The 144179-nt window shown below is 38.6% G+C and overlaps 1 protein-coding gene across 3 annotated transcripts; it reads left to right on the top strand.

Moving 5' to 3' along the window:
• Positions 1-24231: 24231 nt before the first annotated feature.
• PTPDC1 (protein tyrosine phosphatase domain containing 1) lies at positions 24232-117413 on the top strand. Of its 3 annotated transcripts, none has more exons than XM_032636014.1 (11): positions 24232-24605; positions 64650-64737; positions 97052-97223; positions 99314-99394; positions 99630-99748; positions 100685-100822; positions 102760-104018; positions 106977-107162; positions 109822-109932; positions 112495-114627; positions 116481-117413. In XM_032636014.1, exons 2-10 carry the CDS (start codon positions 64656-64658, stop codon positions 112609-112611), a joined length of 2265 nt encoding a protein of 754 aa, XP_032491905.1. In that variant the 5' UTR covers positions 24232-24605; positions 64650-64655; the 3' UTR covers positions 112612-114627; positions 116481-117413. The 3 variants fall into 3 exon arrangements, with proteins under 3 accessions (XP_032491905.1, XP_032491904.1, XP_032491902.1); XM_032636013.1 differs by lacking the exon at positions 24232-24605 and adding an exon at positions 54203-54901; XM_032636011.1 differs by lacking the exons at positions 24232-24605; positions 64650-64737 and adding an exon at positions 96116-96563 and having other exon boundaries at positions 112495-112736; positions 114561-114627.
• The last annotated feature ends 26766 nt before the right edge of the window (positions 117414-144179 follow it).

The raw sequence follows: 144179 nt of genomic DNA, 5'->3' as shown, positions 1-144179 counted from the left end.
GCGCAGTGGTTGAGAGTCCGCCTGCCGATGCACTGGACATGGGTTCGTGCCCCAGTCTGGGAAGATCCCACATTCCGCAGAGCGGCTGGGCCCATGAGCCATGGCTGCTGAGCCTGCGCGTCTGGAGCCTGTGCTCCGCAGCGGGAGAGGCCACAACAGTGAGAGGCCTGCGCACCGCAAAAAAATAATAATAATAATAATAATAATAATAAACTTTCATAGAATAACTCAAGAAAAAAAACCCCACACACTTGTCATGGTTGTCACAATTAATCAATCTTACAACACAATAATTCCAGAACAATTAAAAGTTAAATGAGATATAAAACTATAAGAATTTTAGAACCACAAATGTGTGAAAAGTTTTACACTTCTCAGATGGGAAAGTTATTTCTAAGTATGACATCAAAGGCAAAAGCATTAAGAAAATGACCAATAGAACTGATTTCTGAAAAAAGTTTAAAACTTTCATATGGCCAACAATTCCCCCAAGTATTAACAAACATGAATTAGGAGAAATATTTGCAGTCCACAAAGAGAACTTAACATATAGTGTTTCACAATTGAAAAACGGGCAAAAGTCATGAAAGGACAATTCATAAAACACAATGTCCAGTAAACATATAAACATGTTTCATCTTACCGATCAAATAAATACAAATTAAAACAATGAAATATAACTTTTCACCATTAGATTAACAAAGCTTAAATTTATGGATAAGGCCAGTGTTGGCAAGTATGTGCACGAACCAGCACTCTCATACATTCTTACTGGAAGTATGATGGGATTAGTTTTCTGGATGGCTATTTTGTAATATTTAAATAGTTTTAAAAAGGGCATACCATTTGACTCAGCAATTCCACTTCTGGGCATTATCCTAAGGAAGTAACCAGAGAAGTCACAAAGATGTATTGTAGTATTGTTTATAATAAAGAAAAATTTGAAACAACCTTATATCTATAGAGGGTAGTTAAATTACGTGACATTTGTACAGTAGAATATTATGCTACCATTAAAATGATAATGATTCTCTCTCTTTTGCTGGCTTTGAAGAAGCTTCCAGGTTGTAAGAGGGTCAATGGAGAGAACCACATGGCAAGGAACTGAGGGTGGATATTTGATATAACTCTAGGAGCTGAGAGCAGCCCACTGCTGACAGTCAGCAAGAAAACAGAGCCACAGTCTAGAGCTGTAAAGAGATGAATCCTGCCAATAACCTGAGGGAGCTTGGAAGCAAATCTTTCCCTGGTCAAGCCTCTGATGAGACTGCAGTCCTAGCCAACACCTGATTATAGCCTGGCAACAAAAAACTGTGAGATAATAAATAAGTGTTGTTCTAGGTGACTAAGTTTGTGGTTTTGCTATTCAAACCTGTCCATGTTATGTTAAATAACAAATAGGTTATGAAACAGTATGTTATATGATCTTATTTAAAATTAAGCTTATGTTTGAAAAAATATTTGTAGAAAAATGTCTTGGACAATATAAAGCACATTAATATATTTTAAATTTTATATATTTTATATATATAAAATATATATATTTTAAAAGTATTCTTCATACTTTTCTGCCTGTCTTGAAATTTATTTTTTCAATGAACATTTATTTTATAATTAAAGATAGATGTATTCCCATTTTCAAAGAAAAAAATATATTCAAAACCTTGGGAGGAAAGTTTATCTGTGATGGTGTCATATTTGTGTCATAATGATACAACATTTTGGGGGGAACCTTGGAACATACTGGAATTTATTGATTAAAAGATAATGTGGGGCGGAGTCAAGATGGCACACTAGGAGGACATGGAATTCGCATCTCCTCACAACTAGGGCAACTACTAGGCACCAGTGGGGGACCATGGACACCTAGGGGACAGGAGGAACTCCCAGCAACCTGGTAGGACCTGTGGCATGGGGGGAGTGAGTGGGGTGGAGAAGTGGAGATGCAACGGGACTGGCGCCCCTGAGGGGCAGCTGGGGAGGGGAAGGGATCCTATGCCAAAGCAGGAAATTGGGGAACCACTGGGAGAGTAGAGGATCAAAAGGGAGTGTGGCCAGGTTTTTCCTGTCCACTTGGTCCTCCAGGAACCTGTGGAGATCCCGGGTCTGATCCCTTGCCCACCTAGGCCCCCTCCAGCAGCAGGGGTCCTGAGGGAATGGAAGAGGGGGAAGGGGGAGCAAAAGTAAAGGTGGACCTCTGGGACTAGCACCACTGCGGAGTGGCTGGGGGAGAAGAGGAGTTCCTACACCCAGCGGGACCCACCCACGGTTAGGAGTCCATAGGCCACGGAAGACCCTGGAGAAGACAGTGGGGGAGGGGTGTGAAGAAACGGAAGGGAACGCAGACAGTGCTTTCCCTGTCCACTTAGGCACCAGGAAGCCTGTTGGGCTCCCAGGCCTAATCCTCTGCCTTCGGAGCCACCCTCCTGCTGTGCAGAACCCGAGACCCGCCCCTACACTCCCACCCAGGGTCCTACATCCAAACTCTGGAATTCCACACTCCAGAGGCCGTCCTTTCTATATGCTGCCTCTCCCCTTCTCCGCAGGTCCTAAGCAGAGGCCCTGCCACATACTTGAATGTCGCCCCGCCTAGGCCCTGCCCCATGATCAAACGTCACCCCCCCACCTGCCTAGATCCCACCCGACCCTAAACCCCGCCCCTGTCTAAGTTGACCCCCAGCTAAACTCCGCCCCCGTGGCCAAGGCTTTTTAAAATTTTTCTTCTTCTTTTTTCTCCTTTTAGATTGAGGTTCCATTTTACCTTGTTGGTTCATTGTTGTTAATTCTTTTACATTATTATTTTTCCTAATAAATCTTTTATTTTTCTAATTTTACTTTATTCTTTATACTTTGTTATTGTTCTCTCCTTTTGGTTTGTTCCTGTCCCCCACACGCCCCCCCTCCACCTTTTCCTTTTCTTTCTTTTTTCTCTTGTGGTTTTATTTTACATTGTTGCACTTGTTTCAATTATAGTTTTATTTTTCTGAATATATTTTTTATCTTTCTAATATTATTTTGTTTTTTATTCTTTAATATTGTACTGCTCCATTTTTTCTTTCTTACTTTCTTTTATTTTTTATTATTATTATTTTTTAACCATGCCACGAAGCTTGCAGGATCTTGGTTCCCAGACTGGAGGTCGGACCCGAGCTCCTATGGTGGGAGCTCTGAGTCCAAACTGCTGGACTAACAGAGAACCTCAGACCCAGGGAAATATCAATTGGAGTGAGAAGTCCCAGAGATCCTCATCTCAGCACCAAGACCTGGCTCTAGCCAACTGCCTGCAAACTCCAGTGCTGGATGTCTCAGGCCAAACACCCAATAAGACAGGACTATAGCACCACCCATCAAAAATTAAAAAAACAAATGACAAAAAAATATGTTACAGATGAAGTATCAGGGTAAAAACCTACAAGATGAAATAAATGAAGACGAAATAGGCAACCTACCTGAAAAAGAATTCAAAGTAATGATAGTAAAGAGGATCCCAAATCTTCAAAACAGAATGGAGAAAATACAAGAAACATTGAACAAGGATCTAAAAGAACTAAAGAGCAAACAAACAGTGATGAATAACACAGTTGCTGAAATTAAAAATACTCTAGAGAGGACAGACAGCTGAAGCAAGAAGAACTACAATCCTGCAGCCTGTGGAACAAAAACCACATTCACAGAAAGATAGGCAAGATGAAAAGGCAGAGGGCAATGTACCAGATGAAGGAACAAGATAAAACCTCAGAAAAACAACTAACTGAAGTAGACATAGGCAATCTTCCATAAAAAGAATTCAGAATAATGATAGTGAAGATGATCCAGGACCTCGGAAAAACAATGGAGGAAAAGATTGAGAAGATGCAAGAAATGTTTAACCAAGACATAGAAGAATTAAAGAAAAAACAAACAGAGACGAACAATAAAATAACTGAAATGAAAACTACACAACAAGGAATCAATAGCAGAATAACTGATGCAGAAGAACGGATAAGTGACCTGGAAGACAGAATGGTGGAATTCACTGCTGCAGAACAGACTAAAGAAAAAAGAATGAAAAGAAATGAAGACAGCCTAAGAGACCTCTGGGACAACAGTAAATGCAAGAACATTCGCATTATAGGGGTCCCAGAAGGAGAACAGAGAGAAAAAGGACCCGAGAAAATATTTGAAGAGATTATAGTCGAAAACTTCCCTAACATGGGAAAGGAAATAGCCACCCAAGTCCAGGAAGTGCAGAGAGTCCCATACAGGATGAACCCAAGGAGAAACATGCTAAGACACATGGTAATCAAACTGGCAAATATTAAAGACAAAGAAAAATTATTGAAAGCAGCAAGGGAAAAACGACCAATAACATACAAGGGAACTCGCATAAGGTTAACAGCTGACTTCTCAGCAGAAACTCTGCAAACGAGATGGGAGTGGCATGATATACTTAAACTGATGAAAGGGAGGAACAACTACAAGCAACCCTATGCCAATAAAATGGACAACCTGGAAGAAATGGAAAAATTCTTAGAAAGGTATAACCTTCCAAGACTGAACCAGGAAGAAACCTACAACCAAGATTACTCTACCCAGCAAGGATCTCATTCAGATTCGATGGAGAAATCAAAAGCTTTACAGACAAGCAAAAGCTAAGAGAATTCAGCACCAGCAAACCAGCTCTACAACAAATGCTAAAGGAACTTCTCTAAGTGGGAAACACAAGGGAAGTAAAGGAGCTACAAAAACAGACTGAAAACAATTAAGAAAATGGTCATAGGAACATACATATTGATACTTACCTTAAACGTGAATGGATTAAACGCTCCAACCAAAAGACACAGGCTCGCTGAATGGATACAAAAGCAAGACCTATATATATGCTGTCTACAAGAGACCCACTTCAGACCTGGGGACACATACAGACTGAAAGTGAGGGGATGGAAAAAGATATTCCATGCAATGGAAATAGAAAGCTGGGTAGCAATACTATCAGATAAAATGGACTTTAAAATAAAGAATGTTACAAGAGACAAGGAAGGACACTACATAATGATCAAGGGATCATTCCAAGAAGAAGATATAACAATTATAAATATATATGCACCCAACATAGGAACACCTCAATACATAAGGCAACTGCTAACAGCTGTAAAAGAGGAAATCAAGAGTAATACCATAATACTGGAGGACTTTAACACCTCACTTACAGCAATGGACAGACCATCCAAAATAAAAATAAATAAGGAAACAGAAACTTTAAATGACACAATAGACCAGATAGATTTAATTGATATTTATAGGACATTCCATCCTAAAACAGGAGATTACACTTTCTTCTCAAGTGCACACGGAACATTCTCCAGGATAGATCACATGTTGGGTCACAAACAAAGCCTCAGTAATCTTAAGAAAATTGAAATCATATCAAGCATCTTTTCTGACCACAATGCTATGAGATTACAAATGAATAACAGGGGAAAATAAGTGAAAAACACAAACATGTGGAAGCTAAACACTACGTTACTAAATAACCAAAGGATCACTGAAGAAATTAAAGAGGAAATCAAAAAATACCAAGAGACAAAAGACAATGAAAACATGACAATCGAAAACCTATGGGAATCAGCAAAAGCAGTCCTAAGAGGGAAGTTTATAGCTATACAAGCCTACCTCCAGAAACACGAAAAATCTCAAATAAATAATCTAACCTTACACCTAAAGGAACTAGAGAAAGAAGAACAAACAAAACCCAAAGTTAGTAGAAGGAAAGAAATTATAAAGATCAGAGTGGAAATGAATGAAATAGAAACAAAGAAAACGATAGCAAAGATCAATAAAACTAAAACCTAGTTCTTTGAGAAGATAAACAAAATTGCTAAACCATTAGCCAGACTCATCAAGAAAATGAGGGACAGGACTCAAATCAATAAAATTACAAATGAAAAAGGAGAAGTTACAACAGTCACTGCAGAAATACAAAGCATCCTAAAAGACGACTACAAGCAACCCTATGCCAAAAAAATGGACAACCTGGAAGAAATGGACAAATTGTTAGAAAGGTATAATCTTCCAAGGCTGAACCAGGAAGAAATAGAAAATATGAACAGACAAATCACAAGTAATGAAGTTGAAACTGTGATTAAAAATCTTCCAACAAACAAAGGTCCTGGACCAGATGGCTTCACAGATGAATTCTGTCAAACATTTAGAGAATAGCAAACACCAATCCTTCCAAACTCTTCCAAAAAATTGAGGAGAAAGGAACACTCCCAAACTCATTCTATGAGGCCACCATCACCCTGATACCAAAACCAGACAAAGATACAAAAAAAGAAAATTACAGACCAATATCACTGATGAATATAAATGCAAAAATCCTCAACAAAATACTAGCAAACAGAATCTAACACCACATTAAAAGGATCATACACCATGATCAAGTGGGATTTATCCCAGGGATGCAATGATTCTTCAATATATGCAAATCAATCAACGTGATAACTTATATTAACAAATTGAAGAATAAAAACCATATGGTCATCTCAATGAATGCAGAAAAATGTTTTGACAAAATTCAACACCAATTTATGATAAAAATTCTCTGGAAAGTGGGCATAGAGGGAACTTACCTCAACATAATACAGGCCATATACAGCAAACCCACAGCCAATATCATTCTCAATTGTGAAAAACTGAAAGAATTTCTTATAAGACCAGCAACAAGACAAGGATGTCCACTCTCACCGCTATTATTCAACATAGTGTTGGAAGTCCTAGTCTCAGCAATCAGAGAAGAAAAAAAGATAAAAGGAATACAAATTGGAAAAGAAGAAGTAAAACTGTCACTGTTTACAGATGACATGATACTATACATAGCGATTCCTAAAGATGCCACCAGAAAACTACTAGAGTTGATCAATGAATTTGCTAAAGTTGCAGGATACAAAATTAACGCAAAGAAATCTCTTGCATTCCTATACACTAACATTGAAATATCTGAAAGAGAAACTAAGGAAACATTCCCATTTACCATTACAACAAAAAGAAGAAAATACTTAGGAATAAACCTACTTAGGGAAACAAAAGACCTGTATGCAGAAAACTATAAGACACTGAAGAAATAAATTAAAGATGATACCAACAGATGGAGAGGTATTCCATGTTCTTGGATTGGAAGAATCAATATTGTGAAAATGACTATAATACCCAAAGCAAACTACAGATGCAATATAATGCCTACCAAATTACCAATGGCATTTTTTACAGAAATAGAACAAAAAATCTTAAAATTTGTATGGAGACAAAAAAAAACCCCGAATAGCCAAAGCAGTCTTGAGGGGAAAAAACGGAGCTGGAGGAATCAGACTCCCTGACTTCAGACTATACTACAGAGCTACAGTCATGGAGACAATATGGTACTGGCACAAAAACAGAAACATAGATCAATGGAACAAGATAGAAAGCCAAGAGGTAAACCGAAGCACCTATGGTCAACTAATCTATGACAAAGGAGGCAAGGATATACAATGGAGAAAAGACAGTCTCTTCAAAAAGTGGTGCTGGGAAAACTGGACAGCTACACGTAAAAGAATGAAATTAGAACACTCCATAGCACCATACACAAAAATAAACTCAAAATAGATTAGAGACCTAAATGTAAGACCGGACACTATGAAACTCTTAGAGGAAAACATAGGAAGAACACGCTTTGACATAAATCACAGCAAGATCTTTTTTGATCCACTTCCTAGAGTAATGGAAATAAAAACAAAAATAAACAACTGGGACCTAATGAAGCTTAAAAGCTTTTGCACAGCAAAGGAATCCATAAAGAAGGTGAAAAGACAACCCTCAGAATGGGAGAAAATATTTGCAAATGAGTTAACGGGCAAAGGATTAATCTCCAAAATGTATAAACAACTCATGCAGCTCGATATTAAAAAAAAATCCAACCCAAAAATGGGCAGAAGACCTAAATAGACATTTCTCCCAAGAAGGCATACAGATGGCCAAGAAGCACATGAAAAGCTGCTCAACATCACTAATCATTAGAGAAATGCAAATCAAAACCACAATGAGGTATCACCTCACACCAGTTAGAATGGGCATCATCAGAAAATCTACAAACAACAAATTCTGGAGAGGCTGTGGAGCAAAGGGAAACCTGTTGCACTGTTGGTGGGAATGTAAACTAATACAGCCACTATGGAAAACAGTATGGAGATTCCTTAGAAAACTAAAAATAGAATTACCATATGATCCAGCAATCCCACTACTGGGCATATACCTAGAGAAAACCACAATTCAAAAAGACACATGCACCCCAATGTTCATTCCAGCACTATTTACAAAAGCCAAGTCAAGGAGGCAACCTAAATGCCCATTGACAGATGAATGGATAAAGAAGATGTGGTACATATATACAAGGGAATATTACTCAGCCATAAAAAGGAACGAAATTGGGGCATTTGTTGAGATGTGGATGGATCTAGAGACTGTCATACAAAGTGAGGTAAGTCAGAAAGAGAAAAAAAATATCATATATTAATGCATATATGTAGAACCTAGAAAAATGGTACAGATGAACTGGTTTTTAGGGCAGAAATTGAGACACAGATATAGAGACCAAACGTATGGACAGCAAGGGGGGAAAGCCGCGGGGTGGTTGGGGTGGTGGTGCGATGAACTGGGCGATTGGGATTGACATGTATACACTGATGTGTATAAAATTGATGACTAATAAGAACCTGCTGTATATATAAAAATAAAAACTCTAGAAGGAACCAATACCTGAATAACTGAGGCAGAAGAACTGATAAGTGTCCTGGAAGATAAAATGGTGGAAATAACTGCCAGGGAGCAGAATAAAGAAAAAAGAATATAAAGAATTGAGGACAGGTTCAGAAACCTCTGGGAAAACATTAAATGCACCAACATTTGAATTATAGGGGTCCCAGAAGAAGAAGAGAAAAAGAAATGGTTTGAGAAAATATTTTAAGAGATTATAGACAAAAACTTCCCTAACATGGGAAAGGAAATAGTCAATCAAGTCCAGGAAGCACAGGGAGTACCATACAGGATAAACCCACAGAGAAACACACCAAGACACATATTAATATAACTATCAAAAATTAAATACAAAGAAAAAATGTTAAAAGCAGCAAAGGAAAAGCAAAAAATAATGTACAGGGACTCACCATAAGGTTAAGAGCTGATTTTTCAGCATAAACTCTGCAAGCCAGAAGGGAGTGGCTGAACGTATTTAAAGTGATGAAAGGGAAAAACTTACAAACAAGATTACTCTACCCAGCAAGGATCTCATTCAGATTCGATGGAGAAATTAAAAACTTTACAGATAACCAAAAGTTAAAATAATTCAGCACCACAAAACCAGCTTTACAACAAATCCTACAGGAACTTCTCCAGGCAGGAAACACAAGAGAAGGAAAAGAATTACAAACTCAAAACAATTAAGAAAATGGTAATAGCAACATACATATTGAAAATTACCTTAAATGTAAATGCATTAAATGCTTCAACCAAAAGACATAGACTGGCTGAATGGATACAAAAACAAGACCCGTACATATACTGTCTAGAAAAGACCCACTTCAGACCTAAGGAAACATACAGACTGAAAGTGAGGGGATGGAAAAAGATATTCCATGCAGGTGGAAATCAAAAGAAAGCTGGAGTAGCAATTCTCATAGCAGACAAAATAGACTTTAAAATAAAGACTATTACAAGAGACAAACAAGGACACTGCATATGATCAAGGGATCAATCCAAGAAGAAGATATAACCATTGTAAATATTTATACACCCAACAGAGGAGCATATCATTACATAAGGCAAATGCTAACAGCCATAAAAGGGGAAATCGACAGCTAAACGATAATAGTAGGAGACTATAACAACCCACCTCAACAATGGACAGATCATCCAAAATGAAAATAAATAAGGAAACACAAGCTTTAAATGACAGAGTAAACAAGATGGACTTAATTTATATTTATAGGACATTCCACCCCAAAACAGCAGAATACACTTTCTCTCAAGTGCTCATGGAACATTCTCCAGGATAGACCATACCTTGGGTCACAAATCAAGCCTTGGTAAATTTAAGAAAATTGAAATTAGATCAAGTATCTTTTCTGACCAGAACGCTATAAGACTAGATATCAATTACAGGAAAAAAACTGTAAAAAATACAAACACATGGAGACTAAACAGTATGATACTAAATAACCAAGAGTTCTCTGAAGAAAACAAAGGGGAAATAAAGAACACTTACTAACAAATCACAATGAAAACATGAAGACCCAAAACCTATGGGATGCAGCAAAAGAGTTCTAAGAGGGAAGTTTATAGCAATATAATCCTACCTGAAGAAACAAGAAAAATCTCAAATAAACAGCCTAACATTACACCTAAACAAATTAGAGAAAGAACAACAGCATAAAAAACAAAAACAAAAACTCAAACTTAGCATAAGGAAAGAAATCATAAAGATCAGATCAGAAACAAATGAAAAAGAAGTGAAGGAAGCAATAGCAAAGATCAATAAAACTAAAAGCTGGTTCTTTGAAAAGATAAACAAAACGAATAAACCATTAGCCAGACTCATCAAGAAAAATAGGGAGAAGACTCAAATCAACAGAATTAGAAATGAAAAAGTAGAAGAAACAACTGACACTGCAGAAAAACAAACGATCATGAGAGACTCCTACACACAACTAAATGCCAGTAAATGGACAACCTGGAAGAAATGAACAAATTCTCAGAAAAGTACAACCTTCAGAGACTGGACCAAGAAGAAATAGAGAATATAAACAGACCAGTCACAAGCACTGAAACTGAAACTGTGATTAAAAATCTTCCAACAAACAAAAGCCCAGGCCAGATGGCTTCCCAGGTGAATTCTAACAAACATTTAGAGAAGAGCTAACACATATCCTTCTCCAACTCTTGCAAAATATAGCAGAGGGAGGAACACTCCCAAACTCATTCTATGAGGCCACCATCACCCTGATACCAAAACCAGACAAGGATGTCAAAAAAAGAGAAAACTGCAGGCCAAGATCTCTGGTGAACATAGATGCAAAAATCCCCAACAAAATACTAGCAAACAGAATCCAAAAGCACATTAAAAGGATCATACACCATGATCAAGTGGGGTTTATTCCAGGAATGCAAGGATTCTTCAAAATACGCAAATTATTCAATGTGACACACCATATTAACAAATTGAAGGATAAAAACCATATGACAATCTCAATAGATGCAGAAAAAGGTTTTGACAAAATTCAACACCGATTTATGATAAAACACCCCTCAGAAAGTAAGCATAGAGGGAACTTACCTCAGCATAATAAAGGCCGTATATGGCAAACCTGCAGCCAATATCATTCTCAATGGTGAAAAACTGAAACCATTTCCTCTAGGGTCAGGAAAAAGACATGGTTGACCACTCTCACCACTATTATTCAATATAGTTTTGGAGGTTTTAGCCACAGCAATCAGAGAAGAAAAAGAATTAAAAGGAATCCAAATAAGAAAAGAAGAAGTAAAATTGTCACTGTTTGCAGATGACATGATAATATACATAGAGAATCCTAAAGATGCTACCAGAAAACTACTAGAACCAATCAATGAATTTGGTAGAGTAGCAGGATACAAAATTAATGTACAGAAATCTCTTGCATTCCTATACACTAATGATGAAAAATCTAAAAAAAATTAAGGAAAGATTTCCCTTTACCATTGCAACAAAAAGAGTAAAATACCTAGGAATAAACCTACCTAAGGAGATAAAAGACCTGTACGCAGAAAACTATAAGACACTGATGAAAGAAATTAAAGATGATACAAATAGATGGAGAGATATATCATGTTCTTGGATTGGAAGAATCAACATTGTGAAAATGACTCTACTACCCAAAGCAAGCTACAGATTCAATGCAATCCCTATCAAACTACTAATGGCATTTCTCACAGAACTAGAACAAAAAATTTCACAATTTGTATGGAAACACAAAAGACCCCAAATAGCCAAAGCAATCCTGAGAAAGAAAAATGCAGCTAGAGGAATCAGGTTCCTGGACTTCAGACTATACTACAAAGCTACAGTAATCAAGACAGTATGGTACTGGCACAAAAACAGACATATAGATGAATGGAACAGGATAGAAAGCCCAGAGATTAATCCACGTGCATCTGGTCACTTTATCTTTGATAAAGGTGGCAAGAGAATGGAGAAAAGACAGCCTCTTCAATAAGTGATGCTGAGAAAACTGGACAGCTACATGTAAAAGAATGAAATTAAATCACTTAACACCATACCCCAAAATAAACTCAAAATGGATTAAAGACATAAATGTAAGGCCAGACAGTATAACCTAAATGTAAGGCCAGACAGTATTTTCTTCTTAGAGGAAAACATAGGCAGAACACTCTATGACATAAATCACAGCAAGATCCTTTTTGACCTACCTCCTAGAAAAATGGAAATAAAAACAAAAATAAACAAATGGGACCTAATGAAACTTAAAAGGTTTTGCACGTCAAATGATACAATAAACAAGATGGAATGTCAACCAGCAGAATGGGAGAAAATATTTGCAAACAACGCAACAGACAAAGGATTAATCTCCAAAATATACAAGCAGCTCATGCAGCTCAATCTCAAAGAAAAGAATAACTGAATCCAAAAATGGGCAGAAGACCTAAATAGACATTTCTCCAAAGAAGATATACAGATTGCCAACAAACACGTGAAAAGATGCTTAACATCACTAATCATTAGAGAAATGCAAATCAAAACCACAATGAGGTATCACCCTCACACTGGTCAGAATGGCCATCATCAAAAAATCTACAAATAATGAATGCTGGAAAGGGTGTGGAGAAATGGAAACCCTCTTGCATTGTTGGTGGGAATGTAACTTGATACAGCCACTGTGGAGGACAGTATGGAGGTTCCTTTAAACACTAAAAGTAGAACTACCATATGAACCAGCATTCCCACTACTGGGCATATACCCTGAGAAAAACCATAGTTCAAAAGGACACATGTACCCCAATATTCATTGTAGTACTATTTACAATAGCCAGGACATGGAATCAACCTACTTGTCCATCAACAGATGAATGGATAAAGATATGGCACATATATATGGCACATATATATAATGGAATATTACTCAGCCATAAAAATAAATGAAATTGAGGAGCTTCCTTGGTGGCGCAGTGGTTAAGAATACGCCTGCCAATGCAGGGGACATGGGTTCGAGCCCTGATCTGGGAAGATCCTCTGAACAACTAAGCCTGTGCACCACGACTACTGAGCCTGCACTCTAGAGCCTGTGCTCCACAACAGGAGAAGCCATCATCACAATGAGAGAAGCCTGCACACCACAACAAAGAGTAACCCCCACTAGCCGTAACTAAAGAAAGCCCACACGCAGCAATGAAGACCCAACACAGCCAAAAGTAAATGGAAAGATAGATAAGTAGATAGATAGATAGATAAAATCTATTTAAAAATAGAAATGAAATTGAGTTATATGTAGTGAGGTGGATGGACCTAGAGTCTGTCCTACAGAATGAAGTAAGTCAGAAAAAGAAAAACAAATACCGTATGCTAACACATATATATGGAGTCTAAAAAAAAAAAAAAAGGTTCTGATGAACCTAGGGGCAGGACAGGAATAAAAACAGAGATGTTGAGAATGGACTTGGGGAAAGGTAAGCTGGTACGAAGTGAGAGAGTAACACTGGCATATATACATTACCAAATGTAAAGCAGATAGCTAGTGGAAAGCAGCGGCATAGCACAGGGAGATCAGCTCAGTGATTTGTGACCACCTAGAGGGGTGAGATGAGGGTGGGAGGGAGATGCAAGAGGGAGAGGATATGGGGATATATGTGTGCATATAGCTGATTCACTTTGTTATAAAGCAGAAACTAACACAACATTGTAAAGCAATTATACTCCAATAAAGATGTTTTAAAAAATAAAGATAATGTAATACATTTTTGTTCATTAAGGTAATCTGTGGATATGACTAAACATGGATTCCCATCTTATACTATGGGATAAAATGAAAAAACACAATCAGAGCTTTTGCATTGCTAAAAACAGCTCACATTAAATTGAGACAATTGCATTATGGCTTACTCCAAGCATAACTGCAAGTGATTATAAGGAAACAAAATCACAACTTGAATAACTGCTATGCCAGAACATTCATTCTACCCAATAATAGAATATTTGAGCTAAACTAACAGGGCAAGTTCTTCTGTAAGAGCAACAACTTACTGTTCAAGAATGATTGTCCATTTATCTCCCTTACAGTAGGTGGATTCAGAGATGGTCAAGGAGTGGCTAAGGTATATTATTGAGGAGAACATAATAGGAGATGGTGCCATGGAATAAACTGTTTTGATATTGACTAGAGAATGCATTTGGTGGAAGTTTGGAAATATGGCTTACATATTTATGTTTATATCAGGATTTTCTTTTTAATGCTCTAATTCATAAAGCAATCTACTTAGTTAGGTCAAATCAATCATTAATTTTCAGAGATTCAAATCTGGGAAGCAAAAAAAAAACAGCAAAAAAAAAGAGAGTAAGGATTAAAATACACAGAAATGCTTGAAAAACTATCATTTTAATGTACTCTGACTTGTAACCTTTTTTTTTTTGCAGGACGTGGCCCTCTCACTGTTGTGGCCTCTCCCGTTGTGGAGCACAGGGTCCAGATGCACAGGCTCAGCGGCCATGGCTCATGGGCCCAGCCGCTCCATGGCATGTAGGGTCTTCCCGGACCGGGGAACGAACCCATGTCCCCTGCATCAGCAGGCGGACTCTCAACTACTGCGCCACGAGGGAAGCCCATAACCTTTTTATTCCTTAAGAAAAAACATTATTTTGAAAGTGTCACCAGAAACTTCATCACTTATCAAAAATAAGTTAGAAAGAGTTTGCTTGCAAAGCTGAGAGAGTTCAGCACCTCAGCTTTACAACAAATGCTAAAGGAACTTCTCTACACAAGAAACACAAGAGAAGGAAAAGACCTACAATAACAAATCTAAAACAATTAAGAAAATGGGAATAGGAACAAATATATTGATAATTACCTTAAATGTAAATGGATTAAATGCTCCCACCAAAAGACACAGACTGGTTGAATGGATACAAAAACAAGACCCATATATATGCTGTCTACAAGAGACCCACTTCAGACCTAGGGACACATCCAGACTGAAAGTGAAGGGATGGAAAAAGATGTTCCATGCAAATGGAAACCAAAAGAAATCTGCAGTAGCAATTCTCATATCAGACAAAATAGACTTTAAAATAAAGACTATTACAAGAGACAAAAAAGGACATTACATAATGATCAAGGGATCAACCCAAGAAGAATTTATAACAATTGTAAATATTTATGCACCCAACATAGGAGCACCTCAATACATAAGACAAATACTAACAGCCATAAAAGGGGAAATCGACAGTAACACAATCATAGTAGGAAACTTTAACATCCCACTTTCACCAATGGACAGATCATCCAAAATGAAAATAAATAAGGACACACACGCTTTAAATGATACATTGAACAAGATGGACTTAATTGATATTTATAGGACATTCCATCCAAAGACAACAGAATATGCATTTTTCTCATGTGCTTATGTAACATTCTCCAGGATAGATCATATCTTGGGTCACAAGTCAAGCCTTGCTAAATTTAAGAAAATTGAAATAGTACCAAGTATCCTTTCTGACCACAATGCTATGAGACTAGATATCAATTACAGGAAAAGATCTGTAAAAAATACAAACACATGGAGGCTAAACAATACATTACTTAATAACGAAGTGATCATTGAAAAAATCAAAGAGGAAATCAAAAAACACCTAGAAACAAATGACAATGGAGACACAATGACCCAAAACCTATGGGATGGAGCAAAAGCAGTTCTAAGAGGGAACTATATAGCAATACAATCCTACCTTAAGAAACAGGAAACATCTCGAATAAACAACCTAACCCTGCACCTAAAGCAATTAGAGAAAGAACAAAAAAACCCCCAAAGATAGCAGAAGGAAACAAATCATAAAGATCAGATCAGAAATAAATGAAAAAGAAATGAAGGAAACGATAGCAAAAATCAATGAAGCTAAAAGCTGTTCTTTGAGAAGATAAACAAAATTGATAAACCATTAGCCAGACTCACCAAGAAAAAAAGGGAGAAGACTCAAATCAATAGAATTAGAAATGAAAAAGGAGAAGTAACAACTGATACTGCAGAAATACAAAAGATCATGAGAGATTACTACAAGCACCCCTATGCCAATAAAATGGACAACCTGGAAGAAATGGACAAATGCTTAGAAATGCACAACCTGCCAAGACTGAATCAGGAAGAAATAGAAAATATGAACAGACCAATCACAAGCACTGAAATTGAAACTGTGATTAAAAATCTTCCAACAAACAAAAGCCCAGGACCAGATGGCTTCACAGGTGAATTCTATCAAACGTTTAGAGAAGAGCTAACACCTATCCTTCTCGAACTCTTCCAAAATATAGCAGAGGGAGGAACACTCCCAAATTCCTTCTACGAGGCCACCATCACCTTGATACCAAAACCAGACAAGGATGTCACAAAGAAAGCAAACTACAGGCCAATATCACTGACGAACATAGATGCAAAAATCCTCAACAGAATACTAGCAAACAGAATCCAACAGCGCATTAAAAGGATCATCCACCATGATCAAGTGGGACTTATTCCAGGAATGCAAGGATTCTTCAATATGCACAAATCAATTAACGTGATATACCATATTAACAAATTGAAGGAGAAAAACCATATGATCACCTCAATAGATGCAGAGAAAGCTTTTGACAGAATTCAACACCCATTTATGATAAAAACCCTGCAGGAAGTAGGCATAGAGGGAACTTTTCTCAACATAATAAAGGCCATATGTGACAAACCCACAGCCAACATCGTCCTCAATGGTGAAAAACTGAAACCATTTCTACTAAGATCAGGGACAAGACAAGGTTGCCCACTCTCACCACTATTATTCAACATACTTTTGAAAGTTTTAGCCACAGCAATCAGATAAGAAAAGAAAATAAAAGGGATCCAAATCGGAAAAGAAGTAAATCTGTCACTGTTTGCAGATGACATGATACTATACATAGAGAATCCTAAAGATGCTACCAGAAAACTACTAGAGCTAATCAATGAACTTGGTAAAGTAGCAGGATACAAAATTAATACACAGAAATCTCTGGCATACCTATACACTAATGATGAAAAATTTGAAAGTGAAATTAAGAAAACACTCCCATTTACCACTGCAACAAAAAGAATAAAATATCTAGGAATAAACCTACCGAAGGAGACAAAAGACCTGTATGCAAAAAATTTCTGATGAGAGAAATTATACAAATAGATGGAGAGATATACCATGTTCTTGGATTGGAAGAATCAACACTGTGAAAATAACTCTACTACCCAAAGCAATCTACAGATTCAATGCAATCCCTATCAAACTACCACTGGCATTTTTCAGAGAACTAGAACAAAAAATTTCACAATTTGTGTGGAAACACAAAAGACCCCAAATAACCAAAGCAATCTTGAGAACAAAAAGTGGAGCTGGAGGAATCAGACTCCCTGACTTCAAACTATACTACAAAGCTGCAGTAATCAAGACAGTATGGTACTGGCACAAAAACAGAAAGACAGATCAATGGAACAGGATAGAAATCCCAGAGAAAAACCCACACACATATGGTCACCTTATCTTTGATAAAGGAGGCAGGAAAGTACAGTGGAAAAAGGACAGCCTCTTCAATAAGTGGTGTTGGGAAAACTGGACAGGTACACATAAAAATATGAGATTAGATCACTCCCTAACACCATACACAAAAATAAGCTCAAAATGGATTAAAGACCTAAATGTAAGGCCAGAAATTATGAAACTCTTAGAGGAAAGCATAGGCAGAGCACTCTATGACATAAGTCACAGCAAGATCCTTTTGACCCACCTCCTAGAGAAATGGAAATAAAAACAAAAATAAACAAAACGGACCTAATGAAACTTCAAAGCTTTTCCACAGCAAAGGAAACCATAAACAAGACCAAAAGACAACCCTCAGAATGGGAGAAAATATTTGCAAATGAAGCAACTGACAAAGGATTAATCTGCAAAATTTACAAGCAGCTCTTGCAGCTCAATAACAAAAAAAGAAACAACCCAATCCAAAATTGGGCAGAAGACCTAAATAGACATTTCTCCAAAGAAGATATACAGATTGCCAACAAACACATGAAAGAATGCTCAACATCATTAATCATTAGAGAATTGCAAATCAAAAGTACAATGAGGTATCATCTCACACCAGTCAGAATGGCCATCTTAAAAAAATCTAGAAACAATAAATGCTGGAGAGGGTGTGGAGAAAAGGGAGCACTCTTGCACTGCTGGTGGGAATATGAATTGGTACAGCCACTATGGAGAACAGTATGGAAGTTCCTTATGAAACTGCAAATAGAACTACCATATGACCCAGCAATCCCACTACTGGGGTTATACCTTGAGAAAACCATAATTCAAAAAGAGTCATGTACCAAAATGTTCATTGCAGCTCTATTTACAATAGCCAGGAGATGGAAACAACCTAAATGTCCATCATAGGTCCAAATGTCCAACCTAAATGTCCATCATCGGATGAATGGATAAAGAAGATGTGGCACATATATACAATGGAATATTACTCAGCCATAAAAAGAAATGAAATTGAGTTATTTTTAGTGAGGTGGATGGACCTAGAGTCTGTCATACAGAGTGAAGTAAGTCAGAAGGAGAAAACCAAATACCATACGCTAACACATATATATGGAATCCAAGAAAAAAAATGTCATGAAGAACCTAGGGGTAAGACGGGAATAAAGACACAGACCTACTAGAGAATGGACTTGAGGATATGGGGAGGGGGAAGAGTAAGCTGTGACAAAGTGAGAGAGTGGCATGGACATATATACACTACCAAACGTAAAATAGATAGCTAGTGGGAAGCAGCCACATAGCACAGGGAGATCAGCTTAGTGCTTTGTGACCACCAGAGGGGTGTGATAGGGAGAGTGGGAGGGAGAGAGACGCAAGAAGGAAGAGATATGGGAACATATGTATATGTATAACTGATTCACTTTGTTATAAAGCAGAAACTAACACACCATTGTAACGCAAATATACTCCAATAAAGATGTAAAAAAAAAAAGAAAAGAAAGAAAGAGTTTGCTTGCAAGTGGCTCTAACTAGTGGTCCTCCAGGAACTTAAGAACAAAACTCTGGTTTTATTCCACACCTCCCACAAAGTTGTCTTTTCTCAACACTATTGTTCTTTATCATGAGGACAATGAAACTTTTACTCTAGGGTGGCAGTGAAAGGGGAGAAATTATATATTAGCATATGAATTGTATTTGACTTTCACCATGAGAAAACATTCTGCTTTAAAATTCACAACTTTATTCACTAAGATAAAATGACTCAGACTCACAGGAATAAATTTAATTCTAATTCTCCAATCATTCTTTCTTCCTTCATCAGTATTTTGATGAAAGCCAGTTCTATTTAGTGAGAGATGTAAAACTGCTTAAAATTAGCGTTTATATGTAATTACATTCTTTCATTTTTTTAAAATCATGCACCTTTGATTTCAAGAGATCAAAAATGAAGTGCACCACTCCAGTCTAGCTTCCTCATACATATCAGAGTATCCCTGGGGAGGATGGAGGACAAAAGTAAGATCTGATTATCCCTCCTTGAACAGGCAATTTAATGACATCTCTACATGGTGGATAATGTGAATTGGTATTCACTATTTCCATTCCATAGGCCTTTTGGCTGGAGATGTGATAACTGTACTTCCCACATTCTCTTGAAGCTATGTTCTTGTATAAACTAGGATTTTGAGATTTGGAGGTGGAAGTGAGACATAGGTTCTCTGCCTCCACCTTCAGCTCTTTCTACTAGGAAACAAAGTCTTGGATATGTTAAGGTTTTCCTGTCCAGTTCACCAGTATCCCTTCTCCATCCTAGGGGACTAGAGGTTATTGCAGCAGCTGCAACAGCAGCACCTACTATTAATTCTGGCTTCCTATCTCTGGATCACAGCTACTGGCTGTGTCTTGAAATCATAATACTGGTAGAGGTCTTGAAAGTAGAAGTTTTCCTAGGCAGTCAGTTCTGTCTCGTTTCGGGCAAGAGGATGCAATGGTTTTAAGCTCTTAGAAATTTCGAAACCTAAAGAATTCATGTATAATTCCAGAGTAATCATTTTTCCACTGGGGAACCTTGTTATTATTGAGTTGAAACTCCAGGAAGGTTGTTAGGTGAACATGGAATGAGAGTAAAATTGGGTAGGGTTTTTGCACACATTACTGAAAAAAATTTTGTGTGGAACATCCCACACAAGTTGCCATAGTGAAATGATTTCCACATAGTCCAGATTTTCCATAACAGTGCTGATTAAATATGAAGTATTTAATTTTTGGTTAGAAAGTATGATCACTATATATATATATATATATATATATATATATATATATATAAAAGTATATCTCTTCAGTAACTAAAATACAGTATTTTTTTAATTGGAGTATAACTGCTTTACATTGTTGTGTTGGATTCTGCTGTACAATGAAGTGAATCAGCTATATGTATACTTATATTCCCCTCCCTCTTGGACCTCCCTCCCATCAGCCCCCCATCCCATATGTCTAGGTTGTCCCAGAGCACCGAGCTGAGCTTCCTGCACTTTATAGCACGTTCCCGCTAGTTATCTATTTTATACGTGGTAGTGTATATATGTCAATCCTAATCTCGCAATTCCTCCCACCCTCCCCTTCCCCCCTGTGTCCACATGTCCATTCTCTATGTCTATGTCTGTATTCCTGCCCTGCAAATAGGTTCATCTGTACCATTTTTCTAGAGTCCACATATATGTGTTAATATACGACATTTGTTTTACCCTTTCTGGCTTACTTCACTCTGTATGACAGACTCTAGGTCCATCCACATCTCTACAAATAACCCAATTTTGTTCCTTTTTATGAATGAGAAATATTCCATTGTATATATATGTACGTCAGCTTCTTTATCCATTCATCTGACGTTGGACGTTTAGGTTGTTTCCATGTCCTGGCTGTTGTAAATAGTGCTGCAATGAACATTGGGGTACATGCGTCCTTTTGAATTATGGTTTTCTCAGGGTATATGCCCAGTAGTGGGATTGCTGGGCCATATGGTAGTTCTATTTTTAGTTTTTTAAGGAACTTTCATACTGTTCTCCATAGTGGCTGTATCAATTTACATTCCCACCAACAATGCAAGGGGTTTCCTTTTTCTCCACACCCTCTCCAGCTTTTATTGTTTGTAGATTTTCTGATGATGGCCATTCTGACCGGTGTGTGGTTATACCTCATTGTAGCTTTGATTTGCATTTCTCTAATAATTAGTATGTTGAGCCTCTTTTCATACGCCTCTTGCCCATCTGTATGTCTTCTTTGGTGAAATGTCTATTTAGGTCTTCTACCCATTTTTTAATTGCGTTATTTGTTTTTTTGATATTGAGCTCCATGATCTGTTTGTATATTTTGGAGATTAATCTTCTGTCTGTTGATTCATTTGCAAATATAAAATACAGTATTTATATCCAGTTGTGAGATGTGAAAATGAAGTAATGGGACTATAGGTTATTGGGTTTGCTAAAGAAAATATCATACATATAACCTCTATGATCAGTTGTGCTCTCCATCCAATCTTGGAATCTTTTCATGGATCCAAGAGCAACTCCCTCACCCTCTTTCTAGTGAGGATGTGTAAACACTCAACTCCCCATCCCACAACTTTCCCTCTCACTCTTGGTAGATGATCTGATTGGCTTTGCTTGAGTCAACTGCCCATCCATTGGCTGGGGAAGTAGAGGGTGTCTAAATTAAGAATGTAACTCCCCCCAAAGCAAGGAGGGAATGGATTCTAGTGGCCATAGTATACAAACTCCTTGGCATGCATACATGATCCATCATAATAAGGCACTGCCTAACTCTTCAGTATGCTCTCCTATCCCTCTCTCTTCATACCCAGTAGTCACATATAACTCACACTCTTTGCCATCTACATACTTTTGTACTACCATTCCCTACACTTAGCAGGTGGTCTCCTGTTCAATTTTCAAGACGCTGTTTAGTCATTAGCTCTTTATTTTGTATTTTTATTTTTTTAGTTATCAGCTCTTTAGAAATTCTTCTCTGACAACTCCCTTTTCCTCCCTCGCCTTCCCTCCAGGTTGGATGCCCTTCTCACGTGTTCCCATACCACCCATAGCATCATGATGTATTCAAACTGTCTGTTCTCTTGTCTTTTTCCCGTTTGTCTGATGTACAGTGAGGCCAAACAATACCAAAACGTCACAGTTTGGAACAGAGAAAGGTTTATTGGAAGGCCATGCAAGGAAATGGGTGGCTCACACCTTAAAAGCCCCAAACTCCCCGAAAGTTTTTAGCAAAGCCCTTTTACAGGAAAGGTGGGGGAGGGACATGATTAGTTGTTGCAAACTTCTTGGTGTCAGATCCTTTGTTCTTGAGGTCAGGTCATGGTCAGGTAACTACGTTTCTGTAAATCTCCACCAAACAATTGTTAGTCTCTGTTTTGACAAGAAAAGGGCAAGGTCCCTAGGCAAAACTTTCACCCTCCGAGGTCCAGGTCCTGGCTAAGAGGAGGGGGTGCCTGCAGGGGCCGGTTACCCTGCCCCAGAGCATTTGTCCAGCACCCAGTCTGGGTCCTCCCGCCAGTGCCCAGGCCTGGCTGAAGAGGCAGCTCCCTCAGGGCCAGGTCCCCAGACCCTACCCAGCTGTCATCACTGAGGGAACCTGGCCCCCAGGACCCAACTGGCCCTTAGGCCGCTCAGATGGCGGGGCCCAGGTCCTGCAGACTGCGACCCAGACAGACTGAAGATGCAGAGGTTGCAGAAGGGGCCATAGAGGCGGGGATGGGGGAGAGGTTCACCGCTGCCTTAAGGCCTGGGTGCAGCCAGTGGGCGGCCTTGGAGAGGGCTCTAGAGTCCTGCAGGACACAGCCCCCAGCCTGTTTCCTGGGCCCCCCAGCTCACCCGAGGCTGCGCAATAACGGTGCCCAGTAACTGGCCAAGTGCTAATGGCTGTACGTCGCCCCGCTCTACTACAAGCTCACAACTCAAACAGTATTTGATTAGAACAAACGGCAATGTCGTATCATATCATTCAACCTAATAGACCAAATGCCTTTCCAGACAATCATAGAATGTTAAAGATATGTATATTTCAAGGGTCAAGTTTTAATATAGTTAATAATTGTTACTGTTTCATCTATGACTTTCTTAAATGAAACTGGCTTTTTTTTTTCTTTTTCTGCAAAGAGTAGTGGTGAAGAATACAATGACTACAGTTTAATACAAAATAAAGTAAAATAAAATAAAAGACGTGATGTCTGGAGCTCCAACAAAAATTTTGGCCCAAATTTGGGGATAGAAGCCAAGGAGTAAGTATAGAGTAGAGTTTGGATCCCTGGGGTACCTACTTAACACTTTCTGTGAGAGGAGACAAAAGTCATATGTGTTTAAGATGTTGGAATTTGGGGATGCAGGCGAACCCATCAGTCCATCTGTTAACAGCTAGTGTGAGACTGACTGCTGGGCTTTGCTCTAATCCCAGTATTACCATCCCTTGCAGTGTCCTTGGGAACATCCTGGGACTAGCTGGAGGCCAGGTGGCCAGTAAGAGTGGGGCTGGATCAGGATGACAATAGAGGGAGAAAAGGCGGGTAACAGACTCCAGGTCCAGGGCGGAGAGGCTGGCCAAGCCCCATACTCTGTCAGCCCTCGTCCGTACTCCTTTCCCTTCCTTCTCCCACCGAACTCCGGTGTCCTCCGGGGAGAGCAGAGGGAGTCAGAGCCGGACTTCGGCTACCCGCAGCCGTGCAGAACCGAGCCCGAGACCACCCACGTTATCAGGACCCCTCTCGCGGCCCTGTAGCCAGCTAGTGCCACGCCGCCCTCCCAGCCCGCCGCCCGCTTTGAAAGCGCCCGGAGCTTCCAGCTGCGTCATGGGCTGTGTCGAGCTGCCATTCGCCAGCGCGCGTCACGTGCGACAGCGCGCGGCGGCGATTGGTGCGGTACGAGGAGGCGGGGGCGGACTGGGGACCGCAGAGGCAGAGTTGCCTCAGCCCAGAGCGCCCAGCGGCGGAGAGCGGTCTGCTAGGCGGGCGGCCTGGTAGAGCAAGGCCGTGAGGGGCGGTAGTGTTGCCTATCCTGCTGCGGGGGGCGGCGGGGCCTCCGGGACATCCCGGCGAAGCGCGGCCTGTGGGGTTCGGTTGAGGCTGGGGCGGGCGGGAGAGGAGCGAGTGGGGCAGGGCCGGCGGGGGAAGCTGCGAAGCTGACCCGCCCGCCGCTGCTAGGACTCTGGATGAGGAGTCGGGGAAGAGGTGCGCGACTTGCAGCTAACGTAGCTGCGCCTGCGACTCCAACACCGTCCTAAACGTCTGGATCAGCACGTGGTGAGTGCTGGAGGGCACCTCAGTGAGGGGGACTGGCCTGGGTCTCGGGGCTGCAGGGCCGGGGCGCGAGGGGCCGCCCTCAGCTCCCACCCAGGACCCGACCTGGATCTTGAGAAGCTGAATGTCGCCATTCTCCTGTAGAAGCTCCTGATTTTTAAATGTTAGTAACTAATTAAAAGTAAATAAGTAAACACGGGGGGAACCAAACAAGTTGTTGACGGGCCGATTCCAGACCATCAGTTTGTGACCTATGTAGACCAGATTCTCTTCCTGATTTGTGGTGTGACCTTGACCAAGTCAGGTCTCTCTGGGATGGGCATTCTCAACATGGGTAGTAGTGCTCATATACCTGGGGGTCAGAAAGGTCTTAGAAAATACAATGGCTTGTGGCTTTGCAAAGGGCCACAGAATATAAGCAGATGTACATGTGGCGTTAAAATGTTAATAGGGGCTGGGGGAATTAGAAGAGAAAATGCCTAGAAAGGCTTCTGGGGGAGAGAGTGGGGAAATGAGAAAAAGGTGAGAAACACTGCTTTAAGGGAAGAGGTAAACAGACGTGCCTGTGATACTTGTATATATTAAAGGATTAAAACAAACTAGCATTTATAGACAGAGTTGGAAGAACCTGAGAGGTCATCTATTAGAAAAGTTTTGTGACACCATACACATACACACACATAATTTTACTTGGTCTCCAAAACAAACTGTCATTCCACTTTCTATAATGAGAAAATTGAGAGTCAAAGGGTTTGGGTGATGTGCTGCAGTCAGAGCTATTAAATGGAAGAATTGGGATTTAAACCCAAGTCTCTATGGCTCCAAACCCACCTGCTCATCATGTTGCCTCTCAGCCTGTGGTCCAATTATGTCCCAACCAAGAATTCTACTTTGTGACTTTTTAAAAATGAAGATTCCCAGCACCCCCCACTCCAGAAATGTGAATTCAGTGTCTGGGACCGGGACCGGGAATCTGCATTTTAATAACTTTACTAGGTGATTCCATTTTGGTGATCCAGGGACCATTTGGAGAACAACTACTCTAGTCTAATTTCCCACCCAGTCCCCATGTCCTCATGGGATTGTACCCTAGGGATTCAAAATTCCCCTTCCAGAGCAGAGATTACATCTCCTCCTCCAGATAGGTGACCAACCAAGCTTTGGGAGGAAGTCCTTTGTTGGGAGAAGCCAAAGTTTATGAGACAGCATGTTGCACAGCTCTATTTGAGAAAGTGCTGACAATTTTGCTTTTTTTTTCTTTCTCTCCCTTGCTCCCCCCTCCCTTCCTTCCTTCATTCCTTCTTTCCCTTCCTTCCTTTCTTCCTTCTTTCTTTCCTCCTCCCTCCCTTCCTTCCTTACCTCCCTCCTTTCCTTCCTTCTTTCTTTCCCTTCCTTCCTTCCTCCCTCCCTTGCTTCCTTCCTTTTTTTGTAGAGCTTCCTTCACTGCTATTCTGACCCTCCTGAAAAACCAGACTCAAGGCATTTCTTTTAAAGTTAATATTAAACTTTAAAACACCATGAAAAAAAGTTTAAAAGCCACAATTCACTCATAATGCTACCAGTCTAACAATGTTCATGTTCCGTTGTATTGTTCTGCTGTTAATTAATGATCTCCCTCTTGTTAATCATTGAGCAATCATAGATTGTTCAAGTTCACAAAATTTAGAAAATTCTTCCAAGAGATAGGCTTGAACTTCACAATTCCTATTGGAAATCAGAAAATTATGCTGAAGATAAACTTTAAATCACAGTTCTCTTGAAAGCATGTCTCATTCTTCCAAATTCCTCAAAATCTGAAGGTTTTTCTTTAGTTCTGAAATAAATGGTATAGTGGGAATGAAAATGTGTACACTGAAATATTTCTTCTCTAGTAACTTTATCTGTTCTTTCCCATATAACTTCAACCTCACCAAAATATATGTTTAATTACTTAATTTGCTTATATATTTCCTTTTCTAAAAAATGTAAGTTGAATAATCAAAACATTTTTTTGCAATTATTAACTATCATTTAATGCACTTTGTTGCTGAAAAGGTTTTAGTTTTCTGGCTCTTGTGGAGGCAGTATGGGATAGAGAAAATAAAGTGGGTTTTGGTTTAAGGAAAACTTCATGTTCCAATCCCAATTCCAACACTTTAACCTTGGGCCATTGACTTCCTCTGTTTTTCTCACTTAGCTCCTCTTTAAGATGGGGACAGTGCCACCAGAGTTTTATCTGAGACAGCATTTATAAAGCCACCAGAGTACTAAGCACAACTCTTTTTCTACTATTAGTTCTCTTTCTCCTTCACTCTTTTTAGAGCAAATTTGTGAGTTCCAATCCTGCTGTATAATATTTGAGGTTATTTTCATTTCCAAGAGAGATGCAGAGGGTTTTTTTGAGGATCTTCTATGTGTGGCATAAACAAAATCCATAAAAATAATAGTGAACCACCTTTTAAATATTTCTTTGAGAAATCTAAGGGCATACACTATCTAGCTCTTTATCACATTTTGCTATGACCAAAATCATCCATTTGTTAATTCGGTAAACATTTATGAACACTTATTAGTGCCAGGCATCTAAATGTAGGGGATATACCAGTGAAGAAGACAAACAACGTCCCTTATCTTACAAAAATTATATAAGAAAAGGACAATAAATGAATAAAACAAGGTAATTACAGATTGTGATAAATGCCAGGACAATAAGACTATAAAGTGTCTCAGTGTTAACATGATAAGGAACTGTGTTCCTCACTGAGTTTAATTTGTAACAAATATTGGTTAGAAAATTCTCTAAAAAGTCTCAGTTAAGATTGTGAACGTAGATTGTGTGTCAGAAAATGGAGAGCTTAAGGAAAATAAATGAGATCTGAAATACTGTACTTTTTACAATTGATGCAAGAGATGTGATTTACAGTGGTTCCATAGAACTGTCAATGTTGATAGTTCTTTACCTTGACTTTAAATAAGTTATGATATTTTTCTTGGAAATTATTCCCTTTAATAGAAATTAACATGGGTACCTAGCTTGGTAGAAAATTGTGTCCAAAAAACATCTTCCTCTATGGTTTCTGTAAAATTTATTGATTCTTAAGCCCATGGGAATTTTAACACACACAGTGAGTATGGACTGACCATTATAAAACAGATGTCTAAGAAACTTTAGATGTAAGTCCAGTAATTTTAGATATAATTTAGAATTTACATATCTTTATTTTTCTAGTTTATTAAACAGTGATCAATCTGATCACAGTAAATTGAGCAAATTGGATTTTTAAAAAAACTGAATTTTGCAAGTGGCTAGTTACAATGATGAAAATTTGAAACTCCCTATCTACATACACTTGCCTGAAAAAAATAACTTAAGAATATTAATAGGGATTCAGCTTTAGCATTTTCTCAGTTTGTTATTGATCATGTTTTCTGGGCTATGTAGTTAAGTATTTGGACATGCTTTTTTTGTCTTGGTTTAAAACCTAACATTTGTTCTCTTGGGTAATAAACCTTTATGATTTTAATCCATAACTTTTTGAGTAGTAGGTTCTACCTCAAGACCATCACCCAGCCTCATTCTAGCTGCTATGAAAGAATACTTTCTCTCTTTGCTCTTTCTCTTGGGTGTGAATAAGTATCAGTCTTTGGATCATACTTTCCTGTCTGGATGCTGCTGTGTTTATAACACCAGGAGTTGACCATTGCAGGTGGAGAATGGTTTGGAGAAAGCCCACAAATAGTACTTGAGGGAAACAAAGGCATGCCTTTTTGATCTCTGAGTCATTTCTATTCACTACAGTTCAAGCAGCACCATTTCTTCTGCACACTTGATCTAATAATTTGTGGCACTCTCCCCTTCAAAAGGAAGGTTGTCTGGCTCCATAAATGAACTCAGGACTTTATTTCATCAAAAATTTTTGAATACTTGGTATGTGCTAGAAATTATAATAGTTTAAATGGATCTGTTATTATGGATTCACTGGCAAATTTCTGTAAGTTTAAGAAGGACCATGTGATCTTAGCTACTCATGGAAACATTTTCTCATTTAGAAACATGCCTTTGCAAAGTCAATCTTGATTATGTTACTTTTATAGCTTTATAAAGACTAATTCAGCTCTAGGTGGAAAATGTTCTAAAGAATTTATATTTTCTCCATTTAAAAAAATCTTCTGTTCTAGGAATTAAATAGCCCAGTAGTTTAATTTAGTGTTGTGACTGTGGATTTTTTTTTTACATCTTTATTGAGTATAATTGCTTTACAATGTTGTTTTAAGTTTCTGCTGTACAACAGAGTGAATCAGCTATATGTATACATATATCCCCATATCCCCTCCCTCTTGAGCCTCCCTCCCATCCTCCCTATCCCACCCCTCAGGTGGTCACAAAGCATCAAGCTGATCTCCCTGTGCTATGCAGCAGCTTCCCACTAGCTATCTGTTTTACATTTGGTAGTGTATATATGTCAACGCTACTCTCTGTGACTGTGTTTTTATTTTATTCTATTCACGGTACTGTTTCCCAAGAAGTTTTCATATAATATATATTGACTTTTAAAAATAATGTTTTCTAGGAAGAAAATAAAGGTATAAAGGTAATATATATTCGGTATCAAACTTAGAAAATATTAATAATCAGAAAATAAAATACACCCTGTTAATATTTTGATATATATTCTTCTGTCTTTCTCTGTGTACCTATTTTATTTATATATTTCTTTGATAAAAATGAGATCATACTCTGCACTCTATTTCACAGCTTATATTTTTTAATCTAGTATTACATGGCAAATAAATATGCTTTTTTATTCACATGATTCCCGTTCTTTGTAAGCAGATGTTTTATTGCTAGAATAGGGACTACAAGAATCTATTTATTAAATTATTCTGCAGGATAAATTCAGAAACCCAATCTACCAACAAAATCCACTTCTCTGCTCCTTTCCATCCTTAATTCTGTCCCCCTTACTCCCCACTGCCCATTCTCCCACCCCCAGGAGGGTTCTGTTGGGGGAATCTCTGAAGGAAGGTTTATCTAGTCATTTACATACTAACGCTTAAGATCTCATCTTTTCAAACTAACGCTTAAGATCTCATCTTTTCAAACCTTTTCAGCCAATCCTTCAGCATTTTTAGTTTTTACTTTATTTGCTAGAGAACCTGTTTTGTGAATGGATGGGCTTATTCCTATTCTAAGGTCGAAGTCTTTTATCCACCCTTTTTATAAACCATAACAGATTTCAACTTCCCTTCAAGAGTGGAGTTGGGAGGGTTTGGAGTAATGTGGGAAAATAAAAATCATATGCTGGAATTCTTGCTCAGAATTGTAGGGGAGGAGGAGATATCTGAATAAAAATATGTTTAGGGTTGAGTAATAGACATTCAAATTTAAGTTTTTTGTGTTCCAAAGAAAATGGCCCAGTTTTTAAATTCCATTTTGCCTTTTGTGTATTACTTCAAACCCTCTAGCAATTTTGTTATATCTGTTGCTAATGTGCAAATATATTTGACTATTAAATATCCCTGTTTTGAAATATACAGTATTTTTGTTTTCATTCTCAATGTCTTTATACTCTATGAGAAATTATATATAAATGACTCAAGCCACAGACTAAGTTTATATTGGATATTAAAAACAGTGGTAGGAATGGGTTTTAAATTGTAGCATGAAAGTAAATACCCAAAAGTGTACATAATTGTAACTAGTGCAACTATAGAATCTTTTGAAGACAAATTTATTTCTATAAAAGGAGAACATTTAAAAATTTAAATGTTTAAAAATTTAGAAAATACCAATAGGCCAAACAGAAAAAAACACTTAGCATCCCACCATTGTTAATATTCCATTAGTTTACTAATCTAATTTGCCTTTCTCTTTCCTATTCTATAGTGAATTCTATTCATAATGGTCATATCAAATGATAGCTCTCCCGTGAGTGCTTTAACTCTATTTGCATTGAATATGTATACATTATCTTTTTTGAACCTGTTTTGTGAATGGATGGGCTTATTCCTATTCCAAGGTTGAAATCTTTTATCCACCCTTTTTATAAACCATAACAAATTTCAAATTCCCTTGCGCATCTATAGATATCTGGCCCATCATGTGTCTTTAGGGAAAAGCGTGAGCATACTAACTTTTTAAGTTTGTTTTAATAATCTGAGTGATTACAAAATAAGAAATAATATAAGTAATAATGGAAAATATAGAAATGTGTAAAGGAAAAAAACAATCACACTCCCATTTTTTGTCAATTTCTTTCAAGTCCTTTTTCTCTGCCTATTTATTTTTACAAAGTATGTGTACAGTTTTTGTATTTGACTTCCTTAATAGAAGTGTTTTACCACTTTAAATCAATTTTTAATATTTTAATATGTCCCTGATATAATGTACTGCAGCTAATGCTAGCCTCTGTCTTTCCCAGCTCCTCCATCTGAATTCTCCTGCAGGCTAGGTTCTTCCCAGATGTTGATCATCTTGACATGGATGCTTTATAATATTCATTGTCATCATTGCTGTCATTTCTTGAACACTTCTTATGTTTCTGTACTTTATATTGGTGGCTTATCTGAACAAGCTTACTTTATCATGTCCTGGTGAATGCTATTATTGGACTACTATGTCTTCCTTTCTTCCCCATAGCTGAGTTCATTTTCTCAGCCCCTGTAATCTCCACATTTCCTCCATTCTATAAGTCTGTTTTGCACAGGTCCTACCATGCATCTAATTTAGCCTGCCTAATTTTGTCAGTAAAAGGCTGTAAAGAATCAACTGACTCTAGTTCATTGTTTTCTTTCCTTTGAGCAAAAGCTCATTGAAAACAAAGATGATAAGCAGGACCACAGGGGAGTTTTTCTTCTCTCTGTGACTATTTGTGTGTGGTTCCTGGTGCACATGGGAAAAGTATTCTCATTTAGATAATTTTCTTCTCTTCTATCTTATGCAAATGATTAGATATTTCAAAACAGGGAAAACACAGTTCTAATTATTTGTGTATTTTTAAAGTGTGAATGCCATTAATGGTCTAAATTGCTATAAAAAGGTTGTAGAATAATTATGCTTTTAGCTTGTACCTTTCAAAGTCTTGTTGTCTAATTGATTATTATCAGTGGTAGACCTCCTAGATAGACAAATCAAACTTCAAAATTCCTCACATTGGTGAAGATGGAAATAAAATTGAACTATTTTTCTTTATATTAAATTTTGGACTTAAATTTTATACTTTTTTTAAACTAACTTTTCTAGGTGACTATAACAATATAGACTAGAAGTAATATCCTTTTGTCACATAAGCAGTGAAATTTATTGGTTTCAGCAGAGTGAATCTTATCCTATGGGCATTTGGGGAAGAGATTTTAACATATAGCAATCATTCACTTTGTACTAGACATTGAGACCAAGGGAAGCTGGTACAGTATCCACCCTTCATTCCTAAGCCTGTCCCTCAGGTCATAGTGAACAACTCTGACTCCTTTTCCACACTTCATTACTCCCTGAGTATATGTTTTCATCCTTTCTACCAGACAATTATGTTTTTAAAGGTCAGGGCCTATTTATTTATCCTTATATTCCCCATTACTCTCATAGTTCTTGGCATCTAGTAGCAGCTCAAATATTTATTATATTGAATTGGACTGTTGTTCATGTGAGTCCCTAACTATCCTGGCCTCTTCCCCTCTAAACATATTCCAGTTTATCTGTCTTTTTTCAGTTATGTTCCTTGTATGTTCTGTCTTCCGACTTTGCAAAAAATATATTTGCACAAAGACACAATTTTACATGATTGAAAGTTGGAAAAATATCAGAGATGACCTAATTTTATTATTATTGAGGATGTCAAAGTTTTCTCTTACCAGACAGTTATAACTGAAAGCTGTATTATTTATTTTGTTGCTCAAATTGCTCTAGCATTTGCCATTGGGAGTTCTTCCAGTTGGCTGAAAGAACTTCGGCATAGTGCCAGGAGTTTGTGTTTTGAGCACTTTCCTACTTTCTGGCACTGTAGGATGCTCCAGGATCATCTTGTATATTCCTTGCTCCACCCCTAAAATCAGCCATTTCTTTTTGTTTGTTTTTGTTGTTGTTTATTTTTTCCTTTTCCATTATGATTTATTACAAGATACTGAATATAGTTCCCTGTGCTATATAGTAGGACCTTGCTGTTTATCCATTCTATATATAATAGTTTGCATCTGCTAATCCCAAACTCCCAATCCATCCCTCCCACACTCCCCTTCCCCTTGGCAACCATAAGTCTGTTCACTATGTCTGTGAGTCTGTTTCTGTTTTGTAAATAAGTTCATTTGTGTCATATTTTAGATTGCACATGTAAGTGATATCATGTGGTATTTGTCTTTCTCTTTCTGACTTAACTTCACTTAATATGATAATCTCTAGGTCCATCGATGTTGCTGCAAAGGGCATTATTTCATTCTTTTTTATATAAAATCAGCCATTTCAACAAGGATCCCCAGATCCTTTTATTGTAGAATGGTATTAGAAACCAGGCATTGATCTAATCTGCTCATCATTGAAACTGGGGTGTCACTGCCTTTAGGCCCTGTCAGTGTTAGAAAGTAAATGTATGTATATTAACCTGTGTATGTATACACATCTGTATTATTTCTACTATTACTCATCAGTTCCTAACTTAAGCTAAACAGGAGTTCCCACTGATGTCTCAGACTCTAGTTCAGAGCTACATGGTTCATTTTAGCCTCTTCCCCTTACTTATCTGTAAACTCCCATTCCAACAGTGAGAAATCTAGCTTCTCCCATTCCCCATCTTTTTACTTATTTTATCAGTCGCAGTGTACAAGTACAGCAGTATCAGAATTGTTAACCAGTACCTCGAGAAACAACATTACCAACTACAGTATAGTGTTTATATACAGTTCCTTTTGTTTTGTCCTACAGTCTCCAGTCATTTCCAAAGATACTTAGAGCCGTTTCTCCCCATCCCCTCCAGTGGGGTTATGTCATACATTTGTAATACAATTAAATTCTTTTGTCATAGTCTGCATTCCATGCTGGAATTCCCCCCCTCCACCCTCTTAGTTGAGTTTTGTTTTAATTTTCATTTTAAAATAGTACATTGATTCCTTGTGCTATGATGTTCCGTGGGTTTTGACAAGTGGATAACATCATGTATCCATCACTGTAGTGCTAGACAAAATAGTTTAATGACTCTAAAAAATTGTGCTTTACCTAGCCACTCCTCTGACCTTTCCAGACCACTTACAGAAACTGATCTGTTTTCTGTCTTTTCTAGAAAGTCATATAAATGAAATCATACAGGATGTAGGCTTCTCAGACTGGATTATTTCACTTGGCATAATGCATTTAGGATTTATCCATGATTTATCCATGTTGCATAGATTAATGGCTCTTTCTGTTTGATCACAGAATGGTGTTCATAGCAAGATTGTAACATCTTGGTTGTTTCCAAGTATTGGCAGTTGGTAACTACAAATAGATCTTTTGCCCATTTTTTTTTTTATTTCAGTAGGAACTAAAAAATAGAATATCAAGGTTTAATTTTTAATTTCAAAGCAAAGTTCAGACAATACATAAGTGTATAAAGGAAATAAAATAGGATAAATGCTCCCTTTTTGCTCCAAACCTAAATCTTTTAAAATAACTGGTGTTAACAAATTGACACATATGCTGCAGGTTTTTCCCCTATGCTTCTAGTAACAGAAATGCATTTTTTCTATAATTTGAAATGTTTTACATATAAACCTAACTAGACTAAAATTATTTTTTAACTTATCACTGTATTATAGTCAGTGTTCCAGGTCAGTGCATTTAAATCTAACTTGTTCCAGCTGGTTTTCATTCCATAAGAAATATGTGCTATAATTTGCTCAACCATTTCTTACTCAAAAGTATTCAAATTAATACCAGTTTCTTGTCTACAAGAAAAATACTACAGTAACCACACTTTTATACACACTGATGGCCTTTTAGTTTTTTTCTTAAATAAAAATATACTATATGGATATCTATAATTTTATAATTTACCAATATATAAACAGGAAAAAAGCAGTAGGCTTCTTGGGAATGGTAATCATATTCTATCCTGAAACCTATCCTTCCTGTCAGTCTTGCTCTCACTCTCACTCCTGCCCTCTCTCCTCACCATTTCCCTCTCTCATTTTGCTCATTAAAAAAAAATTAGGTTGTTTTCTTATTCAACCTTAAAAGTTTCTTTGTATGTGCTGGAAACATGTCCTTTGTCAGTATGTGATTTGCAGATATTTTCTCCCAGTATGTCTTTTCTTTCTTTTCTTTCTTTCTTTCTTTCTCTCTTTCTTTCTCTCTTTCTCTCTTTCTTTCTTTCCCTCCCTTCCTTCCTTCCTTCCTTCCCTTTCTTCCCTTTCTTCTTTCTTTCTCTTTCTTTCTCTCTTTCTTTTCTTTCTTTCTTTCCTTATTTATTTATTATTTTTGGCTATGTGGGGACTTCATTGCTGCGTGCAGGCTTTCTCTAGTTGTAGTGAGCAGAGGCTACTCTTCGTTGTGGTGTGCAGGCTTCTTATTGTGGTGGCTTCTATTGTTGCAGAGCACGGGCTCTAGGCATGTGGGCTTCAGTAGTTGTGGCTCATGGGCTCAGTAGTTGTGGCTCGCAGGCTCAGTAGTTGTGGCTTGTGGGCTCTAGAGCACAGGCTCAGTAGTTGTGGCACACGGGCTTAGTTGCTCCATGGCACGTGGGATCTTCCCAGACAAGGGCTTGAACCCGTGTCCCCTGCATTGGCAGGTGGATTCTTAACCACTGTGCCACCAGGAAAGCCCCCAGTATGTCTTTTCATTCTCCTAACAGTGTCTTTCACAAAGCAAAGGGTTTTGATCTTAATTAAGTCCAACTTAAATTTTTTTCTTTTATGAATTTTGCTTTTGGTATTGTACTTAAAAACTCATCGCCAAACCCAAAGTCATGCAGATGTTCCCCTACATTTTCTTCTAGAAATTTTATAGTTTCTGCATTTTAAATTTAGGTCTGTGATCTGTTTCAAGTTAATTTTTGTATAAGATGTAAGGTTCAGTTTGTTGCATATGGACTTCCAATGTGTAGCATCATTTGTTGAAAAGACTGTTCTTTCTCCACTGAATTGTTTTGTACCTTTGTCAAAAAATTGACAGTATTTTTGTAGGTCTGTTTCCATACTCTCTATTGTTTCCATACTCTCTATTCTATCCCATTGATTGATGTGTCTATTCTTACCCTGTGTTCATTATTGTAACAGTGAGTCTTGAAATTAGGTAACATAAATCCTTCAACTTTTGTTCTTCTTTCTCAGAATTGAATTAGTTATTCTAGTACCTTTACCTTTTCATAAAATTTTAGAATATGCTTATGTATGTCTATAAAAAACATGGCTGGAATTTCAGTAGGGATTTTATTAGGCCACAGAGAATTGACATCTTTACTGTGTTGAGTCTTCCAGGGCAAGAACACAAAATATCTCCTCTATTTATTTAGATTTTCTTTCTTTCATCAGTGATTTCTAGTTTTCTATACTCAAATCCTATACATATTTTGTTAGATTTACACCTAAGGGCTTCATTTTGGGGGATGTTATTATAAATTTATTATTTTTAAAAATTCAAATTCTGAATATTCACTGCTGGTATATAGAAAAGCAGTTGACTTTTGTGTATTGACTATGTAACTTTTGACCTTGCTAAACTCATTTATTATGTACAGGAGTTATTTGGTAGATACTTTGGGGTTTTCTGCATAGACAGTTATGTTGTCTGTGATTAAAGCAGTTTTGCATATTTCTTCCTTTCTAGTCTGTATACCTTTCATTTCTTTATTTGAATACACTAGCTAGGACTTTTAGTATGAGGTTGAATTAGAAGTGGTGAGAAAGGACATCCTTGCCTTGTTCCTGATCTTAGGGGGAAACTTAACATCTTGCTATTGAGGATGATGTTAGCTGTGACTTTTAAAAAGTAATCTTTATTAGGTTAGTGAAGTTCCCTTCTATTCTCAGTTTTTTGAGAGTTTTTATCATGAATGGATGTTGAACTGTTTCTGCTCATGTATTAATATGATTACATGATTTTTCTTGTTCAATGTATTAAAATGATGAATTACATTGATTAATTTACATATGTTAAACCAACCTTGCAATTTTGGTATGAACACCCATGTGATCATGATGTATTACCCTTTTTATATATTGCTGGGTTCAGTTGACTAATATATTTACATCTAAATTCATGAAAGATACTCTTTTATAGTTTTCTTTTTTGTAATACCGTTGACCCTTGAACAACATCAGTTTGAACTGTGTGGATCCACTTATACACAGATTTTTTTCAATAAATACATGCTACAGTACTAAACGAACCCTGTTTGGCTGACTCTGCAGATGTGGAACTGTGGATACCAAGGGCTGATCGTAAAGTTATACAAGCAGATTTTCAACTGCATGGAGGGTCAACATCCCTAACCGCAACACTGTACATGGGTCAACTGTATATTTTAGTTTTGGAATAAGTTAATGCTGGCCTAATAAAATGAGTAGGGAAGTGATCTCCCATGTTTTCTGGAAGAGACTGTAAATGTGGTATTATTTCTTCCTTAAATACGTAGTAAAATTCACCAGTGAAACCATCTAAGCCTTGTATTCCTTCTTTGTGTGTGTGTGTGGGTGAAGGTTTTCTACTAATTTAATTTCTTTTTTAGATATAGGACTATTTATATTATCTATATTTCCTTAAGTAAGTTTCAGTAGTTTGTGCCCTTCAAGGACTGGTTCATTTTATCCAGATTATCAAATGTATGGGCACAGACTTGTTTGTAATATTCCGTTATTATCTTTTCATGTCTTTGGTTTTAGTAGTGATGATACCTGTTTTATTCTTGATACTGTTAATTTGTAGTCTCCTCTTTTTTTTCTTGGTTACTTTGATTAGAGGTTTATCATCTCATTCCTTTAACTTTAGGTTTAATTCATTTTTCTTTATCTAGTTTCCTAAGTTGAAAGCCTAGGTTATTGATTTTAGAACTTTCTTCTTTTCTAAAATATATAATACTAAACATTTCTCTCTAAGCACTACGTTAGCTGCATCCCGTAAAATTTGATGTATTTTTAAAAGTTATTTTTAATTGTAGTAAAATATACATAACATAAAATTTACCATCTTAACCATTTTAAGTGGTTAAATGATATTAAGTATATTCATGCTGTGCAAGTTAAATTGTATTTTCATTTTTATTTTGTTCAAAATATTTTCAAATTTATCTTGAGACTTCTTAACTCATATATAATTTAGAACTATGTTGTTTAATTTCCAAATATTTGAGGCTTCCTTGGTGATGCAGAGTTTAAGAATCCGCCGCCAATGCGGGGGACATGGGTTCGAGCCCTGGTCCAGGAAGATCCCACATGCTGTGGAACAGCTAAGCCCATGTGCCCAACTACTGAGCCTGCACTCTAGAGCCCAGTGCTCTGAGCCAGTGCTCTGCAACAAGAGAAGCCACTGCAATGAGAAGCCCAGGCACCACAATGAAGAGTAGCCCTTGCTCGCCTGTTATTGAGAAAGCCCGTGTGCAGCAACGAAGACCCAACGCAGCCGAAAGTATATAAAAAATTGATTTCCAAATATTTTGAATTGTCTAGCTATCTTCTATTACTGATTTCTAGTTTTATTTTGGTATGCTTTGAGAATATACTTTGTAAGGTTTCTGTTCTATTTGTTAAATTGTGTTTTCTGTACCAGAATGTTGATGAATGTTGTGTGTGCTCCTGTTGTTAGGTGGAATGTTCTATAAATATCAGTTGTATCAAGTTGATTGTTAGTGCTGTTCAGGTCATCTATATTCTTACTGATTTTCTGCCTACCTGTTCTACCAATTACTTGGAAAAGGGTGTTGAAGCCTCCAATTGTAAATACAGTCATCCCACTTATCCACAGTGGTTTGGTTCCAGTATCCGCCCCCACCCGCAGATTCCAAAATCCATCGATGCTCAAGTCCCTTATATGAAGTGGTGTTGTCTCTGTGTATAACCTATGCATATCCTCCCGTATACTTTAAAACATCTTTAGATTACTTATAATACCTAATACAGTGTAAATGCTATGTAAATGGTTGTAAATACAAGCTGAAATCTATGTAACTAGTTACAGGTATGTAGCAAATTCAAGTTTTGCTTTTTGGAGCTTTCTGGAATTTTTTTTCCAAATATTTTCCATCCATGGTTGGTTGAATCCATGAATAGGGAACCTGTGGGTATAGAGGGCTAACTGTAGGCAATTTGTCTATTTCTCCTTTCAGTTTTATCAGTTTTTGCTTCATGTTTATAAAGTTTATGCTATCAATTCCCAAATTTGGGCATATTATCAATTTTGAGTCTCTTTTTTTTTTTTTTGCGGTACGCGGGCCTCTCACTGTTGTGGCCTCTCCTGTTGCGGAGCACAGGCTCCGGACGCGCAGGCTCAGCGGGCATGGCCCACGGGCCCAGCCGCTCTGCGGCATGTGGGATCTTCCCAGACCGGGGCACGAACCCGCATCCCCTGCACCGGCAGGCGGACTCTCGACCACTGCGCCACCAGGGAAGCCCTTGAGTCAGTTTTTGTTTGTGGTATGAGAGGTCATTAGAGGTTCCTGTTTTTTGCATAGGGATATTCAGTTGTTTCAGCACACTTTGTTGAAAAGAGCATACTTTTTTCTACTTCACTGCCTTTATATCTTTGTCAAAAATCAGTTGTCCAGTAGGTGTGGGTGTATTTCTGGACATTCTTTTTTCTTGTTTCATTGCTCCATTTATCTGGCTTTATGCTACTACCTCACTGTTTTTATTGCTGTTGGAAGTATTAGACTGAAAACTTTTCTTGTTCAAGTTGTTTTGGCTACTGTATTTCCATATAAGTTGTGTAATTGGCTTGTCAATTTCTGCAAAAAAAACCTCATGAAATTTTGGTTGAGATTGTGATGGATCTATAGGTCATTATGGGGAGAATTGATATCCTAGTCTTCTGAACTACTAACACAGTAGATCTTGCCCCTTTTTAAGGTCCTCTTTATTTTTTCTCAGTAGTGTTTTACAGTTTTCAGTATACAAACTTTTCACATCTTTTGTTAGATGTAGCCCTAAATATTTCATTATATTTGATGCTATTGTAAATGTGCTTTCTAATTTTAATTTTATTATTTATGATTTATATAAAAATATGGTTAATTTTTGTATGTTGCTCATGTAACCTTGTTAAGTTGGCTTATTTCTAGTAGGTTTTTTGTGGATTGCATCGGATTACATAGTTGATGTGTCATCTTTGAATAAACATAATTTTGCCTCCATACTGTATTGTGTAAAAGTGGTAAGAGTGGATATGCTTTTATCAGTGGGAGAAATATGTTAAACTGAATGAAATTTCGACATATCAAAAACTTGTGAGCTGCCTAAAACACTGCTGAAAGAGGATGCAAGGCTGCTTCAGTATTTGAAAATCAGTGTAACTGACCATATTAACAGGTTAAAGAGACAAAAGTCACACACTTATATCAGTCGACGCAGAAAAAGCATTTGACACAATTGAACACTGACTCATTAAAAACTCTCAGAAAGTTAGGAATAGAGGGGAACTGCCTCAGCTTGAAAAAGAGCATCTTTTTCTTACAGACCTTATAGAAGTAGAATTTATATTTAGTTTAAACTTACAGAAATACAGTTGTTTTTGTATATCAATCTTGTATCCTGGCAACTTGCTGAACTTGTTTATTCTAATAGTTTTTTTTTTTTTTAGTGGATTCCTTAAACTCTTCTAATCATCACATCATCTGCACATTGAAATTCTTTTATTTCTTCCTTTGCAATATGGAAGACTTTTATTTCTTTTTCTTGCATTATTGCTCTGACTGGAACCCCCATTACGGTGTTGAACACAAGTGATAAGAGTGTATGTCTGTCTGGTTCTGGATCTTAGGGGAAAGCTGTTTGTATTCCACCGTTACTTATGATGTTAGTTGTGGGTTTTTCATAGGTGCCCTTTGTCAATATGAGGAAATTGCCTGGTAATGCTAGTTTATTGAATGTTTTTATCTTGAAAGGTTGTTGGTTTTTGTCAAATGCTTTTTTTTTTTACATCTTTATTGGAGTATAATTGCTTTACAATGGTGTGTTAGTTTCTGCTTTATAACAAAGTGAATCAGTTATACATATATATATGTTCACATACCTCTTCCCTCTTGCATCTCCCTCCCTCCCACCCTCCCTATCCCACCCCTCTAGGTGTTCACAGAGCACCGAGCTGATCTCCCTGTGCTATGCGGCTGCTTCCCACTAGCTATCTGTTTTACGTTTGGTAGTGTATATATGTCCATGCCACTCTCTCGCTTTGTCACAGCTTACCCTTCCCCCTCCCCATATCCTCAAGTCCATTCTCTAGTAGGTCTGTGTCTTTATTCGTGTCTTATCCCTAGGTTCTTCATGACACTTTTTTCCCTTAAATTCCATATATATGTGTTAGCATACAGTATTTGTCTTTCTCTTTCTGACTTACTTCACTCTGTATGACAGACTCTAGGTCCATCCACCTCATTACAAATAGCTCAATTTCGTTTCATTTTATGGCTGAGTAATATTTCATTGTATATATGTGCCACATCTTCTTTATCCATTCATCCGATGATGGACATTTAGGTTGTTTCCATCTCCTGGCTATTGTAAATAGAGCTGCAATGAACATTTTGGTACATGACTCTTTTTGAATTATGGTTTTCTCAGGGTATATGCCCAGTAGTGGGATTGCTAGGTCATATGATAGTTGTATTTGTAGTTTTATAAGGAACCTCCATACTGTTCTCCATAATGGCTATACCAATTCACATTCCCACCAGCAGTGCAAGAGTGTTCCCTTTTCTCCATACCCTCTCCAGCATTTATTGTTTCTAGATTTTTTGATGATGGCCATTCTGACTGGTGTGAGATGATATCTCACTGTAGTTTTGATTTGCATTTCTCTAATGATTAATGATGTTGAGTATTCTTTCATGTGTTTGTTGGCACTCTGTATATCTTCTTTGGAGAAATGTCTGTTTAGGTCTTCTGCCCATTTTTGGATTGGGTTGTTTGTTTTTTTGATATTGAGCTGCATGAGCTGCTTATAAATTTTAGAGATTAATCCTTTGACAGTTGCTTCATTTGCAAATATTTTCTCCCATTCTGAGGGTTGTCTTTCGGTCTTGTTTATGGTTTCCTTTGCTGTGCAAAAGCTTTGAAGTTTCATTAGGTCCCATTTGTTTATTTTTGTTTTTATTTCCATTTCTCTAGGAGGTGGGTCAAAAAGGATCTTGCTGTGACTTATGTCATAGAGTGTTCTGCCTATGTTTTCCTCTAAGAGTTTGATAGTTTCTGGCCTTACATTTAGGTCTTTAATCCATTTTGAGCTTATTTTTGTGTATGGTGTTAGGGAATGATCTAATCTCATACTTTTACATGTACCTGTCCAGTTTTCCCAGCACCACTTATTGAAGAGGCTGTCCTTTTCCACTGTACATTCCTGCCTCCTTTATCAAAGATAAGGTGGCCATATGTACGTGGGTTTATCTCTGGGCTTTCTATCCTGTTCCATTGATCTATCTTTCTGTTTTTGTGCCAGTACCATACGGTCTTGATTACTGTAGCTTTATAATATAGTCTAAAGTCAGGGAGCCTGATTCCTCCAGCTCCGTTTTTCATTCTCAAGATTGCTTTGGCTATTCGGGGTCTTTTGTGTTTCCATACAAATTGTGAAATTTTTTGTTCTAGTTCTCTGAAAAATGCCAGTGGTAGTTTGATAAGGATTGCATTGAATCTGTAGATTGCTTTAGGTAGTAGAGTCATTTTCACAATGTTGATTCTTCCAATCCAACAACATGGTATATCTCTCCATCTATTTGTATCATCTTTAATTTCTTTCATCAGTGTCTTATAATTTTCTGCATACAGGTCTTTTGTCTCCTTAGGTAGGTTTAATCCTAGATACTTTATTCTTTTTGTGGCAGTGGTAATGGGAGTGTTTTCTTGATTTCACTTTCAGATTTTTCATCATTAGTGTATGGGAATGCCAGAGATTTCTGTGCATTAATTTTGTATCCTGCTACTTTACCAAATTCATTGATTAGCTCTAGTAGTTTTCTGGTAGCATCTTTAGGATTCTCTATGTATAGTATCATGTCATCTGCAAACAGTGACAGCTTTACTTCTTCTTTTCCGATTTAGAGTCCTTTATTTCCTTTTCTTCTCTGATTGCTGTGGCTAAAACTTCCAAAACTATGTTGAATAAGAGTGGTGAGAGTGGGCAACCTTGTCTGGTTCCTGATCTTAGTGGAAATGGTTTCAGTTTTTCACCATTGAGGACAATGTTGGCTGTGGGTTTCTCATATATGGCCTATCAAATGCTTTTTGTGTCTGTTGAGATGATCATGTGGTTTTTGTCATTTATTCCACTGATATGAGGTATTTCATTGAATTTGAGTGTTACACCAACCTCATGTTCCTGAGATAAATTCCATTTTATCATGGTGTATATACTTTTCTGTATGTTGTTGCATTTGGTTTGTTGCTAATATATTTTGAGGATTTTTTTCCTCCATATTCATAAGAGATAGTGGTCTATAATTTTCTTGTGTTGTTTTTCTCATTTTAGTATCAGTGTAATTCTGTACTCATAGAATGAATTGTGACATGTTCCTCTTCTATTTTTTGAGGAGCTTGAAAAGGATTGGTGTTAATTCTTTAATGTTTGGTAGAACTCACCAGTAAAACCATCTAGGCTTGGTGCTTTTTTTGTGGCAAGTGTTTGGAATAATTAGTTCCTTTACTTAATATAGGTCTATTCAGATTTTCTAGTTTTTCTTTGTTTTAATTATTTCTTTATTCAGGTAACATTGGCTTATAGCATTATATAAGCTTCATGTGTGCAATAATATACTTCTGCTTCTGTATACATTACAGCTTACCAAAAATTTAGTTTCCATCTGTCACCAAATAGTTGACCCCCTTTACCCATTTCACCCCCGCCCCGCCCCCGCCACAACACACCTTCCTCTCTGGTAGCCACTACGCTCACTGTATCTATGTTTGGTTTAGTTTATTCAACTTTTTAAAATTTGTTTTTTATATTCCACATGAGTGAAATTATATGATATTTGTCTTTATTCATCTGACATATTTCACTTAGGATAATACTCTCAAGGTCCATCCATGTTGAAAGAAATGGCAAGATTTCTTTCTTTTTCTATGGCTGAGTAGTGTGTATTCTAGTATATACACATCTATCTATTTATCTATCTACACCTTCTTTCTCCACTCATCACAAGATGGGCAGTTAGGTTATATTCATATCATGGCTATTGTACATAATGCCACAATGATCACAGGGGTCTATGTATCTTTTGGAGTGAGTGTTTTTGTATTCTTCGGATAAATAGCCAAAAGAGGGATAGCTGGATCTTATTGTAGTTGTATTAATTTTTTGAGGAATCTCCATACTGTTTTCCCTAGTGGCTACACCAATTTACATTCCCACCAATAGTGTATGAGCATTCCCTTTTCTTCACATAGTTGCTAAAACTTGTTATTTCTTGCCTTTTTGATAATAGCTTGTTAATTTTAACAAGCATGAGTTAGTATCTCATTGTGGTTTTGATTTGCATTTCTCTAATAAGTAGTGCTGTTAACATCTTTTCATGTGCCTGATGGCATTCTGTATATCTTCTTTTGGAAGCTCCTTTGCCCACTTTTAAATAAGATCATTTGGTTTTTTTGTTGTTAAGTTGTATGAATTCTTTATGTATTTTGGATATCAATCCCTTATTGGATATATGATTTACAGATATCTTCTCCCATTCAGTAGGTTGTCTTTTCATTCTGTTGACATTTTCCTTTGCTGTGCAGAAGCTTTTTAGTTTGATGGAGTCCTGTTTATTTTTGCTTTAGTTTCTCTTGCCTGAGGAGACATTATCTAGAAGGATAATAAGATCAGTGTCAAAGAGCATACAGCCTATATTTTCTTCCAGGAGTTTTATGGTTTTAAATCTTACATTCAAGTCTTTAATCTACTTTGAGTTGATTTTTGTGTATGATGTGAGATAGTGGTCTAGTTTCATTTTTCTTTTTTTGCATGTGATTGTCCAGTGTTCCCATCTCCGTTTATTGAAAAGACTAGGCTTTTTCCATTGTATTTTCTTTGCTCCTTTGTCATAAATTAGTTGTCCATATATGTGTGGGTTTATTTCTTGCTGTCAGTTCTGTTGCATAGATCTATGTAACTTTTTCTGCCAATACCATGCTGTTTTGTTACTATGGCTTTGTAATATTTGAAATTGGGGTGTGTGATACCTCCAGCTTTGTTTGTTTTTTTTCCCATCAGGATTATTTTGGCTCTTCAGGGGTCTTTTGTGGTTCCATATAAGTCTTAGAAGTTTTTGTTCTGTTTCTGTGAAAAATGTCCTTGGAATTTTTGATAGGGATTACTTCAAACCTGAGATTGCTTTAGGACATTTGAGCAATGTTAATTCTTCCAGTCTGTGAGCACAGAGTATATTTCCATTTATTTATCTCTTCTTCAGTATTTTTCAACAGTGTGTTATAGGTTTCAATGTACAGATCTTTCACCTCCTTGGTTAATTTTATTCCTAGATATTTTATTCTTTTTGTTGTGATTGTAAGTGGGGTTATTTTCTTAATTTCTCTTTCTGTTATTAGCTCAATGTTAGTGTGTTAAAAACACCACAAATTTGTGTATGTTGATTTTGTATTCTGCAACTTTGCTGTGTTTGTTTATTACTTCTAATGATTTTGTGGTGGTGTCTTTAGGGTTTTTAACATATATAATCATACCATCCACAAATAGTAACAGTGTTTTATTTCTTTTTCTTATCTAATTGCTCTACCTAGGATTTCCAATGCTATGTTGAACAGGAGTGGCAAGAGTGGGCGTCTTTGTCTTATTCCTAATTTTATTTTAATTAAAAAAATTTTTGTTTTTTGGCTGCATTGGGTCTTCATTGCTGCGCACGGGCTTTCTCTATTTGTGGCGAGCAGAGGCTACTCTTCATTGCCAGTGTGTAGGCTTCTCATTGTGGTGGCTTCTCTTGTTACGGAGCACAGGCTCTAGGCATGCGGGCTTCAGTAGTTGCAGCACACGGGCTCAGTAGTTGTGGCACACTGTCTCTAGAGTGTGTGGGCTTCAGTAGTTGGCAGCGTGCAGGCTCAGTAGTTGTGGCATGTGGACTCAGTAGTTGCGGTGCGCGGGGTCTAGGGTGCGCAGTCTTAGTAGTTGTGGCATGTGGGCTCAGTAGTTGTGGCTCACAGGCTCTAGAGTGCTGGCTCAGTAGTTGTGGCGCACGGGTGTAGTTGCTCTGTGACATGTGGGATCTTCCCGGACCAGGGATCGAACCCATGTCCCCTGCATCGGCACTCAGATTCTTAACCACTGCGCCACTGGAGAAGTCCTTATTCCTAATTTTAATGGGATAGTTTTCTGTTTTTCACCAATGAGGGTGATGTTAGCTGTGCTTTTGTCATATATGGCCTTTCTTATGTTGAGATATGTTCTATACTCACTTTATTGAGTTTTTATCACAAATGGGTGTTAGAATCTTGTCAAATGCTTTTTCTGCATGTATTCAGATGATCTTATGTTTTTATGCTTCATTTTATTAATGTGATGTATCATTGTGATTGGTTTCAGGTTATTGAACCATCCTTGCCTCCCTGGGATAAATCCCACTTGATCATGGTGTGTGATCCTTTGAATATACAGTTGTATTTAGTTTGCCAATATTTTGTTTAGGATTTTTGCATGTGTGTTTATCAGAGATATTGGCTGTAATTTTCTCTTCTGTGTGTTGTCTTCATTTGGTTTTGGTATCAGAGTGACATTGGCTTCATGAAATGAGTTAGAAAGCATTCCTTCTTCTTTATTTTTCTGAAGACTTTGATAGGATAGATATTAAATCTTCTTTGAATGCTTGATAGAATTCACCTGTGAAGCTCTCTGGTCCTGGTCTTTTGTTTTTCGGAAGGTTTTTATATTACTGTTTCAATCTCTGTCTTTATGATTCAGTTTTGAAAGGTTCTATTATTCTAAGAATTTGTTTCTTCTAGGTTGTCCAGTTTGTTGCTGCATAGCTGTTCATAAGATTCTCTTATAATTCTTTGTATTTTTGTGGTATCTGGTTTGCTCTATTTCCAGTGCTTTCTAGTACATTCTTTATTTCATGTATTGAGTTCTTCAGCTCCAGAGTTTGTTGGGTTCTTTTTTAGAGTTTCAGTCTCTTTGGTAAAGTGTTCTTTCTGTTCATTAATTTTATTCCTGAGCTAATTGAACTTGAGCCTTTCTGAGTTTTCTTGTAACTTGTGGAATTTCTTCATGACAGCTATTTTGAATTCTCTATTAGATCATAATGCTCCACAATTTTCTGTTGGTTTTTGGGGACTTGTCATTTTCTTTTTGTGATACAGTGTTACTGTGGTTCTTTAGGATGCCTGATGAGTTGTTCCTCTGCTGGTGCATTTGAAGAAGCAAATACTTTCCCACTGGATTCTAATAACTCAACAAGTAAGAAATTAGAGGATTTTCTTTTGTTTTCCAGTATCAGAGGTATTGCCCCATACCCTCATTATCGCTTCTTGTGCCTTCAGGGTCAGTGGCATTGCCTCCTGGGGCACAGGGATGTTGGGCTCTTCTGCCGCGTCCAGAATTCCCTGAATCACAGGCTTCACAACCAAGGGTGGGGATGGGGAGTTGGGGTCATGCAGGCACCTCTGCTTGTATCTGGTATTGTAAGGTTCACAGGCTCCACCACTGTGGGCACTGTGGCAGTTGGCCAGAGTTGTGGACGCCTCAGTGACTTGGGGGATGGGGTCCTGGGCCCTAGTACTGCTGCTGCCCAGTTACCAGTGGCCATGGGCGCCACTCCTGCTGGGAGGTCAGAGTCACGTATACCACCTCCTCTGTTGCTACCTGGTTTTCTAGGGCTGTGGGCTTAGCTGTTGTGGCTGGAGTGCTAGGATTGCAGGCACTGCCTCTTGTTCCCTCAGTTCTGCCTCTATGTGTTACAGTCCACCCACCTTTTGGTGTACAGGTGTGTGGTATTCTTCAGCATCCTATTGTGTTGAGTAGAGGGGCCCTAGTTGAGTTATGGATGTTTTACTGGTTGTAGATTGAAAGGGAGTGTCTCATTTCACTGTGCTGTTGACATCACTCTCCCAGATTTTGTTTCTTCTCAAAGGTATTCTTGGTAGTTTGTGTCTTTCTAGGAACTTTTAAAATCTTTCTTACCTATTTGTTGGCATACTTTTCTTCATAGTATTGTCTTATAATCCTTTTTATTTCTGGTTATAATATTCCCTCTTTATTATTATAACTTGAGTCTTCTCTTTTTTGTGGTGGGGGGGAAGTCTCGCTAAAAGTCTGTCAATTTTGTTGATTTTTTAAAGAACCAACTTTTGGGTTAGTTGATTTTTCTGCATGACTTTTCTCTATCTCTTTTTTACCCATTCTAATCTTTTGCATTTCCTACTTTCTGCTTGCTTTGGGTTCATCTTGCTCTTCTTTTTTCCAGTTACTTAAGGTGGAAGGTTATTGAGTTGAATTCTCTTTCTAATATAGCGTTTGCAGCTATAAATTTCTCTTTAGCACTGCTATGTATCAGCATAGCTGTGTATCATAAGGTTTGATTTTTTTGTTTTGTTTTTTTCATTCATCCCAAAGTAATTTATGTTTTCCATTGTGTTTTCCTCTTTGACCCATTGGTTATTTAAGCATATGTTGCTTGACTTTTATATATTTTTCCACATTTTCTTTTGTTATTGATTTCAAATTTAATTTCATTGTGGTCAAAGAACATACTTTGCATGATTTAATTCTTTTTTAGTTTATTGAGGTTTGTTTTGTCACCTAGCACATGGTCTGTCATGGAGAATGTTTCATGTGCATTTGAGAAGGATGTGTATTCTGTTCTTTTTGGATCTGGAGTATTCTGTAGATATCTGCTATGACAAGGTAGTTTATGGTATTCTTCAATAAATTAGCTCTTTTTTGTTGATCTGCCTTGCTTTCAACCCATTCTTATAAGAGAGGTATTGAAGTCTCCAACTATTTTTGTTGAATTGTTTATTTCTCCCTTCAGGTTTTCAGTTTTACTTCATGTATTTTGGGGCTCTCTTTATAAGTGCAAGTATACTTATAGTCACTATATCTTCCTGATGAATCGATCCTCTTATCATTGTAAAATATCTTTCTTTTGTTTCTAGGAACAATTTTTGCCTTATAGAATTTTGTGTGATATTAGTATAGGCTTCTCAGTTCTATTTTGGTTATTGCTTGCATGGTCTGTATTTTTCTATCTTTTATTTTTTAGCCTGTTTGTGTCATTGAATCTAACTTGTCTTTTGTAGATAGCATATAGTTGGATTTATTTTTTTGAATGGAATCCAATTTATGCCTTTTTGTTTTATGTTTTTTGGGTTCATGTTTTTAAGACTAATTTTTTTAGATCAGTTTTAAGTTCATAACAAAATTGTGAAGGTACAGAGAGAGGAAGGTACAGAGATTTCCCATATATCCCCTGCCCCACCAGATGCATCTCTCATTATCAGCATCACTCACCAGAATGGTACATTTGTTATAATCAAGGAACCTACATTGATACATCATAGTCAGCCATAGTTTCCCTTAGGGTTCATTCTTGATGTACATTTTATGGATTTGGACAAATGTATAATGACATAGTCATCATTAGAACATCATACAGAGTATTTTCACTGCCCTAAAAATCCTCTTGCTCTGCCTATTCATCCCTTCTTATCTCTTTGCCTCCCCCATCCCCAGCAACAACTGATCTTTTTGTCTTCATAGTTTTGTTTTTTCCAGAATGTCATATAGTTGGAATCATATAGTATGTAGCATTTTCAGATTGACTTCTTTCACTTAGTGATAATACATTTAAGATTCCTTCATGTCTTTTCATAGTTTGACAGCTCATTTCTTTTTAGTGCTGAATGATATTCTATTATCTGGATATACTGCAACTTGTTTATTCATTCACTTATTGAAGGGCATCTTGATGCTTCCAAGTATTATAAATCTGTTATAAACATTTGTGTGCAGGTTTTTGTGTGGACATAGTTTTCAACTCCTTTGGGAAAATACCAAGGAGCGTAATTGCTGGATTATATACTAAGAGTATGTTTAGTTTTGTAAGAAACCACCAAACTCTTTCAAAGTGGCTGTACCATTTCACATTTCCACTAGTAATGTACAGAGTTGCTATTGCTCCACATTCTCACCAGCATTTGGTGTTATCAGTGTTCCAGGTTTTAGCCATTCTAATAGGTGTGTAATGGTATCTCATTGTTGTATTAATTTGCATTTCTCTGATGACGTATGATGTGGAGCTCCTTTTCATATGATTATTTGCCATGTATTTTCTTTGGTGAGGTCTCTGTTAAGGTCTTTGGCTCAGTTTTTACTCAGGTGTTTGTTCTCTTATTGTTGAATTTTAAGAGTTGTTTGTATGTTTTGCATAACAGTCCATTACCAGATATCTCTTGTGCAAATGTTTTTTCCCAGTCCATGGTTTGTCTTCTCTTTCTTTTGACTTTGTCTTTCACAGAGCAGAAGTTTTTAATTTTAATTAAGTCCAGCTTATTAGTCATTTCTTTTATGGATTTTGTCTTTGGTGTTGTATCTCAAAAGGCATCAGTGTTCCCAAGGTTTTCTCCTATATTATCTTATAGAAGTTTTATAGTTTTGTGTTTTACATTTTGGCCTATCATTGATTTTGAGTTAATTTTTGCGATGAGTCTAAGGTCTATGTCTAGATTAATGTTTTTTTCTTATGGACATCCTGTTGTTCCAGCACCATTTGTTGAAGATCCTTTGCTCCTTTGTCAAAGATCAGTTGACTGTATTTATGTGGGTCTATTGCTGGGTTCTCTATTTGGTCCATTGATCTGTTATTTTGGCCAGTACCGCATTGTCTTGATTACTGTAGCTTTATAGTAAGTCTTGGAGTCAGGTAGTGTAAGTACTCCAGCTTTGTTCTTCTCATTCAGTATTGTGTTGGCTATCCTCTGTCTTTTGCCTTTCCATATAAACTTTAGAATCAGTTTGTTGATGTCCGTAAAATAACTTGCTGGGATTTTTCTGGCTGAGATTGCATTGAATCTATAGATAAAGTTGGGAAGAACTGACATCTTGACAATATTGAATCTTCCTGTCCATGAACATGGACTATTTTTCCATTTACTTAGTTCTTCTTTGATTTTGTTCATTAGTGTTTTGTAGTTTTCCTCATGTAGGTCTTATATATATATTTTAGGTGGCTCATTTCCTAAATCCATTCTGCCAATCTCTGACTTTTGATTGGAGTATGTAATCCACTTACACTTAGTGTAATTACTGATAAATTTACACCTGCCCTTTTCTTGTTTTTATATGTCTTGCAGCTTTTGCATTCCTTTATTCCTTGATTCTTACCTTCTGTTGTGTTAGATATTTTTGATTATGCCTTTCCAATTTCCTTTTTTTTTTCTTTTCTGTTTATTTTCAGTTATTTTCTTAGCACTCACCTTAGGATTACAATTAGCTCTTAAAAGAGCCTCGTTCAGATTAATACTAGTTTAATTGAAGTATACAAAACCTTTCCTCCAGTATATCTGCATTGCCTTCTCCCTCTTTTGTACTATTACTGTCAGAAAATTATACTTTTATATGCACTATATGCTTATCAACATATTTTTATAATTATTGCTTTATGCAAGTGTCTTAAAACTGGTCAAGAAAAGTGTTGTATTTAACGAGTTATATTTATTCTCATAATACCCATTTAGTTAACTTTTTCTGGTGCTTTTTATTTCTTTGTGTGGATTCAAGTTACCCTATAATGTCATTCATTTCAGCCTGAAGGATTTCCTTTAGTATTTCTCATAGGGCAGGTCTGCTAGCAACATATCTGTTTTATGGTTTTGGATTGTTTGTTTTTAAATCTGGAGGTGTCTTAATTTCTCCTTCATTTTTCAAGGAGAATTTAGCTGGTTATAGAATTCTTGGTTGACCATGTATTTCTTTCAGCACTTCGAAGGTGGTCATCTCACTGTCTTCCATCTTTTCTGATGAGACATAACCATCTGTTGTTACCCTCTTCATGGTTGTATTTTAGGCTACAACTTCCTCCACTCAGTTTTAGTTGCCTCTTTACTTTTATCTGCTTTCTTTCTTCCAAAATCCATTGAAGACTCTTGCTACTTGCTCTGTGAGCTTACTCTTTTTTTTTTTTTTTTTTTGCAGTACGCGGGCCTCTCACTGTTGTGGCCTCTCCCATTGTGGAGCACAGGCATCAGACGTGCAGGCTCAGCGACCATGGCTCACGGGCCTAGCTGCTCCACGGCATGTGGGATCCTCCTGGACCGGGGCACGAACCCATGTCACCTGCATCGGCAGGCGGACTCTCAACCACTGCGCCACCAGGGAAGCCCTGAGCTTATTCTTTTTAAAATTTTTTCTCACCAGGGTCTTAGGAGGAAGGGGAAGCTTGTGTATGAGTTCAATCTACTACTTAAACCAGATATTCTCTATCTTGCTATAGAAGGTCTAATCTAAGCCTGTGGTGTCCCAGGAGCTACACACCTGCATATGTTTTAAGTCATCCAAGCTTGTCACCCAAGTATTTGAAATATGTTTCACAGGATGGCTTTTTCTTTGAGAAGTAGTTCAGGAATTTAAGAGGTGTAAAATCTTGTTATCCTTCCCAGTCTGTAAATAAATGGGAATAGTAAAGTGAATAGTAAACTCTGCTTCATCTAGTAGTTTAAGCTTTTCATGTTGAACTAGCTGCAATTTATTTAAAACATTCTAAACAGTGTCACAATATGTGTATTTAAAGGTGAATGTAATTATATGTCCGTAATACTTATATACTTACTAAAAGGAATATTCAGATAATAGACATCTGTTGGTTAGGAATCCTAACTATGGTCTCCAAAATGATGTGGTGTGTGGTGCTTGACTAAAAAGTGGCTGATGTGGAGAGTCTTTCTTCTTGCTGATACCACTTGCATAGCAATGCCCTGATTCCAGGTGATGTGTTTGGTTTAAAATAGAATTTTGGCAGGAACATTAGTGCCCAGGTCTCACCCAGGAACATGAGGCTTTTTCTAGGTCTGGTTGATGATGTAGGACTCCTTAATGTGTTTCAAGACATTGCGAAGATTGGCTCAGAAAAAAGCAAGGTTTGCTTGTGTGACAGGTTTTAACAGAACCCAGGAGACACTCTTTGACAATAACCTATAGAATATGTGCTGTTAGGTAAATGCAGATTGCTTACCTAATGCAGTAGTTCTCAAAGCATCAGCATCACTGGACACTAGTTAAAAATGCAGATTCTCAGACCTACTGAGTGGACATTCTGGGGGTGAGGCCTAGCAGTCTGGGTTTTTAAGAAAGCCCTCCAAGTGATCCTGATGAGTGTTGAATTAGGAATTGTTGACCTCCTTATGAGTTTAGAAGTATCTGTGGTGGTGACGTTCACGTGAGGTTGGTTCAACCCTGTAGGAATAACCAGCCAGATGTGGTTGTTTGTGGGAAAAGGCTAGGGAGTATGGAAACCTTGCTTGTGAAAACCAGCTTCACCTATTGTTAATATCTTACCTATCTGCTTTATCATAATGTGTTTTCTGAAGAATCTGAAACAAACAGCATATTTCTTTAAATGATGAAATGGTGAGAATCCTACTGTAGTATTTTTCCCTGATCTGTGATGAGTCTCCTGAGAGACAGGGACCCTGCCTAAGGTGTGAGATCACAGAAGCCAGTGAAGTTCATAGCAAACTGCCAGACATATCGTATATTCAAAGCAGTCCTTAGTTCTTTCCCTGAGGACTTACATAGTTAGAAAGGCTGGAGGGATTTAAAAAAGAAAATGTGTTTTTTAAATGTTGCCTGCCTGCCCTCTGGAAGTGATTTGAGGAGAAAGGGGATTTTATATAGTTCTGGGGGTTTGGGGTTTCTTTTTGTTGTTGTTTTTGGAGTTTTTTGTTTTGTTTTTTTGAGGTTGCAGATTCAGAGGTGAGGACTTAAAGTTTAAAAGTAACCTGGTTTTGTTTTGTTTTACTACATAAAGAGTCATAAGGAGTGCTTTAATTCTTTTAAGAACAAAATACTACTGTGGTATTAGGAAGCTATGTTTTATAGCATCCAGGCCACTAGATAAATCTTCAGTCAGCCCTTCATGATAAGGGGATGTGAATAAACTGTGTAATTGGTATTAGGGAAGGCATCCCAAAGGAGAGAAAATTTGGGCTGAGGGTTGAATTTATTGTCATCATGTGTATTTGGCTGAAGAAAAACAGCTACACCCCTCAGGGAATTAGAAGAAATACAAATTTGTCAGGCTGAAAATAGGTGAGCAGTTGGAGATATAACTGTGATCAGGAAAGCTAAGATAGTGAGAATGCCATTCCTTGCATTTGCGTAGTGGTACTGTCATGTAATTGATAGGCTTTTAGCGATAATCTTGAGATAAGTAAAGCACTATTACTATGCCTCCTTTACAGATTAAAAAGCTGAGGTTCAAAGAGATTAAATGATGGTGGTGTGGTGACAGCTACTTTTTATTGAATGTATATTCATGTATTTGTTCAACAAATCTTTGAGCACCTACTAGTGACAGGCCCTTTTCTGGGGTTTTGAGGCATAACAGTTGACAAAGCAGACAAAAATCTGTGTCTTCATTGGGTAGAGAAAGGCAGATGATAAACAGGATAAATAAGTAAATTATGTTATGTGCTATTCATAAGTCCTGAAGAGAAAAGTGGAACAGGGAAGGGGAGCTGGTTTAAATTGTAAATAGGGTGACTAGAAGGGTTTCGAAGAGAAGGGTGACATGAAGTTAACAAGATCACTCTGGCTGCTGTCTTGAGAACAGACTGAATTATGGATCAGGCATGGAATTAGATCTGTGTACTGGCTCTCAGGTAATCTTTATAACTACTGCAGAGCAGATAGTGAGTCTCAGAGATGTTAGTAAGTGTGCTTAAGATCACAGAGCCAGTCAGTGCCAACGACTCTATTGAAAATATGTTTAGATTTTATAACGTTATGTTCAGACCAGCTGCATTTCTTTTTCTGTTGGGAGGGAGGAAGCTAAAATGTGTTAAACCTAAAAGGGGCTGTGTTCTTGATATTTGTCTTTGGTACAGCAGTGAATGAAGATTTGGAATGAAGAATCAGCAGATTGCCTGCAAAGAGCAAAATAAATTTGAAAATTTTGCTGTGGAAAGGAGATCTGAAGAGTTTCTTGAAAGTGAAGAATTTATAAATGGTACAGAATCCAGCGTAGCCAGGTTACAATGCATAGTGTAGCTGACTAACAGTGACATTCCTTTTATTTAGTGTGAGGTCTTTCTTAATTGTTGAGAAGCTGTATGTGTAGTGGTTAAGAGCACTAACTCTGGAGCTAAACTGTGTAAATTCAAATCCCAGCTCAAATCCCAATTCAAATAATAGATGTGACTTCAGGCAAATTATTTGGTTTCTCTTTGCCTTAGTTTGCTAATCTGTAAAATAGAAATAATGTACAAACTAAACATGTTCTTACCATATGATCCAGCAGTCTTGCTGGATTTTTATGGTGTTTACCCAAAGGAGCTGTAAAACCTATGTTCACACAAAAACCTGCGCACAGATGTTTATAGCCACTGTATTCATAATTACCAAAACTTGGAAGCAACCAAGTTCTTCAGTAGGTTAAGTGAATAAACTGTGTTACATCTAGAGAATGGAATATTATTCAGCACTAAAAAGAACTGAGCTATCAAGCCATGAAAAGACATGGAGAACCTTACTTGCATATTATTAAGTGAAAGTACCCAATATGAAAAGGCTACATAATGTATGATTCCAACTGTATTATCAATACATTCTGGAAAAGCCAAAATGCGGAGACAATAAAAAGATCAGTGGTTGCTGGGGTGGGGTAGGGAGCATAACTAAGTGGAGCATAGAGGATTTTTAGGGTAGTGAAAATATTCTGTATGATACTATAATGGTGGATACATGCCATGCATTTATCCAGTTCCACAGTGTCTAATACCAAGAGTGAACCCTAAGGTAAACTATGGACTCTGGGTGATTATGATGTGTCAGTGTAGGTTCATCTATTGCAACAGATGTACCACTTTGGTGGGGATTGTTGATAATGGGAAAAGGGCTGTGCATGTGCAAGGTAGGGTGGGGGTTTATGGGAAATCTCCATACCTTCTACTCAGTTTTGCTATGGACCTAAAACTGCTCTAAAAAATAAAGCTATTTTTTTGTTATAAAGCAGAAACTAACACACCATTGTAAAGCAATTACACTCCAATAAAGATGTTAAAAAAAAAAGTAAATAAAGCTATTTTTTTTTAATGGGAATAATGGTAGTATTCACCTAATAGTGTTGTCATGGATATTATATGAATTAGGATATATAAAGCATTTGGAACAGTGCCTGACATCAAGTAAGCTTATGCGTTTTAGTTATTATTCATGAACATAAAAATATTTATATAGGTTTCATGGGTTCACTTATAGACTTGGGCTTCCATCTCTGTTTTTCCCCCTACAAACTTAAGTTTTTCAGCCTCAAATTTTTCTGTCATGGTTGCTGTGTAGAATCTAATCATATTGACTGTACTTCTTTAAGTGTGGGCAGAAGGCCTCTTACCAGAATGAGCTGGCGTGTAATAATAACAATAATAATTAATAATAACAATTTGATAATACAAATTGTTACACCAAACTTACCAACTCAGACATTTTGAGGGTGGGCCAAGGGATTTGCATTTTCCACAAGCACCCAAGGTGATTCTGATGCAAGTTGGAGTGGTAGTGCTTTGAGAATCTAGGAAGGATTATACCACACTTCTAACTTCCCAGGCACTTCTTAATGTAATCCCCACAAATTTTCTCCCAAAAGTACACATGTAGATTTTGGCAGTTCACTGTGTATCTGGAAGATGGAAGGGAAAGTAGTGACCTAAGAACTCCTCAGTCCACCTCAGAACCCAGTCTCTGGTGTGAAATGACTTTTTTATGAAGTAGAACATACTTTGTATCGAACTCTTTGTGATGACTCTTAACAGTATGAGTCATAGTCCATGCTGTTCTGACTTTTAAGTATTAGGTACTAAATAGTGAGCGTGTGATTAATCCTAACAATTGAGTCATTTTGAGGGACTTTTGGAATAAAAGCAAATTCTAGGATAGAGTGAGCAAAATATCTGTCATAAGGAGCAGAACATGAAGTTAAGTAATATATGATGGTGCAGTGAAATGATAGGATTACTATTCAAACCCTTTTTCTCCTGAATCTACAACCAGGCACATGAAATAAATTCAGTTGTGAATGGAGATAATGTTTTTATAAATCTTCTTGAAAAGCCCAACCATTACTAACTACTGGCAGGACTGTTTTACAGATAATGAAGGGAATCCTTTACAGATTCTTATAAAAAATCACAGGAAAATGAAGTGAGTATAGACAGAAGGGAGAGAAACCAAAAGATTACAGATATTGGCTTACAAATGAAAATAAACAAGCATTTATTGAATACCTATATACCAGACATTGTGCTAGAAACACACACTCACACAACCTCTCATCTTCACAGCATCCTAGGAAAGTAGATATAATAATCCTCATTTTACAGAAGATAAAATTGAAGCTCAAAATGGTTCATACAGAAGGCAATGAACTGAGTCAAGATTTAAACAGAACTTTTGACTGTACCATATAGTTTAACTAACCTAGTTGAGCTGTATATAATTGGACAGTAAATTAATGTTTTTATGCAGAGTCAATGCACAATGAGCACTCTTGCAGAGTTCCCCTGAATTTGAGGTATTTGAAGAGGTCCAATGGAGATTTCTGCTTCCAACCAAGATGAAATAACAGAGACCAGAATCACCCTCCTGCCTGAAATAACTATAAAGCCAGGCAAAATATATAGAAAATGGGTTTTGGACATTGGAAAGCAGGCAGCTTGGAATTGTGATATCTGAGAGCAGAGAAATGTGATGAGCCTAAGGTTGCACCAGCTGCCTCTCTGGAAGCAATCTGTAGGCTGCAGTGCAGGGGTACCTAAACAGAGCCTTCTCAGAGATGTGTAGAGAGCCAGGGTGGCTAGAATTTGCAGCGTAGCGTACTGGAGAGAAGGGAGCAGTGTGAAGAGAGCCTTCAGAAATGTGCAGAGGGCCCTCAAGTCTTCGCTGGCCTAAAGTATTTGGCTGAGTACTGACCTGTGCAAATTACTCAAGACTAGGGAAAGATACAGGAAGGAGTAGACAGAACAGTTTTCAGGGCACTCAGGGGGCTGGAAATAGTTCGTGTTCCCACCAGCCAGAGAAGAAAGGCCTCATAATACCCAGAGAAGCAGGTGGAAGCCTTAGAAAGATATGGCCTTAAGCAATGGGCTAAATTAGCCTAAAATAAAGGCAGCTCTGGAGCTGCCATACTGATTTCAAATAACTAGTCTAATGAGAAAGGAAAAAAAAGTCAGCAATTGAGACCTATTGAATAAGTAATGAGGATCTCCTTGAGGAGAAAGAAGGATTAAGTAAAACAGGATGAAAGTTTGACTGGTTGTTCAGGAAAACAGGAACGCTGTTTAATTTATAAAGCAGTGGAACTGAGGCTACTAGAGTTTAGATGAAGGCAAGTGATCAGCAACTGCGAGAAGAATGAAAAGGAATCTGCACTGGATGCTTTTGATGGCCCTACAGATACAAATAGAGCTGATTTTCTGTTTTAACTCCTAGATTTTGAATGGTCTTGAAATACTCTGTTTCTCAAACTAATGTTTATTATATATTTCAGATCTTTGAAAATTGGTAATTTAACTGTACGCATGTATAGTAACTCTTGGGTTACTAACACCTTTAAAGAAAATTTTCCATTCTTCCACTGTTTTTCCTAGGTTAGAAGAATTACTTTTTCATATAAAGCATGTTGTGTTGTTTGGTAAAATATAGTATTTAAGCTTCACAATTGTAGATAATTTACAAATAAGGAGAATATTTTATTTTACTACTTTTAAAGATGGCTTTTATAAAGTCATATTAGAATACATATGATATTCTTTAAAGGTGGACTATCTTTAATTTTGTAGATTAACTTACGTTTTAGCAATGTTAACCTGCAAAAAAGGGACAGCATTTATCACCCCCAAATGGGAGACATTAAATTGGGATTTACAGCTTATATTGGAGAAAGCTTTTTGTATTGTGTCACTGCAGCCAGAAAAGTCAAAGGAAAAATCTTACAGGCTGAACTACAGGACAGAGTAAGACTGCTATGCAAAACACACAACATATTTAAGACATGGTAAGCTATTTTTAAAAAGATGTACAGGGACTTCCCTGGCGGTCCAGTGGTTAAGACTTGACCTTCCAATGCAGGGGGTGCAGGTTCGTTCCCTGGTCAGGGAGCTAAGATCCCATATGCCTTGAGGCCAAAAAACCAAAACATAAAGCAGAAGCTATATTGTAACAAATTCAATAAAGACTTTTAAAATGGTCCACATCAAACATAAATAAATAAAAAGATGTGCAGCATATATGATGAAGAGTTGATATTAATATAGAAAGACATCTTGCAAGTCTGTAAGAAAGGGGCAAATGTCCCAGTAGGAAAAGGGCTAAATTCTGAAGCAGGCAGTTTATTTACAAGAAATTCACTTTTTTAAAAAAGCTTCTGAAAAACTACTTTGCCTCACTTAAGAAATGCAAAGTAAAACAATAATGAGATGATTCTGTTAAAAAGGTTTAAAATGGCTGGCACTGATGAGGACGAGAGAAAAGACTTGTCTTTTAATAAATTGTGTAAATTGGTCAGATCTTTCTGTAGGGCACAGTGGATTGGTATTCGAAGCGTGCAGGCTGTATTCATGTCCCAGCTCTACCAGTGAAAATGTGTAATCTCAAGCAAGGTTTCCCACCTGAGAAAATGGAGCTAATAATAGTATATACTGCATAGAGTGATTCTGTAAGAATGACGTGGATTTTGTAAAGTAAAGCACTTAAAATATAGATCATGGTACTTGGTACACAAACAATTTTAGCTTCTGAAGGAGACTCAGTCTGCATATTGGAAGGAACTAATAATCAAGGTTAATGAAAAGGGCCTGTTTCTAATACACTGATTGACATCCAGACTTCTCATCAGCAATGTTGTTTGTTAAAACACAGTAGACATGACATAATATGGCTTTCAACCTACAATTCTGTAAGTAGCCAAATTATCAGCTAAGTATGAGGATAAAATAAATATTTTCAGAATGAGAGGACTTAGAAAGTTCGTCGTCCATTCACCTTTCATGAAAAAATTACTTGAGGATAGAGCAAAGCCAAAGCAGAATCTGAGGAACAGTGGCCTCAACTCAGGGGTGCAATTAAAAGAAATCCTAGGTTGGTAACTCTTTAGTGGGCCTAGGAAGCTTTTCATCCACATTAGAATTAGGAACCCAAAGGGCTTGGAAAAAATATTTTTAAAAAGCAAGTAGATAGTATGATTAAGAATTTGAGGGCTTCCCTGGTGGCGCAGTGGTTGAGAGTCCGCCTGCCGATGCAGGGGACACGGGTTCGTGCCCCGGTCCGGGAAGATCCCACATGCCACGGAGCGGCTGGACCCTTAAGCCATGGCCGCTGAGCCTGCTCATCCGGAGCCTGTGCTCCGCAACGGGAGAGGCCACGGCAGGGAGAGGCCCGCATACTGCAAAAAAAAAAAACAACAACAAAAAAACGGGGAAGTCTGTATAAGAAATACATTGTCTAAATTTACAGAAGAACAAAATCTTCCCTTGTTTTAAGCAGCTAATGAAATAAAAGATAATCCACTTGACACTAATGCTTGGAATGTTTTACTTTGAGCAGCACAGGTTTTGTGATACAAGATTGCACTTCTTTTTATATGAGTCCAAGCATAAGACTTGGTAAAAAATCTTTTTAAGGTAAATATGTATGGATTATACATATGTGTATACAGATATATATATAATATCTAATACACTCAATAATTATATTGTATTTCATCTTACATATTGGAATGAGCCTATAGACAAAGCATGGGAAACTTAATTACAGATATAGCTAAAGCTTAAAAATTAAAAATCTTTTAAAAAAAGAAATGATATAGTTAGCAGAACTTGGAAGTGGAGGGGAAAGGTGAAATGGAATAATACAGATAAACTACTTTTCTTATTTTACAAGGTAAGGAGTCAAGATATTGTTTAAAGTTGATAGAAGAAGAGATGGTTAAAGGATGTTATTTAAAATTACAAAGATAATCAGAAGAATTAAAAATATAATGATGTATTAAGTGGGGAAAGGTTTGACATGGTGGGAGGTTGGTAGAGTAAATGAGCCAATTTCCTCATCTTTTGGGGTTTTGTTTCTTTTTGCGGTACGCCGGCCTCTCACTGTTGTGGTCTCTCCCGTTGCGGAGCACAGGCTCCGGACGCGCAGGCTCAGCGGCCATGGCTCACGGGCCCAGCCGCTCCGCGGCATATGGGATCTTCCCGGACAGGGGCACGAACCCGTGTCCCCTGCATCGGCAGGCGGACTCTCAACCACTGCGCCACCAGGGAAGCCCTTCCTCATCTTTTATACCAGGAATTCAGTAGTCTGGTGAATCATTTTAAAGATGATAAAATAATAACCAGAGGTGTACATATAGTCACTACCCCCCAGAAGAACTAAAGCCTGTGTTTACATTGTTTACCTCTGGGGAGTAAAGCTTGGGCTGGGAGATAGGAATGGAGACTTTACTTCTCCTTCTGTACCATTTATTTCACTTTAAACTTTTATATATGTTTAATTATCTGTACTGAATGTCCAGTTTTTAACCTCAAAATGTATTATAGATCATTTTTTAGCCTTTTTATTTAACCATTGTATCCTGATGTGTCTTGAGACTGCTGAAAACTGCTTGAGACTTCTGAAATATCATGGTAAGCCACATACACTGCAGACAGAGGAGCTGATTGTTTTTGTTCTAATTTTTGATGATCACACCCCACCTGAGGGATACATCTCAGCTCTGAGTACTAGGATATGAATAACTATAGAGTGTAAATAGAAAACGGCATCCAGGTCTGTGAGGTCTAGAACCATTACATATGAAAAACGGTGAGGGGAGGAACTGCTGGTGGTTCGTCTGGGAAGATGTAATTTGGGATGATCGCCAGCCAGCTTTTGATATGAGGAAGAAAGGGTTTATTTATTGTTCTGTGTAGTCTCAAAGGGCAGAAATATTTCTCACCAATGGGCAGAAATTACAGAGTGGCCATGTTATAAAGAGCTTCTAACTACCAGAGCTGTGTGATAATGCCAGTGTTACTGTTCAAAGACATTGTGGAGAGAATGCTCTTGTGGGTTAGGATTCTAATAGAGGACTTCTGAGGTTCCTTACAACTTTGAGTTTCTGAGAGGCTAGTTAAAAAGAAAGTTTTTTAAGACAGTCCACAATCATATTAGTACTTTTTGCTACCCAAAAGAGTAAAATTAATTCGACACTCTTTAAAGCCATGGGGTTTTTCTGTTTTTTTGTTTTTGTTTGTTATTTTGGCCGCGTGGCACAGCATGTGGGATCTTAATTCCCTGACCAGGGATCGAACCCGTGCCCCCTGCATTGGAGGCAGGGAGTCTTAACCACAACACGAAAAGCCACGTTTTCAATGAGCTCTAGGTCTTGGGGATACAGACATAAATAAGACATGAATAGATCCATGAAACTCAGTCTAGTATGCCCATTTCAGCTCAACAGATGTGCAGTGAATGTGTTCCTTACACCAGACTCTCCCCTTCTTTAGAGACAGAGATGAGCAAATCATGGCTTCTCCTCTCGAGACCCCGTGGTGTGCAGGGGAGCCAGTCCAGTAGTCGCATTTCATTACGTTACCTTACAGCTGAAGAGCTTAGGGTGGCATCAGGGAAACCTTCACAGAAAAAGTGACAACTGGTTCTACCTTGTTACCACATGCTGGATCACCTGGGACATGCTTTATAACTCCTCATCTACAAAACAACCTGGGCTAGAACTCTGACTGCTCTAAAATTCCATGGTTCTAAAATGGTGATAAATTGTTTTTTGGTCAAAACATGTTTTGAAAGTCCAAATTTTTGAAAAGTAATATGGTAAAAATGTTTACTGTAAATCTAATCATAATGGATATTCTTTCAAATTAAGTTTTTGCTACTGAGTTTCCTGGAACAACTTGTTCCATTAGTCCATTGACTTCTTGTCTTTATGTAACATTCATTTGAAATGTTATGCCCATTATAAAATTTTGTATTAATTAGTATGATACCAGATTTGTATATAAATATTGCAGGAATTTCTTTTTCCTTTCCTGTTAGAGCACCTCTATGATTTTAATTCTTGTATTTCTTTTGAAGGGAGACAGTTTCATTGAGTAGGACTTTAGATTAAAAATTTTATACCTATTAAGCATATAAAACTTGATTTTAGAAATAAAATTTTAGTGAATTTGAAATTCTCGGAGGACCCCTGAAATTTGTGAAGTGATTTTTCTCACAAAAATAAATGCTCTAGGGAAAAAATATTAAGGCTGTATTAATTACCACTGTTAATTTATTGGTGCAAAAAATTTCAACAGATTTTTAGAGCATTTAAAAAAAATACATAACCATATAAAAATTATAGTTTGACCCCCCAGTCATTGATGCCCAAACAATAAGCATGCTTTTTCAAATAAAAATATTAAAATCATTATTTAGAAAAAAACTTTAACATTGTGTGTGACTTTCTGTTGTGCCACCGTCAACTCTCCCCTTCTAGAACATTCCAAGCTTCTAATCATGGCTTGGTCCTTCCGGTGACCAGCGCCATCCAGGAGCCATCCAGTAGCTCACCTAGAGTTAAAGTTGCCTCATTAGAATTGGAACAAAAGAGGCTCCTTGGGCTCCTATCACTTAGGAATTTACGATGGTCTAGTTGCTCTGTGTCAGGAGCCAGGGAACAAAGATCAATGTGTTTTCCTTATTTCACAATCCGACACATAATAGGGGCTTCAGAAAGGTGGCAGTTTTTGCTTTTTGACACATAAAAATATTTGCTTAACTTTCCTCAGTGGAGAAACCATAGGAACACAGTGATCACTTAGCCATATAGCTTAGCATGAGCTAGATGAAGACTGTTAACTGTAAAGTCATAAACTCAGTAAACTCTTTTTTTTTTTACATCCTTATTGGAGTATAATTGCTTTACAATGGTGTGTTAGTTTCTGCTTTATAACAAAGTGAATCAGTTATACATATACATATGTTCCCATATCTCCCTCCCACCCTCCCTATCCCACCCCTCCAGGCGGTCACAAAACACCAAGCTGATCGCCCTGTGCTATGTGGCTGCTTCCCACTAGCTATCTACCTTACTTTTAGTAAAGAATGAGGGCTTCTGTTTAATTGCCTAGTGTACTGTCATGTCCACAATAAATGTTACTCCTTGAGCCCAGTTCAAGTACAAATTCCTTCTTCAAGCCTTGCACCTGCCCTCAAATTGGACAGCCCTCTTGCTTTTCCAGGACTGCCTTGTGACACTTAGCACATATTAGCATTATTTGTGTCTACATCTTATCTTCCCAACAGTCTATAAATGTATAGGAAGAGTATGTCTTATTTTTCTCTGTAATGTCCTTACTGTCTAGCACAGCACTGTCCAGTAGAATATCATGTGAGCCACATATTCAAATTTAGATTCTCCAGTAACAATAAAAAGAATCAGAAAAATAATTTTAAAAATGTATTTAACCCAATATATCAAAAATATTTCAATGCCAAATAAATGTAAAAAATTAGATATTTTACATTCTTTTTTTGTACAAGTCTCCAAAATCTTGTACTTTATATCTACAACATATCTCAAATCTGTACTAGCCACATTTCAAGTGCTCAATAACGCCTTAGCTAATGACTGCTGTATTAGACAGTAGAAGTCTAGCACATTATACGTGATTAGCATATGAATATTCTATAGGCAAACCTTCAAAAAGTAATCTTTTCTCCCCCAACAGACTACCATGGCTGCGGGAGTCTTGCCTCAAAATGAACAACCATATTCTACTTTGGTGAATAACAGTGGGTATGCTGAAAACATGAAAGGTAATAGTTCTTTAATATGCTTTTTGTCTTTGTGTAAACTATAGTTTAATACAGTTATATGAATACACATGAAAGAAAAGGCTGATTCTTCATATTGGAATCTCAAGTTGCAGTTACTACTTATAGCCTTTTGTTTATTTCTGCCTTACTATTTTCACCTGTTAAAATTCCTTTTCAAAATCCTGATTAATGACCTTAGCCTTTTTTATTTCTTAATTTTTTTATACAATTTTTGAAGGTTACTTTGCATTTACAGTTCTTACAAAATGTTGACTATATTCCCTGTGTTGTACAATATATCCTTGAGCTTATCTTACACCCAGTAGTTTGTACCTCCCAGTCCCCTACTCCTGTATTGCTCCCCCTACCACTGGTAACCATTAGTTTGTTCTCAATATCTGTGAGTCTTTTATGTTATATTCACTAGTTTGTTGTATTTTTTATATTCCACATATAAGTGATATTGTACAGTACTTTTCTTTCTCTGACTTATTCACTTAGCATAGTGCCCTCCAAGTCCATCCATGTTACTGCAAATGGCAAGATTTTGTTCTTTTTTATGGCTGAATAAATTCCATTGCGTATATATACGCCACATCTTCTTTAAACGTTCATTTGTTGATGGACACTTAGGTTGCATCCATATCTTGGCAATTGTAAATAACGCTGCTGTGAACATTGGGGTGCATGTATCTTTTCGAGTTAATGTTTTTCTTTCTTTTGGATATATACCCAAGAGTGGAAGTTCTATATGGTAGTTCTATTTTTAGTTTTTTGAGAAAACTCTATACTATTTTCCACAGTGGCCACACCAATTTACATTCCCACGAACAATGTACAAAGGTTCCCTTTTCTCCACATCCTTACCAACATTTGTCATTTGTGTTCTTTTTAATGATAGCCATACTGACAGGTGTGAGGTGATATCTCATTGTGGTTCTAATTTGCAATTCCTTGTTGATTAGCTATGTTGAGCATCTTTTCATGTGCCTGTTGGCCATCTGTATTTCCTCTTTGGAAAAATGTCTATTCATTTCTGCCCATTTTTTAATCAGGTGTATGATCTGTTTATATCAATATATGTTGGATATTAATTGCTTATTGGTCATATCATTTGCAACTATCTTCTCCCATTCAGTAGGTTGTCTTTTCATTTTGTCGATGGTTTCCTTTGCTGTGCAAAAGCTTTTAGATTTAATTAGGTCTCATTTATTTATTTTTGCTTTTATTTCCTTTGCTTTAGGAGACAAATGCAAAAAACTGTTGCTACAATTTATGTCAAAGAGTGTTCTGCCTGTGTTTTCCTCTAGGAGTTGTATAGTACCGGTCTTAAATTTAGGTCTTTAATTCATTTTGAGTTTATTTTTGTATACAATGTTACAGAATGTTCTAATTTCATTCTTTTACATGTAGCTGTCCAGTTTTCCCAGCACCACTTATTGAAGAGACTGTCTTTTCCCCATTGTATATTCTTGCCTCCTTTGTCATAGATTAAGTGACCATAAGTGCTTGAGTTTATACTAGGCTCTCTATCCCTATTGATCTATGTGTGTTTTTGTGCCACTACCATACTGTTTTGATCACTGTAGCTTTGTAGTATCGTCTGAAGTCAGGGAGCATGATTCCTCCAGCTCTGTTCTTCTTTCTCAAGATTGTTTTGGCTATTTGGGGTCTTTTGTGTTTCCATACAAATTTTTAAAATTATTTATTCTAGTTCTGTGAAAAATGGCATTGGTGTTTTGATAGGGATTCCATTGAATCTGTAGATAGCCTTGGTCAGTATGGTCATTTTAACATATTGATTCTTCCAATCCAAGGACATGGTATACCTTTCCATCTGTTTATGTCATCTTCAGTTTCTTTCATCAGTGTCTTACAGTTTTCTAAGTACAGGTCTTTTGTCTCCTTAGGTAGGTTTATTCCTAGGTATGTTATTCTTTTTGATGCAATGGTAAATGGGATTGTTTCCTTATTTCTCCTTCGGATAGTTCATTGTTAGTGTATGGAAATGAACAGATTTCTGTGTATCAAGTTTGTGTCCTTCAACTTTACCAAATTCATTAATCAGCTCTAGTAGTTTTCTGGTGACATCCTTAGGATTTTCTATATGTAGTATCATGTCATCTGCAAACATTAACAGTTTTACTTCTTCCTTTCTAATTTAGATTCTTTTTATTTCTTTTTCTTGTCTGATTGCTGTGGCTAGGAATTCCAAAACTATGTTGAATTAAAGTGGCGAGAGTGGATATCCTTGTCTTATTCCTAATCTTAGAGGAAATGCTTTCAGCTTTTCACCATTGAGTATGTTGTTAGCTGTGGGTTTGTCATATATGGCCTTTATTAAGATGAGGTATGTTCCATCTACTCCCACTTTCTGGGGAGTTTTTATCATAACTGGATGTTTGATTTTATCAAAAGCTTTTTCTGCATCTATTGAGACAATGACATGGTTTTTATTCTTCAGTTTGTTAATGTGGTATATCATATTGATTGATTTGCAGATATTGAAAAATCCTTGCATTCCTGGAATAAATCCCATTTGATCGTGGTATATGATCCTTTTAATATATTGTTGGATTTGGTTTGGATTTTGGTATTTTGTTGAGGATTTTTGCATCTATGTTCATCAGTGATATTGGCCTATAATTTTCTTTGATCTTGGTATCAGGGGATGCTGGCCTCATAGAATGAGTTGGAAGTATTCCTTCCTCTGCAAATTTTTGGAGTAGTTTGAGGAGGATAGGTGTTAACTCTTCCCTAAATGTTTGATAGAATTCACCTGTGAAGCCATCTGGTCCTGGACTTTTACTTGTTGGGGAGGTTTTTTTTTCATTACTGATTCAGTTTCATTACTGGTAATTGGGCTGTTCATAGTTTTTATTTCTTCCTGGTTCAGACTTGGGAGTGTGTACCTTTCTAAGAATTAGTCCATTTCTTCCAGGTTGTCCATTTTATTGGCATAGAGTTGCTTGTAGTAGTCTCTTATGATCCTTTGTATTTCTGTGGTGTCAGTTATAACTTCTCCTTTTTCATTTCTACTTTTATTGGTTTGAGTCCTGTCCCTCTTTTCCTTGATGAGTCTGGCTAAAGGTTTATCAATTTTGTTTATCTTTTCAAAGAACCAGCTTTTAGTTTCACTGATCTTTGCTATTGTTTTTGTCATCTCTATTTTGTTTATTTCTGCTCTGATCTTTATGATTTCTTTCCTTCTACTAACGTCAGGTTTTGTTTGTTCTTCTTTCTCTAGTTCTTTGAGGTATAAAGGTTAGGTTGTTTATTTGAGATTTTCTTGTTTCCAGAGGTAAGCTTGTATTAGTGTAAACTTCCCTCTTAGAACGTTTTGCTGCATCCCATAGGTTTTGGATTGTCGTGTTTTGTTTTCATTTGTCTCTAGGTTTTCTTTTAATTTCCTCTTTGACTTCTTCTGTGATCCATTACTTGTTTAGTAGCATATTGTTTAACCTCCATGTGTCTGTGTTTTTTGCAGTTTTTTTCTGGTTGATTTCGAGTCTCATAGTATTGTGGTCAAAAAAGATTCTTGAGGGCTTCCCTGGTGGTACAGTGGTTGGGAGTTTGCCTGGCAGTGCGCGGGATGCGGGTTTGAGCCCTGGTCTCGGAGGATCTCACGTGGCACGGAGCGGCTGGGCCCATGCGCTATAGCTGCTAAGCCTGTGCTCTGCAGCCCTTGAGCCACAGCTGCTGACCCCATGTGCTGCAACTGCTGAGGCCTGCGCGCCTGGAGCCTGTGCTCCATGGTGGGAGAGGCTACCACAGTGAGAAGCCCGTGCACCACAGCTAGGGGTGGCCTCCTCTCGCTGCAGCTAGATGGAGCCCATGTGCAGCAATGAGGACCCAGTGCAGCCAGGAATGAATGAATTAATTAATAAATAAATAAATTTATTTTTTTTTAAAAAGATGCTTGATATGATTTCAGTTTTCTTAAATTTACTGAGGCTTGTTTTGTGGCCTAGCATGTGATCTGTCCTGGAGAAATATTCCATGTGCACTTAAAAAGAATGTGTATTCTGCTGCTTTTAGATGGAATGCTTTATATATATATATATACGTGTATATATATATATATATATATATATATATATATCAATACAATCCATCTGGTCTAATGTGTCATTTAAGGGCAATGTTTCCTTATTAATTTTCTGTGTGTATAATCTCTCCATTGATGCAAGTGAGGTTTTAAAGTCCCATACTGCTACTGTGGTACTGTAAATTTCTTCCTTTATGTCTGTTCATATTTGCTTTATGTATTTAGGTGCCTCCTATATTGGGTGCATATATATTTACAATCTGTATATCTTCTTCTTGGATTGATCCCTTGAACATTGTGTAGTGTTCTTTGTTGTCTGTTGTAACAGTCTTTATCTTAAAGTCTATTTTGTCTGGACTTCCTGGTAGTCCAGTGGTTAAGACTCCATTCTTCCAGTGCAGGGGTTGTGGGTTCGATCCCTGTTGGGGAACTAAGATCCCACATGCCACATGGCTTGGCCAAGAAATATAAATCAATCAATAAATAAGAATAATAAAACAATTTTTAAAAAATAAAACAAATAAAGTCTATTTTGTCTGATATAAGTATTGCTACTCTAGCTTTCTTTTGATTTCAATTTTTCTGGAATACCTTTTTCTATCCCCTGACTTTCAGTCTGTATGTGTCTCTAGATCTGAAGCAAGGCTCTTGTAGGCACCATATACACGAGTCTTGCTTTTGTATCCATTCAGCCACTCTGTGTCTTTTGGTTGGAGCATTTAGTCAGTTTACATTTAAGGTAATTGTTGATGTGTATATTCTTATTGCCATTTTGTTGATTATTTTGGATTTGCTTTTATGGGTCTTTTATTTCCTTTCTTCCTTTGTTTTCTTCTCTTGTGATTTGATGAATGTCTTTAGTGTTATGTTGTGTTCCTTTTTCTCTTTTGAGTGTATACTTATAGATTTTTGATTTGTGGTTACCATGAGGTTTTCATATAGCAGTCTATATATATACACGATTGTCTTAAGTTTTTGATCTCTTAATTTCAAATGCATTTAAAAAAACCTGCATTTGTACTCTTCTCACGATTACTGGTTTTTCCTTTTTTATTGAATTATGGTTGATTTACAATATTGTACAATTACTGTTTTTGAGGTCATATTTTACATTTAATCGTTTAGTGTATCATTTAACTGCTTATTGTGGATATAGATGATTTTACTACTTTTGTCTTTTAACCCCTCTACTAGCTTTGTGTGTGGATTATTTCCTACCTTTACTGTATGATTGCCTTTACCTATGAGCTTTTTCATTTTGTAATTTTCTTGTTTCTGGTTGTGGATTTTTCTTTTTTGCCTGGAGAAGTTCCTTTAACATTTGTTGTGAAGCTGGTTTGGTGGTGCTGAACTCCTTTTAGCTTTTGCTTGTCTGTAAAGCTTTTGATTTCTCCATCAAATCAGAACCAAGAGCTTTACTGGGTAGAGTATTCTTGGCTGTAGGTTATTCCCTTTCATCCCATTAAATATATCTTGCCACTCCCTTTTGTTTTTTATCTTAGTTTTTTTTAACTTTTTATTTTATATTGGAGTATAGTTGTTTAACAATGTTCTGTTAGTTTCAGGTGTACAGCAAAGTGATTCATTTATACATATACATGTATCTATTCTTTTTCAAATTCTTTTGCCATTTAGGTTATTACAGAATATTGAGCAGCATTCCTGTGCTACACAGTAGGTCCTTGTTGGTTATCCATTTTAAATACAGCAGTGTGTGTACATGTCAGTTGCAAACTGCCTATCCCTTCACCCCACCATTCCCCCGGTAACCATAAGTTTGTTCTTTAAGTCTGTGAGTCTCTTTCTGTTTTGAAAATAAGTTCATTTGTATCATTTTTTTTTAGATTCTGCATATAAGTGGTATCATACAATATTTCACTTTCTCTGGTTTACTTCACTCGTTATCTCTAGGACCTAGATAATCTCTAGGTCCATCCTTGTTGCTGCATATGGCATCATTTCATTATTTTCAATGGCTGAGTAATATTCCATTGTATATATGTACCACGTCTTCTTTATCCATTCCTCTGTCGATGGACATTTAGGTTGCTGCCATGTCTTGGCTATTGTAAACAGTGCTGCAATGAACATTGGGGTGCATGTATCCTTTTGGACCACGTTTTTCTCTGGATATATGCCCAGGAATGGGATTGCAGGATCATATGATAGCTCTATTTTTAGTTTTTAAAGGAACTTTCATACTGTTATCCATAGTGACTGTACCAATATACATTCCCACCAACAGTGTAGGAGGGTTCCCTTCTCTCCACACCCTCTCCAGCATTTATTGTTTGTGGATTTTTTTATAATAGCCATTCTGACTTGTGTGAGGTGATATCTCAGTGTAGTTTTGATTTGCATTTCTCTAATAATTAGCAATGTTGAACATCTTTTCATGTGCCTGTTGGCCATCTGTATGTCTTCTTTGGAGAAATGTGTATTTAGGTCTTCTGGGTTGTTCATTTTGATGATATTAAGCCACAGGAGCTGTTTGTAAATTTTGGAGACTAATCCCTCATCAGTCACATAATTTGCAAATATTTTCTGCCGTTCTGTGGGTTGTCTTTTCGTTTTGTTTATGGTTTCCTTTGCTGTGCAAAAGCTTTTGAGTTTCATTAGGTCTTCTTTGTTTATTTTTGTTTTTATTTTCATTACTCTGGGAGACAGATCGAAAAAGATAATGCTGCAATTTATGTCCGAGAGTGTTCTGCCAATGTTTTCCACTAAGAGTTTTATAGTGTCTGGTCTCACATTCAGGTCTTTAATCCATTTTGAGCCTATTTTTGTGTATGATATGAAAGAATGTTCTAATTGCATTTTTTTCCGCATGTAGCTGTCTAGTTTTCCCAGCACCACTTATTGAAGAGACTGTTTTTCTGTCATTGTATAGTCTTGCCTCCTTTTTCATAGATTAATTGACCATAGGTGCGTGGGTTTACTTCTGGGCTTTCTATCCTGTTCCATTGGTCTACATTTCTATTTTTGTGCCAGTACCATACTGTTTTGATGACTGTCGTTTTGTAGTAGTCTGAAGTCAGGAAGCCTGATCCCTCCAGCTCCATTTTTCTTTCTCAAGATTGCTTTGGCTATTCATTGTCTTTTATGTCTCCATACAAATTTTAAGATTTTTTTGTTCTAGTTCAGTGGAAAATGCCATTGGTAATTTTATAGGGATTGCGTTGAATCTGTAGATTTCCTTGGGTAATGTAGTCATTTTGACAATACTCATTCTTCCAATCCAAGAACATGGTATATCTTTCCATCTGTTTGTGTTATCTTTGATTTCTTTCATCAGCGTTTCATAGTTTTCGGAGTACAGGATTTTGTCTCCTTAGGTAAGTTTATTCCTAGGTATTTTGTTCTTTTTGATGAGATGGTAAATGGGATTGTTTCTTTTTGGGGGAGGGGATTGTTTCTTGAATTTCTCTTTCAGATTTTTCATTGCTAGTGTATAGAAATGCAACAGGTTTCTGTGTATTAATTTTGTATCCTGCAACTTTACCAAATTCATTAATCAGCTATAGTAGTTTTCTGGTAGCATCTTTAGGATTTTCTATGTATAGTAACATGTAGTCTGCAAAAGTGACAGTTTAATGTCTTCTTTTCCAATTTAGATTCCTTTTATTTCTTTTTCTTCTCTGATTGCCACAGCTAGGACTTCCAAATCTATGTTGAATAAAAGTGGCAAGAGGGGACATCCTTGTCTTGTTCCTGATCTTAGATGAAATGCTTTCAGCTTTTCACCTTTGAGTAAGATGTTAACTGTAGGTTTGTCATATATGGCCTTTATTATGTTGAGGTATGTTCCCTCTATGCCCACTTTCTGGAGAGTTTTTATCATAAATGGGTGTTGAATTTTGTCAGAAGCTTTTTCTGCATCTATTGAGATGATCATATAGTTTTTATTCTTCAATTTGTAAGAAAAATGAAATCATATCAGACATATTTTCCATCTACAATGCTATAAGATTAGAAATAAGCTACATGAAAAAATACCTGTAAAAAACACAAACATGTGGAAGCTAAACAACATGCTACTAAACAACCAATGGATCACTGAAGAAATCAAAGAGGAAATCAAAAAATACGTACTGACAAATGAACACAAAAGCACAACAATCCAAAACCTATGGGATGCAGCAAAAGAAGTTTTAAGAGGGAAGTTTAAAGCAATAGAGTGTTACCTCAGGAAACAAGAAAAATCTCAAGTAAACAACCTAACCTTACACCTAAAGCAACTAGGGAAAGAAGAACAAACAATTCCCAAAGTTAGTAGAAGGAAAGAAATCATAAAGATGAGAGCAGAAATAAATGAAATAGAGATGAAGAAAACAGTAACAAAGAACAGTGAAACTAAAAGTTTGTTCTTTGAAAAGATAAACAAAATTGATGAACCTTTAGTCAGAATCATCAAGAAATAAAGGGAGAGGACTCAAATCAATAAAAGTAGAAGTGCAAGTGGAGAAGTTACAACTGACACTGCAGAAATACAAAGGATCATAAGAGACTAGTATAAGCAACTATATGCCAATAAAATGGACAATCTGGAAGAAATGGACAAATTCTTAGAGAGGTACAATCTCCCAAGACTGAACCAGGAAGAAATAGAAAATATGAACAGACCAATCACAGCACTGAAATCGAAAAGAACTCCCAACAAGTAAAAGTCCAGGACCGGATGTCTTCACAGGTGAATTCTATCAAACATTTAGAGAAGAGCTAACACCTGTCCTTCTGAAACTGTTCCAAAAAATTGCAGAGGAAAGAAGACTCCCAAACTCTTTCTGTGAGGCCACCATCACCCTGATACCAAAACTAGGCAAAGATACCACAAAAAAAAGAAAATTACAGGCCAATATCATTGATCAACATAGACACAAAAGTCCTCAACAAAATACTAGCAATCCGAATCCAACAGTACATTAAAAGGATAATACACCATGATCAAGTGGGATTTATCCCAGGGATGCAAGGATTTTTCAATATCCACAAATCAATCAGTGTGATACACCACATCAACAAGTTGTCACTCCCTTTTGGCCTGCAGAATTTCTGCTAAAAAAAACAGCTGATAGCCTTATGAGAGTTCTCTTGTATGTAATTTGTTGCTTTTTCCTTGCTTCTTTTAATATTCTCTTTAACTTTTGTCGTTTTGATTACCATGTGTCTTGGTGTGTTTCTCTTTGGGTTAATCGTACATGGGACTCTATGCTTCCTGGACTTGGGTGACTGTTTCCTTTCCCAGGTTAGGGAAGTTTTCAGCTGTTGTGTCTACAGATATTTTCTCAGGCCTTTTCTCTCTCTCTTCTACTTCAGGGACCTCTATAATGCCAAAATGAGTGCACTTGATATTATCCCAGAGGTCTCTTAAACTGTCCTCATTTCTTTTCTTTTTTCTGTTCAGAATCAGTGATTTCCACCACTCTGTCTTCTAGCTCGCTGAGCCATTTCTCTTTATCTTTTAGTCTGCTATTGAGTCCTTCTGGTGTACTTTTCATTTCAATTATTGTATTCTTCATCTCTGATTGGTCATTCTGTATATTTTTTAAGACTTTGTTTAAAAACTTCTAACTTCTCGCTGTGTGCATCCATTCTTCTCCCGAGTTCTTTCATCATCTTTAGGATTGTTACTCTGAACTCTTTCTTGGGTAGATTGCCTATCTCCACTTTACTTAGTTTTTTTCTGGGGTTTTATCTTATTCCTTCTTCTGGAATATGTTCCTTTGCCACTTTGTCTAAGTTGTTATTTATTTTTTTATGTATGTGGTAGGTTAGTTACGTTTCTTGACCTTGGAGAAGTGGCCTTCTGTAGGAGATGTCCTGTGTTACAGCAGTGCACTCCTCTCTCATCATCCAAGCTATATGCTCTAGAGCTTCCCCCTAAAGGGAATGTGTGGGTTCTTCTGTTATGGGGGCTCTGTGGATGGTCATTTAAGCTTGGTTGACCCCTAGCCCATTTGGTGGCCAGGCCCTGCATTGTGCAGGTGCTGCTGGCTGCTGTTTAGCAGGGCCTGGTCACAAGGCGGCTGGCTACAGAATCCTAGGGAACCCCAGGGCTAGTGCTGGCTCACTGGTGGGCAGGGTCAGGATCCTGAAGACTCCAGGGCTGTTGCCCGCCCACTGGTTGGTGAAGCCAGGTCCTGGGGTTAGTGCTGGCCTACTGGTAGGCAGAGCCAGTTGTTGGAGTCTCTCTGGGATCCCAGAGCTCGTTTTAGATAGTTGGTGGCAGGGCTGGGGAGTGGTTCCTGTCACAGTTGAGTATGGGGTCTGGGGTGTCCCAAAGGTTGCGTTGGCCTGCTAGTGGACAGGGCCAGGACCCAGCTGGTCCCAGGGTAGGGTTTGGCCTGCTGTGAGCGGCCTGGATCCGCAGGCTGCAGGATTGTCATTTTCTTCCGTCTGGTGTCTGCCCCCTCTGGTGGGTGAGACTGTTCTAGAAGCTAGTGCAGGCTTCCTGGGGAGAAGGCCTGATGCCTGCCCACTGGTGGGTGGAGCTGGGTCCTGGCCCTCTGGTGGGTAGGGCCATGTCTAGGGGCGTGTCTTAGAGGTGGCTGTGGTCTCAGGAAGTCTTTGGGCAGCCTGTGTACTGATGGGTGGGGCTGTGTCCCTGCCTAGTTAGTTGTTTGGCTGGAGGCTGCCCAGCTCTAGTGCATACAGGCTGTTGGGTGAGGCCAGGTCTTAGTGCTAGTCAGCCAAGATGGCAGCTGCCAGAAGCAGTATTCATCCAGCAGAATGTTCCCAAATGTGGCTGCCACCAGTGTTTTTGTCCCCAGAGTGAACCACAGCTGCCCCCACCTCTCCGGGAGACTCGCCATGATAAGCAGGTAGGTCTGGCCCAGACTCCTGTCAAATTACTGCTTTTGCCCTGGGTCCTGGTGTGTGTGATTTTGTGTGTGTCCTTTAGGAGTAAAGTCTCTGTTTCCCCAGTTCTATGGGGGAAACTAAGCCCCACTGGAGTTCAAAACTAAGCCCCACTGGAGTTCAAAACCAAATGCTCTGGAGGCTTGTCTTCCAGGGCTAGGGAGCCCCATGTGGGACTCAGAATTCTCACTCACTCTACAATATAATTATTCTCCAGTTTGTGGAGAGCATGGGATTTGATTATATCATTGAGTTCACCTGTTCTACCCATCTGTTGTTTCCCTCTTGGTCCTTAGTTGTAGGAGATCTTTTCTGATAGGTTCCAGTCTTTTTCATCCATGGTTTTTCTGCATATAGTTGTGATTTTGGTGTGTTCATGAGAGGAGGTGGCCTCAGAGTCTTTCTACTCCACCATCTTGGCCACTCTCTCCTTAGCCTTTTAAGAAGGAATATTGAAAACAATGTTTGTCTCCTTCATTATCCTCTTAGACTTAAATTATCTGGTTGTTCCTCTCATCAAATGCCTACTTGCAATTCGACCTTTCAATTTTTTCTTCTTTTGTTATTCACAAGCGTCACTTATAAAGCACATTCAGAAGCATGCTAGCCCTCCTCCTCTTTTTTTTTTCTCTCCTCTGTCATGGCCCTACAGTTCTGATTTTTACAAGGTGTCCCAGGAAAGGAAGGGTGCTGTAACTTGGACTCTTACTGCCACACTCACCCTCACTGTTTCTTTCTGTTGAAAGTTCTAAGCTGGAAGTACACCCTGATTTCCTGCCACATTGGCACCACTAGTCTTGCTGCTACCACCAGCAGTTAGCCAAGAGACAGGTTGAATAATTTTTTTGGGCAGTACCCTTTGCATGATTTTCTTATTGCCTACTCTGGATTTTGCCCAAGTTCACTTTAGTGCTCCTCTATAGGGTTTTGTCCCCTCTAAGTATAGATTAGATAATATAAGGAAAAGTAAAGGAGTAAAGGTCTAAAGGTATTGGAGTTAAATGCTTGCTGGGAATAATTGGTTCACAAAGTTGTTTATACCTCTTATTGGAAACTAACCACTCCACCAGGGGGTGCTCTCTTTCATCAGAAAAACCAGTGTTTTATACTTGTGACCTTGTCTAAATTCCAGATCCTTGTGGATTCTCCTTCATCTGTCTGTGCTGTGTCTGACTCTAGAGGGACTCTAGAGGGACTAATACTTCTGATAATTACCATCTGTGGACAACTTCTATGTGCCAGATTTACAATACATTTTCATTTACCTGGTTTTAGAAAGCAGTGCTGTCTAAAACAAATGCAATAATGGTGTCTATTTGCTGCTTCTCTTGTAGAATAATGGGTTTTTTTTTTCCCCTGAGTACTTTCCACCCTAACGAATGTAAGAATCAGATGAGCCTTTTTCTCTATCCTTTCTTCTTTTGGAATGTTACCTCTTAGTTGGTGTTTCTCACCTGGGATTCTGTTGGCTTTTGAGGCAGAGCAACTGTTCACTGTACAGGAGAGCCCTGAGCATTGAAGACATTTAGTATCCCTGCCCCACTCATCTAGTAATGTCCCTAGATTACAATGACAACCAAAAAAACCATATACATTTCCAAGTGCCCCCAGGAAGGTTGTAACCCCTATTGTAATCCACTAGGTACGCTGATTTTCACCTTTCCAAAAACATTTTTTTAAATAAAATTTTCCTCATTGTATAAGTGTAGCTAATTTTTAATTAGGAAAAAAAATCCGGAAAAATAAAAAAACTTACTTTATATTTAACTTTCTTAAAGTGCATCTTCATTTAGTCAGTTATACTTTATTAGGTTAACATTGGGATGGGGTTAGTATATTTTTTAAACGTTGACTAATGGGTCATGGGAAATTTTAATTAGGGGATATATAAATAAAATACTAAGGAAAATAGAAAACTCAGGAAGAATTAGCTTTGGAATTAGACCTCAATTTAAATCTTGGTTCTACTACTTTTGAGGGAAAAAAACTTATTTTGGGAAATTTCAAACATTCACAGAAGTATACAAAATACAGTAAAGATTCCCATGTGGGTACTACCCCCCTGCCATGGAAGGACCATCCCCTATATAGGTACCATCACCCAACTTTAACAATTTCAGCTCACTCACTTCCTCCACTCATTTTCTCTACTTCCGTATTACTTCATTTCATTCATTAATCATATATCATCATTGCAATAACTTAAAAAAATTAACAATAATTGCTTAGGTATCTAAATATTGCTCAGATTTCTAATTGTCTCATAGATGGATGTATCTTTGTTTGAATTGAGATCCAACAATATATATGGTTTCATATATCATACATGGTTGATATGTATCTTACATCTCTTTTAAATTTGGGTTTCCCCCTGTCTCTTTTTCCTTACACTTTATTTGTTGAAGAAACCAGAAATTTTACCTTGTAGATTTTGTCACAATCCGTATTTGCTGATTATACCCTCATAGTGTTCCTATAAATTGGATTCATAGACTGTTGTAGAGTCTAGTCAGGTTTTTTTATTGGCACAATATTTCATTGACTGTGCTATATTCTTCCATCAGGATTCCCATGTTGTCTGACTGTCCCTCTTTTTGTAATATTAGTTCTTTTATTTTTGAAATAATTTCCTAACTTACAGAAAAGCACACAAAAAATTTCTATGTACTTTCAACCGGAGACCCCCATTCAAGTTTTATCAACTGTGTCAATAATATCTTTTAATAACAAAAGGATACTTGTCATGTTTATTCAGTTTCTTTCAATGATCACAGTTAGTCCTTTCTTGACCTTTGTGAACATTACAGCCCAGTTATTTTGCAGTATGTTTCTCAATATGGGTTTATCTACTGTTTCATCATAAGATTGAGGTTACGCATTTTTGGCAGAAACATCACAGAAGTGACTCTACACTTCTTATACATCCTGTCAAGTGACGCAAGATATCATTTTGCCATAAAACTGGAAATGTTAAGTTTGATCACGTTAGTAAAGTGGTATCTGCCAAGATTTACCTATTATACATTATTCTTTCTCCCTTCATAATTAATATTTTATGGAGAGCTGCTTTGAGACCTTATATATATATATCCTGGTCCTCGTCCAGCTTTTACCCAGTAGTTTCAGCTTTTAATTATTACTATGATAGATAACTAAATGGAGGTTTTCTAATTCCATCATTCCGTAGGCATTTCTTAGTTGGCATTCTTCTGTGAGGAAGAACTTTCCCTTTCCATTTATTTGCTCAGTTATTTATTTCGGTGTAGATTCCTCTTTTGTTCAGTGGAATATCATCTTTTACCATCATTTGTTTGATGCTCAAATATGATACTTTAATCTTTGGCCCTTAGCTGTATCATTTTGACAAGTCCCCACCACTCCAGCATTCCTTGCTTTCTAGCACAGCAAGATCTTCCAGTCTCATGTTGCACTTTCCCTATCCTAGCCCTGAAATCAACCTTTTCTCCAAGGAGCCCTTTTAGTGGGGAATGGTATTTAGAAACCAAGATGTACTCACTACTGGATGTGCTAACTACCACTGAAATGTCACAGTTCCCAAGCTCCCTAGGGGACAAAGCTAGAAAATATATGTTAATATATATACATACATATATATATATGTCTACTTTTACATATATATTTATTTTTGTTTCTGTCTATACATATTGAAAACCATGACTTCATATTGGTACTTTCTATTCTAATCCAACACTTTACCATCATTCTAGCTTTTCCCATTTTTTGTTTATAATTCTCTTCTCTAAGAATGAGAAACCTGGCTCTTATTATCCCCAATATGTTTCCTTATTTATTCAGCCCTCCTTTTCAGCCCTGCCCTCCCAGCCCTGCCCAGCCATCATCCATCTTAGCTCTTTTTTCCACACGGAGCCCACGCCCTGCCAGGTCACATACCATACACTGTTAGTTGTCTTCCCTGTGTTGGCCCTGACCTCTGCTAAATGACCCTCACTTAGGCCTGCCTTGTGACTGTTTTTTCTTTGATTATATATACATTTTTAATTAAAATATTGAAATAATTGTATACTAGTGTGCAATTGTAAGAAATAGTACAAAAAGATCTCATTTACCTTTTACTCAGTTTCCACCAATAGTTACATATTTGAAAACTAAAAAACATTGCTGAAAGAAATTAAAGATCTAAATAAATGGAAAGACATCTTGTGTTCATGGATTGGAAGAATTGTTAAGATGTCAGTACAACCCAACAGGATCTACAGATTCAATGCGATCCCTGTCAAAATCCCAATGATGTTTTTTGCAGAAATAGAAAAACTCACCCTAAAATTCACATGGAATCTCAAAGGACCCCCAAATAGCCAAAATAATCTTGAAAAAGAACAAAGTTTGAGGACTTGCTTCCTGATTTCAAAACTTACTACAAAGATACAGTAATCAAAACAGTGTGGTACTGGCATAAACAAAGACATATAAATGAATGGAACAGAAAAGAGATCCCAGGAGGAAAAAACCTTGCAAATGTGGTCAATGATTTTTGACAAGGGTGCCAAGACTATTCAGTGGGGAAAAGATAATCTTTTCATCAGTTGTTGTTGGGAAAACTGCATGCACATGGAAAAGAATGGTGTTGAACCCTTACCTTATGCCATATACCAAAATTAACTCAAAATCAAGAATCTGAGAGAGATCAAGATGGCAGAGTAGAAGGACATGGAGCTTACCTCTTCCCACAAATATATCAAAAATACATCCATATTTGGAATAATTCTCACTGAATACCTACTGAGTGCTGGCAGAAGATCTCATACAACCAAAACTGCAGGAAAGGTCACCATGTAACCTAGGAATAAACCTGACTAAGGAGGTGAAAGACTTATATGCTGAGAACTATAAAACATTGATAAAGGAGATTGAAGATGATTCAACAAAATGGAAAGATATCCTATGCTCTTGTATTGGAAGAATTAATATTGTTAAAATGTCCATACTACCCAAAGCATCTACTGATTTACTACAATCCCTATCAGATTACCCATGACATTTTTTCAGAACTAAAACAAATAAACCTAAAATTTATATGGAATCATAAAAGGCTTAGAGTTGCCAAAGCAATCCCGAGGAAAAGGAACAAAACTGGAGGCATAACCCTCCCAGACTTCAGACAATATTACAAAGCTACAGTAATCAAAACAGCAGAGTATTGGCACAAAATCAGACATATGGAGCAATGGAACAGAAGAGACAGCCCAGAAATAAACCCACACACCTACAGTCAATTAATCTTTGACAAAGGAGGCCAAAATATACAACGGAGAAAAGACAGTCTGTTCAGCAAGTGGTGTTGGGACAGCTGGGCAGCCATATGTAAATCAATGAAATTAGAACACTCCTTCACACCATGCACAAAAATAAATTCGAATGGTTTAAGGACTTAAATACAGCTCAATATGAAAAAAACAACCCAATCAAAAACAAATGAGCAGAAGACCTAAATAGACATTTCTACAAAGAAGATATACAGATGGCCAACAGGCACATGAAAAGATGCTCAACATCGCTAATTATTAGAGAGATGCAAATCAAAACTACAATGAGGTGCCACCTCATAAGTCCACAAAAAGTCCACAAATAATAAATTGCTGGAGAGGGTGTGGAGAAAAGGGAACCCTCCTGCACTGTTGGTGGGATTGTAAATTGGTGCAGCCACTGTGGAAAACAGTATGGAGAGTCCTTAAAAAACTAAAAATAGAGTTCCCACATGATCCAGCAATCCCACTCCTGGGCATATATCAGGAAAAGATGAAACTCTAATTCAAAAAGATACATGCACCCCAATGTTCATTACAGCACTCTTTACAATAGCCCAAACATGGAAGCAACCTAAGTATCCATTCACAGATGAATAGGTAAAGAAGATGAAGTATATGTACACACACACACACACACACACACACACACACACACACACACACATAGTGGAATATTACTCAACCATGCAAACGAATGAAATATTGCCATTTGCAGCAATGAATGGACATAGAGATTATCATGCTAAGTGAAGTCAGACAATGAAAGACAAATATCACATGATACCACTTATATGTGGAATCTAAAGAAATGATACAAATAAACAATTACAATTTACAAAACAGAAACAGACTCACAGAAACAGACTCACATAGAAAATCAACTTGTTTGTGTACCGAAGGGGAAAGTGGGAAGTTATAAATTAGGAGTTTGGGCTTAACAAATACATACTACTATATATAAAATAGATAAATAGCAAGGACCTGCTGTATAGCACAGGGAACTGTAATATCTTGTAATAACCTATTACAAATATCTTGTAATAACCTAATCTGAAAAAGAAAAAATATATATATATGTTAACATACAAATTTGAATAGTTATAAATTAACATATATAAGTATATATAAAATTGAATCAATTTGCTGTACATCTGAAATTAACACAAAATTGTAAATCAACTGTACTTCAATTTTTAAAAAAGACCTAAACATAAGAGCTCAAGGTATAAACTCTTAGAGCAAAATAAGGGGAAAATCTTCATAACATTGGATTTCATAATGATTTCTTGATTATGACACCAAAGCACAGGTGACAGAAGAAAAACATAGATAAATTGGACTTCATCAAAACTTAAAACTTTTGTTCATCAAAAGACACTATCAACAGAATGAAGAGTCATCCTACAGAGTGGGTGAAACTATTTGCAAATCATGTATCTAACAAGGGACTAATATCCAGAATTATACAGAACTCCTAAAACTCAACCACAAACAAACAACCCTATTCAAAAACAGGCAAAGGACTTGAATAGACTGTTCTCATGAAAAGGTACACAGATGTCCAATAACCGTGAAAAGATGCTCAACATTATTAACTATTAGAAAATGCAAATCAAAACCACAGTGAGATACAACTACATATCCATTAGGATGGTTATTATCAAAAGCACAGAAATGATTGTTGTCAAGGATGTTGAGAAATTGGAACTCTAGTATATTACTGTATTACTGGTAGTGTAAGTGGTACAGCCACTATTGAAAACAGTATGGTAGTTCCTCAAAAAATTAAAAATAGAATTACCATATGATCCAGCAATTTCACTTCTGGGTATATACCAAAAGAATTGAAATCAGGGACTTGAGCAGATATTTGTACACCCATATTTACAGCAGCATTCACACTAACCAAAAGTTGGAAACAACCTGAACGTCCATGAATAGATTAATGGATAAAATATGGCATGTACATACAAAGGGATATTATTCAGCCTTAGAATGGAAGGAAATTCTGCACATGCTACAATATGGATGAACTTTGAAGACATTAAGCTGTGTGAAATAAGCCAGTCACAAAAAGACAAAAATAATTATTTGGTTCCACTTACATGAGGTACCTAGAATGTCAAGTTCTTAGAGACAGAAAGCACAATGGTGGCTGCGAGGAACTAGGGCAAGAGAGAAATGGGGACTTAATGTTTAGGGGGTATACAGTTTCAGTTTGGGAAAATGAAAAAGTTCTGGAGGCGGTTGGTGGTGATGATTGCACAACAATCCGCATGTATGTAATGCTACTGCACTGTACACTTAAAATTGGTTAAAATAGTAAATTTTATGTTATATGTATTTTGCCACCATTAACAAGGGAAAAAAGGAAGGAGCTTTCTCTTCCTCATCTTTTTCCTTCCCTTCCTGAATTGAACAGTCCAAAAGCCACTGGGCGGGACCATATAAAGTAGGCATCCACACCAGAGGGTGAGTAAGGCTGCAGCACTGGAAGCCAAGCAGGGTGAGGCGGATCCATATAGGGGGGCAGCCTGGCAGTCATGATTCCTGAGCAGGATGATATCATGTGGGAGGCTGACCTGATTCCTGGGTGTTAGAATAGGTGTCAGAGCTCAAATGAGGTTAGGAGAGCTCCTCATGGCAGAGTGACCCCTCGTAGTGTATCAGAACACAAGCAGAGTGAGGAGACATCCACACATGTGGGTGGCAACAGCAGCCTAGCTCAGGATCTTAGAGTTCAGTTGGAGGAAGGGAGGCATCCACTTAGGTAAGGGGGGCCAGCAGCAGTGAGGGGAGATTGGTCACATAGAGGGGGACTAGTCAGAGAAGTAAAGGATAATAGCAGGATTCTCACCATCAGAGAAGGGAGTTATAATTATGGAAAGGGGGATATTAGGAGGAAACCTGTGCTCTTGGATTGGAACTGGTAATGTCAGGGTGAACTTGAATAAGTTTTCAACATATATGCATGCATATGTAAATATTAATTTAAATGTGTGATATGTGTGTATATGCACGTATATAGTGCACATATTCTTTAGTTGTGTCCACTGAGAGGGCCTGCTAGCAACAACACTGTTAACAGTAATGAGCACGCCTAGCATCTGGACTTGGTTTCTAAATATTATTCTTTACCAATAAACACCAGGACTTATTGGATCTAATTATGAGGAAGCGGACACACCCAAATTGAGAGATGTTGTACGAAATAACTGGCCTATACTCTTCAAAAGTCAAAGGCATCAATATCAAGGAAAGACTGAGGAACTTGTTCTAAAGTGAAATAAATGAGGGGACAACTAAAATTCAGTGTGTGTTTCTGAACATTGTGTAGTATGATTTTACCATAAGGAACATTGAGATAATCAGTGAAGCTTGAGTGAGGTCTGTGGAATAGTGGGCAACTAATAATGTATCAATCAATTTTCTGATTTTGGGGAATTTTAGAGAGTGTCTTTGTTTATGGGAAATATATACTAAGTTATTTAGAGTAATGGGGCAGTATGTCTGCAGGTTATTCTCAAATGGTTCAAGAAACAGTAGTCTTGGTCTTATACTTATAACTTTTCTGTAAGTTTGATATTGCTCCAAAAAAAATAAAATCCTCTCCAAAATTTTTTAAAAATTAAAACTAAATTGTTGGCGGAGGGAGCTTCAAGATGGCAGAAGAGTAAGACATGGAGATCACCTTCCCTCCCACAAATACATCAGAAATACATCTACACGTGGAACAACCCCTACAGAACACCTACTGAATGCTGGCAAAAGACCTCAGACCTCCCAAAAGGCAAGAAACTCCCCACGTACCTGGGTAGGGCAAAAGGAAAAACAGAGACAAAGGAATAGGGACGGGACCTACACCAGTGGGAGGGAGCTGTGAAGGAGGGAAGATTTCCACATACTAGAAAGCCCCTCCGTGGGCGGAGACTGCGGGTGGCAGAGGAGGGAAGCATCAGAGCCACGGAGGACAGCGCAGCAACAGGGATGCGGAGGGCAAAGCGGAGAGATTCCCACACACAGGATCTGTGCCAGCCAGTACTCACCAGCCCGAGAGGCTTGTCTGCTCACCCGCCGAGACAGTTGGGGGCTGGGAGCTGAGGCTCATTCTTCGGAGGTCAGATCCCAGAGAGAGGACTGGGGTTGGCTGCATGAACACAGCCTAAAGGGGGTAGTGCACCACAGCTAGCTGGGAGGGAGTCCGGGAAAAGTCTGGAGCTACCGAAGAGGCAAGAAACTTTTTCTTCCCTCTTTGTTTCCTGGTGTGTGAGGAGAGGGGATTAAGAGCACCACTTCAAGGAGCTCCAGAGGCAGGCGACTATCAGCACAGACCCCAGAGATGGGCATGAGATGCTAAGGCTGCTGCTGTAGCCACCAAGAAGCCTGTGTGCAAGCACAGGTCACTGTCCACACCTGCCCTCCTGGGAGCCTATGCAGCCCACCACTGCCAGGGTCCCGTGATGCAGGGACAACTTCCCCGGGAGAACACACGGCGCGCCTCATGCTGGTGCAACGTCACATTGACCTCTGCTGCTGCAGGCTCGCCCCGAACTCCGTACACCTCCCTCCCCCAAGCCTGAGTGAGCCACAGCCCCCGAATCAGCTGCTCCTTTAACCCTGTCCTGTCTGGGCAAGAACAGACGCCCTCAGGCAACCTACATGCACAGGCGGGGCCTAGTCCAAAGCTGAACCCCAGGAGCTGTGTGAACAAAGAAGAGAAAGGGAAATCTCTCCCAGCAGCCTCAGAAGCAGTGGATTAAATCTCCGTGATCAACTTGATGTACCCTGTATCTGTGGAATACCTGAATAGGCAACGAATCATCCCAAATTGAGGAGGTGGACTTTGGGAGCAACGATATATATATATTTTTTTCCCCTTTTCCTGTTTTTGTGAGTGTGTACGTGTATGCTTCTGTGTGTGATTTTGTCTGTATAGCTTTGCTTTTACCATTTGTTGTAGGGTTCTGTCTGTCCTTATTTTTGTTTTTTTGTACAGTTTTTAGGGCTTGTTATCATTGGTGGATTTGTGTTTTGGTTTCGTTGCTCTCTTCTTTGTCTTTTATTTATTACTTAAAAAATTTTTTTAATATTTTTTTTATTTTAATAACTTCTTTATTTTATTTTATTTTTATTTTATCTTCTTTCTTTCTCTTGTTTTTATCCCTCTTATTCTGAGCCATGTGGACGACAGGCTCTTGGTGCTCCAGACAGGTGTCAGGGCTGTGCCTCAGAGGTGGGAGAGCCACATTCAGGACATTGCTCCACAGGAGACCTCCCAGCTCCACGTAATATCAAACGGTGGAAATCTCCCAGAGATCTCCAACTCAACACCAAGACCCAGCTCCATTCAATGACCATGAAGCTCCAGTGCTGGACACCCTATGCCAAACAATTAGCAAGACAGGAACACAACCACACCCATTAGCAGAGAGGCTGCCTAAAATCATAAGGCCACAGACACCCCAAAACACACCACCAGGTGTGAACCTGCCCACCAGAAAGAAAATATCCAGCCTCATCCAAGAGAACATAGGCACTAGTCCCCTCTACTAGGAAGCCTACACAACCCACTGAACCAACCTTAGCCAATGGAGACAGACACCAAAAACAACGGGAACTACAGACTTGCAGCCTGCGAAAAGGAAACCCCAAACACAGTAAGTTAAGCAAAATGAGAACACAGAGAAACACACAACAGACGAATGAGCAAGGTAAAAACCCACCAGACCGAACAAATGAAGAGGAAATAGGCAGTCTACCTGAAAAAGAATTCAGATTAATGATAGTAAAGATATCCAAAATCTTGGAAATAGAATGGATAAAATACAAGAAACGTTTAACAAGGACCTAGAAGAACTAAAGAGCAAACAAACAATGATGAACAACACAATAAATGAAATTAATAATTCTCTAGAAGGAATCAATAGCAGAATAACTGAGGCAGAAGAATGGACAACTGACCTGGAAGATAAAACAGTGGAAATAACTACTGCAGAGCAGAATAAAGAAAGAAAATGAAAAGAATTGAGGACAGTCTCAGAGACCTCTGGGACAACATGAAACGCAACAACATGCGAATTATAGGGGTTCTAGAAGAAGAAGAGAAAAAGGGACTGAAAAAATATTTGAAGAGATTATAATTGGGTTGGAAACTTCCCTAATATGGAAAGGGAAATAGTTAATCAAGTCCAGGCAGCACAGACAGTCCCATACAGGATAAATCCAAAGACAAACACTCCAAGACACATACTAATCAAACTATCCAAAATTAAATACAAAGAAAAAATATTAAAAGCTGCAAGGAAAAAACAACAAATAACATACAAGGGCATCCCCATGAGGTTAACAGCTGATCTTTCAGCAGAAACTCTGCAAGCCATAAGGGAGTGGCAGGACATATTTAAAGAGTTGAAGGGGAAGAGCCTGCAACCAAGATTCCTCTACCCAGCAAGGATCTCATTCAGATTTGATGGAGAAATTAAAACCTTTACAGACAAGCAAAAGCTAAGAGAATTCAGCACCACAAACCAGCTTTATAACAAATACTAAAGGAATTTCTCTAGGCAGGAAACACAAGAGAAGGAAAAGACCTACAATAACAAACCCAAAACAATTAAGAAAATGGTAATAGAAACATACATATTGATAATTATCTTAAATGTAAATGGATTACACGCTCTAACTAAAAGACATAGACTGTCTGAATGGATACGACAACAAAACCCGTATATATGCTGTCTACAAGAGACCCACTTCAGACCTAGGGACACATCCAGACTGAAAGTGAGGGTATGGAAAAAGATATTCCATGCAAATGGAAATGAAACGAGAGCTGGGGTAGCAATTCTCATATCAGACAAAATACACTTTAGAACAAAGACTATTCTTTGTTCTAAACAAAGGCACAAAGAAGGAAACTACATAATGATCAAGTGATCAATTCAACAAGGAAGATATAGCAATTGTAAATATTTATGCACCCAACATAGGAGCACCTCAATACATAAGGCAAATACTAACAGCCATAAAAGGGGAAATTGATAGAAACATCATAGTAGGGGACTTTAACACCCCACTTTCACCAGTGGACAGATCATCCAAAATGAAAATATAAATAAGGAAACACAAGCTTCAAATGATACATTAAACAAGATGGATACTTACAGGACATAATCAAGAACAACAGAATACACTTTCTTCTCAAGTGCTTATGGAACATTCTCCAGGATAGACCATATCTTGGGTCACAAATCAAGCTTTGGTAAATTTTAGAAAATTGAAATCATATGAAGTATCTTTTCTGACCACAGCACTGTGAGACTAGATATCAATTACAGGAAAAGATCTGTAAAAAATACAAACACATGGAGGCTAAACAATACACTACTTAATAACGAAGAGATCACTGAAAAAATCAAAGAGGAAATCAAAAAATACCTAGAAACAAATCACAATGAAAACATGATGACCCAAAACCTATGGGATGCAGCAAAAGCAGTTCTAAGAGGGAAGTTTATAGCAATACAAGCCTACCTCAAGAAACAAGAAACATCTCAAATAAACAACCTAACCTTACACCTAAAGCAATTAGAGAAAGAACAAAAATCTGCAAAGTTAGCAGAAGAAAAGAAATCATAAATATCAGATCAGAAATAAATGAAAAGGAAATGAAGGAAACGTTAGCAAAGATCAATAAAACTAAAAGCTGGTTCTTTGAGAAGATAAACAAAATTGATAAACCATTAGCCAGACTCATCAGGAAAACAAAGGAGAAAACTCAAGTCAATAGAATCAGAAATGAAAAAGGAGAAGTAACAACTGACACTGCAGAAATACAAAGGATCATGAGAGATTACTACAAGCAACTCTATGCCAATAAAATGGACAACCTGGAAGAAATGGACAAATTCTTAGAAATGCACAACCTTCCAATACTGAACCAGGAAGAAACAGAAAAAATGAACAGACCAGTCACAAGCCCTGAAATTGAAACTGTGATTAAAAATCTTCCACCAAACAAAAGCCCAGAACCAGATGGCTCACAGGCGAATTCTGTCAAACATTTAGAGAAGAGCTAACACCTATCCTTCTCAAATGCATCCAAAATATAGCAGAGGGAGGAACACTGCCAAACTCATTCTATGAGGCCACCATCACCTTGATACCAAAACCAGACAAAGATGTCACAAGGAATGAAAACTACAGGCCAGTATCACTGATGAGCATAGATGCAAAAATCCTCAACAACATACTAGCAAACAGAATCCAACAGCTCGTTAAGAGGATCATACACCATGATCAAGTGGGGTTTAATCCCAGGAATGCAAGGATTCTTCAATATACGCAAATCAATCAATGTGATACACCATATTAACAAATTGAAGGAGAGAAACCATATGATCATCTCAATAGATGCAGAGAAAGCTTTCGACAAAATTCAACACCCATTTATGATAAAAACCCTGTAGAAAGTAGGCATAGAGGGAACTTACCTCAACATAATAAAGGCCATATATGACAAACCCACAGCCAACATCGTCCTCAATGGTGAAAAACTGAAACCATTTCCACTAAGATCAGGAGCAAGACAAGGTTGCCCACTCTCACCACTCTTATTCAACATAGTTTTGGAAGTTTTAGCCACAGCAATCAGAGAAGAAAAGGAAATAAAAGGAATCCAAATTGGAAAAGAAGAAGTAAAGCTGTCACTGTTTACAGATGACATGATACTATACAAAATGAATCCTAAAGATGCTACCAGAAAGCTACTATAGCTAATCAATGAATTTGGTAAAGTAGCAGGATACAAAATTAATGCACAGAAATCTCTGGCATTCCTATACACTAGTGATGAAAAATCTGAAAGTGAAATCAAGAAAACACTCCCATTTACCATTGCAACAAAAAGAAAAAATTATCTAGTAATAAACCTACCCAAGGAGACAAAAGACCTGTATGCAGAAAATTATAAAACACTGATGAAAGAAATTAAAGATGATACAAATAGATGGAGAGATATACCATGTTCTTGGATTGAAAGAATCAACATTGTGCAAATGACTGTACTACCCAAAGCAATCTACTGATTCAATGCAATCCCTATCAAACTACCACTGGCATTTTTCAGAGAACTAGAACAAAAAATTTCACAATGTGTATGGAAACACAAAAGACCCTGAATAGCCAAAACAGTCTTGAGAAAGAAAAACGGAGCTGGAGGAATCAGGCTCCCTGACTTCAGACTATACTACAAAGCTACAGTAATCAAGACAGTATGGTACTGGCACAAAAACAGAAATATAGATGAATGGAGCAGGATAGAAAGCCCAGAGATAAGCCCATGCACATATGGTCACCTTATCTTTGATAAAGGAGGCAAGAATATACAGTGGAGAAAAGACAGCCTCTTCAATAAGTGGTGCTGGGAAAACTGGACACCTACATGTAAAAGAATGAAATTAGAACACTCCCTAGTACCATACACAAAAATAAACTCAAAATGGATTAAAGACCTAAATGTAAGGCCAGACACTATTAAACTCTTAGAGGAAAACATAGGCAGAACACTCCATGTCATAAATCACAGCAAGATCCCTTTTGATCCACCTCCTAGAGAAATGGAAATAAAAACAAAAATAAACAAATGGGACCTAATGAAACTTAAAAGCTTTTGCACAGCAAATGAAACCATAAAGAAGACGAAAAGACAACCCTTAGAATGGGAGAAAATATTTGCAAGTGAAGCAACTGACAAAGGATTAATCTCCAAAATTTACAAGCAGCTCATGCAGCTCAATATCAAAAAAACAAACAACCCAATCCAAAAATGGGCAGATGACCTAAATAGACATTTCTCCAAAGAAGATATACAGATTGCCAACAAACACATGAAAGAATGCTCAACATCATTAATTAGAGAAATGCAAATCAAAACTACAATGAGATATCATCTCACACCAGTCAGAATGGCCATCATCAAAAAATCTACAAACAATAAATGCTGGAGAGGGTGTGGAGAAAAGGGAACCCTCTTGCACTGTTGGTGGGAGTGTAAATTGATACAACCACTATGGAGAACAGTATGGAGGTTCCTTAAAAAACTATAAATAGAACTACCATACGACCCAGCAATCCCACTACTGGGCATATACCCTGAGAAAACCATAATTCAAAAAATACATATACACAATGTTTATTGCAGCTCTATTTACAATAGCCAGAACATGGAAGCAATCTAAGTGTCCATCAGCAGATGAATGGATAAAGAAGATGTGGCACATATACACAATGGAATTTTACTCAGCCATAAAAAGAAACGAAATTGAGGTATTTACAGTGAGGTGGATGGACCCATAGTGTGTCATACAGAGTGAAGTAAGTAAGAGAAAAACAAATACCTTATGCTAACACATATATATGGAATCTAAAAAAAAAAAAAATTGTCATGAAGAACCTAGGGGCAAGGCTGGAATATGGACATAGACATACTAGAGAATGGACTTGAGGATATGGGGAGGGGGGAGGGTAAGCTGTGACAAAGTGAGAGAGTGGCAAGGACATATATACACTACCAAACATAAAATAGATAGGTAGTGGAAAGCAGCCGCATAGCACAGGGAGATCATCTCAGTGCTTTGTGACCACCTAGAGGGGTGGGATAGGCAGGGTGTGAGGGAGGGAGACGCAAGAGGGAAGAGACATGGGGATATATGTATATGTATAACTGATTCACTTTGTTATAAAGCAGGAGCTAACACACCATCGTAAAGCAATTATACTCCAATAAAGATGTTAATAAAAAAAAAACTAAACTGTTGAACTGTGTTAAATGTGCTAAGCAGTCAAAATAAGACAAAAACTGTAAAAAGGCATCAGAGACCTTAGCAAGATCAATTTTCAGTGGATGCTGAAGATAGAGACCAGAGTTGAATAGATTGAGGACGAGAAGGTGACAAATGGAAATGGCAAATGAAGTCAACTTTTTTAGAAGTTTAGCTGTAAAGGGGAGAGGGAGGGCTCTCTGAAGAAGGGGAATTATAGTGAAGGATCTGGAAACAATGACTTATACTAGGAATGTTTGAAAAATTAAGATTTGACCTGAATAGGGGAAGACTTAGAGAAGTTCTGTCTTCAGATATTTGAAAACCTTGCAAGTCAAGGAGATGCTTTAATTTTTAGAGGGAAGAACCAGGACCAATGTTTACAGAGAAATGGATTTTGACTCAACATTAGAAAACATCTTGAGCTGTCAAACTGTTGAATAGTTAGTTGCCTTGTGAGAAGTGAGCCTCCTGTCACAAAAAGTGGAAAACAAGAAGCTGTAAAGTCAGCATTCTAGTCCATTTCCAGTTCCTGGAAATGACTCCTGTATTGACTTAGGACTGAGCCCAGATGGACCTCCATCTCCCACTGCATTCTTGGGCCTATTGTTGCATGAGTTTGTTTAAATAGGAAGTTATTAGTGCTTTCTTGAGTATAAAAGGGAATTACCAGTTCCTGAGTCTCCACATCTCTTTAGACTCTTTAGTGCTCTAACCACCCACATGTAGAAATTAAAGAGGAAAAGACCAAGGGCTCATAAGTAACTTTAGGTAGGTTTCTTTGTTGTTTACTGTGCTTAATTTCACATTTGCAGTGACCAGTATCTCATTTGGTTCCTTAACTACTCTTCTGAACTTGGGAAGGTCTGATTGCCTACCTACAAACAGGCCGTTGGCCACAAAAGTGTTGTGTTTAGGGTGCAGCACCCATATTCTTTATGCTTTGAGAGGGGTCTTTTATGCACTGATGATTACAGCATCTTAGGGGGGAGTATAGGATTGGTCATGGGGATTATCTTTTGTATTGTTTTCCTACTTTTTCTTGGAGCCTGATTTTTTTTTTTTTTTTTAGAGATAGCATATTTGGAAGAAAAAGGGTAAAAATAGTAATAAGGCAGGGTCCCCTATGATTTTATATTCATAGAATATAGAAAACTGATATTTTTTTTCTTATGTATTTAGAAAAACACTTTGTCGGAGAAGGAAAATATAGATCCTGTTAGCAGGTAAGTGGAGAAACAACAGTAGTGTTGTTTTTTGTGGCCTCAAGTTCTAACTATGGAGGAAGGAGGGAAGGAGAGCAGAGAGGTGAATGTAGCTTATAATAACGAGGTTCTATAGACTTTCTCTGTAGTTGCCAGAAAAAAAGTTTCTTTACCTTTTTTTTTTCTAACATCTTTATTGGAGTATAATTGCTTTACAATGTTGTGTTAGTTTCTGCTAGTTTCTGCTTTATAACAAAGTGAATCAGCTATACATATCATATATCCCCATATCTCCTCCCCTCTTGCATCTCCCTCCCACCCTCCCTATCCCACACCCCTCTAGGTGGTCACAAAGCACCGTATCATATATCCCCATATCTCCTCCCCTCTTGCATCTCCCTCCCACCCTCCCTATCCCACACCCCTCTAGGTGGTCACAAAGCACTGAGCTGATCTCCCCATGCTATGTGGCTGCTTCCCACTAGCTATCTATTTTACATTTGGTAGTATTTATAAGTCCATTCACTCTTTCACTTTGTCCTAGCTTACCCTTCCCCCTCCCTGTGTCCTCAAGTCCATTCTCTATGTCTGCGTCTTTACTCATGTCCTGGCCCTAGGTTCATCTAACATTTTTTTTTTTTTTTTTAGATTCCATTTATATGTGTTAGCATTCGGTACTTGTTTTTCTCTTTCTGACTTACTTCACTCTGTATGACACACTCTATGTCCATCCACCTCACTACAAATAACTCAGTTCTTTACCTTTTAGTTTCTGTTGAAAGTATGCCCCTTCATAGAATTACTCTTACTCTAAAATACTTCCATCTTATATAATACATGAAATAGAAATTAAAATAGTCTTGTTCCTCCTTCTATCTAAAGATAAGGCTTCGCTTTTTTCCTTATTGGTAATTTAAATAAATATTAAAATGTTATTTCTAAAAGTCTGAACAGTTCATCATTAGAAATCTATAATTCACCCCAATTTAAATTTTTAAATTGATTTTTAGGCTATTGTGCCAAACTCCTTGACCTCAGAAATCCACATCTCCACATAACCACATTTTTGTTCACAGAATGTTGCCGAAAAACAATCATGCCATGACTTTATAGGGATTATCTTCTAATTCATGGAATAAAAGATATTAGAACTTGTACCAAATTGGTCTCTTTTTGTATTCTTTTTGAAAATAGTTATTTTATTCATTTTGTGGGTCAGTTTAGTTACATATACTCACACGTCTTGTTTCACACATCTGTAAGACATTGTATTTTAATACATAAACCTTTCGTTCCTTAGCTTGGTCCAGACAAGTCCTATCCTCATCAAATTCATTCTCATTTTCAGAACTGTTGAGAACAGAGTCACTTGGACTCTCCTCTGTGGATGTCCTTAGAGCTGCACAGATCATGCATTTCCTACTCACTGGTTGAGACCTCCTAGTTGCTGCCTCACATGCCTTTCATCTCAGATGGAACTTGCCTGCCGGATTTTCTCTCGCACCTTCTTCTCATGGACTTCCATATTTACCTGCTTCAGTATCTTGCTGCTGCTCACTTAGGCTTGAAGTCTCAGCACCCAGTGCAGTGTCTGCCCCTGTACTGTCTTGTTTCCATGCTTAGTTCCGTTCACACAGTCACAGTCCCAGCAGGCCCCCAGTCCTTGGCTCTCAGCCCTATCTTTGCAGGGAATGTTAACACTAAGAAACTTGAGTCAGACTCCCTGTTCCCCAGATAGCAGACTCAGACCCCTTAGTTTGAGCATTTAGGGTCTCTTGCCATCAGGTTCCAACTTGCCTTCCACACTGCATCCTCTACTCTTTCCTTTCCTGTAAAACTATGTGGAAGCTGTGCCTTCTGGATTAGGTATGTTAAAAGGAATTCTTTTCCATTGCTGTATGCAAAATAACAGGGGCAGGATGCTATACTCGTAGGAATTTGGGCACCAAATTGAGCTACTCTGTCTTATTTGGCAAAGCACATCCAGTTGGGGAGATGGGGGCTGTGTTTTAAAAGGAGCATGCTTTAAAGCATTATTAATTGTTAAAATAAAACAGAACAAAACAAAGAAGAACCCTGTCTATGACAGTAGACTGTTTCCACCTGCACATGGCTGAAGTACCATTTGGAGAGACACAGGGAGAGAGAAACGGGGGTGGGGTTAGGGTGTGCAGCTTGACATTAACAAGAGAGGAGGCAGACAGTTGGTGGTTGTTATACTTTCTGTGTTCTTTATATCCTTGATCATCAAGTTGCAACCTCCCCCTCATCCAGTTCCTTTAAAAAATGTGATACTTAGTGAATTTTCTTCCTATGCCTCTGCCAAGACATTACTGAAGCTTTTCTTTTCTCCATAGTCAGCAACAAAAGGCACAGAATCGTGTCTTTGAGGGCTATAGTTATGACTACTATTACTATCCAATAACCAAGAATTGGGTTTTCACATTCTGAAAATAAGAATATGAATATAAATGTCTTTTGATTAATATATCAGCCCTACAGATGTCTTTATTTGTTCTATCCAAGCATTTCTTTAATAGTTCTATTAAAAAAATAGGATTTTCTTTTTATTTTGAAAAATTAAATGGTGTTTTAATAGTGTTAGAGGTATCTAGTGTATCCCACTTTATTACAATTAACTTTTTTTTTAACATCTTTATTGGAGTATAATTGCTTTACAACGTTGTGTTAGTTTCTGCTGTTTAACAAGGTGAATCAGCTATACATATACATATACATATACCCCACATCCCCTCCCTCTTGCGTCTCCCTCCCACCCTCCTTATCCCACCCCTCTAGGTGGTCACAAAGCACCAAGCTGATCTCCCTGTGCTGCATCCCACTAGCTATCTGTTTTACATTTGGTAGTGTATATATGCATGCCACTCTCTCACTTTGTTACAATTAACTTTTTAATCTGCCCTGTTCCAGAGAGCAGTGGAAAGAGAATATTTTTCAAACTGTTCAAAGAATAGATATGAAAGGAATAACAAAATTTAAATATTTTAATATGTGTATGTTTACATCAAAAAGACATTTTTCTAAATTCATTACAGTATTTTAGATGTAATTCTTTGAGCAGTCAGATCTTTTAAAATGTTTGAGAAACAATAGAAAAGTCACATTTTAAGTATAATCTATTTAAAATACATGTTATTCTTCCTTATATTTGAACAGTCTGTTCAAAACAATCCATTCATATGGGATTTTGCTTGTACAGATCTGAGTGGGAATCAGTAGTTTCTTTGTTTGTCACTATGGAAACAAGTCAGCCTATCCTGAATGGTGGTTAGATCACGCAGAGTGATGCTCATGTTTCAGTGTAACTTCATCATGGAGCAGGCTGGCGCTGACATCTTGCCTCCAGCTCTTCCCTCCTGGAAGCCCAGAGCTATGCAGGATCCACCCCGGAGGCTTTCTGCTGTGCCATTCCTCAGCTCCTTTTTCCAGGGCCGACGACACTCTGCCTCCGACCCCATCGTGCGACTGCAGCAGGGGCGGCGCAGCTCCACTGCCAAGATGCTCTCGTCATCCTCTCTCCAGGTGATGGTGGCCATGTCCTCCGTCAGCTGTGCTGAGAGAAACCCAACTTGCCCCGAGAGAAAAAGTAAAGCTTTTCTTCTTAAAGATTGCCACAGCTTTGAGTTTAAATATAAGAACTGTGAAGAGGTTATACTGTGTTGATACTTTTTAAATTTTTGACAATTAATCCTGCATTATACTTTTTATTGTCTGTTATGCTAAGAGATTCAGTAGACATGTAATAGGAGATAAAAATGATTGAATGTTTTATGTTTTTTCATTAAAAATGTAGTTTTTGCACAAAACTCATTCTGTTGTAGAAGATCTGCTTTTACAGTTTCTTCCTTTTCATTACCAATATGACATGTGGAGATTATTGTGTGCAAAAGCCTTTTCTGTAGTAAAGGATAGTAGTGTACTTACACGAAAGGGAAACAGTTTTATTCCTGACAAAGTGAAGGGGATTTAGCACCAGCTTGTCATCTACAATCCTGAGAGAAAATGGAAGCTGTTTCCCATGTTACTATTCTGTTCGGAGAGTAGGATTTTGAATCGTCCCTTTGAATGTTCTAGGAACTTCAGGACGTCCAACACCAAAGTATACAAAAGTTGGAGAGCGTTTACGGCATGTCATTCCTGGACATATGGCCTGTTCCATGGCATGTGGTGGCAAAGCTTGCAAGTATGAAAATGCAGCCCGCTGGAGTGAACAGGAGCAAGCTATTAAGGGGGTCTACTCGTCCTGGTAAGTGATTCTGTCTGTCTTTGGTAGCTCCCACCTACTGCTAAGTGGGAAAACGGAATGGGCATGTAGGAGATGACCAGGAGGCAGTGGGCTGTAGAAGAAGGAATGTGGGGTTCTGAAATCAGAGGACCTCACCTCCATCCCTGGCTTTGCCACTTGACAAGCTGTGTGATCTTGGTCTACTCACACAGGCAGTCGGAGCCACAGTTTCCTGATCTGTAAAATGGAAATAATGAAACCAACCCTATAGGTTTATTTTAATTGAATGGAATGCTGTATGTAAAGTATCTTAAAGAAATGGTAACTAGATAGCTCTTAAATTTCAGAAATTGCTAAGAATAATTTAAATGTTCAACTATAAATTTGAGAAATTATGAGGTACATAGGTAGTTTTTCGGTTTCATACAGGTAAGCTTTAGCCTCGTTTTTATTTTGTTCCTGTATTCTGTATAAAAGGATACATTTTCATACAAATACATACACTTCCAGTCTGCCTCAGTAGAAGGTGGTACGAGTTGTCAGTTCAGTAGACGATATAAGATGCTTACTTTGTTTATGGTATGTAAGTGTAATTCATTCATTATTGAATCATACTGCTTTTACTATTAATAGTAAACTGTCGAGTATACCTTTTTTGATGTAGTGATATCTCTAAAATATTCTGATATTCAAAACCAAATCACATTTGGAATGCACTAAGAGGAATTCACTATTCAAAGAACTCTGCTTGTGAATCATTTTATAGAGCAAGAATTCATTTACAAATTAGATATTTGTCAGCCAGCTTACTAACTTGCAACCCTGTACTTTTTCATATTGGATTTTCTGGATACATGTGTAGTACTATAGTCTGGGGTCCACTGTCACTGTTGTTCTCCACAGATCATGTTCTAGTTTATCACTATCTTTCTTGAAGAATGTTGTGAAAAAGCAAACACTATTCCTGAGGTGTCGTCAGACAAGTAAATTTCTAATAATGCAGCTTAAGGTCACATTCATATTTTTGGTTTATTGTTGACTAAACTATCTGAACTTTTTTCGCCTCTGCTGCTTTCATGTTACATCTCTCTCAATCCTACACTAAGTGCTATTAAATTTGGGGGGGTCCCAAACCTTTGGGGGTCCCTGTTAAACAGTTTTAGACATTGCCCCAGGCATGAGGGATAGTATCTTTCTGAATCCTGACCTGTTCATCTAATGTCTCTGTTACTCCTCTCAGGTTCTTACGACCCACAACTTGCAATAGTCTACCTTATGTATCTTTCACCAGGCCACTGGTGAGAAATGCAATCAGAACAGAGTGAAGCCAGAGCCCTAGTGAGAGTGATAGCCATTTACTGGGTCTCTATCCATTTGTACACTCAGTAAACATCCATTTGGTTAAAAGCCAGGCACGGTGCTGAACACTCTCAAATTATTATCTTCATAAAACTCTTTAAGTAGGCATCATTAATGTCATTTTCTTGGTGAAGGAATTGAAGTCCAGAGAGACTAAGTAATTTGCTACACAGCTAGAAAGTAGAAAAGCCAACATTTGAAACCAGGTCCGACTGACTCCAAAGCCATATTTTTTGCAAAATTACAATAACTCAGCATTTATTCATAACCACATGATAGGATTTGTGCTAAAGTCTTTACATTCACATCATATTGAATTCTCACACCAACCTGTGAGGCAGGCATTATCCCCACTCAATACATTAGGTAACTGAGGTACAGATAGCTATGTAACTAAAACTGCCTCCCAGCTGGCCCTCCTCATTTAGTCAGTAATCTTTGGATAACTAATCCAGGATGTCCTTTGCTGCCAGCTGAGGTTTCTCCATCATTCCGTCATGTCCACTATAATCTCATGAAAGTCCTTGAAAGTACTTTGCTGGAGTCCATAAATACTTAATGTCCTGGAATTTTTTCCAGGGATTTAAGAAACTAGGGTTTCTTAGAGCCCTAATCATAATACAGAATTGAAGCCGGATTTGTATAAGGAGATTCTTACCTTATAGCATTGTTGAAATCATAGAAAAAGTAAGGGCTTGAAATCTTGCTTTCTCAGTTTTGTGCATATCACCAGTCCCTCCTCCCATCTGTAGGGTCACTGATAATATCCTGGCCATGGCACGCCCGTCCACTGAACTCCTCGAGAAGTACTGCATCATCGAGCAGTTCCGAAGGTAAACGTTGCGTGTTTACACACTTTAACAAGCCAGCTTGTGTTTCTCTTCTATTGCTTTTGACTTCAAATGGAAAAGTGCTTTCATTTTACCAACAGGAGTGTGAAGAACTTATTTCAAATAAGACAATTAGGGTTTTGAAAGTAGTTAATAATGTTTATTAATGCCAAAGATGGTTAATTTTTTTAACACTACCTCCCAATATGACTAATTTTTTTTTTCTTTTTCCTTTAAGCCATGGCATAAAAAGTATCATCAACCTGCAGCGTCCTGGTGAGCATGCCAGCTGTGGGAACCCTCTGGAACAAGAAAGTGGCTTCACATACCTTCCTGAAGCTTTCATGGAGGCTGGCAGTAAGTCCTTCCATCCTCTTCTCCATGAGTTACCAAGGACAGAACTCAGAGACTTTTTGTCTATTCAGCTCTTAGGTTAAAAAGGTGATGGAAATAAACAGTTACTGCATAGTAGTGTAGTAGGGCTTCTAAAAAGTGAAGATGAGCTAACTTTGACTTTAAATAATGCTATCATTCTTCTGTGGTATTGCTGTTGAAAGTATAAGATTTCTTTTTGCCGGTGAGAGGGGACTTGAGAGGAGACCCTGTAGAAATAATGCCTGTATAATTAATATAAACAGTATCCAGACCTGTCATCTCATTTAATGCTTAAAGCAGTCACATAATATAGTTGTTCTGCTTCACACATGAGGTCACACAGGCTGAGGAAGTTCTGACTTGCCCAAGATCACACAGCTTAAACATGGCAGCGGGATTGGAACCCAGGACTCATTCATGCTTTTACCTACTGCATAGCTCTGCCCCTGGGTAGGATGCAGGGATTCTGTATGTGACAATCTACAACTTGTTTTTAAGAAGTTTATGTTAGCTTTTTTATCCCACTAGTTAGAAAATCTATATGTACTACCTTATGCCATTTATCAGTCAGTTAGACATGTTTCCATGCTAAACAAGGTTGCATGCTTTCCCTCCATGGTTGAGTAATTTTGGCACAGATCACTGACTTTAATTTGCAATCCTGCTTTTCCTTAATTCTTTCTGACTGAGTTTCAGCAGGAAATGTGTTAAGTAATATAGAATGTTCTTTTTAAGAAATGTTAACAGTAAATTTACTGGAAATGTAAAAAGCCTATTATTTTAGGTCTACTCATCCAGTGAGACCTGTATGCCTTACAGCTTTATACTTTTCATGAATTCACTCACTTTTTTCAAATGTCTTTACAAGTATTTTTCCTGTATGTTGATTTTCTTCTTGTTCTCTTTCTCATTGTCCAGTTTACTTCTACAATTTTGGATGGAAGGATTATGGTGTAGCATCCCTTACCACTATCTTAGATATGGTGAAGGTGATGACATTTGCCTTACAAGAAGGAAAAGTAGCTATCCATTGTCATGCAGGGCTTGGTCGAACAGGTAAATTCTAGGAGGTGGTTTTATTGTCCTTCTACATGTTTAAACATATAAGGAATATTTCCTAATTCTAGAGGATAGTTTTCAGATTGCTGTCAAAGTTTTAAGTCAAATGGAACAAGTCAGTAAAAGATACTTGAAATATCTTAGATAGCTTCAGTGACCATATATTCATAAGAGTATTTTTGAATGATTTAGTGCTAAAACCTCATCATATTGAGTAATAAATAGGTGGATTTCCAAAGCTAGCTAAATGATCTTTCTGATTTTCTTTTTTAAAGGAAAAAAATCAACATTTTGTTTTTAATATGCAGTGTCTTTTGAAAATGTAATTTTCCTTAACCAAAATAATAATGAAAATAGCAAGCATTGTTTCACCTATCTTTTTAAGTCTTTAGCAACAATGTAAGTTTTGAAGGAGGTTAATTTGCTACATCAAGTAAGTGGCAGGGCCATGATTTAAAATCCATGGCTGTAAAAATTTTGTTTATAAAGGAGAGTCTTACCTGTACCTAGAATTCTATATAAAAATCAATGATTTTACTTAAAAATGCTGCAGAATATCAGTGCAATACTGATATTGGGGCACAAAAAGGGTTGGAATTGGGCTTCCCTGGTGGCGCAGTGGTTGAGAGTCTGCCTGCCGATGCAGGGGACACGGGTTCTTGCCCCGGTCTGGGAATATCCCACATGCCGCGGAGCGGCTGGGCCCGTGAGCCATGGCCTCTGAGCCTGCGCGTCCGGAGCCTGTGCTCCATGACGGGAGAGAGGCCACAGCAATGAGAGGCCCGCGTACCGCAAAAAAAAAAAAAAAAAAGGGTTGGAATCTTCATTGTCATGTAATCTAGCCAGACACCTGAGCTCAACTCTGTCCACAGTGTACCCATATACCTACCACTGGGTCTTCCACCTTCTGGGGAGCATCTTTAGGGTAGAGACTCAGTTCTGTCCCAGACTGTCAGCTCTCATGGTTGAGCCAAAATCTCACTGTTGTAGGGATTCCACATGATAGCTCTGCAGATATTTCATACTTACCCTAAAGAACTGCCATGTCCTAGTGAGAAAGATAGGTTGGACCTTGCCGTGTACTAGGAAAACATGCATTTTTCAGAGACTCTGATTTTCATGTGTAACAAGATTCACAAACTTGGTGATTTACAGATGTCTTTTGAATTGCCTTTTACTTGATGTTAATTAACTTTTATATTTGAGTTAATTGATTATTGCCTTTTTATTATTCATTTTAATTTAGTATTAATTAACAAGAATACATAATGTTTATACTGTTAAGGCTATTTTCCTTAATATTAAGTGCTTATAGAAAAATAGTTATGGTCTAGAGGAAAATACATATTAGTTTAGGCATTAGTTTAGTCTTAAATAAGAATCATCAGGAGAAAAAAATAGATTGTGAATGTGAATAATTGCCAAAGATAAAAATACCCAAGTAGGAAAAATGCCAGTCTGGAATGTGCCACCAGTTGATGTCAAAGATGGCAGGGGTGGGAAGTTCCAAGTAGAGTGTACAGACTGATTGGATAGAAATTTTTAAGAGCTGTTCAGTGTGGAAAGCAGGATTGGCTTTCTTCCATGTTGGAGCTGGGCATTAATGACGGTAAATGGGCCAGGTCATCAGTTTATTCAGTCATCACCCTCCACACTCAGTCATCCCCCCTCACTCCACACCTACTCAACTTCACTGTGACAGTTCTTGGTGCTTGCCCTGGAGTACAGAGGTGACCAAGTGTTCTCAGTCAAGGGGAGGGTTGCCACATAGACTTAGTAAATAGATGAACACCTGTACAAAAAGTTATCATTGTACTTAAAATGTTTCTGTATTTATATGGTTTCCTAACAGATATTCAAATTTTAAATCACCTAAGAGTATAAATAAAAATATAAGCTTTTCTCATATCAATATTCTCTTCTTCACTGTTCAGGTGTTTTAATAGCATGTTACTTAGTTTTTGCAACAAGAATGACTGCTGACCAAGCAATTATATTTGTTCGGGCAAAGCGACCTAATTCCATACAAACCCGAGGACAGCTACTATGTGTAAGGGAATTTACTCAGTTTCTGATTCCTCTTCGCAATATATTCTCTTGCTGTGACCCCAAGGCACATGCTGTCACCTTAGCACAGTATCTCATTCGTCAGCGGCATCTGCTTCATGGCTATGAGGCACGACTTCTGAAACATGTACCCAAAATTATCCATCTCGTGTGCAAATTGTTGCTGGACTTAGCTGAGAACAGGCCAGTAGTGACGGAAGAAGTGGCAGAAGTACCTGGCCTCTCTGCTGAAATTGAAAAGACTGTTTCTGAGATGGTCACAATGCAGCTGGATAAAGAGTTACTGAGACATGACAGTGATGCATCGGACTCTTTCACCCCCAGTGCAGTGGTGGCAGATTTTGAGAATCAGGATGTGATTCTTTCCAGTGAGCAAGAGTTTGACCCTCTTTGGAAGAGGCGGAATGTTGAGTGCCTTCAGCCCCTGACTCGTCTGAAAAGGCAGCTCAGCTACAGTGACTCGGACTTAAAGAGAGCCGAGTCACTTCTGGAGCAAGGGAGGACTCCGTGGACAGTGCCTGCCCAGGCCTTGCTTTGCCATAACGCCAGGCAGCAGAAGCACGTAAGCCATTGTTACTCCCCACAGTCTCCACAGCTAGATTTAAATAAGGAAACGCTGGTCCGCAGTACATTTTCTTTCTGGAATCACGCTAAATTGGGAGGCCTGGAAGGACTCAAAGATGACAGGTCATCAATTTTCCATAGGACGAACATTCCAAAGGAAGTACAGCGAAGTAGAACTTTCTCTTCCGGTATTTCAGGTTCATACAACCCTGGGGGACCAGTTACACCAAATTTTGCAAATATCCCTAAGGAACTAAACTGTTCTCACCAGCAAGTGTCCCACTGTGAGTGTGAAACTCGTGGTGGTTGTAGCCCAAGCTCCGTTACGGAGGACAGTGAGACTTGCCACCACCCCGTGGACTGTGCGTCCAGTCCCAAAGCACATTTCTTGGTTGGACCTGAAACCCGGGATAGCAAATACCTGTCTGAAGTTGCTCCATACACGGCTTTACATTCTGACTTGAGTGTTGAAGCAAGGAGAATACTGGCAGCCAAAGCCCTGGCAAATTTAAATGAGATTGCAGAAAAGGAGGAAGTGAAAAAGAAGGTAGAAATGTGGCAGGTACTTGTATTTCATTTAATTATATATGAGTGGGAAATATTTGTGTAAGAGCAAAAACAATACATTTTCCCAAATTCATTTGTTACAGGAATTTGAAGACATGTTTGTATAATACGTAACTTTTGAACTTCAAGTTACTCAGCTATAATACCAGCTTACTGTCATAGAAACAGCAGACACAGGGCTGTTTTGTAGGTTCATTTCAATCTCTGTGAAGGAAAGCCCTTAGTGCTTAGCACTCAGCAGGGTGCTTGACTGAGCAAGGCAATGATATTGATTGATGTCGATAGTTTCCTTCTTTCTCACTGGGCTTGCAGGACTGATGGACAGATGAACAGACCACAGCAGACAGCTGTAGGAACTGACCCGAAGTATCTCTAACCTGAGACCTAGCAGGGAACCACTCTCTGAGAACCAGTGACAGAGATAATATAAATGAAATAGAGACAATTCTTTTCCAAAGCTCATTAACCCAACTATCAAGTAAAGCCAGAAGGACGAGTGATGGATGCTGTCTGCTCAGCATTCCCTCCTGCAGACTTCCCAGTCCACCCCAATAAGTCAGGTGTTGGATTCCAGAAGGCAAATGGGAATGGCCACAGCATACCTTTGTGCCACTGGTTTTATCAGAGATTGGGTTCTTGGGGTCTATTTCTTAGCCTTTACTTAAATTAGAATGTGAAATTTTAAATTTTAACGCCTTTTTGTGTTGTACTTTCACTAGGAAGACAGTCTTAAATTAGCCTTGCTCTCTGCCCAAAATAAGCAGCTGGTCTAGGGAAAAGGCAGGCCTTATAGACCTAGTTATCAGAAACAAGTAAACTGCCCAAATATGGGGCTGACCTGGGGAGGCCTGGCTCAGTGAAATTTTGGCTCGTTAGCCCATAACCTACCATGAATTATTTGTGTAGCTACTTTTCTATATCCTACCGTTAATCAGACAAGCTGTGTACACTTTTCAGGAGGCCAGACCTTCCAGATGCAGGGGCGGGAAGAGTAGGCGTGGAGCCTCGCCCTCACTTGCAACTGTGTGACAGGAGGAGAGCACTTCCACACACGATTTCTCCATCAGAATTGTAGTGTTTTGTTTAATGAACAGTTAAATGTATTGCTTTCTTCCAACATGAAGTATTTTCTTTATTTCCTACTCCAAACTGAACAAGCCTTCCACTCAGTGGGCAGGTCTCCTCTGCGTCGCTGTGAGCCACAGTAGCTAGTGGCAGGACCTCCGGGTTCAGGCTTGAGAGCTCACCACCCCGTCGTGGGTCAGCCCCACATGGGCCAGACTGTTTGAACACATAATATAAACGAAAGCATTTCCTAGAGGTAGATACTACCCTACCATTTGGATAGGTTTACCTTTTTTTTCCTTTCTAGATTTTATTGTGGGTCTTTCAGTAATAAAACAAATCAGTTGAATTCTGGAAAAAGTAAAATGAACATGATTTGAATAGCATAATGCAGCCTGTGCCCTTATTAGGCCCTTTCACATCTATTATTTCATGTGATTTTCACAAAAGTCCTGTGAGACAGATGATATTTTTTACAGATTCTTTGTTAATCTTTCAGTCCTTATGAATTAAGTATCACAGGTCAGGAAACTAAGGGTCACAGAGGTCAAGGGATGTGCTTGAGGAGATGTGGTCCAAAGGCAGCAGGGCCAGGATACAGTTCACGTGTTTAATACTTTCCATCATCCCTGATGTTTTTCCTAACAATGCAGGAAGATTTCAGAAAACAACAATGATGTAATGGTTGTTCTACTAAGAGGGTCTTTGAGTCATGTTGTTTCTGCCCAACATAAAAATTGAGTAAAAGCTACTCTGCTATGTACATGATCTATGGGATATGAAGGACTATCCACAACTAAAAGTTTTGGCTTATTTATGACATAATAAAGAGAAACCCAGTGCTGGAGGACCCTGGTAGCATGAGAAAAACATCACAGACTGGGATAGAGCAGATCTGGGTTGGGAATGCGCTCTCACACTTTGGGCTCCTGGGCAAGTTACTTCATCTTTCCTGAGCCCCCCAGTACATTTATCTGTAAAGGAGACCTCCTTGCTGGGTTGCTGTAAGAATCAGAGATAAGTCTTTTATCATCGTTCTTGTCATAGTCTAAGTATTCTATGAATATTGGATGGGTGAATGAATGGATGGTGGCAGTTATTCTGCTTATTACTATTGCAAACACGTATTTTATTTATTAAAAACAAATCTGAACCCTGTCAGAAATTAAAATTCTTATCCCACTTTTCCCCTGATCTCTGTGAGGTAAAGTTTTAAAATCTTAAATTATCTCCAGATATTTGGAGTATTGGCAAGACTTCCTAGTTATTTTACCCTATCAAATTTCAGAATACGGGGCTTGTTTGTTAAATCCTACATAGGATTCTAAAAAGGAATTTGAAAGAAATACATATACCACATTTACTAACTTTTTGGCACTTTTACACTTTACACTTTTTCATTTACACTTTTTCATCTACCATTCTACTTCCTTGCAGTAAATATTTGTTTTGTTCCAAGGAGCCTGAAAAGGAAGGTTCCCTCTTCTTGAACTGTTTCTGTGGTCTCTAAACAAAGTGGAGAACTCAGGTTAGCTAAGCCTTTCTTTGTACCAAGAGCTTTAACAGCCCTCTCAGTTAGCCAGTCTACCTGTGGGGTGGAGATGAACTTTACAAAGGGAAACTGAGGCTTAGAGAAAGTGCATGTCTTAGCCCAAGGTACTGGCTGGAAGTGCAGTCACTGGGAGGGGTCCCAATCCACACCCCAGAGCCTAAGAGTTTACTCTCCTGGACAGCCTAAGGATCATCAGATGTCAAACCGTGCCTACCTCCCTCTCCTCCTCTCTCCCTCACTTTGTCTCTCTCTTTCTCTTCCTCTCCCTCCTTTCCTGTCTGTCCTCTCCTCTCCTCTCTCCTTTCTTTTTCTCTTTCTTTCTTCCTTCCTTTTTAGAAAGAACTAAATTCCCGAGATGGAGCTTGGGAAAGAATATGTGGCGAAAGGGATCCTTTCATCCTGTGCAGTTTGATGTGGTCTTGGGTGGAGCAGCTGAAGGAGCCTGTGATAACCAAAGAGGACGTGGACATGTTGGTTGACAGATCTGCGGATGCCGCGGAAGCACTGTTTTTATTAGAGAAGGTAAAGTAGCTGTTGAACACTTGATGAAGTTAACTAAGGCCCTCAATACAAGTTTTACAGACTACAAAAAAACATTATAAAAAAGAGAAGGGCTTCCCTGGTGGCGCAGTGGTTGAGAGTCCGCCTGCCGATGCAGGGGACACGGGTTCGTGCCCCGGTCCGGGAAGATCCCACATGCCGCGGAGCGGCTGGGCCCGTGAGCCATGGCTGCTGAGCCTGCGCGTCTGGGCCTGTGCTCCGCAATGGGAGAGGCCACAACAGTGAGGGGCCCGCGTACCACAAAAAAAAAAAAAGAATTCACACAGAATCCCTTATTGGGGTCTAATTTAAATTTTTCCAAGGTAAGAGAAGAAATGCATCCCCAGTATAAACATTTAGAAGATACAAAAAATAAAAAGGGAAAATACCCATAACCCCAGGAGAAATACTTTAAACATTTTCAAGTCTTTTCTTTCAATCTTACTGATACATATGTTAACTTGGTAAAAATTATTTCACATACAACTTTATACTTCATTTTTGCTCAAAATTGTAACATAGGTATTTTTCCATGTTTAAGTTTTTCATTAATGTTAACTTTAATGGGTAGGTAATGCTCTAACATGGGGATATGTTATAACTAACCACTTTTTCATTTTCAAGTATTTGTTTCTACTTATTTACTGTGAGCATATAATATGAGTAACTGAGGTAGGTTGGAATATGCATTCATTTGTATTTCTTTAAAAAGAGTGTGTGTCACATATATACATTTATGTATATAATTCGTGTATGTATAAAACATAGAGGGAAAAATAAGAAACTGATAAGGGTGGTTGCCTTTAAAACAGCAGTCCCCAACCTTTTTGGCACTAGGGAGAGGTTTCATGGAAGACAGTTTTTCCATGGAGTGGGTTGGGGGGAGGATGGTTTCAGGATAATTCAAGCACGTTACATTTATTGTGCACTTTATTTCTATTATTTTTATATTGTAATATATAATGAAATAGTTATACAACTCACCATAATGCTGACAGGAGGCAGAGCTCAGGCAGTAATGCGAGTGATGGTGAGCAGCTGTAAATACAGATGAAGCTTGGCTCACTCGCCCGCTACTCACCTCCTGCCGTGCGGCCTGGTTCCTAACAGGCCATGGACTGTTACCAGTCCGTGGCCCGGGGTTTGGGGACCCCTGCTTTAGAGAATAGTAGTAGGAGACAGTGGATCTAGGAAGCAAGAGAGACTTTTCATTGTAGATTCTTTTATACAATTTAATATTTTTAACCCTGAAGAGATATTAATTTTCGTTTATAAATAGGCTTTGTTTTGTTTTAGGAAACAATATTATAATCAGCCTTGAGTAACCTACTACGCTGTGGTGTAAACACTTCTTCTACTACTACTATTACTACTTCATATAGACACACAGAGATACAGACAGGCACTTGCTCACAGTTGTGTGATGCACGTCTTTAAAGATAAGGTTTTTCCTGTATCTGCAGTCCCTTTCTTAGGCTATTTTCTGAGCATTTAAATTTTAGAGATGAAACAGGAGGGTGGATAAGGAAGGCAGTTAACTTTCATTGGGTGGCAATGGGCCAGGCCCTTGCTAGGTCATAATTTCTGTTTTCACCTTTGTTCATCTCCATAACTCAGAGAGGTAGAGGCCCCACTTTTCATAGAAGGGAATGTGAAGCAGTCTGCCCACAGTGTGCAGCATGTGTCAGAGCAGGATACAAACTCCGGCACAAAGGTCATGTGCTTTCTGTCACATTGTGCTGTTTCCTCATCATTCATTCCAACCCTCACATGCAGGGCATTTACATTATTTAGAATTTTTTACTTTTATAGGCATCACTGTAATGATAATTTGTGCTTGCAGGTTTTTCTGCATTTCAGATCATGTCCTTAGAGTAGATTTCCAGAAGTGAAATTAGTGGCTCTCGGGCGGCAACGTGTATTGAATGCGAATTGCTCCAGTGATGGAGTTTCTCCTTTGTTTCTCCAAAGTAAGCAACCCTCAGGAGTCAGGTTGGGGACACGTTCTTCAGGGACCTTCCCCCTTATGTTATGGCGTGCTCCTGGAGGGCTGTGGCTGTCTTTCTTCTTCTGTCCCTCCCCACTCAGTATTGTCTGCCCCTGGCAAGACATGATGAAGGTACTGAGCACTGAGTACCCAGCCATCTAGTCCACGTATTGCTGTGACGTGTCAGCATCTACTAGCCATACTGAAACGATTATGTCTAGAAACAACAAGAATGGATCGTCCTCAGTTCACTGCATGGAAGGCATTTGATTTTAAATTGCACTTATCTTCAGATTCAACTCTACTTTGTGTAATAACTAACCAACTTTGATATTATCTACTGAAAGCTTTTCAAGTTAACACATAACCCTAAACACTGGTAGAGCCCTTGGTAGACAGTTTAGTATTTGAGGTAATGATTACTTGGTCACAAACCAGTTCTTGGCTTAGCAGTTGTTTTAAGTTTATTTCTTGAGGCATTTTTTTTCTAACATCTTTATTGGGGTATAATTGCTTTACAATGTTGTGTTAGTTTCTGCTATATAACAAAGTGAATCAGCTATATGTATACATATATCCCCTCCCTCTTGCGTCTCCCTCCCACCCTCCGCATCCCACCCCTAACTTGTTTGATTTTGATTTCTGCAAAAACAGGGGCAGCAACAGACTATTCTTTGCGTGTTGCATTGCATAGTGAGCCTGCAGATGATTCCTGCCAACGTGGAGGAAGCCATTCTTGCACGTGCCATTAAAGCCTTCACTAAGGTGGGTGGCACTTCTCTTTCTCCCTACAGACCACACTCAGTATAATCTTTGTAAATCAGAATCCGAGGGTCACCAGCCTTCTCTAAAATAAACCTTTTGGCCATGTTTCCCTTTAATGGAAATGTGTTTGACATTTCTCGAAAATAGTTGCAAACTTTTGGCTAAAAAATATCAGTTTCCTAACAATGATATAAAAGGCTGAACTGTGGGCTTTTTGAAGGAAAACTTTGGAACAAAGAAGTTTTGTGTAGAGAGAAACAATTGAATGTTGAGAAAATATTTTAAAATCATGTTCCTAGTGGAACTCAGAGAATCTTTTCTTGTTGAGCCATTTCTACCTCAGGTCTGAACAAGAAACCATCTACTGAGAATTTAACATCCAACGTTAGCAGTTCGGTACCGTGTCTGGTTGGCAAATCCTAAGCAAAAAGTAAAATAATGTTTCCTTTCCATGCACATCCTTTTGGCCTGCAGCAGTCTTTCCTGGCTGAAAAAACACGCCAGATTTCATACCAAGAGAAAAGCTTCCCTTGGGACTTCCCTGGTGGTCCAGTGGTTAAGAATCTACCTTCCAATGCAGGGGACGCGGGTTCGATCCCTGGTCAGGGAACTAAGGTGCCACAGGGCACCTAAGCCCGCGCGCCGCAACTACTGACCCCTCACACTCTGGAGCCCGTGCACCGTAACTAGAGAGAAGCCCGCTTGCCACGACAAAAGACCCCGCATGCCACAACTAAGACCCGGTGCAGCCAAATCAATATTGAAAGAAAGAAAATGTTCCCCTCACCTCTTAAACCAATTTGTTTGGTATCTCTCATATGTGATACAAAAATATCATTAAACATAGAACCCAGTTTTTCGATGACAGCATCTGTGGCAAACATTAATGATAATAGCACTTATTATTTGTACTTATTCACCAATCTCTTTCCCCATCCACTCTTTCCAAAGTGATGTCCTTCTGGCAGGTTTCTTTGTTCCTCATCTGATGCTTTACAGCAGTAACCACTTTGCATCCTCTCAGTCTCTTCATGACTGTTTCCAGAGTCAGCGCCTCAAAACCAAAGTCATGTGATCGTTTACATCTCTGTTTATGTTTTCATAGACCCAGAGGCCACTGCTGTGTGGGGATGGTTGTGATTTGGTGTTTAACAAAGTATACAGTTCAAACTGTTGTTAATAAGTTTTTGCAGATAGGACAGACAAAATAATGATTAAGATAAAGTTAAATTTATGAATTTAACTGGAAAAAATCCTGAATACTGGTCTCTCTGAAAGAGGTAGGAATTCTTTACAACTTCTGTTGACCTTTTAGGGGGATACTAATGAAAAGTTAAATATACCAGTTGTCCCAAATCTGTCTGTAAAAATATTAGAATACCGTTCTTGGGTCTCTCCCCTTGTGCACAATCTTAGGAGCAAAGGCCCTGATAGCTTCTATTCCAGGCTAGCTCTTCAAGGAAATCTGTGTAGCATCTGCTTCCTATGTAACAAAGATCATGTTTCCTTCAGGCCAAAGCTTAGTAGTCTTGCCACAGCTCCCTCATCAAACATGGGGGATTGCCTAAGCATGGAGTTCCTCAGCTGTGATGCAGACTCCACCTGTGCTCCTCTGCATCATCCCCAGGGGGGTTGGAGGGCAAGGGAACCCATGTGATTACAGAGCGTGTGCTGCCTTCAGTCATAAAGTTGTTTGTCTCTGACCCAGCAATCTCCTGTCTTCTGCTAGCATCTATAAGGTGTGTTATCAGGGTGAAATCTCAGACTCTTCCCAGCCCTTCATAAGGGAACAGCCTTCACTCTCTCTCTCCAGGAGGGAAGGGATCACTGGCCAAGTGATCCTGATCCTTTCCTAAGGAGTCACACATTGCTTTGGTGATGGGAGTGGGGTGGAGTTGTGGTGATTGCTCTGGTTCTCTGTCCTAACATCACTCCTAACCCTGCAATACGGTGAACTTGGGTAAAAAATCCAAATATGTATATGTGGTGCCTTCCTACCAATGGGAAAGGAAATTAACTTTATGGAGGTATTTACATGTGCCAAGCATGTGTTAGAGCCTCATATTTAGTACTCAGAGAAATCCTAAGGAGATGGATCTTGTGGTCTTCATTTTACAGAAAGATTAGGTATGGCCTGAGGCTATAATTACTGACAGGTGGAAAGCTAGGCTCCCCACTCAGGTCACCTCAGTCCAACAGTTAAGCTGGTGTGCATTGTTTTAATAAGGAGACCTTTCCCTTATACCATCCATGATTAGTCTCTGCATTCAAAACCCCCATCACACTCTGTTGACTTGCTTCATGAGTACTGTACATATCCAGGCACTAGATTTAATTTTTTTAGTTTTCATTCATAAATTTGGTATTGACATGATTGGCAATTCTAATATAGTATTTTAATTAAAACTAGTGTGTGAAATGCATTGTGTGTGCTTTTTAATTGTATATAATTTTGTTTATAAGTCTTTGTTTTTTTCTCCACCCCCTTTCTTTTCTCCCAAAATAAAGACTGGTTAAAATCCTTGTTATAGTATCCTGAATATAAGTTTTCTTTGTTACCAGGTTAATTTTGATTCTGAAAATGGACCAATAGTTTACAACACCCTGAAGAAAATATTTAAGCACACACTGGAAGAAAAAAGAAAAATGACAAAAGATGGCCCTAAGCCTGCTATTTAGTGAAGCTGACTTTCCCCTCGTGAATATTTCAGACCTGAAGATCTAGATGGCATTTCTGCTCATAGCTGAACAAGCTGAAATGTGGAACTGCTTCGTCTCACAGCACTTTATTTCAGATGCTCTTGGTTTGTGCTAAGAATGCTTGTTCCTGTTTGGAGCAATTATTTATTTTAAAATATCCTTGAGTTACATTTTTGTGTTGAAAAATTGCCATAAAGTTGGTGCCACTTCTTTTATTTATTTAGCTGGATTAATATTGTTGTATTGATATTTTAAGAATGTGGTGTTTACATCCTTATTCTTTTTAACATTTTGGAAAAAGTTTTAACTCTTCTTTCCAAAACAATTATCTTATTGATGGAACTCTTCCTAGAGTTTTTACCAAATAGATAATTTTAGTAATAAAACTTCACTGTGTGTCTATTCCCCAATACACGACCTAAGGAAGTCACCAAGTGTCTTAAACGGCTTTATATTTGTTAATAAGAAGGCAATTGACTCAACATTTTTAAAGGATTTTTTAATATTTGTTTGAATTTGTTTTTTCTTTTTATAAGTGTGGCAAAGGATCTCAAATGTATTATTTTTCAGAGTGATTTAGTTTTACGTTAAAGGATTGACAGTGCAGTGTTTAGGACTTATTACTGTAGGAAGTAGACTTGCTCTTTGTCAGGCTTCCAGACAACCTCACTGACCTCTGCTGTCACAGGCGGAAGGAGCAGTTCTCAACACATCAAACCTTATTCCCACTCCCCTGGGCTGTTGCTAAGCTGAGCAGCATCTTTACAGAGAAAGTGAGATCAGTGACAGGCAGTATGGGAAGCTACAGGACTCCAGCAGAAAGAACTGTCTTACAGGGGCGGGCACCCTAGCCATAGCCTCTCCCCAGAGGCAGTTCTGTTCATGCCGATGTTGTGATAGCTTGAGCACCAGCCCACACCTCCTGAGTCTATCGTTCCATAAACCCAGATGCCTCAGGGCCCTATCTTTGGCTGCTTTACTTCTATGAGAATTAAGACTTTTAAACTGAATTTGACTCAACGTAGGTTGCATTCATTTGGATAAGAGGAAGTAATTGCTCAAACTATTTTAATTCCTTATAAACAAAACTATCAGCAATTGAAGCCATTAAATATTATTTAAATGAATATGTGGGGCACGAGAGGCCAAGCCACAGAACAGATAGTTCTTCCCAATTAAAGTGATATTAAACCAGTTTCTAACTAAAGCTACTACTTAATCTTAAAGACAGAACAAATGAAATTTATCCAACTTGTGCATTTCTGAACCAAGCTCTAGCACATCAAAAATATTTTAGTCATTATCGGTCTTACTAACTCTAGTGGCAAATGCCAAATGCCACGCTGTTTGAATTTTTTAGGAAATCAAATCCAGTGAATTTTAATGAACTGGATTGCCCATTCCTGAAATTTCTTATTTTCAAGTGCCTGATCTGGGAAAGAAGGGGAGAAAATAATTATGTTTATCCAAAGGTACATTATAAAAATATGTTTTTTACCTAAAAAGGTGTTTATCCTCATCTCAGTCTCACATGGGCAGGCACCACCCATGGCTTATTTGACAAGTGGCTTTTGGCTTGTGTGTCTGAAATGGTCGTTTCAAATTAGAGGATAGATCCTGCACAGCCGTGATGTGACCGCAGCAGTGCATGTCTAAAATCTAAGTGCACCAGCCTGAAAAAGAGAGATGATGGGAGAAATTAATTAGAAATTAATTAATTAGACTGTATACAGTTTTTGTATTAATTTGAATAAAAGTGGGGGAAAAAACCCCATAACCTTCGTCTTGTAGTTCTTCAGCTTGGTGCTCTTGAGGTCCTGATGATAAAGATGTGGCTTTGTGATTAGAGTATCCTGATGGGCAGCCTGAGTTACAGGCTGAATAGTCAGCTAGCCAGGCTCTAATCAGTCCGCATCCTGTCGTTTCAGAATGACAAAGGGATGGAGGCCGGCAGATACGAGGGTTCTAAGAGGAATGTGTGAGGAAAATCTCAAGGTCAGCAAGATTCCTGCCTTCCTGTGTTTGAACTGGTGGGGAGTTCTTTGTAGCCCGGAGGATAGAAATCTACCTACTGGAAGAAGTTACAGGGCTGCAAAATTTAGGTCAGCAGAGTGGAAAGGGCCAAAAGCGCACACATTCAGAACTTAACTACCATGGCTGAGCACATGCATTGTCTTGCTTACTTCTCTTACAAGACCAAGAGAGAAGTATTTTTCACACTTGGCTGATGAAAGAATTCCCCTCTGACTGACTTTGAACCATGCTCACCTCCCTCTTGAGGCCCTTTCAGCACTTGACTCCACGATGGCATTATAGAACATCACATTATCCATAACTGCAGCAAAAATATCCCACATTTTTTGTCCTCTGAAAAAGACTGAGCTCACTCTGTTACTGTTTTATATATATATGCACACACACACGTGTGTGTGTGTATATATATATATATATATATATATATATATAATCTCTAGCATATCACACTTTTTAGTTTTTTCCTATTTCAGAGAATTTGCTGATGCTCCTTGAGATGAAGTGCTGCTGTTTTAGAGATTGCTTCATCTATTTGCGTAACTCAGAAATGCTATGCTGATCTACTTTTTCATAGCTTCAGCCAGCTTCCCATTTCCATCTGAGAAAGAGTATGTGCTTTCATCACTCTGGATTCCATGAAAATAACCATATATCGTACTTCAATAGAGAGAAAGTATCTCTTATTTTCTCTTAAGTGGAGGACACTTACTCATATGCTTGAGTGCTATTTCTGGCTGTTCCCTAGAGGTCTAAAAAAATTTCCAGAGATGCTATGTTGTAGACAGTGCATGCCCCAAGTTCTTGATATCTGAAGGCCCCCAAATAATTTGGGTGATTGTTTAAAAGTGATAGCTTACTCATAGGATCTTTGTTGTTCAAAATTAATAAGTATTGATATATTTTTAGTGCAAGTGAACCAAGAGCCACATTCCCTTTGGTGCTTTTTATTTTTATGAATGTGGCCCAAGATTAGCACCTTACCAAAGGAGCCTTTTTCATTGTTAGGTGTTGAAAATTATTTACAGATAAAATGGCAGGAGAAAAATTCAACAAATCCTGTGACACAGTGGTGCATTATTTTTTAGTTATGCTTTTAAGCATGAGCTGATCTCTGATTAGCCCAACGCTGACAATAAAACTGATTTATAAGTAATCACAATGGAGCCATTCAATAGTGGAGCTGTGGCAAACCTTCGTTCTAAGCCATCAATTAAAATATCCAGTCACTAAAAATAATGTCCCAATAAGACTTTAATATCGTAAAACCTTTTGCACTCAAAATAGGTTTCATACATCCACTGCAATTTATATCACAATAGAAGGCTGTTACGCTCTTGCCTCCTGGCTTTTTTGATGAAAAGATGTTTTAAGAATGAAAAGTTTTAAGATTGCCTCTGGGAGGCAAATGAAAACATGTTTTAAAATTGCCTCTTTGGGAGAGAAGTTATGTTTCTAGAATACTTTCCTACTTGACCATTTGATTACAGTCTTCAAATACTCCTTGGTTTTGATTTAGTGAATTGCTTTATCATTTTCTTTCTCCTCTTAAAAATAAAACAAGACTACTCAGACGTTGAATCAGGTTGAACCATATTGAATGGCCGTTTCTGCAAGTCAAGAATTATCAAATATGGGCCGTTTCATACGGTTCAACCAAATACTAAATTTAATGTACCTGGGACTGGTAGGTGACATTTTCTGAATTATTTTAGCAAAGTTTAGATGCTCAATTATTTTCTAAGAAAATCTTGTATGCTCACATTAGAGTTCCAATACAATTGGAAGAGACTAATATGAAACTCCTATTCTTTCAGCAGTTGATTTGTGCTACTCTGTGCTTGCACTCTGCTGATGCTGGGGACACCCAGGAATCATTCCATCATTCATCCCGCCATCAGGAGCCAAGTCTAGTGCATGTCTATATCTGCCACGTCACTTGTCCATGCTATCTTCTCCTTCCATCAGCACCCTGAGTTCTGCATTGTATGCCACCTCGCTACCCCCTTCAGTCCACACTTGCACTCTTTCTATACAATGCTGGAAGACTAATTCTCAACACTTGTTATTCAGTTAATTCTGAATGTCCTTCAAAACTCAGCTCTGATCCCTTCAAACAGAATATGTTCTAATTAACTCTTTGTTGAGTGTAAAAGTTCAACTACCTGACGACCAAGGAGGTGGGGAGGTGTTATAGGCTGAATTATGTCCTAAAATTCATATGTTGAAGTCCTAATCCCCAGTACCTCAGCATGTGACTGTGTTTGGAGATAGGGCCTTTTAAGGGGTGATTAAGTTAAAAGGAGGCCCATATGTGTGGGCCCTAATCCAATCTGACTGCTGTCCTTAGAAGAAAAGATCAGGACACAGACATGCACAAAGAGAAGATATGAGGACACAGAGTATATGGCCATCTTCAAGCCAAGGAGAGGTCACTGGGGAACCCACGCTGCTAATACTTTCATCTTGAACCTCCAGCCTCCAGAATTGTGGGAAAATAAATGTCTGTTGTTTAATCCACCCATCTGTAGTATTTTGTTACAGCAGCCTGAGCTGACCGCTCAGCTGGAGCACAGGAGAAAGCAAAATCTCTGCTCCTCCTCAGTGCTTACAGTGTACCTTGTGTGTGTTTATAGTTTTACTTCAAATAACACATTGCTTGGTTAAAAACTTTATGTAAACTGAAGAATGCAGTATGCATTTTCCTGTGACTTGCTTTTTTTTTGCTCAACATGCTCATATTTATGCGTGTTGATGTGTGATCTGTGTGTTATCTGCTGAGTGGTATTTCATTGTGTCGATATACCACCATTTATCCCTATGACTTGTGATAGACACTTGGTGGTTTATATTTGTACATTAATATAAACACATGAGTGCACACACGCAAGTTTCTCTAGCCTTCTCTAACCTGTGTAGCTCAGAGTGGAATTTATGGGCTTTAAGGTATGCACATGTCCAGTTTCTTATGCAATAACAAAGCATTTCTAAAAATGTTTGTACCTGTTTACACTCCCAGCGGCCATGAATGAGAGCTCCCATTGCTCTGCATCCTTGTCAACACTTAGTACTGTCTGATGAATGCTTGACTTTTGCCAGATCTAGTTGATGGAGATAGTGTTCCAATGTGTTATTACATGTTTGGGGACATTTGTGTTTCCTCTTCTCTCACATGTGTGTTCACATGCATCTCTGTCTCACAGGACTTAAACATAGGATGCTGGATTTGTTGATATTCTTTTCATCCATAGAACTGCTACTCCTAGTGTAACACTGGGCACATAAAAGGGATTCAATAAATGAGGGTAAAAGAAAGGGAAGGGGGTAGAGGAAAGGAGGGGAGAGCCCTGATGTCTGTGTATATAGAAAAAATAGCTAGGGCAATTATATTTAAAAACAAGAGAGTGGACTATATAGGGGCATAATGGAAGTAATATTTCTCCACTTCATTCAAAGTAGTAAAATATCCGTGCCAGTAGACTGTGCCAAGTTACATATGTAATACCTACAGTAAGCACTAGGAAAACTATGCAAAGTGATACTCTCACAAACTATAATCAAGATGGACTTTTCTTTTTTTTTTTTTTTTTTTTTTGTGGTACGTGGGCCTCTCACTGTTGTGGCCTCTCCCGTTGCGGAGCACAGGCTCCGGACGCGCAGGCTCAGCGGCCATGGCTCGCGGGCCCAGCCGCTCCGCGGCATGTGGGATCCTCCCGGACCGGGGCACGAACCTGTGTCCCCTGCATCGCGCGGGCGGACTCTCAACCACTGCGCCACCAGGGAAGCCCAAGATGGACTTTTTTTTTAATGTTCAAATAACTACAACAGGAAAGAAAAGAAACAAGAATGAGGAACACAAAGCAAGAAAACAAATAATAAAATGATTGACTTAAGTTCTGACAATTACCTAAATTCAGATGGTCTAAATGCACCAATTAAAATACAGATTGGCCAAGTGGATAAAAAATGATTAATAAATCCTGTCTGCCAGAAACATTAAAATACAATGTTATAGATAGGTTATAGCATACACTATTTTTAAGAAAACAGAATGGTTATATTAGTATCTGATAAAGTAGACTTTGGAGCAAAGAAAATTACAGAAACATTACACAATGATAAAAGGATCAACCCGCCAGGGACACACAATCCTGAATACGTACACACCAACCATCAGAGCGTCCAGTTACATGAAGCAAAACCTGATAGAGCTGAAAGGAGAAATAGACAAAGCCACAATTAGGGTTGGGACTTCAGCATTCCATTCTCAGCAACTGAGACACTATGTGACAAAGCAAAGCTGTAGAGTCACTGATACACACATACATGCATATGACAGTGGATTCTGCATACACAAATGCACACAACAAACACTGGCTCCTCTGCAGCAATTCTGACTGGTTTATCTCAGGACCCCTTTGCTCTCCTAAGAATCATTAAGTTCCTCAAAGAGGTTTTGCTTAGTTGTATTGTATTTATTGATATTTACATATATCAGTAATTGAAAATTTTCTAAAATAATTCATTTAGAAGAACAAAAACCTGTTCTGTACTTCTTAACATAAATATCTTTGTGACTCCTACTAAGGAGATGCTGCTGGAAGTAGAATTCAATTTGACAAGGAGGGAGAAATTGAGGACAAAGGAAAGACAAGATCTTTTGAAAAGTTGGGAGAGGAACAGAAAGTACGAGTTGTTTTGTTTTTTTATCATCACTTTTCAAAAACCACAGAGAAAGAAGCCCTGAAACCATGAAGGTAGGGAAGCAGTTCTGCCCCATCTCACATAGAAAGAGCAACAATCCCATATAAAATTATTAAAAGAATAAAAAAGATTAATGGATTAGGTGCAGAATAACATCTCTATGAATAAAGAAAGGATGCCAGAAAAATACGCTTGCAAATACTTACCTAATATTTAAATGAGCTTCAAAAATTAAGATTATAGAAGCTATGATAGAATAGCAAAAAATTAGAATATGAAAAACTCAGAAATGACATGATTGGATAAAAAGAAGTTCTGAAAGGAAGCAGATGAACTCAAGAAAATTAGAAATAAGGAAAGCTTTGAGAAACTGAAAATTAAACTAGATGGAGCACAAGAGCAAATAAATCCAAGAGAAACAAAGATGGGAAGGAGGAAAACAAATTTACAAAGATTAAAAAGATTTGAGAAAAGTGATAGATACAGAAGACAGTCAAAGAAGATTCAACATAAGTATAATAGGAATATCAAAAAAGAAAGCCGGGCTTCCCTGGTGGCACAGTGGTTGGGAGTCCGCCTGCCGATGCAGGGGACACGGGTTCGTGCCCCAGTCCGGGAGGATCCCGCATGCCACAGAGCGGCTAGGCCCGTTAGGCCCGTGAGCCATGGCCGCTGAGCCTGTGCGGCCGGAGCCTGTGCTCCGCAACGGGAGAGGCCACAACAGTAAGAGGCCCGCGTACCGAAAAAAGAAAGCCAAAATAATGGAAAAAAACAAATTATAAACTGTAATACCAAAAAAATTGTTCAGTAAAAGAAGACTTAAAAGTATATACTAAAAGTTCACTCCATTTATCAATACATGGGAAAATCGACCCAGACTGGCCAACAATGACACATATTCTAGTAAAATTATTGGACTTTAAAGGAAAAAGAAAAGCCTCTTTGGAGAATCAGACAAAAAGACCAAGTCATTTAAAAGGGAAGTAAAATCAGACTGACATCAGACTTTTCAAAAGCAACACCATGCCAGAAGATAAATGATATATGAGTAGCTTGTTAAAATGTCAAGCTATTTTCTAAGCTATTTAAAGATTCAATGCAATTCCAACAGCCCCCCCCCCCTTTTTTTTTTTGAAGAAATGGAAAAAAGGATTTTGTTGCCAAGCAATGCAACCGTTATATATAAAGGCCACATATTTGTATGAACATAAAATAACTCAGAGAATATTATTCACATGAGTCCTTCCTGAGGAGTCTCCTAGACTTGGGGTCAAGCCAAATCCAGCCCACCATTTGTTTTTGTACAATGCATGAGCCATACAAAAAGTATAAAATATCTGTGAGGCCATAATTATATAAATGAGCAATAGATAAGTGGAGGAGATGAGACAAATCTATGAAGAATTCCAGATTAATTTAGGTAGATACTCTTCTCTTCCCCACTAAAATGTGAGATGCACTTAGTAAGTTGCTTACAGAAAGTACAATATGTAAGGGGACAGGAAGGTGTATCAGGTTACAGTGGAGAAAACTGGCAAACAGGTCCTGGCCAGGGAATCAAGGTCAATATCATCACTGGTAAGTCAAGTTTTTTTTGTTTTTTTGCTTTTTTTTTTTTTACAACTTTATTGGAGTATAATTGCTTTACAATGGTGTGTTACTTTCTGCTTTATAACAAAGTGAATCAGTTATACATATACATATGTTCCCATATCTCTTCCCTCTTGCATCTCCCTCCCTCCCACCCTCCCTATCCCACCCCTCTAGGTGGTCACAAAGCACCAAGCTGATCTCCCTGTGCTATGCAGCTGCTTCCCACTAGCTATCTATTTTACGTTTGGAAATGTATATGTGTCCATGCCACTCTCTCACTTTGTCTCAGCTTACCCTTCCCCCTCCCCATATCCTCAAGTCCATTCTCTAGTAGGTCTGTGTCTCTATTCCTGTCTTACCCCTAGGTTCTTCATGACATTTTTTCCCTTAAATTCCATATATATACCTGTTAGCATATGGTATTTGTCTTTCTCTTTCTCACTTACTTCACTCTGTATGACAGACTCTTGGTCCATCTACCTCATTACAAATAGCTCAATTCCATTTCTTTTTATGGCTGAGTAATATTCCATTGTATATATGTGCCACATCTTCTTTATCCATTCATCCGATGATGGACATTTATGTTGTTTCCATCTCCTGGATATTGTAAATAGAGCTGCCATGAACATTATGGTACATGACTCTTTTTGAATTATGGTTTTCTCAGGGTATATTCCCAGTAGTGGGATTGCTGGGTCATATGGTAGTTCTATTTGTAATTTTTTTTTTTGGTTGTTGTTGTTGTTTTTGCGGTATGCAGGCCTCTCAGTGTTGTGGCCTCTCCCATCGCAGAGCACAGGCTCCGGACATGCAGGCTCAGCAGCCATGGCTCACGGGCACAGCAGCTCCACAGCATGTTGGATCTTCCCGGAACGGGGCACGAACCCGTGTCCCCTGCATCGGCAGGCAGACTCAACCACTGCGCCACCAGGGAAGGCCCTATTTGTAGTTTTTTAAGGAACCTCCATACTGTTCTCCATAGTGGCTGTACCAATTCACATTCCCACCAGCAGTGCAAGAGTGTTCCCTTTGCTCCACACCCTCTCCAGCATTTATTGTTTCTAGATTTTTTGATGATGGCCATTCTGACTGGTGTGAGATGAAATCTCATTGTAGTTTTGATATGCATTTCTCTAATGATTAATGATGTTGAGCATTCTTTCATGTGTTTGTTGGCAGTCTGTATATCTTCTTTGGAGAAATGTCTATTTAGGTCATCTGCCCATTTTTGGATTGGGTTGTTTGTTTTTTTCTTATTGAGCTGCATAAGCTGCTTGTAAATTTTGGAGATAAATCCTTTGTCAGTTGCTTCATTTGCAAATATTTTCTACCATTCTGAGGGTTGTCCTTTGCTCTTCTTTATGATTTCCTTTGCTGTGCAAAAGCTTTGAAGTTTCATTAGGTCCTATTTGTTTACATTTGTTTTTATTTCCATTTCTCTACGAGGTGGGTCAAAAAGGATCTTGCTGTGATTTATGTCATAGAGTGTTCTGCCTATGTTTTCCTCTAAGAGTTTGATAGATTCTGGCCTTACATTTAGGTCTTTACTCCATTTTGAGCTTATTTTTGTGAATAGTGTTAGGGAGTGATCTAATCTCATTCTTTTTTTTTTTTTTTTTTTTTTTTTAAAAATATTTATTTATTTATGTAATTTATTTGGTTGAGCCAGGTCTTAGTTGCAGCTCCAGGGCTCCTTAGTTATGGCTCCAGGGCTCCTTAGTTGTGGCATGGAAACTCTTAGTTGTGGCATGCATGTGGGATTTAGTTCCCTGACCAGGGATGGAACCTAGGCCCCCTGCATTGGGAGCACAGTTTTATCCACGGCGCCACCAGGGAAATCCCCTCATTCTTTTAATGTACCTGTCCAGTTTTCCCAGCACCGCTTATTGAAGAGGCTGTCCTTTCTACACTGTACATTCCTGCCTCCTTTATCAAAGATAAGGTGACCATATGTGCGTGGGTTTATCTCTGGGCTTTCTATCCTGCTCCATTCATCTATCTTTCTGTTTTTGTGCCAGTACCATACTGTCTTGATTACTGTAGCTTTGTAGTATAGCCTGAAGTCAGGGAGCCTGATTCCTCCATCTCCGTTTCTCGTTATCAAGATTGCTTTGGCTGTTCGGGGTCTTTTGTGTTTCCATGCAAATTGTGAAATTTTTTGTTCTAGTTCTGTGAAAAATGCCATTGGTAGTTTGATAGGGAGTGCATTGAATCTGTAGATTGCTTTGGGTAGTAGAGTCATTTTCACAACGTTGATTCTTCCAATCCAAGAACATGGTATATCTCTTCATCTATTTGTATTATTGTTAATTTCTTTCATCAGTGTCTTATAATTTTCTGCATACAGTTCTTTTTTCTCCTTAGGAAGGTTTATTCCTAGATATTTTATTCTTTTTGTTGCAATGGTAAATGGGAGTCTTTTCCTGACTTCACTTTCAGATTTTTCATCATTAGTGTATAGGAATGCCAGAGATTTCTGTGCATTAATTTTGTATCCTGCTACTTTACCAAATTCATTGATTAGCTCTAGTAGTTTTCTGGTAGCATCTTTAGGATTCTCTATGTATAGTATCTTGCCATCTGCAAACAGTGACAGCTTTACTTCCTCTTTTCTGATTTGGATTCCTTTTATTTCCTTTTCTTCCCTGATTGCTGTGACTAAAACTTCCAAAACTATGTTGAATAAGAGTGGTGAGAGTGGGCAACCTTGTCTTGTTCCTGATCTTAGTGAAAATGGTTTCAGTTTTTCACCATTGAGGATGATCTTGGCTGTGGGTTTGTCATATATGACCTTTATTATGTTGAGGAAAGTTCCCTCTATACCTACTTTCTGCTGGGTTTTTAACATAAATGGGTGTTGAATTTTGTCAAAAGCTTTCTCTGCAGCTATTGAGATTGTCATATGGTTTTTCTCCTTCAATTTGTTAATATTGTGTATCACATTGATTGATTTGCGCATATTGAAGAATCCTTGCATTCCTGGAATAAACCCCACTTGATCATGGTTGATGATCCTTTTACTGTGCTGTTGGATTCTGTTTGCTAGTATTTTGTTGAGGATTTTTGCATCTATGTTCATCAGTGATATTGGACTGTAGTTTTCTTTCTTTGTGACATCCTTGTCTGGTTTTGGTGTCAGAGTGATGGTGACCTCGTAGAATGAGTTTGGGAGTTTTCCTCCCTCTGCTATATTTTGGAAGACTTTGTGAAGGATAGGTGTTAGCTCTTCTCTAAATGTTTGATAGAATTTGCCTCTGAAGCCGTCTGGGCTTTTGTTTGTTAGAAGATTTTTAATCACAGTTTCAATTTCAGTGCTTGTGATTGGTCTGTTCATATTTTCTATTTCTTCCTGATTCAGTCTTGGCAGGTTGTGCATTTCTAAGAATTTGTCCATTTCTTCCAGGCAGTCCACTTTATTGGCATAGAGTTGCTTGTAGTAATCTCTCATGATCTTTTGTATTTCTGCAGTGTCAATTGTTACTTCTTCTTTTTCATTTCTAATTCTATTGATTTGAGTCTTCTCCCTTTTTTCCTTGATGAGTCTGGCTAATGGTTTATCAATTTTGTTTATCTTCTCAAAGAACCACTTTCAGTTTTATTGATCTTTGTCATCGTTTCCTTCATTTCTTTTTCATTTATTTCTGATCTGATCTTTATGATTTCTTTCCTTCTGCTAATTTTGGGATTTTTTTGTTCTTTCTGTAATTGCTTTAGGTGCAAGGTTAGGTTGTTTATTTGAGATGTTTCCTGTTTCTTAAGGTAGGCTTGTATTGCTATAAACTTCCCTCTTAGTACTGCTTTTGCTGCATCCCGTAGGCTTTGGGTCGTCGTGTCCCCATTGTCATTTGTTTCTAGGTATTTTTTGATTTCCTCTTTGATTTTTTCAGTGATCACTTCGCTATGAAGTAGTGTATTGTTTAGCCTCCATGTGTTTTTATTTTTTACCGATCTTTTCCTGTAATTGATATCTAGTCTCATAGCATTGTGGTCGGAAAAGATACTTGATACAATTTCAATTTTCTTAAATTTACCAAGTCTTGATTTGTGACCCAAGATATGATCTATCCTGGAGAATGTTCCATGAGCACTTGAGAAAAATATGTATTCTGTTGTTTTTGGATGGAATGTCCTATGAATATCAATTAAGTCCATCTTGTTTATATATCATTTAAAGCTTGTGTTTCCTTATTTATTTTCATTTTGGATGATCTGTGCATTGGTGAAAGTGGGGTGTTAATGTCCCCTACTATTACTGTGTTACTGTCAGTTTCCCCTTTTATGGCTGTTAGTATTTTCCTTATGTATTGAGGTGCTTCTATGTTGGGTGCATAAATATTTACAATTGTTATATCTTCTTGGATCGATCCCTTGATCATTATGTAGTGTCCTTCTTTGTCTCTTCTAATAGTCTTTATTTTAAAGTCTATTTTGACTGATATGAGAATTGCTACTCCAGCTTTCTTTTGGTTTCCATTTGCATGGAATATCTTTTTCCATCCCCTCATTTTCAGTCTGTATGTGTCTCTAGGTCTGAAGTGGGTGTCTCGTAGACAGCATATATATGAGTCTTGTTTTTGTATCCATTCAGCCAGTCTGTGTCTTTTGGTGGGAGCCTTTATTCCATTTACATTTAAGGTAATTATCGATATGTATGTTCCTATTCCCATTTTCTTAATTGTTTTGGTTTCGTTATTATAGGTCTTTTCCTTCTCTTGTGTTTCTTGCCTAGAGTAGATCCTTTAGCATTTGTTGTAAAGCTGGTTTGGTGGTGCTGACGCCTCTCATCTTTTGCTTGTCTGTAAAGGTTTTAATTTCTCCATCAAATCTGAATGAGATCCTTGCTGGATAGAGGAATCTTGATGTAGATTTTTCTCCTTCATCACTTTTAATATGTCCTGCCATTCCCTTTTGGCTTGCAGAGTTTCTGCTAAAAGATCAGCTGTTAACCTTATGGGGAGTCCCTTGTGTGTTATTTGTTGTTTTTCCGTTGCTGCTTTTAATATGTTTTCTTTGTATTTAATTTTTGACAGTTTGATTAATATGTATCTTGGCGTGTTTCTCCTTGTATTTTTCCTGTATGGGACTCTCTGTGCTTCCTGGACTTGATTAACTATTTCCTTTCCATATTAGGGAAGTTTCAAGTATAATCTCTTCAAATATCTTCTTAGGCCCTTTCTTTTTCTCTTCTTCTTCTGGAACCCCTATAATTCGAACGTTGGTGCATTTAATGTTGTCCCAGAGGCCTCTGAGACTGTCCTCAGGTCTTTTCATTCTTTTTTCTTTATTCTGCTCTGCAGTAGTTATTTCCACTCTTTTATCTTCCAGGTCACTTAACCGTTCTTCTGCCTCAGTTATTCTGCTATTGATCCCTTCTAGAGTATTGTTAATTGCATTAATTGTGGTGTTCATCGTTGCTTGTTTCATCTTTAGTTCTTCTAGGTCCTTGTTAAATGTTTCTTGCATTTTGTCTATTCTATTTCCAAGATTTTGGATCATCTTTACTATCAGTATTCTGAATTCTTTTTCAGGTAGACTGCCTATTTCCTCTTCATTTGTTAGGTCTGGTGGGTTTTTATCTTGCTCCTTCATCTTCTGTGTGTTTTTCTGTCTTCTCGTTTTGCTTATCTTACTGTGTATGGGGTCTCCTTATTGCAGGCTGCAGGTTCGTAATTCCCGTTGTTTTTGGTGTCTGTCCCCAGTGGCTAAAGTTGTTTCAGTGGGTTGTGTATGCTTCCTGGTGGAGGGGACTAATGCCTGTGTTCTGGTGGATGGCTGGATCTTGTCTTTCTGGTGGGCAGGTCCATATCTGGTGGTGTGTTTTGGGGTGCCGGTGGACTTGTTATGATTTTAGGCAGCCTCTCTGCTAATGGGTGGGGTTGTATTCCTGTGTTGCTAGTTGTTTGGCATAGGGTGTCCAGCACTGTAGCTTGCTGGTCGGTGAGTGAAGCTGGGTGTTGTTGTTGAGTTGGAGATCTCTGGGAGATTTTCTCCATTCGATATTCCATGGAGCTGGGATGTCTCTTGTTGACCAGTGTCCTGAAGTTGGCTCTCCCACCTCAGGGGCATAGCAATGACTCCTGGCTGCAGCACCAAGAGCCTTTCATCCACACGGCTCAGAATCAAAGGGAGAAAAAGTAGAAAGAAAGAGGTTAAAGGAAAATAAAATAAGGTAAGGTAAAATAAAATAAAGTTATTAAAATAAAAAAATTATTAAGAAAAAACAATTTTTTTAAGTAAAAACAACAACAACAGAAAACAGACAGGTAGAACCCTAGGACAAATGGTGAAAGCAAAGCTATGCAGACAAAATCTCACACAAAAGCATACACATACATACTCACAAAAAGAGGAAAAGGGAAAAAATAATAAATCTTGCTCTCAAAGTCCACCTCCTCAATTTGGGATGATTCGTTGTCTTTTCAGGTATTCCACAGATGCAGGGTACATCAAGTTGAATGTGGAGATTTAATCCACTGCTTCTGAGGCTGCTGGGAGAGATTTCCCTTTCTCTTTTTGTTCGCACAGCTCCTGGGGTTCAGCTTTGGATTTGGCCCTGCTTCTGAGTGTAGGTCGCCAGAGGGCGTTTGGTCTTCGCTCAGACAGGACGGGGTTAAAGGAGCCGCTGATTCGGGGGCTCTGGCTCACTCAGGCCGGGGGGAGGGAGGGGCACGGAGTGCCGGGCGAGCCTGCGGCAGCAGAGGCCAGCATGACATTGCACCAGCCTGAGGCGTGCCGTGCGTTCTCCCGGGGAAGTTGTCCCTGGATCCCGGGACCCTGGCAGTGGCGGGCTGCACAGGCTCCCCGGAAGGGGGGTGTGAATAGTGACCTGTGCTCGCACACAGGCTTCTTGGTGGCTGCAGCAGCAGCCTTAGCATCTCATGCCCGTCTCTGGGGTCCGCGCTTATAGCCGCGGCTCGCGCCCGTCTCTGGAGCTCCTTTAAGCAGTGCTCTTAACCCCCTCTCCTCGCACACCAGGAAACAAAGAGGGAAGAAAAAGTCTCTTGCCTCTTCAGCAGGTCCAGACTTTTTCCCGGACTCCCTCCCAGCTAGCCGTGGTGCACTAACCCCTTCAGGCTGTGTTCACACCTCCAGTCCTCTCCCTGTGCTCCAACCCAAAGCTGGAGCCTCAGCTCCCAGCCCCACCCGCCCCGGCGGGTGAGCAGATAAGCCTCTCGGGCTGGTGAGGTGAGTGCTGGTCGACACCACCAATCCTCTGTGCAGAAATCTCTCCGCTTTGCCCTCTCTACCCCTGTAGCTGCGCTCTCCTCCGCGGCTCCGAATCTCCCCCGCTCCGCCACCCGCAGTTTCTGCCTGCGAAGGGGCTTCTAGTGTGTGGAAACCTTTCCTCCTTCACGGCTCCTTCCCACTGGTGCAGGTCCCATCCGTATTCTTTTGTCTGTGTTTATTCAGTAGGTGTTCTGTAGGAGTTGTTCCACGTGTAGATGTATTTCTGATGTATCTGTGGGGAGGAAGGTGATCTCCGCGTCTTACTCTTCCACCATCTTCCCCCTCTCCTCTGTAAGTCACGTTGATAGCATTTTTCCATGGCATGACATGGGGAGAAAGGCACTTTACCTCTGTGGTCATCCTCCCGAAAACCCATAAGTCCAGTCTAACCATGAGTAGAACATCAGGCAAACCCAAACTGTGGGACATTCATCAAAAAACCTGGGAAGTCCTCCTCAAAACTATCAAGTTAATCAAGGACCAGGAAAATCTGAGAAACTCTCACAGCCCAGAGGAAGCTAAGGAGACATGATGACTGTGATATCCAAGATTGAATTCTGGAGCAGAAAAAGGACACTGGGAGAAAATTGGTGAAATCCAAGTAAAGTGTTGAGTTTAGTTAAGAGCAATGTACCAATGTTGGTTTCTTACTTGTGACAAACATACCATGGTGATATAGAATGTTAACAGTAGGGAAATTGAGTCAGGAATATACAAGAGTTCTACTGTTTCTTTGAAATTTTTGTGTTAAACTAAAACTATTCTTTAAAAGTTTATTGTTTTAGGGGCTTCCCTGGTGGTGCAGTGATTAAGAATCCACCTGCCAATGCAAGAGATACGGGTTCGAGCCCTGGTCTGGGGAGATCCCACATGCCGCAGAGCAACTAAGCCCGTGTGTCACAACTACTGAAGCCTGCCCGCCTAGAGCCCATGCTCTGCAACAAGAGAAGCCACCACAATGAGAAGCCCATGCACCACAATGAAGAGTAGCCCCTGCTCGCTGCAACTAGAGAAAGCCCACATGCAGCAACAAAGACCCAATGCAGCCAAAAATAAATAAATTTATTGGAAAAAAAGTTTATTGTTTTAAAAAGACAATCTTAAAGTGTATTATGGACTAAATATTTGTGTCTCCCCAAAACTCATATATTGAAACCCTAATTCCCAATGTATCTATTTGGACATAGAGCCTGTGAGGAGATGATAAAGGTTAAATGAGGCCATAAGTGTGGGGCCCTAATATGAAAGGGCTGGTGCCCTTATAGGAAAAGGAAGAGATACCAGAGTTTTCTCTCTGCCATGTGGGGACACAGGGAGAATTTGGCTGTCTACAAACCAGGAAGTGAGTCCTCACCAGAAATCAACCTGCTAGAACTTAATCTCAGATTTATAGCCTCTAGAACTGTGAGAAAATAAATTTCTGTTGTTTAACTCACCCAGTCTATGGAATTTTGTTGTGGCAGCCTCAGCAGACTAAGATGAGGTGTATGATTATACTATGGTAGGGGTATGCACAGGAGGCTAGTAGAACACTAGCCTCGTGCATTGTCCTGAGGGACAATCAGATTATGAATTCATGATGCTACTATACACAACGACCTGTTAAATATTTGCCAAAATCTAGAAATGGAATCACATCTAAGCTCATCAGTTGTTAAAGACAACTTGGGGATGCAACCAGAATCTCCATTCTCTGGGAAACTATCTAGGACAAATGACCAGATTTCTTCAGTAAATAAATCACAAGGGAGGGAATCTATAGATTTAAAAAGACCTATCTGCCAAATGCACCGTATACACCTGGGCAGGATCCTGATATGAACAAACTATTATAAAACAGCAATGACAACAACATCTATATAGTTGATGATATAATGGAATTGTCATTTACTTTTTTTAAAAGTCAGATTTTAAAGATATAAGCTGGGAGCTTCCCTGGTGGCGCAGTGGTTGAGAGTCTGCCTGCCGATGCAGGGGACACGGGTTCGTGTCCACGTCCGGGAAGATCCCACGTGCCGTGGAGCGGCTGGGCCCATGAGCCATAGCTGCTGAGCCTGCGCGTCCGGAGCCTGTGCTCCGCAACGGGAGAGGCCACAACGGTGAGAGGCCTGAGTACCACAAAAAAAAAAAAAAAAAAAAAGATATAAGCTGAAATACTTACAAATAAAATGATGCAATGTCTGTAATTTGTTTCAAAATTACCTAATGGGAGAAAGGGTCTCCTAAGATGAGGGCAGAGTTATAGACGAAACAAGATTGGTCATAAATTAATCATTGTTAAAGCTGGTTGTTGGGTATATAGGGATTCATTTTCTCTCTGTATATCTTTGAAATTTTCTATGATGCAAAGTTTAAAAAAGAAAAGCAATCTGTACAATGTATTATTTTTCAACTTACATAAATTTCTGTGTATGACCTCCCCTGCTAGCCAAGACGGAAAAGAGACCATATTTACCTCACTCCTGAAACAAGAACACACACACACACACACACACACACACCAGCAGCACCACCACCACCAAGAACAATGACAGTATTTAAGAAACTGGACCTCAGACAACAAAAGACAGTGACTTTTGGGAGATGGGAAACAAATGTTGTGAGCCGCAATATTGCCACAACTTACTGCCCTGAGAAAGTTTCCAGACTGTGGCAGAGAAAAGGAGACTGAGAACAGCCTGGCAGTTTCCCACTGGAGGAAATGGAGCTGAGAGTCAGGAGAGTCAGGTGGCTAGAGCTGCTGGACAGAGTGCCACCCAGGAGATAGCTGCACAGGCAGGAGCCCAGAGATCTGCAGAGGGCCCCCTTGGGTGCTCAGCTGAGTACTGATCATTTCATGCATGAGGGAATTACTATATAAACAAACAGAAAAGAAAAAAACAGATCATCATCTTCAAGAGACACAGAAAAAGCATTTGACAACATCCATTTCCAATAAAAATTCTCATCAAATAATAGAAAGGAACTTCCTCAACCTGCTGAAGGGCATCTACAAAAAGCCTACAGCAGATGTCATGTATAAGGATGAAAGTTTCAGTGCTGTCCCCATAAGATGAGGAACAAATCAGGGAGGGCTGCTCCTACCAGTCCTTTTCAACATTGTACTGGAGGTTCTAGTTAGTACAGTCAGACAAAAAAAGAAATAAAAGGCATCGAGAGTAAAAAGTAAAAAAAATTTTTTATTAATTTTTATTGGAGTATAGTTGCTTTACAATGTTGTGTTAGTTCCTGCTGTACAGCAAAGTGAGTCATCTATACATATACATATATCCCCTCTTTTTTGGATTTCCTTCCCATTTAGTTCACCAGAGAGCACTGAGTAGAGCTCCCTGTGCTATACAGTAGGTTCCCCTTAGTTATCTATTTTATACATAGTAGTGTATATATGTCAATCCCAATCTCCCAATTCATCCCACTCTCCCTTCCTTCCCTGGTATCCATATGTCCATTCTCTACGTCTGTGTCTCTATTTCTGCTTTGCAAATAAGTTCATCTGTATCATTTTTCTAGATTCCACATATAAGTGATATTATACAATATTTGTTTTTCTCTTTCTGACTTACTTCACTCTGTATGACAGTCTCTAGGTCCATCCAAGTCTCTGCAAATTGCACAATTTTGTCCCTTTTATGGCTGGGTAATATTCCATCGTATATATGTACCATATCCTCTGGGTTTTTCTTGAATTTTATTTTATTTTTTTATACAGAAGTTTCTTATTAGTTATCCATTTTATACATATTAGTGTACATATGGCAATCCCAATCTCCCAATTCATCACAACACCAACACCACCCCCGGCCACTTTCCCCACTTGGTGTCCATACATTTGTTCTCTACATCTGTGTCTCTATTTCTGCCTTGCAAACCGGTTTATCTGTACCATTTTTCTAGGTTCCACATATATGCATTAATATACGATATTTGTTTTTCTCTTTCTGGCTTACTTCACTCTGTATGACAGTCTCTAGATCCATCCACGTCTCTACAAATGACCCAATTTCGTTCCTTTTTATGGCTGAGTAATACTTCACTGTATATATGTACCATATCTTCTTTATCCATTCATCTGTCGATGGACATTTAGATTGCTTCCATGACCTGGTTATTGTAAATAGTGCTTCAATGAACATTGGGGTGCATGTGTCTTTTTTAATTATGGTTTTCTCTGGGTATATACCCAGTAGTGGGATTGCTGGGTCATATGGTAATTCTATTTTTAGATTTTTAAGGAGCCTCCATACTGTTCTCCATAGTGGTTGTATCAATTTACAATCCCACCAACACTGAAAGAGGGTTCCCTTTTCTCCACACCCTCTCCAGCATTTGTTGTTTGTAGGTTTTCTGATGATGCCCATTCTAATTGGTGTGAGGTGATATCTCATTGTACTTTTCATTTGCATTTCTCTAATAATTAGTGATGTTGAGCAGCTTTTCATCTGCCTCTTGGCCATTTGTATGTCTTCTTTGGAGAAATGTCTATTTAGGTTTTCTGCCCATTTTTGGATTGGGTTGTTTGTTTCTTTAATATTGAGCTGCATGAGCTGTTTATATATTTTGGAGATTAATGCTTTATCCATTGATTCGTTTGCAAATACGTTCTCCCATTCTGAGGGTTGTCTTTTCATCTTGTTTGTAGTTTCCTTTGCTTGCAAAAGCTTTTAAGTTTCATTAGGTCCCATTTGTTTATTTTTGTTTTTATTTCCATTACTCTAGGAGGTGGATCAAAAAAGATCTTTCTGTGACTTATGTCAAAGTGTTCTTCCTATGTTTTCCTCTAAGATTTTTATAGTGTCTGGTCTTACGTTTAGGTCTCTAATCCATTTTGAGTTTATTTTTGTGTATGGTGTTAGGGAGTGTTCTAATTTCATTCTTTTGCATGTGGCTGTCCAGTTTTCCCAGCACCACTTATTGAAAAGACTGTCTTTTCTCCATTGTATATCCTTGCCTCCTTTGTCATAGATTAGTTGACCATAGGTGCGTGGGTTTATCTCTGGGCCTTCTATCCTGTTCCATTGATCTCTATTTCTGTTTTTGTGCCAGTACGATATTGTCTTGATTACTGTAGATTTGTAGTAAAGTCTGAAGTCTGGGAGTCTGATTCCTCCTGCTCCGTTTTTTTCCCTCAAGACTGCTTTGGCTATTCAGTCTTTTGTGTTGCCATAAAATTGTGCAATTTTTTGTTCTAGTTCTGTAAAAAATGCCATTGGTAATGTGATAGGGATCGTATTGAATCTGTAGATTGCTTTGGGGAGTAGAGTCATTTTCATACTATTGATTCTTCCAATGCAAGAACATGATATATCTCTCCATCTCTTTGTATCATCTTTAACTTATTTCATCAGCATCTTATAGTTTTCTGCATACAGGTCTTTTGTCTCCCTAGTAGTTTTATTCCTAGGTATTTTATTCTTTTTGTTGCAATGGTAAATGGGAGCAATTCCTTAATTTCCCTTTCAGATTTTTCATCATTAGTGTACAGGAATGTAAGAGATTTCTGTGCATTAATTTTGTATCCTGAAACTTTACCGAATTCATTGATCAGCTCTAGTAGTTTTCTGGTAGCATCTTTAGGATTCTCTATGTATAGTATCATGCCATCTGCAAACAGTGATAGTTTTACTTCTTCTTTTCCAATCTGTATTCCTTTTATTTCTTTTTCTTCTCTGATTGCTGTGGCTAGGACTTCCAAAACTATGTTGAATAATAGTGGTGAGAGTGGACATTCTTGTCTTGTTCCTGATCTTAGAGGAAATGCTTTCAATTTTTCACCATTGAGAATGATGTTTGCTGTGGGTTTGTTGTATATGGCCTTTACTATGTTGAGGTAGGTCCTCTCTATGTCCACTTTCTGGAGAGTTTTTATCATAAATGGGTATTGCATTTATTTTGTCAAAAGCTTTCTCTGCATCTATTGAGATGATCATACGGTTTTTATTCTTCAATTTATTAATATGGTGTATCACATTGATGGATTTATGTATATTGAAGAAACCTTGCATCCCTGGGATAAACCCCACTTGATCATGGTGTATGATCCTTTTAATATGCTGTTGGATTCTGTTTGCTAGTATTTTGTTGGGGACTTTTGCATAGATATTCATCAGTGATATTGGTCTGTAATTTTCTTTTTTTGTAGTACCTTTGTCTGGTTTTGGTATCAGGGTGATGGTGGCCTCATTGAATGAATTTGGGAGTGTTCCTTCCTCAGCAAATTTTTGGAAGAGTTTGAGAAGGGTGGGTATTAGCTATTCTCTAATTGTTTGATAGAATTCACCTGTGAAGCCATCTGGTCCTTGGCTTTTGTTTGTTGGAAGATTTTTAATCACAGTTTCAATTTCATTACTTGTGATTTGTCTGTTCATATTTTCTATTTTTTCCTGGTTCAGTCTTGGAAGGTTATACCTTTCTAAGAATTTGTCCATTTTTTCAGGTTGTCCATTTTATTGGCATAGAGTTGCTTGTAGTAATCTCTTAGGATGCTTTGTATTTCTGCAGTGTCTGTTGTAACTTCTCCTTTTTCATTTCTAATTTTATTGATTTGAGTCCTCTCCCTCTTCTTCTTGATGAGTCTGGCTAGTGGTTTATCGATTTTGTTTATCTTCTCAAAGAACGAGCTTTTAGTTTTATTGATCTCTGCTATTGTTTTCTTTGTTTCTTTTTCATTTATTTCTGCTCTGATCTTTATAATTTCTTTCCTTCTACTAACTTTGGGTTTTGTTTGTTCTTCTTTCTCTAGTTCCTTTAGATGTAAGGTTAATTTGTTTATTTAAGATTTTTCTTGTTTCTTGAGGTAGGCTTGTATAGCTATAAACTTCCCTCTTAGAACTGCTTTTGCTGCATCCCATAGGTTTTGTATCATCGTGGTTTCATTGTCATTTGTCTCTAGATATTTTGTGATTTCCTCTTTGATCTCTTCAGTGATCTCTTGGTTATTTAGTAACGTATTGTTTAGCTTCCATGTGTTTGTGTTTTTTACATTTTTTCCCCTGTAATTCATTTCTAATTTCATAGTGTTGTGATCAGAAAAGACGCTTGATATCATTTCAATTTTCTTAAATTTACTGAGGCTTGATTTGTGACCCAAGATGTGATCTATCCTGGAGAATGTTCTGTAAGCACTTGAGAAGAATGTGTATTCTGCTGTTTTTGGATGGAATGTCTGATAAATATCAGTTAAATCTATCTGGTCTATTGTGTCATTTAAAGTTTGTGTTTCCTTATTAATTTTCTTTTTGGATGATCTGTCCATTGATGTAAGTGTGGTGTTAAAGTCCCCCACAATTATTGTGTTACTGCCGATTTCCCCTTTTATAGCTGTTAGTAGTTGCCTTATGTGTTGAAGTGCTCCTATGTTGAGTGCATATATCTTTATAATTGTTATATCTTCTCTTGGATTGAACCCTTGATCATTATGTAGAGTTCTTCCTTGTCTCTTGCAACATGCTTTATTTTAAAGTCTATTTTATCTGATATTAGTATTGCTACTCCAGCTTTCTTTTGATTTCAATTTGCATGGAATATCCTTTTCCATCCCCTCATTTTTAGTCTGTATGTGTCCCTAGGTCTGAAGTGGGTGTCTTGTAGACAGCATATATATGGGTCTTGTTTTTGTATCCATTCAGCGAGCCTGTGTCTTTTGGTTGGAGCATTTAATCCGTTCATGTTTAAGGTAATTATCGATATGTATGTTCCTATTACCATTTTCTTAATTGTTTTGGGTTTGCTATTGTAGGTCTTTTTCTTCTCTTGTGTTTCCCACTTAGAGAAGTTCCTTTAGCATTTGTTGTAGAGCTGGTTTGGTGGTGCTGTATTCTCTTAGATTTTGCTTGTCTGTAAAGCTTTTGTTATCTCCATTGAATCCGAATGAGGTCCTTGACTGCTAGACTAATCTTGGTTGTAGGTCCTTCCCTTTCATCCCTTTAAATATGTCATGCCAGTCCCTTCTGGCTCGTAGAGTTTCTGCTGAGAAATCAACTGTTAACCTTATGGGAGTTCCCTTGTATATTATTTGTCATTTTTCCCTTGCTGCTTTCAATAGTTTTTCTTTGACTTTAATTTTTGCCAATTTGATTACTATATGTCTCGACATGTTTTTCCTTGTGTTTATCCTGTATGGGACTCTCTGCACTTCCTGGACTTGGGTGGCTATTTCCTTCCCCATGTTAGGGAAGTTTTGGACTATAATCTCTTCAAATATTTTCTCAAGTCCTTTCTCTCTTTCTTCTCCTTCGGGGACCCCTATAATGTGAATTTTATTGCATTTAATGTTGTCCCAGAGGTCTCCTAGGCTGTCTTCATTTCTTTTCATTCTTTTTTCTTTATTCTGTTCTGCAGCAGTGAATTCCACCATTCTGTCTTCCAGGTCACTTATTCACTCTTCTGCCTCAGTTATTCTGCTATTGATTCCTTCTAGTGTATTTTTCATTTCAGTTATTGTACTGTTCATCTATGTTTGTTTGTTCTTCAATTCTTCTATGTCTTTGTTAAACATTTCTTTCGTCTTCTCGATCTTTGCCTGCATTCTTCATCCGAGGTCCTGGATTATCTTCACTATCGTTATTCTCAATCCTTTTTCTGTAAGGTTGCCTATCTCCACTTCATTTAGTTGTTTTCCTGGAGGTTTATCTTGTTCCTTCATCTGGTACATAGCCCTCTGCCTTTTCATCTTGCCTGTCTTTCTGTGAATGTGGTTTTTGTTCCACAGGCTGCAGGATTGTAGTTCTTCTTGCTTCTGCTGTCTGCCCTTTGGTGGATGAGGCTATCTAAGAGGCTTGTGCACGTGTCCTGACGGGAGGGACTGGTGGTAAGTACGGCTGACTCTTGCTCTGGTGGGCAGAGCTCAGTAAAACTTTAATCTGCTTGTCTGCTGAGGTGTGGGGCTGGGTTCCCTCCCTGTTGGTTGTTTGGCCTGAGGTGATCCAATACTGGAGCCTACCTGGGCTCTTTGGTGGGGCCAATGGCAGACTCTGGGAGGGCTCTCGCCAAGGAGTAATTCCCAAAACTTCTGCTGCCAGTGTCCTTGTCCTCACGGTGAGACACAGCCACTCCCTGCCTCTGCAGGGGACCCTCCACCGCCAGCAGGTAGGTCTGGTTCAGTCTCCTATGGGGTCACTGCTCCTTCCCCTGGGTCCTTATACTCACACTATTTTGTGTGTGCCCTCCAAGAGTGGAGTCTCTGTTTCCCCCAGTCCTGTCAAAGTCCTGCAATCAAATCCCACTAGCCTTCAAAGTGTGATTCTCTAGGAATTCCTCCTCCCATTGCCAGGCCCCAGGTTGGGAAGTCTGACGTGGGGCTCAGAACCTTCACTTCAGTGGGTGGACTTCTGTGGCATAAGTGTTCTCCAGTTTGTGAGTCACCCACTCAGCAGTTATGGGATTTGATATTATTGTGATTACGCCCCTCCTACCATTTCACTGTGGCTTCTCCTTTGTCTTTGGATATGGGGTATCTTTTGTGATGAGTTCCAGTGTCTTCCTGTCGACGATTGTTTAGCAGTTAGTTGTGATTCCGGTGCTCTCGCAAGAGGGAGTGAGAGCACATCCTTCTATTCCACCATGTTGGACCAATGTGTAGCACATCTTCTTCATCCATTCTTCTGTTGATGGATATTTAGGTTGCTTCCATGTCCTGGCTATTGTAAATAGTGCTACAATGAACATTGAGGTGCATGAATAAATGTAAAATGGTTTTCATTCTTAGACATGATCATCTATATAGAAAATCTGATGGAATCTGCAGAAAAAAGTTGTGAGAACTAATAAGTGAGAGGATACAATATCAATATATAAAAATCAATTCCATTTCTATGTATTAGCAATGAACAACCTGCAATTGAAATTGGAAAACAATGCCATAGCAGCAAAAAAGAAGAAATACTAAGGTATAAATCTGACAGAAGGTGTGAACAACCTGCTGTATTAGTTTCTTAAGGCTGCCAAAACAAATTATCACAAATTTGGTGGCTTACAACAACAGAAATTTATTCTCTCCCACTTCTGGAAGCCAGGAGTCTGAAATCAAGGTGTCAGCAGGGCTGTGCTCCTTCCAAAAGCACTAGGGGAGGATCCTTCCTGCCTCTTTCAGCTTCTGCTGGCTTCAGGCATCCCTTGGTGTGTCTTGGCTTGTAGCCATATCACTCCATCTTCACGTTGCCCTCTCCTCCTCTCTCTCTCTCTTCTACATGTCTCTTATAAGGACACTTGTCATTAAACTTAGAGCCCATCTAGATAATCCAGGATGACCTCCTCATCTCAAGACCCTTAACTACATCTACAAAGAACTTTCTTCTAAATAAAGTCACACTCTCAGGTTCTGGAGATTAGGATGTGGACATATCTTGGGGGATGGGATGGAAAGGCAATGATTCAGCTCGCTACGCCTATACACTGAAAACTACAAAATATTGCCAAGAGAAACTTACACCCAATTAAGACAAGTTATACCTGTCCATGAGTCAAAGGACTCAATATTGTTAAAATGTCATTTCCCTCCAGATTCTACACAATCCTACCCCAAATCCAAGTAGGCTTTTCTTGTAGAAATTGATAAATGATTCTAAAATTTAGGGGAACTCCCTGGCACTCCAGTGGTTAGGACTAGGTGCTTCTACTGCAGGGGGCATGGGTTCAATGCTTGGTCAGGGAATTAAGATCCCGCATGCCATGCAGCACTGCCAAAACCAAAATTTATATGGAAAGGCAAAGGACCTCCAACAGCCAAAACAACTTTGAAAAAGAACTAAATTGACAGCCTAACGCTATCTGATTTCAAGATTATTATAAAGCTACACTAATCAAAACAGTGGTATTTTGTACAAATAGATCAATGGAGGAGAAAAAGTGTACAGAAATAGACCCACCCGTACATGAACACCTGCTTTTTTACAAAGGTGGAAAGGCAATGCAATGGAGAAAGGATAGTCTGCCCACAAATTGTGCTGGGACAATTTGGATATTTGTATGAAAAAAAAAAGTACTTGGATCCATACCTTGCATCATCTACAAAAATCAACTTTTAAATGTAAAATCTAAAACTATAAAATTTTTAGGAGAAAGTACATGTGACCTTAGGTTAGCCAGAGATTTGTTAGATATGACACAAAAATGTGTTACCGAGCAAGGGCTGGCTGCCCGACCTGCATAAAAACCAGTACAATGGTACAGGGTTTTGAGAAAAGAAAGAGCTTTATTGCAAAGTCAGCAGGTAAGGAGACAGGAGGCAGGGCTCAAATCTGTCTCCCCCTCCAGAGTTCCAGGTGAAATTTAAGGGGTGAGGGGAATAAGCTAATTGGCAAGTCTTAGATCAGTCCACATATGGTAATCAGCTGCTGGAAGCTGGATTTTCCTTACTGAAGGACTTCTCACTTCATAAAGGGCTCCAGTGGCAACATTTCTATTATTTGAGTTTCGTAGACTGAAGATTCTTGGTCCTGGGGTCATTCAGGAGACGTGGGTTCCCGTCTTGCATATGTGCAGTGCTGTCTCTGTAAAATAGCTCCAGGTTTGATTACTCGACTTGTTTTAAGGAAACAAAACCAGTTTAAACTGGTCAGTGTTTCATGTGCTGTTTCCAAAGTACAATCCATAAAAGAACATGTTGATAAAAAAAGGATTACATCAAAATTGAAAACTTCTGCTCTTGGACTTCCCTGGTGGCGCTGTGGTTAAGAATCCACCTGCCGGGGCTTCCCTGGTGGCGCAGTGGTTGAGAGCCCGCCTGCCAGTGCAGGGGACACGGGTTCGTGTCCCGGTCTGGGAGGATCCCACATGAGGCGGAGCGGCTGGGCCCGTGAGCCATGGCCGCTGAGCCTGCGTGTCTGGAGCCTGTGCTCCGCAACGGGAGAGGCCTCTGCCGTGAGAGGCCCGCGTACCGCAAAAAAAAAAAAAAAAAGAATTCACCTGCCAATGCAGGGGACATGGGTTCGAGCCCTGGTCGGGGAAGATCCCACATGCTGCAGAAACAACTAAGCCCGTGTGCCACAACTACTGAACCTGCACTCTAGAGCCCGCACGGCACAACTACTGAGCCTGCATGCTGCAACTACTGAAGCCCACGTGCCTAGAGCCCGTGCTCCGCAACAACAGAAGTCACCACAATGAGAAGCCCACGCACCACAACAAAGAGTAGCCCCCGCTCACTGCAACTAGAGAACGCTCGCACAGCAACGAAGGCCCAATGCAGCCAAAAATAAATAAAATAAATTTTTTAAAAAACCGAAAAACTTCTGCTCTTCAAAAGACACTGTTAAGAAAATGAGAAGACAAGCCATAGACTAGGAGGGAATTTTGCAAAGCATATAACTGATAAAGGGCTTGAATCCAGACTATATAAAACCTCTCAAAACTCAACAATATGACAAAAGAAAAATCAGCTCAAACTTTTAAAAGTGCAAAAGATTTGAATACACCACCAAAGATATAGAGTTGGCAAATAAGCACAGGAAAAGATGCTAAGCATTATTAGTCAGAGAAATGAAAATGAAAACCACAATGAGATATCACTTCACACCTTTCAGAATGGTTAAAATGAAAAAGACCCACCATACAAAGTGTTGGTGAGATTGCAAAGTACGGGAACTCTCGTGCACTGCTGGTGGGGATATAAAATGGTACACACTTTCAAAAACACAGGTAGGGCTTCCCTGGTGGCGCAGTGGTTGAGAGTCTGCCTGCCGATGCAGGGGACATGGGTTCGTGCCCCGGTCCGGAAAGATCCCACACGCCACGGAGCGGCTGGGCCCGTGAGCCATGGCCGCTGAGCCTGCGCGTCCGGAGCCTGTGCTCCGCAACGGGAGAGGCCACAACAGTGAGAGACCCACGTACCGCAAAAATAAATAAATAAAATAAATAAAAATTTGTAAATGAGGAAAGAAAACATTTTGGAAGGAGGAATGTTAAATGGTCACAGTGGTTTTCTCAGGGAGGGGATTGAAATGGGTGGTTACTTTGAAGGGGGACTGGAGCTTTAACTGCATTATTTGAATTTTTATAACACAAATAGACCCACATATTAACTGTGTTATTTTTTAAAGTTAAAAAGAAATGGCTGGCACCAAGTGGGCTCTGATGTTTGTTGACTCAGAATCTTCAGAGAAACTCTATGAGTTGTAATATTTTTACAGTGGGAACTTTGTTTTTACAATCTAAAATATCTTTAAATGAATTGAAATTTATTTCTTATTTTAAATGTTTTTTCCTGAGAATTTCTGAAGAGCTGAGTTTGGAAAAATCTGCTTTTTAACAGATGTCTTACGTTCCTCCCTCAATATTTTTCTAAACTCTGACTAATGCATGAATTTTTTTGGCCACCACCCTCGGAACACAACCTCTGTTACCAGATGTTTGTCTTCCTGCTTTTTGTATTTAAAGGATTCGGAGGAGATTTCGCCGTTACAGCCACATAATTATTTTTTTCAACAATTAAAAATTTTGACCACCACAGTGTCCACAGACTAATTAAATTGAGGCATAGAAAGCTCAATTTAATTAAAGAGCTTCAGAAAAGGTTCAGCCTGTTGCCTCCCATGATGGTGCTGATGGTGTGCCCAGAAATCATTACCCCAGGAATTCTGATAGACACAGCCTCCTGGCTGCAGCCCAGGGACTGTGAGCCATGAAGAAATCCCATGTGTAAAATAAACCTTCAGGCAAATGAGAAATGGTCCTTCAGAAAGTACTGTATCTGAGCCATGGAGTAGAAAGTTGAATTAAATATGGGACCATCTAAGTTCTTTCTCTCTGGCGTCATTCATTCAGTCCTCACTCAAGCACCTTCAGGTCCCCCATCCTCCCTTAGGAACACGGGATGCACAGCTGGCTCCTCTCTAAGGAAGCAGGTGGCCCTGGGAGCACAGGGAGCCCAGGCAGGACAGGCCCTGGAGCCCAGTTCCTTTGGGAAGAGCGAGAGGCTCCCTGGCCCAGGGGACACTTGGATGTGGGCTACAGAAAATAGGGGGATGAGAATTCTGGACAAAGACACAGTACATGGAAGTGCTTCTTGTCTTTTGTTCTGAGACCAAATCATTCTTTCCCTGGACTGTAGGAGAGGGTTGGGGGAGAAATAAAGCTGAGGATTGTTTTGGTGATAAATTTCAAAGAGCTCCCTCCTCTTTCAGTCTTTTAAATCCACATTTCTTTACTGTCTTTAGATGAACTCAGTGTTGACTACAAACCCCCATTTCCCCCCAGGGCTGGTGAGATATCTGATCTAGGTCTTTCTGGTCCCCAAGATTGTGCCGAGGTTCAGGGGTCATTTGGAGATGAGATGTTGAATATTGCCCTCAGGCCTGGGTCCTCTACTCCCCTTCCCAGCTGCTGCACTGGGCTTGCAGCCTAGGTGCCTTCAGCAAGGCTGGAACACATACATATTTTCTCCTTAAAATATAGAACTGTGTCCTGGAGGCTGGCCCCTCTCAAGCAGCCAGAGAGTAAGCACCCACTCCGAGGTGAGTGGGTAGAGGGCTGTGTATGCTGTCTGCTCCCATAGACATCCTGATAAACAGGGCTCCAGGAGTTCAGAGACCTGTCTTCTAATTTGGGATCCACTCTTGACCCAAGGAAATCACTTTTCTCTGTCCCTTTGTCTTAGTCTGGCTGAGGAGATGGCTTGTGTAGGAGCTCTCGTAACTCTTAGGAGAAAGTGAAAAAAGAACTATGATCCTCTCCAGTGCACGCATGGGGGGCTGTCTGATAGGGGGAGTTATGCATCTTTGCTGAGGCTGTCTCTGGCACAGAACACGGATGGGATGACCAGGGAGAAACAGGGGCCTCCAGGATCTGTCCTTCCCCCAACTCCAAGGACCAGGCTTGTCTAGAGAAGCCCCTTCCCAAATCCTCCCCCGGTGCCTGACCCCACGTTCCAGCCCCTCCTCAGCCCTTCACAGCAGCATCAGCCACCTCCCTCAAGGAGGCTGTCACCCCAGTGGCTGCTTATTTTAAATTCAGGTACATTAGATATAATTAATATACAGTCAAATCCTCTGTTTTTCATGTTGTAAGTTTTGACAAACACACAGTTACACAATCACCACTGCAGTCAAGATATAGGACTGCTCCATCCACGCAGAAAGCCCCCTGGTATCCCTTGGCAGCCCTCATCCCGAGCCCCGCACCCACTCATCTGCTTTCTGTCCCTCTGGTTTTACATTTCCAGAATGTCATACAATATGAAGCCTTTGGGGTCTGGCTTTTCTCACTTCACAAAATGCATTTGCCATTTGCCAATGCTGGCTCTATCTGTCGTTTGCTCATTTCTGAGCTGAGGAAGTTTCCATTGTATGGATGGACCATGGCATGTTTAGCCATTCACCCAAGGACGCTTGGGCTGGTTCTAGCTTTTGCCAACTGTGAGTAAAGGATGGGACGATACACATGTGTGGGTGAGTTCTCCCCCCAAAACTCGGTTTTGACTTCTCTTGGTGAAAAGCCTAGGAGAGGGATGGCTGGGCCAGGTGGTGAGTAACTTTATAAGAAGCAGCTCTTTTTTATTGTTTCCTCCAGAGAACCCGGCTCCCCTCTCTCCTCGACTCTGCCTGGTCTGTCCTACATGCCCGAGCTTCCACTTTGTCCACAGATTCGTGGGTAATTGTCTTTCAGCTCCATTCCCTGGTTTCCCTCCCCGCTCCAGTCTCTGGGTCTCCCTCCACACTTCCCATGCCTTTCTAAAGACGCATCTCATCACGTCTGTCCCCCTCAGTCTCTCTGGGGTCTGACTGATGGGCACCAAACTGCCATCTGCAGCACGCAGGTCTCAGGACTCCCACGTCCCTGAGCCCTCCTGCTCAGTTTTTACTCCTCCCCCAGTGACATCCGTCCTCCTGGGCCCACTGGAGAGGACCCTTTCTCTGCGCAGTTTCCCAGGGCCCAGGCCAGGTGAGAGTGCTCTCTTCTGCCCGACTGCCGGGTCCTGGAAGGTAGGGGTGGCTTCTCATTAAAGTATGGCCCCCCAACTCAGCAGACACCTGGCACAGATTTGGTGTCCGAGAGGG

Source organism: Phocoena sinus, chromosome 6 (genome assembly GCF_008692025.1).
Source record: "Phocoena sinus isolate mPhoSin1 chromosome 6, mPhoSin1.pri, whole genome shotgun sequence".
Classification (NCBI taxonomy): domain Eukaryota; kingdom Metazoa; phylum Chordata; class Mammalia; order Artiodactyla; family Phocoenidae; genus Phocoena; species Phocoena sinus.
The sequence above is the reverse complement of the archived record's forward strand: the minus strand, read 5'-3'. Positions and strand labels throughout refer to the sequence as shown.

Bases quoted from the DNA above. Each gene is read 5' to 3' on its own strand.
- PTPDC1 (XM_032636011.1), top strand. From the start codon at position 96,239: ATGGTGGTTAGATCACGCAGAGTGATGCTCATGTTTCAGTGTAACTTC. The intron at 99,395-99,629 runs GTAAACGTTGCG...TTTTCCTTTAAG, and splicing joins ATCATCGAGCAGTTCCGAAG to CCATGGCATAAAAAGTATCA. The intron at 99,749-100,684 runs GTAAGTCCTTCC...CTCATTGTCCAG, and splicing joins AGCTTTCATGGAGGCTGGCA to TTTACTTCTACAATTTTGGA.